At 42.7% G+C, this 125,241-nt stretch overlaps 9 protein-coding genes and 1 long non-coding RNA gene across 25 annotated transcripts; 6 read left to right on the top strand and 4 right to left on the bottom strand.

The window, feature by feature from the left end:
- The first annotated feature begins 8,589 nt into the window (after nucleotides 1-8,589).
- tcf20 (transcription factor 20) lies at nucleotides 8,590-21,480 on the top strand. 4 transcript variants are annotated; one of them, XM_028986707.1, is made up of 7 exons: nucleotides 8,590-8,637; nucleotides 8,722-8,913; nucleotides 10,978-19,286; nucleotides 19,381-19,474; nucleotides 19,651-19,700; nucleotides 19,796-19,884; nucleotides 20,072-21,480. In XM_028986707.1, exons 3-6 carry the CDS (start codon nucleotides 12,087-12,089, stop codon nucleotides 19,853-19,855), a joined length of 7,404 nt encoding a protein of 2,467 aa, XP_028842540.1. In that variant the 5' UTR covers nucleotides 8,590-8,637; nucleotides 8,722-8,913; nucleotides 10,978-12,086; the 3' UTR covers nucleotides 19,856-19,884; nucleotides 20,072-21,480. The 4 variants fall into 4 exon arrangements, with proteins under 4 accessions (XP_028842540.1, XP_028842541.1, XP_028842542.1 ...); XM_028986708.1 differs by lacking the exon at nucleotides 8,722-8,913; XM_028986709.1 differs by lacking the exon at nucleotides 8,590-8,637 and having other exon boundaries at nucleotides 8,655-8,913; nucleotides 20,077-21,480.
- A 573-nt stretch (nucleotides 21,481-22,053) lies between these two features.
- On the top strand, nucleotides 22,054-28,818 carry gsg1 (germ cell associated 1). Of its 3 annotated transcripts, none has more exons than XM_028987236.1 (6): nucleotides 22,054-22,644; nucleotides 23,071-23,385; nucleotides 25,436-25,483; nucleotides 26,247-26,366; nucleotides 26,654-26,765; nucleotides 27,957-28,818. In XM_028987236.1, exons 2-6 carry the CDS (start codon nucleotides 23,091-23,093, stop codon nucleotides 28,393-28,395), a joined length of 1,014 nt encoding a protein of 337 aa, XP_028843069.1. In that variant the 5' UTR covers nucleotides 22,054-22,644; nucleotides 23,071-23,090; the 3' UTR covers nucleotides 28,396-28,818. The 3 variants fall into 3 exon arrangements, with proteins under 3 accessions (XP_028843069.1, XP_028843068.1, XP_028843071.1); XM_028987235.1 differs by having other exon boundaries at nucleotides 26,247-26,411; XM_028987238.1 differs by lacking the exon at nucleotides 25,436-25,483 and having other exon boundaries at nucleotides 26,247-26,411.
- A 121-nt stretch (nucleotides 28,819-28,939) lies between these two features.
- Nucleotides 28,940-33,629, bottom strand: LOC114794588 (epithelial membrane protein 1). The gene is made up of 5 exons (XM_028987239.1): nucleotides 33,522-33,629; nucleotides 31,921-32,003; nucleotides 31,336-31,438; nucleotides 30,619-30,759; nucleotides 28,940-30,233 (listed from the first exon to the last, which is right to left on the bottom strand). Exons 2-5 carry the CDS (start codon nucleotides 31,996-31,998, stop codon nucleotides 30,070-30,072), a joined length of 486 nt encoding a protein of 161 aa, XP_028843072.1. The 5' UTR covers nucleotides 31,999-32,003; nucleotides 33,522-33,629; the 3' UTR covers nucleotides 28,940-30,069.
- An 8,799-nt stretch (nucleotides 33,630-42,428) lies between these two features.
- Nucleotides 42,429-48,415, bottom strand: LOC114794283 (CD9 antigen-like). 3 transcript variants are annotated; one of them, XM_028986741.1, is made up of 9 exons: nucleotides 48,339-48,415; nucleotides 47,648-47,758; nucleotides 47,019-47,121; nucleotides 46,769-46,866; nucleotides 46,302-46,376; nucleotides 44,116-44,217; nucleotides 43,851-43,940; nucleotides 43,675-43,758; nucleotides 42,429-43,470 (listed from the first exon to the last, which is right to left on the bottom strand). In XM_028986741.1, the coding sequence occupies exons 2-9, from the start codon at nucleotides 47,711-47,713 to the stop codon at nucleotides 43,312-43,314; spliced, it is 777 nt and encodes a 258-aa protein (XP_028842574.1). In that variant the 5' UTR covers nucleotides 47,714-47,758; nucleotides 48,339-48,415; the 3' UTR covers nucleotides 42,429-43,311. The 3 variants fall into 3 exon arrangements, with proteins under 3 accessions (XP_028842574.1, XP_028842575.1, XP_028842576.1); XM_028986742.1 differs by lacking the exon at nucleotides 48,339-48,415 and adding an exon at nucleotides 47,964-48,094; XM_028986743.1 differs by lacking the exon at nucleotides 48,339-48,415 and having other exon boundaries at nucleotides 42,429-43,155; nucleotides 47,648-47,926.
- Nucleotides 48,416-59,584: 11,169 nt separating this feature from the next.
- Nucleotides 59,585-91,113, top strand: LOC114793508 (RNA binding protein fox-1 homolog 2-like). 8 transcript variants are annotated; one of them, XR_003750253.1, is made up of 12 exons: nucleotides 59,585-60,825; nucleotides 74,852-75,043; nucleotides 75,821-75,991; nucleotides 76,420-76,473; nucleotides 76,698-76,790; nucleotides 83,752-83,839; nucleotides 84,020-84,076; nucleotides 84,534-84,681; nucleotides 85,385-85,427; nucleotides 85,781-85,823; nucleotides 87,069-87,160; nucleotides 87,884-87,917. XR_003750253.1 is itself a non-coding variant. In XM_028985348.1 (12 exons), exons 1-12 carry the CDS (start codon nucleotides 60,574-60,576, stop codon nucleotides 88,105-88,107), a joined length of 1,308 nt encoding a protein of 435 aa, XP_028841181.1. In that variant the 5' UTR covers nucleotides 59,588-60,573; the 3' UTR covers nucleotides 88,108-91,113. The 8 variants fall into 8 exon arrangements, 7 of the variants coding, with proteins under 7 accessions (XP_028841181.1, XP_028841175.1, XP_028841178.1 ...); XM_028985348.1 differs by lacking the exon at nucleotides 85,385-85,427 and adding an exon at nucleotides 88,063-91,113 and having other exon boundaries at nucleotides 59,588-60,825; nucleotides 84,023-84,076; nucleotides 87,884-87,959; XM_028985342.1 differs by lacking the exon at nucleotides 85,385-85,427 and adding an exon at nucleotides 88,063-91,113 and having other exon boundaries at nucleotides 59,590-60,825; nucleotides 87,884-87,959.
- A 600-nt stretch (nucleotides 91,114-91,713) lies between these two features.
- Nucleotides 91,714-95,961, bottom strand: LOC114793507 (G-protein coupled receptor family C group 5 member D). Its single transcript, XM_028985340.1, has 4 exons — nucleotides 95,705-95,961; nucleotides 93,694-94,928; nucleotides 92,929-92,984; nucleotides 91,714-92,812 (listed from the first exon to the last, which is right to left on the bottom strand). Exons 2-4 carry the CDS (start codon nucleotides 94,853-94,855, stop codon nucleotides 92,714-92,716), a joined length of 1,317 nt encoding a protein of 438 aa, XP_028841173.1. The 5' UTR covers nucleotides 94,856-94,928; nucleotides 95,705-95,961; the 3' UTR covers nucleotides 91,714-92,713.
- A 2,231-nt stretch (nucleotides 95,962-98,192) lies between these two features.
- pde6hb (phosphodiesterase 6H, cGMP-specific, cone, gamma, paralog b) lies at nucleotides 98,193-101,513 on the bottom strand. 2 transcript variants are annotated; one of them, XM_028986653.1, is made up of 4 exons: nucleotides 101,423-101,513; nucleotides 99,094-99,251; nucleotides 98,945-98,985; nucleotides 98,193-98,723 (listed from the first exon to the last, which is right to left on the bottom strand). In XM_028986653.1, exons 2-4 carry the CDS (start codon nucleotides 99,237-99,239, stop codon nucleotides 98,647-98,649), a joined length of 264 nt encoding a protein of 87 aa, XP_028842486.1. In that variant the 5' UTR covers nucleotides 99,240-99,251; nucleotides 101,423-101,513; the 3' UTR covers nucleotides 98,193-98,646. The 2 variants fall into 2 exon arrangements, with proteins under 2 accessions (XP_028842486.1, XP_028842487.1); XM_028986654.1 differs by having other exon boundaries at nucleotides 99,094-99,248; nucleotides 101,423-101,502.
- A 14,352-nt stretch (nucleotides 101,514-115,865) lies between these two features.
- On the top strand, nucleotides 115,866-119,456 carry LOC114793781 (matrix Gla protein-like). Its single transcript, XM_028985909.1, has 6 exons — nucleotides 115,866-115,927; nucleotides 117,448-117,521; nucleotides 117,736-117,765; nucleotides 117,853-117,884; nucleotides 117,920-117,960; nucleotides 119,079-119,456. The coding sequence occupies exons 2-6, from the start codon at nucleotides 117,458-117,460 to the stop codon at nucleotides 119,224-119,226; spliced, it is 315 nt and encodes a 104-aa protein (XP_028841742.1). The 5' UTR covers nucleotides 115,866-115,927; nucleotides 117,448-117,457; the 3' UTR covers nucleotides 119,227-119,456.
- A 1,946-nt stretch (nucleotides 119,457-121,402) lies between these two features.
- LOC114794645 (osteocalcin-like) lies at nucleotides 121,403-123,041 on the top strand. Its single transcript, XM_028987334.1, has 4 exons — nucleotides 121,403-121,514; nucleotides 121,632-121,679; nucleotides 121,871-121,967; nucleotides 122,829-123,041. Exons 1-4 carry the CDS (start codon nucleotides 121,457-121,459, stop codon nucleotides 122,929-122,931), a joined length of 306 nt encoding a protein of 101 aa, XP_028843167.1. The 5' UTR covers nucleotides 121,403-121,456; the 3' UTR covers nucleotides 122,932-123,041.
- A 1,074-nt stretch (nucleotides 123,042-124,115) lies between these two features.
- Nucleotides 124,116-125,167, top strand: LOC114794907 (uncharacterized). Its single transcript, XR_003750397.1, has 4 exons — nucleotides 124,116-124,320; nucleotides 124,751-124,836; nucleotides 124,956-124,987; nucleotides 125,073-125,167. It is a non-coding gene; the product is annotated as an uncharacterized LOC114794907 (long non-coding RNA).
- The last annotated feature ends 74 nt before the right edge of the window (nucleotides 125,168-125,241 follow it).

Below are 125,241 nucleotides of genomic sequence, written 5' to 3'. Positions count from 1 at the left end.
CACAGCAGCACAGCACACGGTGCACACAGTGAAATTTGTCCTCTGCATTTAACCCATCACCCTGAGAGAGCAGTGGGCAGCCATGAAAGGCACCCGGGGAGTAGTGTGTGGGGACGGTGCTTTGCTCAGTGGCACTTCAGTGGCACATTGGCGGATCGGGATTCGAACTGGCAAGCGTCTGATTACAGGGCTGCTTCCTTAACCGCTAGGTCACCACCTGTAGGTTGTTTATGACATCTTCACTGGGACTTGTTTATAACCTTACACCCAGACAAGGGTCTTCTCATGCAGAGAAAGAACCTTCAAAGAAATACACTATAAGTATCATTATACCGCAGTATACCTCTCACATCCCGTCACTTTTGTTGGCAAGACATGCCAAGTCTGCTAGATTCAGTGGGCAGTTGCTCTCACTCGTTCCGTCACACACATACTTTCTCTCGCTTTCTCACACAGGCAGTCAGCATCTAGGAATTTCACACGGACGTTTCCTGTGATTTCGACCTCTGCGTTGCTTCAAAAGTTCATTTTGTCCAAACTATTGCACTGTTAGCAAACATTTGTCTGTATGTACAGCAGCAGTCACCTCCCCACCTTCCCTTCATCATGATACCACCCATACCCCTCATCTGTCACCCTTCTCTTTATCATGCCTCTCCTCTCCTCTCCTCTTGAGCGCTTATTAATTTTTCAGTCACGTTGGAAAGCAGGGTTTATCAAATATTGATATGGGGGGGTGAGAATGAGGTGTAATAGCAAAGACCTCCAAGAGACAGGAAGTGCTCAGGGTAGAGAAAACACTGGGAAAAACCATTTAGGTATGTTAGAACATTATAATGGAGCTTTGGACAATTTGATAAAGGAAAGTAAGGTAAACTTCCAAAAGAGTCCCAAAAATTTCACTGGCTGCCACCAAGCAGCTCTGTTATCTCGAGGCTGGTCTCTGAAACTGATTGATCCAGTTGATGCGGCTGTGGTTTTTATATACTCCTTACTCCTATATTCCAATCTTGTGCAAGTAATTCTTCAACATGATTAGAAAGCACAACTTCATATTTCAGAAACGCCCATCTTGTGAAGGCCTAGCGCTTTTTGAAGTAAACTAACGTGCAGGTTCATGTATGCGCTAGTTAGCTCTTTAGATACACCAGTTAGCTGTCGACTCATGTATCTGACTGTCTTCACACGCTTTCACTCCTCACCTCCAAGACCTCCGGAGCAGCCGATCGGGGCTACCACATTTTATGTGGACCCTGTTACTTACCTTATATCTGTTTTCGGTTCCTGGCAATCGGCATACGTCTGCGGGTTTCTTTTTTGTTCTCCCCTTTGTGTCCCCGGTTTTTGGCCTGTTTTTGTTACTTTGTGCAATTAAACCCTATTGCAAGATGTCCTGTTTCTGCGCTTCATTCACATTCAACATCAACTTAGCCTAAGTAGTTCCTTTTTTACTGCGCTCTTTTTTTGTTTCTACTTCTCACCCTGTCCGACCCTCTATCTGTTTTTCCAAGGCCTCTTATATTTTGAGTCAGAGTGAGTTAGTGGGAAGAAGGCAGCGTGGAGTGGGAGCAGGGCGTAATAAAACGAAGAGAGAGAGCAGAGTGAGTTATGGATTTGCGGCTGCTGGATTATGGAGGATGAGAGCAGAGGAAGGGGGAAGAAGGATGGGGGAAGCTGCCGGAAAAGACAGGTGACAGCGGAGGTGCAAGGAGCGGGGAGTCTGGACTCCTGTCACATTTTATTTAGTGACCTTTCGCTCTTGCTGCACTTGCATTTTGCCATTGCGCCGATGCACTCACAGCATCACAGCACATGCTGTGTGTGACCCTCACAGTCTGTCACTCACACAGTTTTGTACTCTCACTCACTCACTATCCATAACCACTTAATTCAGATCAGGGTCACGGGACTCCCCAGTGTGGGTCTCACACACACACGCACACACAATTCTCTCACGGTTACCAATCAACCTTGGCTGGAGGAAACTGGAGAACCTGGAGGAAACCTGTGTCATGGAAACACCAATCATACAAAGTTGGAGCTCAGATTCGAACTCACAAGGCCACTGTCTTGTCCCTGAGTATACGTGATCAAATACAGCTCATTTTATATGCTGCATAATTTTTTTGCCTCCATCTGTACCAGCGGCCCATCTCTATTATTTTACACCAACACACATTCTTCAACCTAATACTACTGATTAGATCTCACCAAAACCACTTAATCCTTCAATTTGATCCTGTTTCATTAATCAAACCCTTCCTATTTTAAATCATTAAACCGTTATTTCACAATGTCTATTCGCTTGTTTTGTTTTTACATTTCATTTATGGCATTTATCAGATGCCAGAGACTTGAAATCTGTAGTTAGTTACAGGGACAAGTCCCTCTGGAGACACAATGGTAATAGGTGGGGTTTGAACCTGTGACTTTGTGGTCTGGTTCATAGGTGTGTTATCCACTAGGCTAGTTTGTTGTTTTTAGTTATTTCAAGATGAATTTAACTCATAAACTAGTTAAACCTAATTGACCACCCTATTGTGTGTGTGCACATTCGTGCCTCCCTTCTATGTCTAGTCCGTGGAGATGCTTACAAAATTTTGTGCTTATTTCATTGTTCACTATAGGATACATGACCATTTATAACAGTTACAATAGGCAACTATGTACTGTAACACTAGCTAGCTGATCCCGACTCACAATGGCCACAAAATGAGGAGCTTCATCTACAACCTTAGAATTCCTGTATACAAACAGACTAACACAGTTGGAGGTATGAATGGGGAGGGGGACCTGAGCAGCACAAGCAGATCAATACAGTACACACAATGAGGGAGTGAGCGCTTAATACAGAAAAGGTCTAGATTTAAAGGTCTAGAGTGTGCACAGCAAATAAACCCTCAGCGCTCAGACCTATACAGGGCCAGACAAACAGGACTGTGTCTGTCTTCTTCTAGGATCGACAGAGATTTTTAAGAAATAAATAGCAATAAATATGGCTGCTGCAGCTGTTTCTGGACAATCATAAAATGCAGCACGGATACCAGAGTACATGCAAGATATATATAAAAAAGACATAAATAACACCTTGTTAATGCATGCCGGAGACAGGAAAGATTTAACGTGACACCCGACATCGAAAGGGTTAATAACTCACAGACATATTTTGTGTTTGTGAGTGACAGGGAGCATGGACGTGGAGAGGCAGAGAGAGAGGGGACAGATGGAGCGCAAAAGACAGGAATAAGCACGAGAACACTGGGAGGAAAGGTGGAAGACAGAAGGTGAGGATGGGTGGTGCATGTAAAGGGTTAAAGAACAGAGGATTGGGCCGTTGCTGTGGCAACGTGGCCTAACAACATTCAGTTCACCCTCTCTGGCGTGACGGATGGCGCTCGTTTTGTGTTTTGGGAAGGAGTTGAATAGGGTGAGTGTGTCACGTTTCACCGGCATTCACACAAGTGTTCCTACAGGGTTAAACCTATGGCAAAATAAAGTGATCCCAATTATCAATGTCAGTTATCAATACGCTGTTATTGTGACCCCCACATTTAACAAAATGACAATACTGGAACAGAAGCTTTTACAAAACTCAATTAATATCAGACAACCCACCCAGGAGCACATTCAATGGAACTATTTTGCCAGAAAATTTGATTCGGTATTGGGTATTAGCGTCCGCACTCCGTTTGCTGAGCAGTCTGTGTGCGACACGCTGCCTCGTTTATTTAACATAGCAACCTGCCTAGCAACATCTGGGCTAGAGTGAAAACCTGCAGCGGCGATTGATCAGCAAAAGAGCGTTTATTTCATAAAGCCAGTGTCTGTGGATGAAAGCATTGACAAATATGGATGTTCGAATTAGGTACAGTCTGTGCGAAGATTAGGTGGAGAGTAATGAGGGTGGCAAAGAATTAGTGTCAGAAGGGTTAATAATTCATTAGAGCTGTTAGAGAGCGAGAGGCGGCGCGAGAAAGAGAGAGCAAATGCCGCTACAGGGAGGCCATGTTGATGACGCCATTCCGAGGATTACGTCAAATGACAGAAAGTTCGTCGATGTACCTATTTAAAGTCCTGTTTTTGTACCATGATGCAGGTGGAAATTGTTTGAGCTTAAACACAGCACACAAATGGTTCTTCTAATCCCCTTAACCCATAAAAGGCTCTTCTTTATTTTATTGCGTAATAACTGCATTATATTTTTGCAGAAACTATATGAGACCAGGTTTTATTTGCTTTAAGTGTCTGGTGGGTTCTACAAATGTTAGAAAGTTAAAGAAGAGAAGCCAGATTTTCACGCTGAAGAATCCTGTCGCTGGCTAATCATTGCAACAGGGCTCTTCACACTGCCCATCACATCAAAGGCCACTTGAGATCTTCAAAACAGTTGCAGAGCGTGAGGCTGTGTGGGGTTGTGAGTGAGTCACACAGGAACCCGACTCTACAGGAGAATTGTCAATCTGATCCAATTGCAGTCATTCTTCTGTTTGTGGTGCTATGAGTGGGACATTAAAAACACCTGAACCTCACATTCCCTTATACTGAATTATACTGAATATACACAGACATATATACATACTGACAGACAGACGGGGATGTTTGAATACCTAAACCTGCACATGAACATAATCTCTTGTCATGTTATATGTCATTGTTTATAATGTGTTTATATTACATAATTATGTCTTACAGTATATTTAAATGTTCAAAGTTTTAAAAGTTTTTGTTTATATAGTGTTTTTCAACTCATGTCTTTTCTCCACTTCTGTTTTACCTGTGCAATTATTGTATGTATGTGGCATCTCTTACAACTTGAGAATTTTGAGAAGTGGCCAGCAAAACGCCATTTTTTGCCACCTTTAGTACCCAGTTAGATATAAATACAATCACACACAGACCTCTGACTAGTGCTTTCTCAGCGATGGGGGAATGCCATCCTCTCTGTACACTAAGATGCCAAATCTCGGTAAAACCCCCCAATGTGCCCAAACACACACACACACACACACACACACACACAGACACTCCTCCTCCACTCCACCCAGTATCCGTAGCGACTGAGGCAATGAGGCAGGGCTGTGTGGTTGCTAAGAGACATGGTGTGGCATTTTGGCACAGCAGGACAGGGACCATGGTGGGGAGTGTCGGAATGAGCGAATGCTGCCCCCTGCAGGGGATCTTTGGTACTATATGAGGAATAAAGGTTTTGAAGCATGACTCCAAGCCTCTGGTCTTTCAGTTCTGTTTTCACCCACATCCGAAAACGGCGAGGTACAGAGATGTTTAAAGCTCTTTCTTTACTTTGTAATCCTTTAGTTTTAAATGCAGACTGTAGTTTTTGAAGATATGTTTTGTACTTTGAGCATATTAATATGGTTTAATAATTAGCCTAAAATGTATGCATTGAAGCAATGTATTATTTTATGCCATAAAATCATAGTTGCATCATGAATTCAGGATGAGGATTTGGTCTTCATTCCTAACAACCGCTTCCGGTGATCCACTCCACTTTCTGTCTAATGCTGACCTCATCTGGCCATTTTTGGGATGACATCAATAAATAAGCCCAGTGATTCTGTGTCAGGACCCACAGCATTGCAGGTCATACAATTAAAACATCTCATTTACCCACCCAGCTAAGACTCAAACCCATGATTACCCGTGTTTGGGAAACATAAACATTATCAAATTGAGACTAGTTGAAGAGCCAAAAATTAAATCTCTCTCTCTCTCTCTCCTCTCTCTCTCTCTCTCTCTCCTCTCTCCTCTCTTTCTCTCTCTCTCCTCTCTCTCTCTATCTATATATTATATATATATATATATATATATATATATATATATATATATATATATATATATATATATATATATATATATATATATATATATATATATATATATATATATATATATATATATATATATATACAAACACAGAGAACTATTTCGACAAACTGTCACCCACAAAGGCCCTACTCTATGAGAGTATCTAAAAAATCTTTCAACCCTTCAGTCCCAGCCAAGCACCTACTGTGTAAATGAACACAATTTTAAGAACATGGACATCTCTGTATTATGAATCCTTTATGACTGATTGTGGGTAATTTACTAATGATTAGATTTTGTAGATTTCATATTTGAGTCATGATTGTTAAAGTAAAACAAGGCATATTTCGCTTAATGTTTACAGAACGTATCATGTTGCATGCGTGTGAAAGCGTTACCATGTCCAGTCCAGGCAATGTTTTATTTAGGTAATGTTTTGTATATAATTTCTTAAATACAGAATACTTTTAGAGTGCATCTGCTGCAATATAAAAATAATAACATATAAAATATATTATTCCTAAATATGTATATATTTCTAACTCCAAGCTCACTGGAATTTAATTTATATGTTTTTGAACTGGTGTTCTTTTTTAAAGCAGCTGGTTTACTGAATCATTTTTAGATTTGTCAATCCATCCATATGTCTAAAATCTAGTACAGCTAATATTGCCACTCGATCAGTGTTTTGGTCAGTCATAAATTATATTCATATTAGTAATTAAATTGCCTCCTGTGTAAACTATATATATTCATCACGCTGTAATGGAATGAAGTGAAGTGGTTGTCATTGTGATACACTGCAGCACGGCACATGGTTCACAAAACGAAATGTATCCTCTGCTTTTAACCCATCACCCTTAGTGAGCACATTACACATTATATTGTTGAATATCAAATATACTTACGAGGATGTATTCCGTATTCAGCCATCGTATTTACGAAAACTCTGCATATATGAAGGTTTATCTTTTAATTTCCCCCTTTCATGATATCACATTTTAGATGCACTAGTATAAAACAGAACATTTTAGTTATTTTACAGTTTGCATTTTTGGCAAATTTAAGAAGTGTCCTTCTGCAGCCCTAAAATGGCAGATCAGTGTTTTAACCAGATGAATGGTGACTTGGAGTCCATTGAAGGAACCTTGGGCAGCAAAGGGACATTCACCATTAAACCTGTAGAAAGTGACATATGAGCCTTGAGCTATTTGCCATGCATTAAATGTATGACGCATTTTATAACCAATGGCAGTGCTGAAAGAGATTTTAGAATGTCCATGAATACGTTTTATAGGCCCTTCAAATGGAAAGGAATGGTTCACAAAATAACATTTTAGCTTCTTTTATGTGCAGCAGAATGGAACTGCTGGACATTTTACCCTTTCTCTTCGGCGTCATGTGATAGCATTGTCATCCTGTTTTTGTAGCCATGCCAACATACCACTGGTTCACTAAGGTCTACTTATAATAAGAAGGAAATAAAGCAAATGGTGCTGGAGCAAATGGTGCTTTTTTCCCTTGCCTTATGCTGCTATTGTATCACCTTGGTGGTTCTGTGAGGAAGCAGGTAATTTTTTTTCTTTATTAAATTCAAATGTCTAGAAGGCACTCTTGCTCTGAACATACGATCACACAAGAACTTTGGCTTTAATATGATCCAATAAAATGCACTTATAATGCTGTTCACACAAGGGTTTGCAGATAATAGTGGACAATATTTGTTCATAAAGGCGATATTCAGAAAGCACTCGTGTAAGCGTTACCACTCAGTATTTTCATTTGTTTATCCTCATACTGTGTCTGAAAAAGTGTTTTTTTTTTTTTAAAGTGCAATTGGGACCATGTGAGCTCAATCGCGTGTTCTATGAGGACCATGAGTTTATAGCCTATAAATTATCTACAGTTAGGGTTCTGTGATGCAGTTTCCATGGCAACCATGGTGGAAGTAGACGCGTATCTGCATAGAAACAGCATGGGCATTCCTTTTTTACCCCCCTCTCTATTATTGTAAATGTGATTCTAATCAAAGATACAATGTGTGCCGACTGCTGTGCATGCTGTGTGTGACTGAGGGGCACAGGGCATACCATCACAACCCTGCACTGATCGAGACAGAGAGAGAGCGAGAGATGCTGCAACGCCACCACATCACAGAGGCATGAGTACTGCATGCAGCACACCGAAGAAGACAACACAAATGTCCGCCAAACTTCATTCAGACTTTCACATATGCTCTTCAGAATCAATCAGTATTAATAAAACACTTTTTTTTTTTTTTTAAATAAAGCAAATTTTCAGTTTTGCTGCAAAATCCCACTTCAATCTGTCTCGAGGTAGACCCAGCGCAGTAAGGCGCTTCAGGCTGTCTGACAAATGTGTTTACTGACCCTCTTTGGTTTCGATGTCCCTAGATGTCGTGGGACGGGTGGGGTTTCAGGAATATGACTGTGTACGCACAAGACACATAAACTTACCAAATAAAAAAAAAAAAAAAGAAAGAAAGAAAACCAAGATTTAAAAAAATTTTTTTTTTTTTAAAAAGGAACCCTATTCCCACACGTGTCTGGCCGCGGCGTCATACGAGAAGACGCGGCGGCGCGCCCGGCACGGCGCGCGTCCACGCGGAGTTTTGTAGGTTAATCGGCGCTGCGTGCGGGTCTTAAACTCGGGCTGTAGGTAGGTTCACCTACACGGTGAGCGGGAGGGAGGGAGGGAGCGAGCGAGCGGGAAGGGGGCGGGGGTGCGTGGACCTCGCTGGCTACGGGACCCGCGGGCACCCCGATTCGTGCGCTCCTCTTGTTTTTAGAGGTAAGAGGGAGACAAAAGAAAGAAAGGAGGAGAGGGGGGGGGAGGATTTTTTTTAATTTTTTTTATTCGAACCCTCCTTCGGAGGAAAAGGCCCGTTATTGCGCCGGACTGTGACGGGGCCCCCGACTTCGCCGCCACTGGCCGGGGCTGTCAGGACGAACGCGGGGAGCGAGGGAAGCGGCGGAGCGCTCGACTCGAGTCCGGGGTTTCCTGCCACAGCCGCGGGAATCGCACAGAGCTCCCTTTCACTTCTCGCTGGGCCTTGAACGTTCCCAGGTATGCATTCGGATAATGGGTCACAGCGCGGGGGGGAGGTGGGTCTCACGCCTCTGCTGATTCGCGTCGAAATGCTATATTATTGATGCTATTATGTGTTTCTGGTGACTGTCGCGGACACAACATCATCCATCCAGGAGCAGCGACGTCCCCCCCCCCCCTCGCTGGCCCCGCTGTTCACCTTATTTCTTCATTTGTATTATTATTATTATTATTATTATTATTCGTCACCTTCCCCACCTTGGTAACAATACTGTAGCCCGATAGCTGCGCGTTCTGAGGTGGCAGCAAAACAAGGGGTCCAGCCTAATGCGCGTTTAATTTCACAAGGCGGCCGTAGCACGTCGCGGCTGCTGGACGGGACGTAACGTTTTCTGCCCTCTTCGTTTTCCAAAAAGGGGGAACTGTGGCATAATGGGCAGCCGACGGGGGGGCTAAACTGTAGCATTTTTGCACAATACGCAGCGGCGGCGGCGGCGGCGTTGCTGGATAATTAGCCAGGTTGCTAGCTGCTTATAAAACGGGATGTCGACACACCGGGGCAGGCTGTACACAAACGTTGCGAAAATAAACGTTCTTTGCCTCACGTAAAATGGAGTGGGGTCGTTTTTTCTTCTCCCTCTGTCGTGTGTCACATCAGTATGCAAGGCGGGTGTAAAATGCGGTGATTAGGGTTTGTGGCGGGGTAGCCCCGTTAGCATTCTGCTACAATCACCTAATGGCATTTGGGCAAACATTTCTGTACCATCGTTAGCCTCGCTCGTCGACATATTCGTGCCCCAAGTCGTAGTAAACAGCGTAACAGCGTCGCTTTAAGCGTGCGTTGCGTTGCGTAACGCTGCCTGTACGTCGCATGAGCACCATTTCTATAGTGTCGTCTGTGATTTATTATTATTATTATTATTATTATTATATATATTTTTTGGAGGTGAGGGCTGGCAGGATGGCTTCCCATCGCACCCACGGACTGCCCGTGTTTACACAGTCCACCCTGCGTGACCCTGCGGGGCGGCCGCCAGACGCGGACGGTCTCCGATCGTGCAGCGCCAGGTCCCAATTACAGATTTATAAACGTGACGAACCTGCGTGGCAAATATGTTCCATGTCGTGGTAGCATATACTGATGGCGAAGATTATTATTATTTGTTTTTGTGGCCTCCAGTGTTAAGTCTGCAGAGAGGCTGCAGCCATAAAGCAATATACACCCTATCTGAGACAATGGACAAGTGTCAGACAACCCATTCATGAATAATGGTCTCATTAAGGTGGCCTTACCCCCTAATTAGACCTTCCAGTAATCAAATACCCATGCAGAAGGTTAAACACATTACATTCTTCCCTGGCTTTCACAGCCACATAGATAGAAATTTCATTTTTTTTGGTGGGCTGTAATAATGCATTCTGCAATAATACCTCTGCTTATTCTCTCATGCTTGGCAATATCATTACATTTACAATAAATAATGCTATTTCAATGCATTCCTTTTTTGACCGAGGTTTACTGTAAGATAAATATACTAAATCCCAGCAAAGTGAGATTTACAAAAGTGATAGCAGGGCCCATTGTTTAAAACAAATTGGATTTCAGTTGTTAATTGTTACCTCAGAATGTCATCAGTACATTTCATAAATGCATTTAAATGAATCTGAATGTGGCTTTCTTTTAATAAGCTCAATGTTCAAACTGGATTGCTTTGTTTTTAATATTACAAAATGGGAAATTCTTATAAACAGGTCCCGTAGTTGGCTTTGACATTGTATAGAAGTGGTCAGTCGTGTTGTTTGGGTATTTTCTAATATGAAAACAAAAACAAACAAGATCTTCCCCAAATTATTATTTTTATATAAGAAACTAGCATTATTAATGTGTCGGAGTTGTGTTGATCAAAGTAATTTAGTAGTTATGTTTCTTTTAGTACATTGTCATTATAGAATTTATTGTTTTTTGTGAAAGTAGAGAGGAATTGGAGATGTTTACTGTATAGAAGCTTTAATGAGTATATTTGAGGTGAAATGGACATGTGTGTCCATGTTACATTAGTTTTTCTCTTCTTGTACTTTCAGATTGTGTCATCACTCCTGTGACCAACCGAAAAAGAAAGACATGCATTGAGGTATCAGGATAAAACAGAAGAACAGGGAACTGATTACAATGGAAAGCCTTACTTTTGGAATATAATAGTAAAAAAGCCAGGCCAAAATGAATGTGAACTAAAGGAAAAGGATTAATGACAGCGGGAGCACAAAGATTGAGCTGTAAAGCAGAGAACAAACAAAACAGACAAGTATTGAATACAAGAAGAAAAGTATTTAAGGACCAAAGACTTTTTTTTTTTTACAGACTGGAAACTAACACTTCATGCAAGCAGTATTCAAAAGGAAGGAAAGAAATTATTGGTATCAGTAACTACAATCAAAAGAATGCAACAGAATGGAAAAGGTTCAAGATGCATTGTTTTTTTTGGATGATAATGGTTCACCCTGTGTCAATTTGTAAGGACTGAAACATTTGATGGACATGGGCATTTTTGACCAGTTTTATTCAATGGAACCACGGTAATTTGGCATTGCAGTTTGGCCGGATGGTCACCTTTACTTTGGTTATAACAATTATAAGTACTGTTTTTGGTACTTTATTTACTTAAAACATTTTGTGCCAGATCGCTACGGCAACATAGTGGTAATTCCTACATCTTTATCTTTTTACGAATGTAATTCTACAGATATTATCATCACTTGTTAGCCTCTGCCAGGTTCAGATCAGTGCTCCCAACTATTACCTAAATTATACTGATTTTACCATTTTAAACAACCGTTTTACATGCATAAATTACAACTGCTATTTTGTTGCAACATCAGCTGCAATTAGATTTCCCCCCCAGAACAGTGCTTACTGCTAGCCAGACTCATTAAATGCTGCTACATATGTGATTATTAAATAATCACCATCTAAGCTCCTATTGCTGAGGAATCTGCACTTATGTTGTGGCAGCCAGCTTTCAACTTTGAACTCTTTTAATGTGACAAACGTCACTCCATCTTTTAGGAGAATCAAGATAGCACTTCCAGAACAAAGCATTCCAAAATATTTCTAGGTCACAATACAAATAGTAGTGAGGAGAGAGGAACTGATTTACTAAGATCAAATATTGCAAACCTTAAATCTGGCAAAAATGCAAAACTTTTCAAATAGTCCAGCTCCTTTGCCCCCTGGATTTGCCAACAGGAGCGGAAGTGTGGTTGGCTCCCCATATCCACCACATTCAGCAGACCCACAGATCTCTCCAAGAACAATGGAGGAATATGCTGCATTGCAACAGCAAACCCCAACAAACCCCCAAGGTCATGGCCAACACCTGCTTCACCGGGGACAGCCCCATCCCGGGCATGCTGCTCATATTCATGGATATGGATCAAGAAACAGGTCATCCGGTGATGGCAATTCTCACGGTGGAGGAAACAGCAACCTGTACCGAAAAGAAATGGATTACTATTTTTCCGTTGGAGGCAGAGACCGAAGTAGACGAGTCGGACCTGCATATGGAGCAGGTTTTGGCTATTCAAACATGGATGGACATATACCTCATCAATACAGACACATAACAGGATCAGGTACAGCTTCTGGAATGATGTCTCCCTACCCCATAGACTATGGGTCAGCTGCTGGTGCTGGTAATGGCAGTAGCGTAAGTAGTGCTGAATCCTTTTCCCCTTCACACCAGTACAGCATGGGACAGACGGCTTCACTGCAGTCAGTATCAGGCCCGCACATGCATCAGCGCCAGAAGTATCCATCTCACCAACCATTGCATCAAGGCCAACAGCATAGACCATACAATCTTTCTGGACAGAGAATGCCTCCTCAGTTCTCAAATTACCCTCCACTAGGCACCCCCACAGGATCAGCTGTATTGTACAGCTCCCCTCCACAGAGGTATGATGGCGCTAACAGTGGTGCAGCTGATGCAAAAGTTAATAACTCACCCACTCATGCCAATCCAGCGACTTCAAACAATGCTGGTTCACTGGACAATGTAGGCCAGAGTTACCCGCCCAGCCACCCGCCATACTCACCACAGCCACATTCCCTACATAAACACTCCCAGAGAACTTCCCAGCACACTATGGGGACAGGCTATGATCATTCTCTTAAAATGCAACAACATGCTTCTCAAGCTGGAATTGCATATTCAAAACACCCACAGTCGTCTGTTTCCTCCAGTCCTGCCCTACCACAGCACTCTTCCCATGAGCTCTCCAAATCTCCAATGCATTCTCAACCAGCTCAAATGCACCAGAATTTCAGCCCTATCTCTAACCCCTCCCCTGCTGCCTCTGTGCAGTCTCCAAGTTGCAGTTCTTCATCATCACCTCTTATGGGGGGATCAGAAGGAATGAGCAACTCTGCGGCACCCCAAGTGCAGCCATCATCTCATGTGTCACTCATGAACCCTCGTAGCAACCACAGTCATAGCAGATTGTTGCAAGCTGTGCCCCAGTTGAGTCCAACACCCCACTCGAATAGCAGCATAAGCAGTTGTGGCAGCAGCACTGGTGGCAAAGGTAGTCAGCCCGCTTTGAGCACGACTCGAATGGCACCTGGCAACAGGGAGGCATCACGTGAGGATGGAGCTTCTTCCATGTACCAGTCTTGCCCACAAGACAAAATTATGCAAGATCCTGGATTGAACAGTTTAAATGCTCTCACATCTCAAGTAGCTAATTTACCCAATACAGTGCAACACATGATGCTGACAGACTCTTTGCTTTCTCACAAGAAGGGTAAAGACGGTGGACAGCTGGCTCATGCGCAGCAGTCGTCCAAAGCTATGACTGCTCAAAGCAAAAGTCATGTCATGAATGTAACTTTGGGTCATGGATCAGGGAGAGAGCAAAGTGATATGACTGCTGGTGATTCTGACATTTCTGAAAGAGCCGCCAGAGAAGATTTTTCGTCAAGCACAGACAAAGCAAGGAAAGGAGAGCATGGCGAACAGTTGTCTGATGAGGACATCAGGAGAATTAGACAGATGAGTGGCACCAGCAACGAGTCTGAAACAAACAGCTTCTATCCCGCATCTAAGAATCAGTTTTCTCAGAATAAGACTGAACAAAGCGGTCACCGGTTACATCTGCAGGTGGACACAGAATTGTCTAAAAAGCAACCCACAAGCCAGCTGACCTCTGCAGGTGCTGCTCAAACCAACACACTAGAAACACAGACTCCCTCATCATCCTCTCCACCATCTATTCCCCCTTCTACAGAACCCAGTGCAAACTTAAACCAGTGTTCTACCATCTCTGCTTCTTTATCCTCCACTCCCTCCCCTTCCAACTCTTCACGATCCAACTGTTTTTTAGAGGGTGATGTAACTAAAGGTGATAATAAGAAAGCCCTCAGAGAAGAACCTGAAATTAAAAATGAAACAAGTAACAGGACAGAGTGTGAAGACAAAAAATGGGGAACCAATACAACACATGGAAGAAACCATGAAAAGTCAAAGGAAAGACATGGATTGAAGAATATACATCTACAAGCTGCCAACTGCAAAGAGGAATTTGTGTCCCCCACCACCCAACATGCAAACAAAGAAGGGATGAAAGATGAGATGCAGCTTTTTGACACCAGTAAAAATGTAAACGTTGAACCTCACAGTACAGGAAATGTTGGTGTGATTGTCTCAACGCGCTCTGAAGGAAACCAGGCTGAACTGACTAAACCTTCTCAAGCTACCCCTGCTTCTCCCCGGTATTGTGGTCCTCAGCACTCTAGCCAACACAGTTACACAGATGAAAGAAACTCCCTCAAATTCTGCAGAGATTCACGCAATCACAATGGGGATGGAGATATTGATCCATACACTGCTGAATATGGGCAACCTGCACCATCAAATTATTCTACTACATACAAATATGGAAGCCATGATTTGCCATTTAATCCTTGCATGAGCATGAAGAATAGGGGAGGAGTAGGGCCAGGAGGAATTATAGGAACGCCAAGCCCTAGATATCAGGGCTATAATCAGCCACCAACGAATTATGGATCTGTACCCAGGAAGAATGCAGGGGCTTCTGGGGTTGAAGGAGCATCAAGGAGAGCGATGGGCCCAGTGTTCAGAGGGGATGATGCTCATTCTCAAATTCAACAACCTTTTCCAAGTTTGCTGCAAGAGGTTCTTCAAGGCTATCACTTAGACAGGCGTTATGGACGTTCTGAGCAAATGTCCAATCCTCATCTGCAGTCTCAAAATATGCCCAAGCTTTCCTACCAGCCTCGACATCCATATAGCATGATTGAAACTCTCAAGTCTCAAGCGTTAATGGGTGGCATCAATGTTCATCATACTGAAATGTCAACAGGAAAGTCTCATCCTTCAGTTTCCACTCAGGGATCTGGGAATGATTTAGGTACTTCTCATCCTTCATGGGACTCTGAAGCTCAAAGACCAAAGGGGGGACATTGCTCCTCAGATAAAAGCAGAATGGGTGTGTCACCGGGTCACTCCTCCAATGTTCAGCATTGCCCAGAGACATCAGTTGGAGCCCCAAAGCACATCAACCTAGCTGACTACTCCTCACCCCACAGGAAATCTACACCAAGTTTGACCATGCCTGCATCTGCTGTACAGCAACTACTATTACAAGAACCTGAACCACTACCTGGCAGCATAACTCCCACAAGTCAGACTCCAGTTCCATCTGGTTCCCTCTTATCACCATCCTCAGAACGGAGATCTGTTATATGTGATGTCTCTCCATCTCGAAGAACCCCTGAAAGAGAACGAGGCCAGGCAGGACTATGTGGGCATTCAGTTATTCAGCAGCCATTCTCTTCTACAGTAAATGAACAAGAACGCAGTAAAGAAGCAGTAACAAGAAAAGTTGAAGTTAAAACAGAAGAGCCAATCAGTGTGCCAAGCCATGAAAGTGGGGATGAACCAACAATAATAACTAAGAAAAACTTAGGTGACATTAAATCTACACGTTCTTCTGTGGATATTAAACCAGACCATCATAGGACCAGTGGAGATGTGGCCATTACTACACACAATCAGCAGCAGGTCTCCCTCCATTCCAGCTCTAATTCTTTGTTATCCCCATCAAGACGACAGGCCTGCTCTCAAGGCATGGAAGGTTACAGTAGGCAAGCATCTGAATTTAGTGGTTTTGGATTTAGTGAAAACCAAGAGGAAAATGCAAAAATAGGCAACCCACATCAGCAGTCATCCCATTCTTATCATCATTTATCCTCTCAAGCTCAATCAGTTAACAAATTACAAACCTATTCCCATTGCCTTGCTTTCCAGCATTCCATGCATGATGTTGATGATTGGACGGCAAACCACAACAGACATAAAGAAATCACTCTCTCTAATTCTGTTCCCGATCGACACATTCCTCAGAACCAGTTTGAGCAAAAGATGCTATCTCCAACCAATGCACTGACCAACCCCACACAGTTACCCAGGCAACAGACATCTTATAAGGGGACATACTATGATGCAAAAATGTGGGATGCATATACTGGAAGAGAAGGTGGAGGAACAATACAGTCGCCATCTTCAGTTCCTTCTGAATCCGTGGCTTCTCAAGATGCTGGGACTGGTAATAAGCATTCCGATTCAGATGTCCCTCAAGGGGTAATGGAGGAACTGAAGCCATTCCACCCTGCAACAGCATCTAATTCTGTCAGCAAATGTGCTGCTCCTGTGAGTAGTGGTAATATGAACCAAGGGTCTCAACAGGGTCGTCATGTGAGAACAGCAGGCTCAGGGGACACTAACCCATTAATGATGAGGCGAAGAGTTCGTTCTTTTATTTCCCCAATACCTGCCAAGAGACAGTTTCAAGATGCTCATCAGAGGAATGCAACTGGTTCATATCAACCTCCGTCCAGCCACGCCGAGTCCAGGCACCAAAATGAGAGTGATTTAGAGGGACATCCTAATTTACCCTCCTCAGACTCTGCGCCCAATATAAATTCATTTTCCCCATCCTCATCCTCACAAGGAAAAACAAAGGTTTTGCAACCAAGAAAAGGCAGGGGTCTGAAACTGGAGGCCATTGTGCAAAAGATTACACCAAATGTCAAGAAAGTGAGTAGTTACAACAGCAGCCATGGGGATCCTGATTCAAATTTCCTCGATTTACCCAATGCAGATGTAGCACACTACAGTTCTGAACTCTCAGATCAAGAAATCGGGGCACGTTTCTCAAGTGGTGAGGGGAGCTGCTTGCCTTATCTAGCAGAAAGTCATTCTTTAGATGATGTAATGTCCTACAGAGGGATGGAAGACACTGGAACTGTTGCTTATGACTCACTGAAGCAAAGCACCAGTACTAATCCTATCAGTGGTCCAATAAGGGCTTTACAGACAGATTTTGATTTTGGCTTAGGTACTTCAGGCACATCAGGCTCATGTCTTGGTGAAAGTGATAAGGACGATCTTAGAATACCATCTGATTTCACTTTATTAGGACCTTTGCCTCCACCACCACCATTACCTCGTCCTGTACAGGGCTCTCCACCTCCGTCATCATCTGCCTTATCTGATATCCAGCAGTTTACAAACACGTACCAGCAGCTGGAGACTCGAAGGGGAGAGCAGTCCGCTGCTAACCTTTTAAGGCAAAAACTCCAAGAGACTGGTATGGGTTTTGATGAGTACAGTAGTAATGACTATTTTGGAACCACTCCACCTCATAATCAGAGTCCAGGACATCACCTATTGACAAGACCACATCAAGCTTCTTCTGTAAGAACTGGAATGTCCATGTCTGATTCCAAGCCACCAGAGAGTACTGTCCCCAAAGGCTATTTTCCTTCAGGAAAGAAAAAGGGTCGTCCTGTAGGAAGTGTGAACAAACAAAAGCGCGCTCAGATCCAAGTGCAGTCCAGTCTTACGTCTTGTCCGGCCTCCGCTGTTCCTCTTGCCTCATCTCCTGGTATCATTACTGCAGCACCCCAGGCTGTCCAAACCATCAGTACTAAGACTGAACTTGCTGTAGCAGCCACATCTGATGAACCAAAAACGTCTGCTGCACCTTCACCTGCTCAGCCTGAAACCCTAAAAGCAGATGTGGACAGTGAGGACACTCAGCAAGAGATAAGCATTGATGTGAAGCCCATTCAAATCAGACAAAGGAAAGGGAAAGAGGACAACGAAGAGGGCTTGCAAGGCAGGCAGAGGAGGAGAAGGCGAGCAGTTCCTACAATTACATCAAAAGATGAACTGGAAACAGGAAGCACGGGGGGGAATTTCTTCGATGGTCGGACATGTGTTTTCTCTCCATACGTTCATGTAGAGAGAAAGGTAGCAGAGATGGGTGCCGTGTGCACAATCATCAACGCAGAAGATGAGAAGTTGAAGGGTGAACGCCATGGAGGTAAAAACATTGGCCTTAGCACAGACACACTCTTAAACATAGCTCCAACAGTCCGGAGAGACAAGGAAATTGACCGACCTAAAGAAAAGAGGGTCGAGGGTTCTGCCCTGCAGTCAGCAAAAGCACTTCCCTCCTCGGGGTATGTTCTGTCTGGGCCTGTGATCGCTGAAACAGCTCATATCGGACGTCTGTTATGTTGTCTTTGTCAAAAATGGTCAAATTACAAAAACCTTGGGGATCTCTATGGGCCCTATTATCCTTCTGAATATGCTACCCGACTTCCTAAGAATCACTTGCAGATTAAACAGATCTTGGCTAATCCTGGCCTTGGCCTCCCAGGGTTGAACCTTGTGTCCGGTTCAATGGAATCAGCCTCACAGGAGGTGCAATTGCTGGATTCTTCTCATCTCAAATCTTCCACAGACAGCGACTGCACAGTCAGTCAAACTACCAACCCCACTTCCCCTGCAACTACAGTAGACACGGCGTCTCCTGCAGCTGGAGAAGAGATGCCATATCTTTCTTACAAAATGACCAGTGCAATCATTAACAAGAGCATACAAAACTGGGAACTGACACATGAGTTGTCAGCTATGACTGGACCAATGAAACAAACGGAACTCCAAAACGAGACCATCCACACACAGCCGCTGCAAAGCCAGCACGAGCAATCTGAGGATTCTCAGCTGAGACCACAGCACAGAAAACTCACCTCACATCCACGCTTTAAAAGAAGACACAAATCTGGTGAAGATTTGCCCAGAACTATTCCCATTAATTGCAAAGCTTCACTGCCATTCCAGCCTCCTCCACCAAGCCTGGACTCCCTTGGGCCTCTCGCTCAGCTAGCCCAACTTCCTCAGGTGCCACTGGACCCAGAGGAACTGTGGGTGCATGAAGGGTGCATAGTCTGGGCCAGTGGAGTCTTCCTGGTCAATGGGAGACTGTATGGCCTTCAGGAGGCACTAGAGGGTGCCAGAGACACAGTAAGTATCCTTCATGCTTTGTCATTAACATAATGTCGATTTTGAACGCAGTCCTGTTAAAATCTGTAATATCACATGTTTTGCTTTTCAACAGAACTGCTCCCATTGTGAAATGGCAGGTGCAACGTTGGGCTGCTACAGCAAAGGCTGCACTCTGAGATATCACTACATATGCGCTATGGAAGCAGGTGAGTGACAGAAATAATTGTAGTAATTGCACGTTTACATCATTTTATTCTAGCATTTAGTGTAACTTAGTCCATGAATGGGAAACTAATCCCATATGTTTTGGGGGAGGTGGAATTTGAGAGGAATTATGTATGTGACACGGTCTGGTGTCTATTTGTGTTGTTTATTTTATCAGACTGCTCGTTGAATGAAGATAACTTTTCACTGCGGTGTCCAAAGCACAAGGTAATAAATGCTGTTAATCGCATAAAAAGCTGTAAGAATATCTGCTGTTTATGTGATATTCAGTTTATAAATATGAATTTATGATCTCTTATAAGATTCCCCAGAGCGGCAGGCCACTGAAATCTGCATACTTGGAGCAGTCTGAACGAGGCTGAAACCGTTATGAATATGAGAAGACAAAAATGTGAGTCCAAACACGTCCACCTCCAATTGACAATATTATAAATGTATAATAAGATAAATAAGATAAAATTACACTACACATTATAATCATGCTTCTGTGTTTCAAAAGTCTTCCTTTAAATAAATGTAATTTGCCTGTGTTTGAACACTGTTTCTAATGTGATTGATACTGTGTTTTTCATTCCAAGGTCAGACTGGATATTGACACTTTTGGTGCACAACATTAGAATAAAATGGATGGATATGGAGATTGTAAACAAACAAAAAAAGACAACACTACTACACCACACAAGAAATAATACTTTTGACTTCAAACAAGTGGCAAAAGGAGAATATTCACAGTTTACCCGTCTTTACCATTAATGGAAAAAACAACAGCAAAATGGCAAACTAAGAAAGGAAAAGAAAGGAATGGATCAAATCGGTACAGTCTAAGCTCTTCAAGGAGGAAAAGAAACAAACTGCCTCTTGTGACAAACTTTTTGGAGATACATTCAATATGTTTCAGTTATAATTTCATTGTTACGTTTTTTGTACTACCATCGTATTTTTTGAGTCCACGCTTTTGTGAAGACATTTTTGGGAGCAAGTCATTTGAAGGACAGCGGAAGAATGTTGGAAAATAAAAGGCAATGCATAAAAGGGAGGCAGTGTATTTACACATATTTTATGTAGTATTGTAAACCCTTACTGTATCATTATTTTTAATCATTGTTATTATTTTCTACCAGTATTTTACTCTTAGATCGAAATGGAAGTATCTCAACTTTGATGGCGTCATCATAATCACAGCAGGACTTAAAGTGAATGAAATTGAACAAAATGTCAGTTTACTCATAATGACAGTGATCATTCCTGAGGAAGGAGGATGCCGAGTGACATTTTTGGAATGTCAGGGTCGGGTTGCCACAGAGACATTATTGCCTTGTATAACGGACATTTATTGCCTTTGGAAGTGTGTCTGTATACGAGCGATTGACTGTGCGTTGTTCTGATTGATTGATTGATTTGACTGAGTGTGTGTCTGTTTCCATTTTTGGTCGTTTCAAAAGTGGTCTTATTTTTCATCCTTACAATTTGTATGGTACGGATCATGTACATGAGAATTAAATGAACATGACATTATTTTTCAGAGAAAAATGCCACAGGTCAAATCAAGATTTGAACTCATTTGCAAGCAGGTGTCATAATTGATGCATGACTGCCATTTAAACAACAGCTGGTCAGACATAAGGAAGCATAACCGAATGGAAGCTCATACTGAAAAACCGACAGTATGAGAAATCTGTTTTATTTCGGGAAATGATTTGTCTGACCCGCTTCTGGTTTTGAAGTGTCACACATTTTTGAAGTGTTTTTGGATGGGTTTAATTGTCGTCCACATTTGGACCGAGAGATGCATTTATCCATTTGAAAAATAAAAGTGTTTCCATGTGCTAAAGAGTAAATTCTGACATGGTATTACTATCTTTATCATTTTTTATTATTATTCTTGTAAAAATAAAAATGCAAAGAATGACCATATTGAACATGTTGTACTAGAAACCTGTCAATATGTATATGAACCATGAATACAGCTGGAAAAATGAAGAACGTACATGATTCTTGTCTCTTTTTTTTTTTCATTATTATGTCATTTTATTTAGAACACAAATAGGTATATTTCCACTCACTGTTGCCTTTATTGTAATGTCATGTTCTTATGTGTCATGTGCAGTAATATCCATAATACTGCCATTTTGCTCATTTCGTGGTGAAAATCTCTATTTGTAATGTTTTTGGATTATTGTTTTTCCATTTGCCCAAGATGTTTTTACTTCACTGTTCTTAAATAGAGCCTTAAGAGTCTTTTGTCATGAATTTGATCTCAACTTATTATCACATCCCTCATTTATCCCAGTTCTCATTTGACACATTCCTCATTCCTCATCCCAGGTAATCCGATCTGGCGCTGATATGGTATTTGCGTGCTGCCAGCTAGACTCCTGAAAAGAGGTATGGGCCATTCAAGGTGAGGTCAGGGCCAGGAGGTGTACAGGAAACTGACCAAAAACCCCTCCCAGTGCTGGCTGGGAATTACAGTACTGAGCATAGACCTCTGCAGTTACCATGGCACTTCGGTTGTATTTGTACTCCCCTCCCCCTCGCTATGGCGGCGTTCTGCAAATAGCATACAGAGCCATTCCTTGTGGTGGCACCACAGAGCTTGGTTTTACTCACACTCGTGCGTCCACGCAGTGATTCACAGCGACCTGGGCACAGGCTAGACCATCATTAATGAAGCCACTCTGATACAGTAATATACGGGTACGGGTGATTTGTATAGGTTAAAAGAACGTGGGGGTGTGATGGCATTTTCCCAGAAATTTCAGCAAGTTTTAATGAAAGCCGGAGTTCAGAGGTGTCTGGGTTCAGCATAAATGACATGCAGACAGGAGTGAGGCACTACAGGGAGATTAAACACTGCAATATGAAGCAGATTGAAGCAGAGTTGTACTGTGCGGATTTGCTGCTATATTGATGGATTAAAAAAAAAAAAAAACGGGAGCTTAAGAGGGCGAATACGCACACACGGAACGACTGAAGTCGGTCTCTTGAGAGGGAGAAGCTGACACACACCTCTCACAGGTCAAAACGGGGTGTGTGCAGCAGCCATGGGGCAAAAAAACTGAGATTAAGGGAAGAGATGTTTCATGTTCTCGACGTACGAACCACAAGGACCAGAAACGGATAAAGGAGGATATAACACTGGCCGTGACAGGTAAAGCTTCTTTCAGTTTCTCCCAAAACTTGTCAATAAATTTGCAGGACCCATTAATAATAATTTTAGCTGGTGCTCAATTATAACCCGACTTTCTGAATTCCGTAGTTTTTTTTTTGCCTGGTTTGTGGGCTCTTGTTTTTGATTGGGCCTTCTATCAATGGGATAATTTCATTCCATATAAAAATTGGATTTCTCATTCTTTCCTACCCAATTGTACAAGCTTAATTTTGTACTCGCAGGTTTGTCTGTAGCTCTGCACCTTCCAGACAGGGAAACAAGCCCAATTTTGTCGACAGAGTTTTTTTTTCGCACTTTCCATTGTGTTCATTTTTTTCTGTTACCCCCATCTTTCCATCTCTCTGGACTTCATCTGTTCTTTTGTTCTCTTATCACCGCATGTGTTTGCTCTTCCCCCATCTGCAGTGGCTCCGCAACCCGCGCTAATGGCCCTGCTGGCCAGGCTGCGCTCGCCGCAGCTCACCTTCGCCCAGACGGTTCTGTCCCTGCTGCTGGGGGCCGTGGCGTTGCTCTCGTCCTACTGGTGCGAGGGATGCCAAAAAGTGCCCAAGCCCCTGTGCTCGCTGGTGAAGCGCTCCAACTGCATCCCTGTGCCCGGCCTGGCCAACAGCTCCAGCGTCCAGTTCTCCTGGGAAACCGGTGACGACCGCTTCGTCTTCCCCACATTCCACTCTGGCCTGTGGATGAGTTGCACAGAAAACATCTACAAAGATGTGTGGGGTGAGAGATTGAGGGGAGAAACCATACCTATACTATCCCAACAAACACTTATAATTAACTCAATTTTTAAACTGATCTTAAATATGTAATTTTAGAATGAATTAGGAAAGGATTGTGTAAATATTCTAGCAAATATTCTACATTAAAATATGTCCAATATGTTTTAAATTGTTAATTTAGTTCATTGTTGTGCTCCGAATGTTTGCATAGCCTTGATAGCAGTCTCCAAATGTAAAATGTAATAATGGAGAACACCTTAAATCTTATATACAGAATACTTTGTATATGGAAGGTGAAGGGTCTGATTTAATTATTCAAGATCTCCAATTCAGACCTACAGGACCATGCAAAAATACAAACTGGCTGAACTAACCCCACAGCCAGCTTCATCCATATAATTGATCTTTTGGCATGCTAACTGCATAAATGATCAAACCCTAAATCTACAATAAGCGATCATTTTACATTTACATTTGCAGCATTTATCAGACGCCCTTATCCAGAGCGACTTACAATCAGTAGTTACGGGACAGTCCCCCCCTGGAGCAACTTAGAGTTAAGTGTCTTGCTCAGGGACACAATGGTAGTAAGTGGGATTTAAACCTGGGTCTTCTGGTTCATAGGCACCCATTATAAAACACACAACTCAACAACAAGTTATTTATATGATCTAAAAACACATTGTACATCAGTAAGAATGATCAGCTTCCTGGGCTCCTTTGTTTTTTTTGTTTTTTTTTTGGGTGGGTGGTGGGGGGGGGGGGGGGGGGGGGGGGGGGGGGGGGGGGGGGGGGGGGGGGGGGGGGGGGGGGGGGGGGGGGGGGGGGGGGGGGGGGGGGGGGGGGGTGTCAGGGGTCACCCTGACCTTTGAGATCCAGAATTGAATAGAAAAGTTGCAAAAAAAGCACACAGAAGCGCTGGAATCTGCTGTGCAGTCTGCTCCATCTGAACGTAGAAGGTGTATTTGCATCAGTGTTTTACTCCTGTCCGTCTGCAGGTTTCTGTGAGCACTCCTGCGTGCATGAGTGTGTGTGTGTGTGTGTGTGTGTGTGTGTGTGTGTGTGTGTGTGTGTGTGTGCGTGTGTGTGCGTGTGCCCATACCCATTCCAAAGGTTTTCCAAAGCGGATTATTATCACCACACTGCTCAGGGAGATTTGGGCCTAAACAGCAGGACTCAATTATGGATTAGAACCAGAAAAAGAGGAAGGTTAATATAATAACGAACCCCCCGCCATGACTGGACTGCAAACACATGGCACGCGCTGGAGTGGAGCAGAAAGGGCCAGAATTTTCTGCGGGATTTGGTGATGTTAAAGGCTGTGCCATTAAGAGAACTGCTTCATGTGAGAAATATGAAAGAGGTGTACCGCGTCCCCACCGCACAAAAACTACTTTTGTATCACATCAGGCACTGTGGCTCAGGATCCTACCATCTGTTCAGTCTTAAACAGTAAAATTGATTTTCCCAGAAGACCGTTGCAAATCCTGTCATTGTGTCTGTCGCGCTGCGGTGGAGGCTGCGGCACTGATCTGATGCCCTCGCGCCAGTGAACCAATTCCACTGTGTCCTGGGCCACCGCAGCGCCTTGAGCTGATTAGACAAGGACGTGAGTGCGGGACAGGGGTTCATTTCTCGCTCGTCATTTTTTTCCGATGAGATAAGATCCACCTCCTCCTGCAGCAGTTTCTAATGCTTCCTATATTTCTGTTGGGATTTTGCCAGAATGCTTTACAGGCAAGGCCTCGCGGTCCCTTCTTGCCCCGAAGCCATTAGACCTGTAATTTTGAATTCCAATGATGCAGATGATGTAGATTTAACAGGCAAACCCTGGAGCAGCACAGACAGGGTTTTCATGAGCAGAGGCCCAGACGTTTCCTGCTGGCTGTTTGCGCACGCGTCTCGCAGCGCCGGAGTTCTGCGGGGACGGCCGCAGCGGCGGTAATGTTCATTGATGATGACTCACTGCTGGGTAATCAGGGGCGTTCTTCTCTGGCGCTCATCTTTGTGCTCTCGTTCCTTCTCTCCACCGCCTCCCTGTCTCCCTGCAGAGGAGAAGTGTCGGAGTTTCATGGCTCTGACTCCTGGATCTGAGAAAGGTAAATGCCACGCTGCTCCAAGGAGGATTCAGAAAAATTCCAAGAAACCTTCACATTATTGTACAACAGCCCACCCTTTCCTTTCAATATGCTTTATTGGTTTAACTGCTGTTTATGCTATATTGTCAGCTGATGGAAATGTGACATTTTCTGTGTGTTTAAAACTTTCTTTTTATGGTTCAGCACACTACATTTGAATACAAATTCCAATTGTCGTTATTTTTGTGTTTTTAGTTAATTTGAAGGAAATATATAATAATTGTACAATTAAACAAGACAAGTTTATACCTATGAATAACCACAACTAAGGCGTTTTCTCAAACCTTTCGTTGTGTGGTGTGATTTGGTTGAGCTGATCATCTAATCAGCAGCTTGTTGTTGATGTGGAAATTCAGCAAATAATGGACATGACTGGCTGCCATAGAAACAGGAAGGCAGTGTTTTTTCTTTTTTAAGTAGTCTCTGTAAATGCACAGAAAGAAAAGTCACAAATAACAATGTAAGTAAAATTAGTAATACATTGGTAATAATTTAATATGATCAGTGAATAAACGACTCATGGAAAACATGGAAAACAACATTTGGGGTCAAAATGTGCTGCCTTGCAGGCTAGAGAACTATGATTTTCCATCAATGGCTATTTGATTAAACTGTGGTCCAAAATTGATTTGTACATCGATTGTGATATTTTTACATTGTCGGAACACAATGTAGAAATGAGATGACCCTGACTCTCTCTCTCTCTCTCTGTGTAATTGCACAGGAATCCTGTGGTTGGCCGTGTCAATGGAGATCGTGTACATCTCGCTGCTGTTCCTCAGCTGCCTCCTGCTGTTTCTCCAGTTGTGTTTGGCCGCCTGGTTCCCCTCTGCAGAACGCTGGGGTCAGCTGGTCAATGCCTACTCTGCACTCTTCACTGTGCTTGCTGGTACGCAGCAGCTCCGTGTAGAAACACGAACGACTGCATGTTCTTTGGGTCCCTCATATAATTTAATTACTCGCATTTTCTTTGCTCCTGTCACCCTCCTGGAATCTTGTTTGTATGAGCAAGTGATAATTTTTCATAATTCATGAAATGTAGGGGTTCTCTCAGTAACTGTATTGTTTGTTAGTTAATCTGCCCCAGCCTTGACGTCTTTGCTTATCTCTCTCTGTGACTGGTTCATTCAGGCCTGCTGGGTATGGTTGCTCACATGATGTTCATGCAGGTTTTCCATGTCACTGCATCCATGGGGCCTGAGGATTTCAAACCGCACAGCTATGGCTATTCCTGGGCGTTCTAGTGAGTCGGTGCTATGGACGCAAACAAACACACAAACACATTAACTCTTTATAGCCACTCTTTTACCGACCCGCTCAATAACCCCACTGCGTCGCATTGCGATTGGATTCTCCAGTTCAAGGGTCTTCAGCTCACATGCTGTTTACTCTCCTGAGTGTGAGTCTGGAGCTCCATCATTGCACTTGAGGGCCCTTGGGCCTTTCCTCCAAAGGCTCTAGTCAAGTGTGAACAACTGGTTGTAACTGGATTTTAGACAGATGGGCTATTAAGATGGAGAAATGTACTTCTGTTTCTGACACCTCCTGGGTGCTCCTGCCTCTCAGTTGTAGTTATTGCAACTTCATTAAATACATAATTTGCCAATTCCTTGTATACCTAATTCAAACGTGGTCTTTGATTATTCGACAATTCTACACAGAAAATGGGATGTAATAAAACAATTATTCCTAGATTGTTGATTGGCAGATTATTATATTTATCCAGTTTGATCCAGATCATTGGTTTAATGCAGCCTGGAATTATAGTTTTCAGAGACAACAAGGTTTAAAATATAAAATATTATATTAAAATATCTTGACCTGACAACCTATATGCACCTTTAAAACCGTACATTAATTAAATGACACTGAAAACTAATTTGCAACTGAGAGTTAGGCTTTATCTATTTAGCTTGCCCAGATAAATAAAAGTATGCCGGTGGTTTTACTGCATATCTTAAAAACAGCTATTCAAATGCAATGTGATTTTCAGACTTATGTAATACTCTATTGTGTTTTCAGTTTTGTAAAAGCCGGATCATCTTTGAACACTGCTGCATTGGTTTATCCAGCTGCGTAACTAAAAGGATATCTGCATTTCTTAAATCCGCGGTTCTCTGTTAGCATGCTACTATGAATGACTTCAAACGATTGAACAATCAATTTCGGCCATACATGCAGTGTGTTAAAAATGACTGATGTAATCTTAAGAACATCTGCTGGGCAGTGGTGGCCTAGCGGGTAAGGAAGCCAAGGTGCCACTGAGCAAAAGCACCATCCCCACACACTGCTCCCCGGGCGCCTTTAATGGCTGCCCACTGCTCACCAAGGGTGATGGTTAAAAGCAGAGGACACATTTCGTTTCCCAATGACAATCACTTCACTTTCATCTGCTGCTTTGTTCTGCTGTGATTGGAACTTTTCTTTCTTACAGCATGGCATGGGTGGCTTTCGTGTGCTGCATGTCCTCGGGCATCTGCACGCTCAACAACTACACCAAGAAGGTCCTGATGAGGGGTCCCAAACACAAAAGGCTGGTGTACCCCTGCCGGAACTTCACCTTCCCTCCCCAACCTCCACCTGCGCCCTTCTACTGCCCTCCTCCCTCCCCACCCTCTGTACTACCGCCATCTCCTCCGCCGCCACCGCTGTCACACCTGTCTCCTTACTACGCCTCGTCCACTCCCGAAATCCTGTCTGAAGCGTCTCCTCCGCAGACACAGCTCTGTCTCCCTCCTCCACCACCCCCTGCCAAGTCTGCCCCCCACTCTCCGTACTATGCCCACTCTGCACCATCCCCCACCATCTCCCTGGCCATTTCCACCCACAGCTACATGACCCAAAACTCTGAGGAAGAGTACAGCCCGCTCTGATCCCCCACAGCCCCAGACACTGATTCCCTACCCGCTTCCTGTCCTGTCCCATCCCTGGTTCAGCTGATCTGCCAGCCAGCCTGAAACCGGTGCGCCGAGAGCAGAGAGTGGAGCTGAACCAGAAGAAGGAACGTCTGTGGAACATTTGTGGAACATCAATTTTGTTGAACGTTGTAAATGTCCATGTTTCTGTTGTTAATTCTTACCAGCATTTTAATCATTCTAAATTATAGTATCAAAACATTTAGCTGAACCTGGAAATATTTAGACAGGGGGACAGGTTGCATGTGTGTCCAAGGATGCGTCCCTCCCCGATGACACACTTAAATATATTTCAGTCTGTTGTGACTCAGAGGGAGTGCTGATGACATTCTTAATCCCCGGACGTTAGCCGAGAATAAAGCACTTTTTAAGCTTTCAAAAGTACTTTTAAAGCACATTATTGTCTGAAACTCTATCTGTCTGTCTATCTAATTTTCTCAGCCCATAACATAATCAGCATAATCATTAAGTAAAACCATTAAACAACACCATGCTTTACCAACACCTTTAACAAAATCAAACTTTAATACAAATTCCTTATAATTATTACATAACATGATACTGCCATTCAAACAAAAATCACAAAGACTATATAAAAGGCACAGTAAACCTACAGTGAGGAGTCACATGGTCCTATTTACACACACACACACACACACACACACACACAAGGCACGGTCTGTCGGTCAATAATCATTTTCACTGCACCAGACAGTACACAGGCATATTCCACCCAAGTAATAAAATGCTTGAAATTTTTCAGGTTCATGTCTACAGTGTAGCTTTTCCCCCCTATATTAATAACATAATCAGTACAACTCAATGTGTAACGTTACCAGGATACAAAAACCTGGCTGGAATGCACTTTAAAATCAAAGGGGTCACAAAAGGTCAGCTATCCAGTTAGTATTGCTCAAAGAATTTTATTACTAAAATATCTTTATTTCTATTATTTACTGTTACAGATTTACATAGATTTCACTTGCAAAACATCTTGAATAACACAGTAAGGCAGGAGAAGGCTGATTTCATAAAGCTTGAACAGGATTCATTAACTGAGCATGGTGATCCATATCATAAAATAATTTAAGTGACCAAGGAGTGTGGTGATCCCCTCGTACGCAGTAAGTTGCAATGCATATTTGTGCACATGAACAACAGCACATATCCTTTGATCTCGGTTGCTTCTCGCTAAATCAGAGAAAGTAATGAGGATGCCTGCTGCTCTGAAATTGGATTCTCTTTTCCCCGCCGGAGAGGGCTTTCTATTTGTTTTCTTTACTGACTGTTGGTACGCCTGGAGTTGAGTTTTTATTTGGAGGCGATAAATGAAAAGTCAATCAAATGTTTGCGCCATGTGATAGAATCTGATAAAATCTGATATCGTCTGAGAAAATCTTCACGTACACTTAATTCGCTTTCACTCCAACAAACCAATAAATGCTGTTTAACTAAAAATTAACTAATTAATCATAGTACATGGTGGGGAAATGTTTTTTTTTTTACATGGAATTTTTTAACAACCCCCTTCGCACCCCTGCCTATAAATCCCTTTCCATATAGTGCTCATATATAAACCAAAAAACTATACCAACTCTCTCTCATTGGCTTCCCTTCTACCTCAGATCTCCCTCATGCCTCCCTGACTTTCTTGCGCAGAACAAAGTAGATTACAGAGGAGATGAAGGTGAGGGCGAAGGCGATCCAGGCCAGGATGAACGAGGGTCCATAGTCACCTGACTCATTCTTGTGGAAGATGTCTGTATAGATGGCGGCTGCGATCATGATACACAGGCCTGAAAAAAAATTCATAAATAGTCCAATCACGACCTACATGCTGGCATGGGCATATGGTCTGCAGAATAGCATGATTTATGGTTTGACGTTAAATTGAAGTGACTTTAAAAGTTGAGAAATAGCCATTGTCTATATTAACTATATCTACATTAGTGCATACTGGCCTGAATTTTCTCTGAAATGTGCAGATACTGCAGATATGAGTATTTATCCCCCAGCTTACAGTGAGACAAAAACATTTACTTTAAGTAAGTAGGGTTAAGGTGTAGAAATGCCATGATTTAAGCAGAGGTAATATAGAATACAGAATATGTTTGGGGCACAATTAGAATAAGAACTCCCACCCCATGTTTATGTGTGTGTCCATGTGTGTGTTGCACTTACAAGCAAGGAACTGGAAGATCCCAGACAGTGTGAACCTTTTCCCCTTGGCCAGGGTGAAAAGCTGGGCAAAAAAGACGAAGATTCCCACGATGGAGAAAATACAGGCCAGGATGGCGCTGGCCTGCACTGCCTGCAGAAAGTCTGTAGGGGGAGGCAGAGAGCCCACATGTCAACACAGGCTTTACATTTCATTACCAAACACACTTTGTTCTTTCATTTTTTTTAATTCGATTTCATTCAGAATGTGAAAGTGTGACGCTTCAAATCCAAGCCATTTTAAAAAAGAATTGTAGGTACAGACACCATCCGGCTAGGCGTAATTAAAGAATACAATTCTGACTGTCGAACTGGACACACCCAAGCCAAAATTCCTGTCTGAGCCCTTTGAAATTACATCAATTCGACACTGTCTGACGTAGCAGGCAAGGCATATTGTTCTGGCCATTTTATTCATACTGGTGTCACCAGCAATCACCAAATTCACAATAACACTTAATAAATCCTGCCCTTGCTATGAAACTCCTCTCCTTATTAACCTGACGCTCATTACGTCCTTCATATCTGACAAGCCTCTGGTCTCCGATACAGTGCAGCAAGTCACTGCTCTGGGGTCAGTGGGCCCACAGTGACAGACAGAAACAGGGAGGGAGATTAGGAGAGGCGGCCTGCCGCTGAAGCCCTCTGCCCTGCGGCAGCGCCTCGGGGCTGTAACTGTACCTTGTGGGTAGGAGGTGGGCATGTCGGTGTAGTTCCATGCGCCGTTGGTGAACACCCACTTGGCCCAAATGTCGGTGGACATTATACTTGTCACCCACCATCCCTAGGGGAGGTAAAAAGTTGGAGAGGTTATTGCCGTGTTGCCATGTGAATGAGTACATGGGTGGACCGGCTTGATGCCGAATGAGTTTGGACACGTTTCAAACAAGGACAAGCATCAAAGGGCAAAAAAAGGTGATCCCAAAACATTACTGAATCCTCAGGTATGCGCGTTGCTTAGTATTTTTGTGACAAATACAGATACACTTGCATGAGTGTGTATGCGTAATCTTACAGACACGCGCACACACACTCTCATACATACATAAAAAGTACAAGCCGTGCTTCTGTGCTGAAACTCTGGCACGCCTGTCCTACCAAAGGCATGACAGAGAGCTCAGAAATGTGGTTGGATAAACAATGTGTGGCAGTCAGAGCCCCTTCCGGAAAAAGGACAGCATTGTCAGGACTGTTGCTAATTTGCGTATGGCTGGGATAAAAGCAGGAGAAGAAGGAAACGTCGAGGTGTGGACGACGGAGACTTACATTGTTGATCGTGGCTGCAAGGAGAAGGACAATGCCGGCGATGTGAAGAAGGAACACTAAGCCCAGGAGAATCAACATGGTGACTATAGGGGGGAGTGGAAGAGAGAAAATGGATTACAACCAAGGCACCCCTAGTCTTGACATATGGACCACACACAGTAATAAAATATGAAGTGAAGTAAAAATCTCTTTAATTGAAGTGCAACATCACCTCAACACACAGGGCCACGCCTAATCACACATGCTGCTATTGGGCATCAGAAATGACCAGAAATCAAGACCAGAATTTAGATTCAGACTGGCTGTGGGTCCATGACTAAACTCACGCCTCACCAGACTGGTTGAGAGAAACTGCTGGTCCGGATTAACACTTTTTGATCCAGGAATGTCCATCGCTGACTACTGCGCTTACAGAATCACAATCAGAGGAATAAAAAGAAGAGGTGGGAGTGGAGGGAAGGCAGCGGGCGACTGGACATTCACGCCGCCCTCGCCCGCTCCGCAGAGAGTCAGACAAAGGCACGGCACAGTGAGAGGAGAAGTAAGAGGGGAGTGCAGCCGGTGGGCCGAGTTGCAACTTGTCTGGGGCTTAGCGCAGAAGCACCACTCCTTAACTGCTCAGAATACCTGTCGGCGTGGCCGTCCTTCACATCATTGGCTTCCAAGCGTGCACACACAGAACTCGTTCTGCTTTTTTTTATTGGCCCATTTCTCATGCACTGGGTGAAGTATTATAGTGCCATTTTTACATTAAAAAGGCCATGTCACCTGCTGATAAAGGCTTTCTGAGAAGATGATTTTTGGAGCCTAATTTTAGATAGTATAGCTATATTGCATCATGGCGACATCTCTATTACTCCAGAAAGTAGAGAAGTTATGCAGCAGTTGGGCGTGTTCAGACCGCTTCCACACCCGGGGGCCAAACGGGGGTCCTCCACCACAGACTGAGAACGTCCCTCCGGGGGGGAAGCAGGCCGGGCAGGGGCGCGGTCCCCACCCAGCCACGTGATGTGAAGGTGCCCGTCCAGGTGCTGCCCAACACCTAATCTTTAAATCGCAGGCTGAGGGAGCGTAAAAAAAACCCACACATATACATGTGTGTATATGTGTTTTTTTACGCTCCCTGAGCCTGCAATATTCACATACATCTATAGCAAAAAACCATATATATATGTGTGTGTGTGTGTGTGTGTGTATATATATATATATAAAAAACCAATGAAGAGCAACCATCAAGCCAACAAACAAACACACTGATTATAAACTTTGGAGTATACCTTAGTCCATTGAGTAAATTCTCAATGTTGGCCGTACTATTGCTATATGGGAAAACATTCGTCATTAGCAGCTATTACTTCACAGATGTTAATAATAACGCCACTTTTACAACGTTTGTTCTGATCTGTTCTCATCAAATTAAATATCCACGGGATCCATTTCCCTCCCGCAATACGAGCTGCGAACAGCGACTTGGAGAAAGACCAGAACAGAAAAAGAGGGAAAACGATACTTATGGTCAGCACGACAACGACCGAAACGTCGCAAAGCGGCCGCAGGGCGACGCGCGTCGAGGTGGCATCAATGCGCGTTGAAGGGCTTACCGTGGACGGCGGTGTCTCTCCGCTGACGGGAACTCTGTCACGATCCTCTATTTCTCGCTCCGTTTTCTTCTCCTCGTTAAGAAGAGTCGCCAAAAATTAAAAAAAAAAAAAAAAAAAAAAAAAAAAAAAACCTCCCAACTTCGCCACCGCCCAACTCCAGGCCGGCCTCTCCCGCTACTCCACCCCTACTCACCACACCTACTTCTTCCAGAACCAGTTTCAGCCATATTACTACTGTGACTTAAACACGCAAAAACACTACTACTATTCATTCTGCTGCTACTAATAATGAAGTAATCTTCTTCTTGTTATTTTTACACTTATTAATTACTAATTTACATTGATTAATTACAAAATTGCTGTTTTTACTCCTTTATAAACTACTAATTATTTTTTTAGCCTCTTCTTAATTACAAACACCAGTTTGGTTTGAAACCATGAAGTTGTTGGAATACGTTGTGTTGCTGCGACCGCGTTTCACCGAGACACCCGGCGCGCATGCGCGCAGCAAGGCCGCGCCGTGTCTCACTGTCGCCACCGTCCCCGCATCGCCACATGTGCCACGACGCGCGCGGTGACTCACTCGTGCTTGGGGGAAACGATAAATATTGTCGCTGCCATGGAGACCACCGGGATTCCCGGCCCGGCCGTCGCCCCACGCCCCGACGTTTCCCCCGGCTGCCCTACTCCTTCCTGCTGGGAGGAAGGGAGGGCAGTGGGCCAGAAGGGGGTGTGGATGGAGGCATGGTGGAGGGAGGAACGTCCGCATGCCTCAAAAATGCATCATCTTCATTCCTTCTGGTCATAAGTCACCGTGGTTAATGCCCTGAAGAATGGCTTTGGTGCGACTGGACATCAGAGGGACGCACAGACCACGTGGCTACGGGTTCCAGGTTCTCATAATCAAATTCAGATTTTATTTGTCACATACACAGTCATACACGATATGAAATGCAGTGGAATGCTTTAGCGACTGCTATAGACCTCAATATTGCAAATATTGCAAGTGTACAATGAACCAATATGCAAATATTGCAAACATAACCAAATATTACACTTTTATGTTTTTAACATAAAATATAAAATAATAGCCAGAACTGTCACCCGGTCACACAATATTAGGTTAGCGCTAATACTGCGGTTAGCGACGTGGCCTCACGCCTCCAAGCTTGTGTGTGTGGAGTTTGCATGCTCTTCCCCGTATTGGCATGAGTGTCCTTTAGGTTCTCCAGGTTCCTCCCGCCATCCAGAGCCATGAGTTACGGGGTCATGGAAAGTGTTCACGAAGAAATAGGGTTCTTGAGCTCAAAGCTTGTGACTGGTTGAGAGGGTGGGAAAATAGTGAGAATGGTCCTCCAGTCATCTTCTGAATGATTGAAGATGCTGGCTGAACACGTGGACACGCCCACCAGAGTTGACGAGCGATAGAACAAGAAAGTGAGTGAGAAGCGGGAGACGGAGAGAAAGGGAGATTTTAAAAAATGCAGTCAAGCTTGATCCAGCCTTCTCCTGGAGGCCTTTTTTTTCGTTACTGGTACCACCCATAGAGTTTTCCTCCCTGTTCTTCTCCAGCGCGCACTCAGAGAGGCGTATGCCAGGGGTGGGGTCAGGCCAGAGAGACGAACCGTAAATTCCACGCAATGATGGTCTGCTGCCACGAGATGAACGCATCGCTGCCAAGTCGTCTCAACAATTAAAGCCTTGTTTGTCTGTTCATTTACATACTGGAGAATCCAGACGAACACGACCACTGGATCAGATGCGGAGTGCCTTGTGAATTCACATCGTGTCGTAAGTCAGTAACGCCATTTCTCGTCCGTGATCCCAGAAATGACAGCTCTGCTTTAGAACGAGGCTGTGACCCGTCACCCTGATGACTCAAGGAGCTCAGGAGCTCACAAGTCGCGGTGACTGAATGCCTTCCATACGTTTGTGTGAGACAAGGCCTCCGCCCGCTTGCCAACCAAGTAATCGTGCCCAAAGCCACAAACATCCATTTCATTCATCTCCATGAAATGACCCACCCTCTCGCACAATACTGATGTTCTACATAGAAAAAAGTGTTTTGGTGAGATTCAGACAAAAATTAAAATCACTTCATGAACGTTGCCAAAGGTGATTCACGGTAAACGTGAGTGTTGACATTTCTCACCCCACCCTCAATCTGCCCGTTGGGAAATCTCATTTTATCCTCAACAGCAGGTCTCTTCATACACATTTTCCCACACACTCACACACACACACACACACACACTGGGACGACTTGGAAAGTGACGCACCCGTATTGTCTATGCAGGTTTACTATATCTAATACTCAATGCGCCAGCCATATTATGCACAGACAAGGCAAACTTAATACATGTGACATAAATAAACCACCTCCCTTTTTTCACAGAGTGCTGATGTGATGTGACATGTTAAACGTCATTCTTGTTCCATTACACAACCCCTTTCTTCTGCCAGATGCAAAGCCTCACATCTTCACAAGGGTTTTTCTGGCCAGTCACATATAAATACACACACGCACACTGGTCAGACAAACCCTTGTGAATATACACATACTTCACACACACACACACACACACACACAAATCAGTTCATAGTTATCTATTGTCTCTTCGTCTGAGTGTACACTTAAAACGGCATCAAACAAGCTGCCAGCACCAGCCATTTTGAGGGTCGGTGCATGGTCCACCCCGAGTTCCCAGTCTGCTCTGCACATAAGCACAAATATATATATTTTGGCTGTGCGTGTGCAGAACGGATCAGGCAATGCCTACAGATCGGGCATCAATACTGTGTCGTGTTTATGGCAAGAGCAAACGACGTTCGTAAAATGATTGGCAAAACTGTGATCAGCACAGTATTCATGCACAACACTGAATGTCCATCGCCTGCGCAGTTGTAGCCATGCATTATAGAGGTATGTAGATTTAACATTTACATTTAAGGCATTTAGCAGACGCCCTCATCCAGAGCGACTTACAACATGCTTCCATGTTACAATCAATGAAGTGATTAGTTCTGGTTCACTAGGACCCCCAACAATAAATATAATCTTATTATTCACTCTGCTGTAGTTTCTATACATAAGTAGGATGGTGCTACTCCATGTTTAACTTTGTAGGCCAGCATCAGTATTTTGAACCTGATGCGTGCAGCTACTGGGAGCCAGTGGAGGGAACGTAGCAGAGGGGCGGTGTGGGAGAATTTGGGAAGGTTGAAGATCAGTCGTGCTGCTGCATTTTGTATTAGTTGTAGAGGTCGGATGGTACATAGTGGTAGACCAGCTAGAAGGGAGTTACAGTAGTCCAGTATCTGGGTGGCCTGGGTTATCAGATACGGACGGAATCTACCTACGGAATGTAGGAATCTACATGAGCGGGAAAGATTGCTGATGTGAGTCGAGAAGGAGAGTTGGTTGTCTATTGTTACTCCAAGGTTGTGGGCAGTTGTGGCCTAGCGGTAAAGGAAGCGGCCCCATAATCAGAAGGTTGCCGGTTCAAATCCCGATCTGCCAAGGTGCCACTGAGGTGCCACTGAGCAAAGCACTGTCCCCACACACTGCTCCCCGGGCTCCTGTCATGGCTGCCCACTGCTCACTCAGGGTGATGGGTTAAATGCAGAGGACAAATTTCACTGCGTGCACTGTGTGCTGTGCTGCTGTGTATCACATGTGACAAAATCACTTCACTTTAGAAAGAGAGAGCTGTGAGTTGTCTAGGTAAAAAGCAAGATCCTGATGTGTGAAAGATCCTGAAGAATCTGCTGGAATGATCATTTGTTCAGTTTTGGTGGGACTGAGTTTGAATGTTGGTATGTCTGTTCGTAATTGGTGGTTAAAAGGTACGCCTGATTGATGTGGTGCTTACAGTTGGTTCCCTGTATTCAAGGAGAGCCAGACAACACTGCAGGAAACCCAGTTGTGGCACCTCAGTCATGTTCATGCCCATGGTGCCCTAAGATCTTGTTCTCTCTGCAACGCTGGCATGGCATCTTCAGCACTGCACAACACAAGAGTTTTTTTTTTTTTAAACCAAGGCCTCAGAAAAGTGAAAAGAAGACGTGAAAAGAATTCAGAACAGTGCAGTACAGTATTCATAATCACATGAGGTGGGCATGAGGTTTTTTTTTTTTACGTGTTTTTGCTCATTTCACAGTATGTTTACATTCCTCCAAGGCAGAAAAAATCCCCAGTATTGGTTTCTGAGCTGGCCGTTTCCATGGTGACCAGTCACCATTTTCTCCCGATCTGCTCCTTCGGCCTCACTTCCCCTTCAGTGGTCTTTTTTTAGAGCTTGCATTTTTGTTACATTAAACCCTGGTGGACCCGTTCGTCATCTCCTCCCTCCAAGGCACTCCACTCCTCCTGTTCTTTGCCTCCTTCCCCCCTCCTTTCCGTTTTCGTTTCTCTCAATGAAATCCACGAGTACGTAGTTCTGCTTTGGAACAGTTTAGAAGAAAACAGCTCCAGACAGTAGCTAGGCAACTCCAAAAATATGAGTCATCACACAACCACACCCGCCAGGCCAGTACCCCCACCACCACCGTGACGCAGGCAGCCTTCTCTCGCATTCCCCTTCTTTTTATGTCTGAAATGCAACTGGTGGGTATGCGAGACAGAAGGGGAATAAGACATCTCAAGCCCGTCCAGGCGCTGACAAATTCTCAGAACGACCGTGGAACCCATTCGAGAGCTGACTAGAACTTAAAAAAAAAAACACTTTTCATGCTCCTTCGGCCCGTGCGCAGATATGTGTTGACGCTGCATTCTTTGTAAGCTGATACCTGCCTTCTTGACCAAACCACCATGGTCTGGTCAGGGGCTCCTGGAAGGGAAAACCAGCTGAGAGCGGTGGAAAAAAAAGACAGAAAGAGAAAAAAAATCTCTTATGTGCCACGGCTGCCCTCTAGTGGACAAGAACATTTTTTTAGGACTACCAAATCAATGGCACTTTTCCATAGAACTGCTCAGCCAAGCCAGCCATCAATTTCAAATTTCTTTTTTTTATGTTTTATTTGTGATTTTCAATTTTCCAACAACCAATTTCATATTTCTGCAATAAACAGCATTCTCTAATAAAATACCTGTTCCTGCTACTCCTGGGAGAAAATGAAGAGCTGTAGTTGTTGACTGGAGGATTATGCTGAAATTGTATTGAAGCGCATATGCAACCAGAATTCCCTGTTCATTCTACTTACATACATGAAGTACTGTCTTCTTACACAGTTTTCACTCTAAAATGGTTACAGCAGTTATAATCGTGCATTATATGGTGCATTTTTTGTGATGTGTGTGGTGTGGTGTGTGTGGTGTGTATGGTGGTGGGGTTTTCAAGTGTGGGGGGTGTCAACTGTAGGGCTTGTCAAAGCCCATTGAGACATACTGTATGTGATTTTGGGATATATAAGAAATAAATGTTGTTGTTATCAGCTAATAGAAGATAAAACGAATTCTGGACTTCATGGGAATAAGCAGCAAGATGAGTAAAATCAGTACATCATAAGGCCTTCATTATGCTCCTGGAAGGCACTGAATGCCACAGGAAACAATGTTAACCGATCCACACATCAAAAGACAACCACCACATTGCAGCCAAATTAAAGTAGTATATAAAAGTTTTTTCTGTTTATTTACTGACATCCTAACATAAATCAAGTTCAAGTACTCCAAAGGTCCTCTACAGTCATCAGATCTCAATCCAAAAGTGTCTGGTTGATCAGGAGATGCATACCATGGATATAGGGTGGTAGTAGCCTAGTGGTTAAGACACTCGCCTGTGAACCAGAAGACCCAGGTTCAAATCCCACTTACTACCATTGTGTCCCTGAGCAAGACACTTAACCCTAAGTAGCTCCAGGGAAACTGTCCCTGTAACTACTGATTGTAAGTCGCTCTGGATAAGGGCGTCTGATAAATGCTGTAAATGTAAAATATAAATGTAAATCATTTATCATTTTGGAAATCTCAATGCTCTAACTTGTAGTGTTAACTTGAGGTCAGCAGTGAGGAGGCCGAGGTCATGCCCTCTGTATTTTTTTGGTAAGTTTAATTTAATTTATTCGTAAAAAAAAGATCTGTGCATTAATGCCACTGCAGCCTTACTGACCACTAGGCCGCTGAGGCCTTGCTTGCAGCCTTACTGACCAACAAAACCTACATCATGGTATTTGAGTTTGTCTTAACTCTATGAGTTACACCACTGAAAACAGAAAACATTTACCTCTTTAAGTACTGCCATCATGGCCATTTAAAAAATGTCAACCAAGATGACTAGTTTACACATCAGGCAATTACGCTCCTAATATGAATGTTGTATATCATTAACTGTCATTCACTGTCAGCCCAGCGGTCAGGCATACAATAATTGAGGACATGAACTTTACTGCACCAAGGACATTAAGAATAATAACCCCAACTCTGAATAACAATCGCTGAGACTCCTGTTGTACCATTAGGGGGAGCCTGAGTTCCACCAGTTTGAATGAGAGAGGGCGACTGAGACCTTCTACAGAGAAAACTGACCAATCTATTGTTATAAGTTAGTTCTTTGATCTGGAATTCTGGTAGGACCCCACACAAATTCAGTTTTGCAGCAAGGTATAAATCTGTACTGGTGTATTCTTTTTAGGTCACAGATGTGCATTACAATACATGCAGAATAAGGTGGAAGAATTCTTGCAAAGAAAGAGAATAATACCACTGGCACAGATTAACTGAAGTAGCATGGTGAGATAACTGTGTCCAAATGTTTCTAGCTTCCACAGCTCTAAATAATGCAGTCAGTCAAATTTAAGAAAATTGTAAACCACCCAATGAAATGTCGTTAATCAAAAAATACTTCAGTAATAATACAAGAAAATAAACTTTTATTTCTGTAACAACATATTGAGAAATACATTATTTTATGTTTTACTGTCTGGTTTTCAATCTTCGAACATTTTTAGGTTCAGGGATCTTCAAATGGACCAGTAGCATTATAATGAAGGGGCAATGCACTAAACAACTACTCTGCACTGTCCAGCCCCTCCAAACATGGACAGATGCTCTGTACTTCACTTTGGACTTTTCCACCTCCACAACTGTAAGACTTTTTGTCTTCTTGGAAAAATCATCCCGTACCCTGCACTGACACCATTTGCAGGCTCACTCTACCCTGGAAGGGGGTCCCTCTCTGTATCACTCCTTCTCAAGGTTTCTTCCTTTCTTTTTTTCGCTATCCCTATCCAATTTGTGTGGAGTTTTTCCTCATGTACAGAAGGGTCAATTGTGGGGGGTGTCATGGGCTACATAAGGAATAAATGTTGTTGTTTTTTTTTTTTTTAATGGTCCAGTATGTGAAACTAAAAAGTAGAGGAATGTATTTGTTCGTGTTGGCTTTGGATCTTCCTGTCGGCCATAAGGTGCAAAAACTTCCAAAGAAGCTTTGTACAGGGAGTGAGTGAGGGCATAATTGGAGGCAAGGCCAAATCACACCACTCCTAGTCTCATTAGTCAGGATGCAGGAGCACACCAAGGTCACAATCTGAGGCTCAGAAGAGAAAGGGGAAAGGAAGGAAGTGAATGTACCACACAACCACATAAAGACTGTTACATTAGGGAACCCAAGCTCTGACAGATGCTGAAAGTAAAGAAGAGGTGAATATGGCCACACATTAAAGGAGAGGATCTTGAGAAAAGGTAGATTGTTGTAGATTGATCTTTGGTTTTGTCAGATGTGGATACACAGCATCTCTGCAAGATCATCAAAAACACAGGGATAGAAAGAAAAGGTTTGCCAGAGATACGTAATTTTTATTTGGACAAGAGAGGAGAAAATCATAACAGCAGCAGATCAGGTTTGTGTTTCCAATTTGACTTAGCATCATAGCTGCAGTTCCCCAGAGGAATAGCAAGTTGAAATGGGCCCTTAACTCAAAAAGGGAGAATGATTGCAAAACATTTACATTTACAGCATTTATCAGACGCCCTTATCCAGAGCGACTTACAATCAGTAGTTACAGGGACAGTCCCCCCCTGGAGCAACTTAGGGTTAAGTGACTTGCTCAGGGACACAATGGTAGTAAGTGGGATTTGAACCTGGGTGTGTGTCTTACCCACTAGGCTACTACCTCAGGTCCAAATGGAGTCCCATAACAAAATGAAGTGCTGTGAGAGTAATTTTCATGTAGGACTCTACTTGACTAGTCTTAAACTGGTCATATTTGGAGTTGTAGAATTTAACCAGAAAGCCCATTACCTGCAAATTGTAAACATTACAGTTTATTATACCAATGTACATTAACTATATTGCATAGAGATGTTCGACACTAAACATACATAAAATGGAAAATTAAACATATAAGTGTAGCACAAATAAAATCTATGCATGTGTCGGCCTCTGCAAACCAATTCAGTTACAGTTCAATTTAATAAATCAATATTCCGTGCTGTACATAGACATAGAAACATTTTACGGTGCTGTGGTTTGAAAAGTCAAATAGTTACTATTTCTTGTTATTTGGATATTGTTCATTGTACTGTAAATATTACTCTTAAGGTTATAAAAACCTGCATAAATAGATTTGATTGACTGTTGCTTGAAAAGTTACAAAACCTCCTAAATTTCTGCCACAATCACACAACTCAGTTTAGTGGTACCGGATATCACCCTATTCATGCTAGCGTACTGTTACAGCCTGAACCTCATTCCCACAATTATAGCTGTAGTAGTTTTAGATATGTATTTGAATGCCTAAAGCATAATTTAAAATGGTCCGTTGTATTACATGCAACGTTTAAAAATATTTGCATTTTCCCCATTTCTTCCGCTCTTCCTGACCGCACTGTCTGTATGAAACATGTGTACCCAACTTGTGCAGCTTTCACTTAGTGAACGATCAGGCCTCGGAAATTAGACAAGGAAAGCCCATTAATAAAATTTTTATTTCTGTAACAGCCTGTTGCTAAAGAATACAATGAAAAAAAATGAGAGAGCAAAAAGCAAAGATGAAACATTGTTCTATCAGGTGAATGCATTACACGAACATTAGGACAGTCTTTTCAGTACACTGTGGCACGCCATATTTACATCTACCGTGACTTCCCTTTTAAATATATTTTGGTAGTTTCTGAATTGAGCCCTCTGTCCCAAAAATAAACATTTCTCACTACTCCTTCTCTCAGTCACACAATTAAACATTTTGGAATTTTAAAAAATGGCATAGGGCCCACAGAATCTGGTGGCAAAAGTGGCTTCACAATACAGTGCAATCAACTGGTACTACATTAGAAAAGGAATGAATAAAATCATGTTAAAGACAATGTTTACAGTCATATAAAACATGAACACCATTGTACCTATTCTACTACACTTGATTAAAAAAATATCACTTTCCCTTTTGTGAAAGAGCAGCTGACAATGCAGCAAGAAACATGCACATTCACTAGCTCCAGGCTCAAGCAATCTAAAGGCGAGTGATAGAAACTCCTAGAGGCCAAAACTGGTGATAAAATGGAACATGGCCAGTGTGTCGCAGCAGCAAACTTCAAGTTGCTTCAGTAAACTACGTTCTGGTGGTAGTACAAAGGTGAACCTTGACGACTCTTCTTAATTTCTGTAGCCAGGACGCAACTGCACACCAAGGTCAGAATCTGAGGTTTAGAGGAGAAGAGTGGGAGGAAGTGAAGAAGGGTGCCACAGAGCCTGGAGAAAACTTGTCACATAGGTACACCTCTTTGCAGACAGTTAGAAAATACTTTAAGTGATCCAAAAGAGAGGTTCTAGGGCTGCTCAGAGTAAAGAAGAAGTTAGATGTAGTGCTGCATGGGCACGGATGGCATGGGTGAAATGAGAGGGTTTGTTGAAGGGGAAGGGGTGGTAATAGAGAGAAGCTGGTAGGGGGGAGGAGTTGAGTTACGATGATCAATAGCTTTACTGAGAGATAAGCTACAAATCAGAGTTGCAATCTACCAGATCAACCAAAAAAAAAAAAAAAAAACGGAAAGAAAGAAAGCAAAAGATTGTGAGATTTGTACAAGAGAAGAAAAAAAAAAAAAAAGAGAGATAAAGATCTTTGGTTAATCTCAATTGTGGCAAATCAGATTTCTGCTTCCAATCAAATGAGACAAATCAAAAGTAATTTTTGAATGGCCAGTGCACCGTTAACTTACCATTATAGCTGCATTTCCCAAGAAGAACCCCAAGATCACAGGGGCCTTGGACTCAAAAAGGTCCGTGATCACATTAACACAGCTCTAAACGAAGGAGGGCGGGGCATTAAAATGTTTCAACAATTTATAATAATGTTAAATTTACCAAACAGCAAAAAAAAAAAAGTGGTACTCACTGGATAGGTGAATGTCTCCAAGAAGGACATCTTAGGGCAGGTATCTCGGACAAATGGTTCCAAACCCCCACCAATTCCACAGCAACTCAGCTGATGGGGAAAATATAAGCAGAGACAGATTTAAAAATTGATTTAGATATGTTTTCTTGTGTGGGTGTTACAAACCACCCAACAACTTGGGTTCACACCAAACATTATGCCAAAAAATAACAGTGGAGTTTTTTTTTTTACAGACAGATATCAGAGACAGTTGTGGTCACTCAACTCCATTGTTGATTACTGTTAGGGTGAATTTCAGGCTGGGGTCTCTTTTATTGATGTACTGCGCATATACGGTTGCGTAGAACTCAGCCAGGTTGTCCGCTACCTACACAAAATGAGAGGCACACATAATTTCAGATTAAAATCACACACATCTGTGCTCAACAGAGAAAACGCTGCCACCAAACATGAAGTCAAAGCCAAAGTCAGCTTTATTGTCAATTCTGCCACATGTACTGGACATACAGCGAATTGAAATTGCGTTACTCTCAGACCCATGGTGCATACAAGTAACATTAAATACAAACAGTAACATTAAATACAAAAGTAAAAGTGACAAAGTGAGGTAGTTGGCAGACCAATGCTGCACAGAGAGACTGGTGCATGGTCAGTTTGTGTGTGTGTGTGTTAGAATTCAGAAAGTTTGTGGAGCAGAAGAGGGGAGTGAGGGGAGTGGGGCCAGAGCCGGGAGAGAGTTGAGCTTCCTGACAGCCTGATGGGTGAAGCTGTCCTTCAGTCTGCTGGTCCTGGCCTGGAAACTCCGCAGTCTCCTCCCTGATGGCAGCAGGCTGAAGAAGGTTTGCATTGGGTGGGTGGGATCAGCTGCTATGCCGAGGGCTTTCTTGGTGAGGCGTGTACTGTAGATGTCTTGGAGGGAGGGGAGAGGGACACCGATGATTCTCTCAGCTGCTCTGACTATGCGTTGGAGAGTTTTATTGCAGGACGCATTGCAGGCTCCAAACCACACAGTGATGCAGCTAGACAGGATGCTCTCGATGGTTCCTCGGTAGAATGTGTACATGATGGGGGCTGGTGCTCTTGCTCTTCTTAGTTTGCGGAGGAAGTAGAGACGCTGCTGTGCTTTCTTGGCCAGTGCAGTGGTGTTATTTGTCCAGGAGAGATCCTCAGTGATGTGCACACCCAGGAACTTGGTGCTGCTCACTCTCTCCACAGATGCACCGTTGATGGTCAGAGGAGCATGCTGAGTATTTCCTCTCCTGAAGTCAACAACAATCTCTTTCGTCTTCTCCACATTCAGAGAGAGATTGTCGTCTCCGCACCACGTGGCCAGGCGGATCACCTCGCTTCTGTAGTTGGACTCATCCCTGTTATTAATGAGTCCCACCACAGTCGTGTCATCCGCAAACTTGATGAAGAGGTTGGAGAAGTGTGACGGAGTGCAGTCGTGGGTCAGCAGAGTGAAGAGGAGGGGGCTCAGCACACATCCCTGAGGAGCCCGCGTGTTTAGAACGATGGTGCTGGATGTGTTACTGCCAACCTGTACTGCTTGTGGTCTTCCTGTGAGGAAGTCCAACAGCCAGTTACACAGTGAGGTGTTGAGCCCCAGCTGGATCAGTTTTTCTGCGAGCTGTTGTGGGATTATAGTGTTAAATGCTGAACTGAAGTCTATGAACAGCATTCGGACATGAGTCTTTTTTGTCCAGATGTGTGAGTGCTGAGTGGAGTGCAGTGGAGATGGCATCATCTCGGTCGAGCGGTTGGGCCGATATGCAAACTGGAAGGGGTCCAGGGAGGGGGGAAGGCCAGACTTAATGTGCTTCATGACTAGCCGTTCAAAGCACTTCATGAGGATGGAGGTAAGTGCAATTGGACGGTAGTCATTAAAGCAGGAAGGAGATGACTTTTTTTGGCACTGGAATGATTGTGGTTTCTTTGAAACAGGTGGGGACGACAGCCTGGGATAGTGAGATGTTAAAGATGTCTGTGAAGACATCAGTGAGTTCCACTGCACAGTCCTTCAGTACACGACCCGGAATGTTGTCAGGACCCGGAGCTTTGCGAGCGTTGATCCTGCTGAGGGATCTCCTCACACTGTCCGGGGACAGAGTCAACACCTGGTCACCAGGAGGGGGTGGGGTCTTCTGTGCTGTGCTGCTGTTTTGCCAAAATGAACCATTTTGTGAAACTGAAAAAGTAAACACACTTGAAACATGCCTGTGACTGCTATTTAGAATCAAGTGGCAAAAATGAAATTAGAGTTACTGTGCAAACCAATTCACTTCCCCCCACAATGTAGGTAACCAGCAATGAGCTTGATCTTTGATGTCAAGAATGGGTTTAAACAGACCCAACTTTCCAAACCTGTCACACCCAAATACATAATAATAATAATTATAATGTTTACTGTGAATTAGACAGTGGCTAGAACTGGCTGGTTTCATTCCTCACCTCTTTGCTTTGTGTAAATACCCACACTCCAGACCCAATCTCGAGAATGATCAAAAATGCGAGAAGGCCAGCGAACTTTGAAAAGACAAATCAATGTTAATGAACACATTGAAATACTAAATATATAATTGTATAAATGTATAATTGATAATGTATTATCTTATTTTATACAAAGTGACAGAAAATGTTTTAAAAAGTGGATTCACACATTTTAAGTTATCTTTTTAGGTTATAATCATTAGCATTACATAAAGCTGATAAAAATACTTCCGTTGCATTATTGTACTAATCAAAGGCTAATCAAAGACCTATTTTTAATAAGTTGCTTTTTTTTTTTATTTATTTGCCTTTTTGGTTGATCAATAGCCCCAATAGCCTCACTAGTGACATTAATGTAAAATAGCAACAGTGATCAGACCTTCCTGCATAATGAATCCTTGTATAGACAGGAAATGCTGTTTGCTTACGATTCCCAGAGCAGTCCGGCTCTCGTTGCAAGCTCCGTAATCTCCGAAAGCGGCAATGATCAGCATCAGGGCACCTATTGCAATCAGCACGGCTATACCTGTGTGTGTGTGTGTGTGTGTGTGTGTGTGTGTGTGTGTATATATATATATATATATAGAGAGAGAGAGAGAGAGAGAGAGAGCAGGACAGATTTACATCCATTCCAATTCCTATTTAAACAGAGCAACACATGGAGGTTAGCAGACCTACCCACTACAAACTGTTTCGTGTTCATATCAATGTCGAAGTATCCTCGAGTCTCTGCACTGAAACGAAGCCAGAGGCCTAACCCCAACATTACCAAGCCATCAATCTGTACATGGGGGGGGAAACAAAATTTTAACAAATATACCTGACATGCAATGCGAAATTAACTGGATACCATAGTATTTCCCACACACAATGAAGTGTAACAGGATTTTAAACAATTATCTGCAGATATTAGAGGACATCAAAAAAGCTCAAGTATGACTTATTTAGTACTTACACGGCTATTTGAATGCATTTCTTATAATAAATGGTAAAAAAAAGGGCAGAGAAGCAGCGCCATCTGTTGGTTCCCCAAAGCAGCCACTATCGTCCATCGGACATATGAGGGGTTTAAATTACTTTGTTAAAACTACCTTTCGGTGTCGTTTTAACATCGCTCGACACAGAGAGATGCTGTCCGATTGATAATCCCGCATTTGAGGATAATTTCAGGCTGGGCGCCAACCTGCAATACCAGCTGCAGCCGCTGAGCGGCAGACGGGCGCTGTGACGTCATCATAAAAACACGCGCAGTCAAATATTCACTCGGTCGCTGTTTTTTTTTTTTTTTTTAAATCATTATTACTTACTGCTAGAATGATGTTGAAGAGGATAACAATGCATTTGGAAATCTGCCCGCATCCGTTCAGTCCCATGGTGGAAAGAAACAGTCCCGTGTCGCGTCTCAGACGTAAACCGACCTGCAACAGACGGAACAGAGGAGGTGAATACACGTGGCCGAACGAGGGAAATTAAAGCGTGTTCTGCATCTTGGTGCCGTGTTGGCGTGACAAAATGGGATGGTCGGAACCGGATCAGGGGATTACTCCCGCGATCACGTGCTGCCGTCCCGCTTGTCCACACCGTAATCTGTAGCGGGGCTTCCGGTGTTCGTATTAATCTCACCCATCAACAAAAAGCAGCCAGATCAACGTTTCTCGGTCAGATGCATCAAATAATACGCAGTAAGGCGGGTAATTAAACGCGCGGAAGCATTTACTGCGACTTCCACAACTTCTTACAGGGCAACATGAAGCGTCCTCAAATGTTAAAACCATTCAAATAAATGATAAACGTGTTTTCTGACGAACAAACCCAAATTTCTACCCCGGTTATGCTAAATACAACGCAGCACCTCAGACGCGCCTTACACGATTTTAACATTTTTATTATTTTATTATTCTCCTGGGATTATATACACACACGGAAAAAAAAACCCCAACACGCAGCAGTTCGGACCGATTAAATCGCATAACACGAGTACGGAGTGAAAAAACCCACCGTGTGCCTCAGAGCAGGGCTGCTGGGTGGAAACGGTCCACAAGTCGCCTTCACTTGCTAATAAACGAAACCTACGGATGAACCGAAAGTGTGTGTTCTGGGGCAAACGCTTACTTAAAAAAAAAAAACGAGCTGGAACATGCATGATAGAACAAACCGCCGTATTTGCCGCTATTCGTGTGTAATTTATGTTATAGCATGTAATGTACTCTACTTGGTTGAATTAGGAGCGGCCCCACACTTCGCTAGGTGCACTGGGTGCTGTGCTTTAATGAATCACTTTTACACTTTCAGTCGTGGCTTACCATGGTGGACTTAACAGCCATTTCAAAGGAACTGGAGTCACGTCAGTGTTTCAAGAAAGGCTACTGATAGAATTACATGGGAATGAACTTTCATTATTGTACTACAGGTGGAATCTGTAGACACAGCAGTACGTTTTTTTAAAGGTGTATTATCTTTGTCAGCTGCATGGACTGTAGGTATCAAACAGGAGTGGCTGCAAGTGTCACAGTGAACGGGCCCTTTCTAATGAACTGGTGTCCTGTCCAGGGACTTCTCCTGCCTTTCGGCTCCAACTTGGCCCACTGTCCTGGACGGATCGATTGCTTGATGCCCTATTCCACTAGAGGATTAAAATTCAATATTAGATGCAACCAAATGAGTGAGGTGTTCCAACGCAGAGCTCGGAAACTGATCAAGTTCAGAGTGAACTTCTAAAGGAAGAGTTAATAAATCATACTTGTTTCAACCTGTGAGAGCAGTGAAGTCCCCACAATCCTCTTTGAAAAACGTTGGCATGTGTCCTGGGCATTTGTTTGGGCAAGAGGCAGGATTCATGTTCCTGGTTGAATGTTGTGAGCAATTTTCTTCTGTTTCCATTTTAGCCATAAAAGCATTTGCTAACTGGAAAATTGAAACTTTAAAATTGAAACTGAACAGTATAGAGAGTGGTTTAGCAGATTAATAACATGTAATTGTCCATCTTAAATAAATGAGGTCTAATAAAGAATAAAAAAAGAGGAATTCTGGAATTATGGTTTTAGGGCCTTGGTGAATTGAACTGGTACAGATTACATTAGGAAAGGAATGGATTCAGCATGCAGAAAAGGGCATTATAAGGTGCTGCTAATGATGCTCACAATCAAATAATGAACATGCAGAAATCTATCACACATCTTTATTGTAAGGGACAAACAGAACCTAAGAGTGTAAAAATGTGTGTGCTCCAAAAAAAGTAAGGATAAATAAGTAGTAAACCAAGGAAAGTGTGTTGTTTGCAGTATGATAAAATAAGTGATTTTAAATAATGTATAGGGAAACTAATTGTACAGTTGGGAGGATAGTATTATGTGTGGCTGTAGCGATCTGCCATCACCAAAACACTGATAAACTCAACAACAATACACTTCCAGCCTTATGCACCTGATAACATACTGACCATTTTGCAAATCTCTGTTATCTCTGTTTATTTTGCACATGTTTGTCTCGTAGGTTTTGTCTTGTCTTTAGTGTCCTGTTTCAAATATCCAACATATCCACCTACAAGCATCTTACACGATGTTGTCCTGTTTGTCCTGTTCATTGTACAGAAAATGTTTACTTTTCTCTCATGGAGATCTGTACAGTATTTAAGTTGTAGTTTGTATAGTTTAGTGTGTATATACATATTTATACATGTATAGTTTTCTTTCTTTTATGATTGCACTATAGGGGTCTGTGTGAAACATTATTATAACTCTTCATACTTTTGTACTGACAATAAACCAATCTTGAATCTATTCTATTGCAATTTTACTATTTTTACAATAGATTTAATGCTGTATTCAAGATATATGGAATGTTAGCAAATTTTCTGTACATTCAACATGCTAAAATTCCACATGCTTAAAGAGCAAAAATACAATTGCAAAAATACAAATACAACTGAACACGTTTGTTACAGATCATTTTGCTACCTCAACAAATGCAGTTTCAAATTCAAGCAGTGGTAACTCTGCACATTTCTAGTACACATCTAGCACTCTTAATTACTTTATACAGGACGTGTGAGTGCACCAAGTTCAGAATCTGAGACTTGAAAAAGTAAAGAGGAAGGTGCCACAGATCTTGCAGGAGACTTGCCACAAAGAGACATCTCCACCAAATACCATAGTAATAAACCATAAAAAATCTGTTTAGTAACCTAAGTAGTCAACTTACTCCTCTTCTTATCTGGCTCTGGGTCCACCAGTTCCTCCGTCAGGACCCCAAGGCGTTCCCAGACCAGACTGGAGATGTAATTTCTCCAGCGTGTCCTGGGTCGACCCGGGGGCCTCCTGACCAGATGCCCAAACCACCTCAGCTGGCTCCTTTCGATGTGGAGGAGCAGCAGTTCTACTCTGAGCTCATCACCCTTTTTCTAAGGCTGCGCCCCGCCACCCTACGGAGGAAACTCATTTGGGCCGCTTGTATTCGATGTCTCGTTCTTTCAGTCATTACCCAAAGCTCATGACCATAGGTGAGGATTGGGACATAGATCGACCGGTAATTCAAGAGCCTTGGTTTCTGACTCAGCTCCCTCTTCACCACGACAGATCAGTTCAGCTGGCCCAATTCGTTAATCTCCTGCTCCCTTCTTCCCTCACTTGTGAACAAGGCCCTGACATACTTAAACTCATCCACTTGAGGCAGGACCGCTCTTCTGACCCGGGGTTGTCAAGCCACCCTTTTCCAGTCAAGAACCATGGTCTCAGATTTGGAGGTGCTGATCCTCGTCCCTGCCGCTTCACCCTCAGGTGCGAACCTACCCAGCAAGAGCTGAAGGTCAGAGCCTGATGAAGCTAGGAGGACCACATAATCTGCAAAAAGCAGAGACGAGACTGCCACCAAACTCGACACCCTCCACAGCACGGCTGCACCTAGAAATTCTGTCCATATTGGTTATGAACAGAACCAGTGACAAAGGGCAGCCCTGGCAGAGTCCAACCCTCACCGGGAACAGGTCCAAATTACTGCCAGCTATGCGGACCAAACTCATGCTCCTCTGATACAGGACATACTCCTGGAGCACACGGTCCTGGGGACACGGTCATAAGCCTTCTCCAAATCCACAAAACACTTGTGGATTGGTTGGGAAAACTCCCATGACCCCTCCATCACCCCCGCAATGGTAAAGAGCTGGTCCACAGTTCCACGACCAGTACGAAAACCACATTGCTCCTCCTCAATCTGAGATTCAACTATCGACCAGACCCTCCTCTCCAGTACCTTGGAGTAGACCTTTCCAGGAAGGCTGAGGAGGTGATCCCCCTAAAGTTGGAACGCACCGTCTGGTCCTCCTTCTTAAAAACAGGGTCAACCACCCCAGTCTGCCACTACACCGGAAATGCCCCTGATGTCCATGCAATGTTGCAGAGACGTGTCAACCACGACAGTCTTACAACATCCATAGATGTGAGATCTCATCCACCCCTGGGGTTCCGCCACTGTGTAGCTGTTTGACTACCTCAGCAACTTCTGCCCCTGAGATTGGACAGTCCATACCCAGGTATCCCAGCTCTGGTTCCTCCTTGGAACGCGTGCTGGTGGGATTGAGTATTCCTTCCACCACCCGACTGTAGCCCTACTTGATGTCAGCAGCTCCCCATCCCCGCTCCTGAAGCATCTGATTGTTTGCCAGAACCTCTTTGGAGCCGATTGGTAGTCTTTCTCCATGGTCCTTACCGAACACCGACTCCCAATGCCGCACCTCCCAATGCTGCTGCTTCTGGAGACCCACAGACCAGCCATGCCCTCTTGGCCTCCTTCTTCAGCCTGACGGCTCCCCTGACCTCTGGTGTCCACCAATGGGTACAGGGGTTGAAGTGAAGTGATTGTCACACGTGATACACAGCACACAGTGCACACAGTGAAATTTGTCCTCTGCATTTAACTCATCACCTTGAGTGAGCAGTGGGCACTGCTCACTACCACCACCTTGCGACCACAGCTAGCAACAACCGCCTCAATAATTGCAGAGCGGAACAAGGTCCATTCGGACTCAATGTCCCCCACTGCTCTCGGGACGCCGTCAAAGCTCTGCCGGAGGTGGGAATTGAAGACCATCTTGACAGGTTCTTCTGCCGGGTCACAGGTCAGAAGATACGAGTACAAAGTCAATCATCGACCTAGGCTGCTCTGGTAACAAGTGTACCGGCATCCTTATGTTCGAACATGGTGTTCGTTTTGATTTTGCAAAAAGTGAATTTTATATCACCCACTAGGTGATATACTAGGTAGTAGCCTAGTGGGTAACACACTCGCCTATGAACCAGAAGACCCAGGTTCAAATCCCACTTACTACCATTGTGTCCCTGAGCAAGACACTTAACCCTGAGTTGCTCCAGGGGGAGGCTGTCCCTGTAACTACTGATTGTAAGTTGCTCTGGATAAGGGCGTCTGATTTGTAAGTCTGATTTGTAATACATCACTGAAACCTGATTAAAAGCTTTAAACATTGTATCTGAGTATTTGCCTAAAGATCTCTGCTCTGCATTTTTTCTGTTATATGCACAGGAAGCAAAGTGCCTGCTCTGTGTGTGCAAAACATGTCTCTGTTCTGTGAAAATCCACAGGATCATAAGATGAGATGCTGAGCAAAAAAGCGGCGAATACAATGCTTGGTGGTTAACTGGTAGTAGCCTAGTGGGTAACACACTCGCCTGTGAACCAGAAGACCCAGGTTCAAATCCCGCTTAGTACCATTGTGTCCCTGAGCAAGACACTTAACCCTAAGTTGCTCCTGGGGGACTTTCCCCTGTAACTTCTAAGTCGCTCTGGATAAGGGCATCTAATAAATGCTGTAAATGTAAATGGGTCCTGAAAATAAATACCATTTTGTTTGGTTTATTTTATAATCTTTAATGTTTTTTTATGAACAAAGTTTAAAATTTGAGAAGCCTGATTGACTAGCTCATGATCCCCAGTGTTTCAAAATTTAAATCCATGCCCTTCAATATGTCATGTGCGCAAACATCCTTAAAGACCTGGTAACTTTCTTGTTTGTTATTTATATAAATCTTGAGGTCATCTTTGACCCGACACTAGTGAACAATCCACACACTAGAGCCAGTTAAAAAAATAGCGGCATATGAAAGATGTTATATACGTATGTGAGAATTGCGGAATGTCATATTTGGCAGTTTTCCTGATGAGAAGATCTGGACCCATATGACCACATGATTCAAGATTTTTATTTGTCACATGCATAGCAATACCAGTCCAACACACAGTCAAATGCAACCTCAAGCGCAACTGATGTTATCTTACTGTGCATAAATCGAAGTTATAAATTAAGTAATCTAAAACAAAGACAAGACTAGTAAAAAAAAATGCAACAAAATATTCATGTTCAAAGAAAATAAAAGACACAGATATCACTGGTGGCTATGGATACTGATTAAATCCTTTAATATGGTTACAAAATGCAATGATATCTACCCTCCTTTAAAAAGATATCTTATATCTAAATGAATGAAATATTCTTATTAAATACTTTGTTCTTCACATAAATGTGAATGTGCTGACAACAAAATCACACAAAAAGATTTTGATGCTATAGACGGGCGGGCCAGTTCATAGCATCAATGCCTCTGTCTTGCAGGAACTGCTAACACACTCAATCCACATGAGGTCCAGCTTTGTCTTGCATTAGAAGGAACCCAGGGCCATCCGCACTAGCATATGGTCTCACAGTTCATTCTCCTCTTTCTCCTTGGACAAAGGCGGAGGTAGCATCCTGCTGCTGGGTGTTTGCTTTCCTATGGCATCCTCCTGATGTACTGGCCTGTCTCCTGGTAGTGCCTCCATGCTCTGGACACTACACCGACAGCTCGCAATGATGTGCCATCCTGGATGAGCTGCACTACCTGAGCCACTTGTGTGGGGTGTAGACTCCGTCTCATGTTACCACTCTAGTGAAAGCACCACCAGCATTCAAAAGTGACCAAAACATCAGTCAGACAGCATAGGAACTCAGTGGTCTGTGGTCCCCACCTGCAGAACCACGCCTTTATTGGCGATGTCTTGCTATTTGCCTATAATTTCCACCTGTTGTCTATTCCATTTGCACAACAGCATGTGAAACTGATTGTCAGTTGGACAGTTTGATTTCACAGAAGTGTGATTGACTTTGAGTTACATTGTGTGGTTTAAGTGTTCTTTTTATTTTTTTGAGCAGTGTATTTTAAAGCAGGTTTGGCTTTGGCAAAAATTGAATTATATTTTACTTAAAAAAAGAAAAATATCCCACAACAATAGAAAAAAATTAGTAGACTGACATCCTGACATCCTGGGGTAGTGGTGGCCTAGCGGTTAAGGAAGCGGCCCCGTAATCAGAAGGTTGCCGGTTCGAATCCCGAGCCGCCAAGGTGCCATTGAGGTGCCACTGAGCAAAGCACCGTCCCCACACACTGCTCCCCGGGCACCTGTCATGGCTGCCCACTGCTCACTCAGGGTGATGGGTTAAATGCAGAGGACAAATTACACTGTGTGCACCGTGTGCTGTGCTGCTGTGTATCACAAGTGACAATCACTTCACTTTCATCCTTAGGCAATAAACATTATTCTGATTTGATTTGAACTTTTTCTGTTGAATTGCTTTATTGGATGGTTTTGTTTTTGTGTAATGTAACTGCATGTTATTTTACATAGTAAAAGCCTACATGGCCTCTTTAACCACATGTAAAAGAAAAGGTGCATGTTGTCCAATTCCTGTACAACAACACTATTTAACACCACTTATAATCAACTAGGCAAGTGAAAACTCTCTTTACCAAATAAAGAATGTTGACCAAATCAACTAAATAAATACGCTCATTAATAATATTTGTTGACAAAAAAAAACTTTTGGGTACTTATTTATAGTTCTGACTCATTTAGTTGTTCTGCGTATTCCAATAATGCCTCAGTAGGATATTTTAAGGGTTAAGACGAAATCCCAGGATACTGGAGGGGATTCTGAAGTGTTTTAAAATACCAAAGGGTTCAGCATCCTTATGGGGATACAAACTCCTCCTTGGTTCTTGCCATGATGCTTCGGAGTCTTTTGCCTGATTTTAGGTATTGAACGAGTAGAATTTATAGACTAAACTATTGTTTTTTTTCATCACTGCCTTTCTCTTTTTTCCCCCTTGTTTATCCTCTCCTGTTCTTTTTTTTCTTGGGCACCTGACATGAGCAGATATCTGAATTTAAATGCATTTGAAATTTGATGCATGTGCTGTGTTGCTATAGTTCCCCAAAACATTAACAAATGCACAGAAATACACAAACCTCCCAAAAATACCGAACAAACAATATCAACTGTGAAGAACATCAATATCAATATTAAACTCAAAATTGTCCAATCTGGCTATGCTTTTTGTTGTACATTTCCAGAGGTGGAAAGTAAAAAATTACATTTACTCACGTTAATGTAATTGAGTAGTTTTTGTGAGTGATTTAAAACATTTAAAGTTGTTTTTGAAATAGGTCATTTTACTTTTACTCAAATAATTCTCAAACCGTGGACAGCAGCGCCTCACCATGAAACCAGGCATCTCCTCTGCATCCTACAGCCGGCCCAAAAAAAAAACAGCCAATCAAAAGAAATTAAAAAAAGAAAAGTTCTACACAACAGCCAATCAGAAAATAGCAGTATTGTATGAAACACAATGCAACACAACAATCAAATAAAAGGTATCCAGGAATTCTCATCGTTATTCTGCTACTTGTGATGAAAATGATGCCCCGAGCATTCAGAATTTGTTTGACGCAAACGACATATGACAACTTGACTGCTGTTAGAGAAGGTTGGCCAGATAATTGTCAAAGCTGAGTACCTGTAGCCTAAACCTTCACAGCCTGCAGCATGATAGCATGTGGTAATTAGTAGAATAGCCTGTGCATCCGGAATGTATTCATAGTGCATCAATTTTTCCACATTTTGTTATGGTACAGCCTTGTTCCAAAAAGGATAAAAAATCGCATTTTTTCATCAGAATTCTACACACGACAACAAATAATAACAATGTGAAAAAGGCTTATTAAAAATAAAAAAACTGAGAAAACAAATATATATAATTATTCAAAGCCTTTGCTCAATACTTTATCGATGCCGCTTTGGTTGCAGACCCAATCTTTTTTATATGATGCCTCACGCTTGGCACATCTATCCTTTTCACCCATTCCTTTTTGCAGCACCTCTCAAGCTCCATCAGGTTGGATGGGAAGTGTTGGTGCACAGTCATTTTAAGATCCCTCCAGAGATGTTCATTCATATTTAAGTCTGGACTCTGAAGGACATTCACAGGGTTGTCCTGATATATTGGCTGTGTGTTCAGGGTTGATATCCTGCTGAAAGATGAACCATCACCACAGTCTGAGTTCAAGAGTGCTCTGGAGCTGGTTTTCATGCAGGATGTCTTTGTACATTGCTGCAGTCATCTTTCTCTCTATCCTGTCTAGTCTCCCAGTTCCTGCAGCTGAAAAACATCCCAAAGCATGATGCTGCCACCACCATGCTTCACTGTAGGGATGGTTGTTATAAGGAGAAATGTTACATCCCCTTTCTTATGCTTTCTCAGCCCCTAAAAAAGTAACTCCACCAACTGCCATGGCTTCCAGCCATGCAAAGCATTCCAATTACTCAATGATTGGATGTGAAAATTAGCAAAAAACATTTTCACAATGAGGGAACTTTAAGGAGTGGCTTCCATTTGACCACTCTACCATACAGGCCTGATTGGTGGATTGGATGTCCTTCTAGAAGGTTCTCCTCTGACCATTAACTAAGGTCCTTCTCCCCAGATCGCTCAGTTTAGGTGGCCAACCAGCTCTAGGAAGAGTCCTAGTAGTTTTGAGCTTCTTCCACTTACGGAGGCCACTGTTCTCATTGGGACCTTCAAAAGCAGATTTGTGCCTGGAGACAATCCTGCCTTGGAGTTCTATAAACAATTCCTTTCACTTCATGCTTGGTTTGTGCTCTGACATGAATTGTGTATAGTCAAGAGTGTGTCTTTCCAAATCATGTCCAATCAACTGTGGACATAATAAATTTGCCAAAACCTCAAGTAAACTTTTTTTTCTCTATGTCATTATGAGGTGCTGTGTGTAGGATTGTGAGGGAAAAATTAATTCAATCAATTTTGGAATAAGGCTTTATTAAATTAATATTTGTTGGAATAGAATTTATTAAAAAGACTTTATTCTCCCTTTTCAATGTAATGTTGGACCATCCAGTTCAGAATTTTGTTGTCCAGATTTTTTATGGAGTGGTCTGAACATAGTTTGTACATTTATACCACCTAAAAGTAGGATAAACCAACTAGTGCTGTATTGGATTTATGACTAGTCATTTTTTACATCAAGTAAATGAAAGTAACTAAGCATCTTTAATTTTTTTGTTTTACTCTAGTAGATTTGTAGATGTGTACTTTTACTTGAGTAGAATTTAAGCAAAGTAAAGATACTTTTACCAAATTACATTTTTTCAGTACTTTTCAGTCTTAACTGTTGGGTTTAGGTTACTGTTTGTGTTGATGCATTTATAAATTAAATATTAAAATTTTAAATCCAAATTAGTTTTAAATAGTAATGCATTGTAAGCTCTTGGTTTTGTAGTACAGTATAACGGGAACAGCCCCGCACCTCTGTGCATTACAAGGCTCCCTGCAGCACCAGAGAGAAAAGAACGTTTTCGCTCATATTGCTGCATAATTGTAGCATGATGCCCCCTCATGGCCGAATTATGATTTAGTCGTAATCCTGCAATTGTTTGGATCCCATTTAAGGTGGCCCACTATAAACACTCCACTAAAAAAAAACATATTCCAATATAGTTATGATTCATTTTACTTCCGTACTGTATAACAGGAGTCTTGGTTACCTAAAAAGGCCCCGGGGGCAAATTGTCTTGGCTTTTTAAAAAAAGACATATTGCAAGCTGAAAACAGTCTCCTGATTCTTCTCCCATTTGAAACTTTTTTTTTTTTGCTTGTTCCCTCTCTGATCAATACGGTCCCTTTTACGGCTGGTCACATTAACGGTGGGAGTAAAAGGGGAGTGAGATACTGTCCACTTTACTTCAGGTCACAGCTGCAGGTGAAATTGGAAGAGACTGTTATCAGCTCCATCTGCTCACCTCTGGTTCACTGGACAGTAATGGAGGCCACAACGCGAGGCGAAAGTTTGGTAGAGCGGCGGTGCCAGACATCGCTTTTTTTTTTTTTTAACTATTTTTATGTACACAACACTTACAGTACAGGCCAAAAGTTTGGACACACCTTCTCACTCAATGTGTTTTCTTTATTTTCATTACCATTTCCATTGGTAGATTCTCACTGAAGGAATCAAAACTATGAATGAACACATGTGGAGTTATGTACTTAACAAAAAGTGGAGACCTGGCCTCCACAGTCACCGGACCTGAACCCAGTCAAGATGGTTTGGGGTGAGCTGGACCGCAGAGTGAAGGCAAAGGGGCCAACAAGTGCTAAACACCTCTGGGAACTCCTTCAAGACTGTTGGAAAACCATTTCAGGTGACGACCTCTTGAAGCTCATCGAGAGAATGCCAAGAGTGTGCAAAGCAGTAATCAGAGCAAAGAAACTAGAATATAAAACCTGTTTTCAGTTATTTCACCTTTTTTTTGTTAAGTACATAACTCCACATGTGTTCATTCATAGTTTTGATGCCTTCAGTGAGAATCTACCAACGTAAATGGTCATGAAAATAAAGAAAACACATTGAGTGAGAAGGTGCGTCCAAACTTTTGGCCTGTACTGTACGTATTTTTTTTTATATACATATTTATTTGTAAGATATACATTTGATGTTGTGTAAGCAGGGACAAGTGATTTCTAATTTCAACAGCCGGAGCGAGATTCCCGCGTCATGCGCCAGGTGTCGCTGCGACACCAGGACCCGCTCCGAGACGACGGCCGGACGGAACCAGAACCGGTACCGGGCAAAAAAAAAAGACCCGTGATCCCCTCCTCCTCCTCTAAACCTAATTATCCGCGTCCCTACATTTATATGGAAATACGTTGTTTTTTTTTGTGTTTTTTCTAAAGCCGAGTCGTAACCCAGTTTGTAAAATACGATGAATAACATTTTACCTGCGAGTTAGGTCGATTTCGCAAAAAAAGGAAAACACGTGTATTTGCGTCTGAGGAGGAGGAAAAAAAAGAAAGGAGGAGGAGGAGGAGGAGGGCGAAGGGGGGAAAGGAGGGAGGAGAATCGGAGACACACGATAGGGGAGGAAATCGTGCTCCTTCCTCGCCAACACACACGCCGCCCCGACAGATCGGGAGAGAAAGGGACCGATAAGGGAGGAGAGACCGAGGCCGAAAAAAAGACTGCTTTATATTAACATTTTTTTTTTTTTTTTAAATAATCCGGATCGGAGGAGCTCCGTTTCCTCCGCGGGCGAAGGAGACGCCGCTTCTCGCGTCCGTGTGGTGGTTTTTTTTTTTTGTTTTTTTGTTGGCCATTTTTCTCCTCGGGCGCGGAGGTACAGTACCACAACATTAGCGCGGTAGCGGGACGACGAGCCGCCGTTTAGCCAATTAGCCCCCCCGGTTCGAGGTCGTCCGCCTTCGCGACTCCCGTGATCCGTTTTTTTTTATTTTTCTTCCTTCCTTCCTTTTTTTTCCTGCCTTTTTCACCCCCTCGCCCTCCCCTCTCAATGAAATACGCGACGCGGTCTGGGACGAATCCTCCGCGGCTCGCAGCACGGGACGTGGCGCGTCCTTCGGCTAATAAAGCCCCGCGACTCCGGGCGCCGCAGCCCCGCGTTTAACACGACGCCAGCAGCCTGGCCGGCGTGAGGCGTTCCTCCGGCTCTGCCCGAGTAAATACAGCTAGTGGCGTTATAACGCGTTATGCCGAGGCGCCCTTAGTTAGCGCCGCTGCAGTCTCCCCCCCACCCCCGACGCACGGTCCTTTTAATGCGTTAATGACGCCGAGCTCGTACCCCTAATTAACCAAAAAAAAAAAAAAAAAACGAGTCTTTGGCGATATTTGGGATTTTTTTTTTCTCCGCGTTTTCCTTTTTAAGGCTCCATTGTTGGAGGGGAACCCCGGTTTGATTTCGTTCACTGTACAGTGAGGAGGAAGCCGAGACACGAAGCAGACCCCCGTCCTACATCTGGGGGAAGAAGAAGAGGAAGAACCGATAAAAAAAAATCTGTCCAGTTGTAATTAAACAGGCAGCGTGCGGAGCGAGAACTGATCCATGTTAATGTCGACCGACGTCGCATCTATCATGCTGCCCGTGAATCGGGGAATGATGGACCGGGAGCGGGATCTTGACGCCGCGGCAGGACCCCACGCCAGCCCGGCCGGAGGGGCCGCGGCGGTCCGCGGGATGAAGCGGGGCGACCCGGAGCCGGACGCGCAGGCGGCGGTGGCTCTGAGCGAGCTGGCCGGGGCCGAGTGCAAGCGGCCGCGGATAGACGGCGCCGGGACGCCGGGCGACGTCGGACAGGTAAGGAACGCTGCGGGACGGAAAAGGGGGAGAAACGTGGCGCGGGCCTGCGCGGTGGGGGAACAATGGTGACGCGACGTGGGTCCCGCTGCAGTGGCCGCGGGGAAATTACACGCGGCTCCTGATGCAACCGCGGGTCCCGGCGGTGAAATGGCCGCGTCGTGGGCCGGCACGTGTGCGGCTTGGCGGGGCTCTCCGGCCCCGGTGATGTGCCGGAGGGGGGAGGGTCGTCGCGGGAGACACAAAGGACGCGGCCGGCGGTGCGAGCGCGTGGGGGGTTCGTCCGCGTCGACGTCCTCTTTGCATGCCGGGAAGGGGTCACGGTAAAGGTTACGTGCGGATGAGGAGGCCCGGGTCGGCGAGAGCGCTGCCAATCAGCGCCATTGATCGCCGCGGTACAAGAGGTCAGTCTGGAAATTCGCCCGGAGGTGTGATGGGGGGGACAGACGGATGGAGGAGGGGTGGTCCAGGACAGAGGGAAGGACGGATGGAGGGTGTGTGGGAAATGCTGTCGGTGCAATTTTAATGCAGTGTGGCCTGCGACGTAATCAAAACGCACCAACAAATCACAAAACAGCGCAAGTGGTCGGGAGCAGAACGATGGTCCAAATGCAGGTAAATGGGATTAAAGTGAAAGAGTTGATGGCGCGATGGCAAATGATCGTGACATTTGGTGGCAGTAAAAGGGACGGCCTTTTGTTCTCTGCCTGCTGCTATTGTCCCCTGGCCACCCCCGTCTCCCCCCAGAGCCACGTCCCCCCCGCCTTTCACTAATTGACTTCAACACCGTAGATTCTGCCTTCCATGTGACTGAGAGGCTACGCACCCCTCCCCTCCTCACACACACACACACTCATCCACACACAGGCCGCTCTGTCACTCACTCCTCCTCTGCTGTTCCTGTCATTCTCTCCGCATGCCTCCCCTTTTTTGGTACGGGAAGATGCAGTTCTTCGGGCTGTGGCTGTCCCTCTTGAAAGGTCTCCACTATCATACATTAAGGCACGCGCGCACGTCCTGGACTCCAGGCCTTGGTGTATGAGCCTAATAAGCACAGCGCAACGTAATTTAGAGCGATTGGGGGCTCGGGGCTTACTGTGGAAACACTCCACAGATGTTGCAATTGGTTCATTTGCAGGCTTATTTTATTTATTTATTTATTTATTTTTTACATGCAATTGTTGAATCCATAACTATCCTCGCATTTCACGTTGTGAATTTATGTACTAAACGTGTTATTAATGTTTTCTTTGTTTTTAAAATATTGTGTGAATGGCCCTGTAGCCTACTGTGCACTGGTTTATGCTCTGGGTTTTTTTTTTTTTTTTTTTTTTTTTTTTTTTTTACACCCCTTCCTTGAAAGGCACCGGCCTGGTCCTATCTGATGGGCCGTACACTTTGTGCCCACTGTATTTCCTTTCACCCCCAGAGAGCCGATTTGACCGATCATTGGCAGCAAAGAGGCTTTCTGTCACCTTAACAAGATCAAAGCTCATTTGGCCAAGCGGAATTAACCAGGCTGATCGCTTTAAGGGCAGTCGGGATGGAGGGGGGCGGGCGAGAGAGGGAGGAAGGAAGGAAGAAAGAGAGAGGGGGGACCTTCTCAGTGTTTGTCTTAACCATGTCTGCAGTGTAACATTAAGAATGCCAAGTGGATGTTGTGTTTGCTCACAAACTTTGTTGCAGCCTGACAAGAGACTAAAAAGAAAAGGGAACAGACAGAGCAGCCCTCCCCATTCACCCCTCACTCTGTTTAATGATTGGCACTGAACTTTGAGCCAAAAGCGGCATGGTCACCCTTGACCTTTAACCCTCTTGATAAGATTGAAGCTCTCGCGCAGAAGGGAAAATAAAGGTTACTCAATGAGTGCGGATTGAATTGAAAATATATAGCACCCACTAGGCTACTGTAGGGTGTTAGTAGCCTAGTGGGTAACGCACTCGCCTATGAAGACCCAGGTTCAAATCCCACTTACTACCATTGTGTCCCTGAGCAAGACAGGGGGACTGTCCCTGTAACTACTCATTGTAAGTCGCTCTGGATAAGGGAGTCTGGTAAATGCTGTAAATGTAAATGTTCCCGTGTAAACACCCCCTGCCCGGACATCCTCAGTGCCCTCAAACTGTCATCCTTTCTCTTGTCTACAACCGGACAGTCCCACACCCCAGCCGCTCCTCATGTACACAACTCCACCCCCAAAATCCCACGGTCAGCCTGCCCACCCCCCATAAACTGGATCTCCCGCATGTTTACGTTTACCAGACGCCCTTATCGAGAGCGACTTGCAATCAGTAGTTAGAGGGACAGTCCCGCTGGAGCAGCTCAGGGCGAAGTGTCTTACTACCATTGTGTCGGGGTAGTAGCCTAGCGGGTAACACACTTGCCTATGAACCAGAAGACCCGGGTTCGAATCCCACTGACTACCATTGTGTCCCTGAGCAAGACACTTAACCCTAAGTTGCTCCAGGGAGACTGTCCCTGTAACTACTGATTGTAAGTCGCTTTGGATAAGGGCGTCTGATAAGTGCTGTAAATGTAGTTAGTGGGATTTGAACGAGGGTCTTCTGGTTCATAGGCCAGTGTGTTACCCACTAGGCCGGTACCCCCCTATTTGGAGAATTTCTTGCAGTTTGCCTGCTGTTGTATATGTTTGTAATAAAAAATCCACTTCATGAGCTGCTTATACTGTTCTGGCCAGAACATATCTTACATTTTTTAGAACTGTAGCACGGTTTGAGATCCTTTACTTTACTTGGCAGGCGCTTTTATCCAAAGCGAATTATCCAGCAATTCTCATTCGGTTTCTATAGTTTTTTTTTTTAGTTGCGAAACTAAGAGCCCCGATAAGGCCTAACTTGTCGGGCAAAGAGATCCACTGGATCCTCTCATGTTGACCTAATTCCTTTCGTGTTGATGGCTGGCTCTTTACCCCTCCCTCGACGCTCCCTCCCTCAACACTCTCTCACTTTTCACTTAAAATAGAAAGTAAGGAGAGGGGAAAGAACTGAGCAACACCCGTTTTTTTTTTTTTTTTCTTCTCCTCCTTTCAGACTTTCTGTAAACTGAACGTCTGTTCTCTCCGGCCTCCTGCAACTGTAACGTGTGTGAGTGACCCTGATGGTGTGACAGTTGACACCCTATTGTGCTGCAGCCATTAAACATTCCTGCCTGCCGTCTCTTTCTTTCTTTTGTATGGTGAGCCGTGTTGGATGTGGTGACGGTGTTTTTAAGAGCAGTAGGCCATCTGGTAACATACACCAAACCGTCATGGGGCCATATGGCTAACAGCTTGACTGCTTATGGTTTTTTATGGAGTTTGAGTTGGAGTTCGTGTGTGTGTGTGTTTGCAGACAGTTCGAAACCCCATTTTCCCACCCTTTAAGGGAATCTAAGACACATGGCGTTCCTCCGTTATGAGTCAATGTCCCCCCCCTTTCCTCACCCTTTCTTTTAAAAACTCGCCTGTAACTTTTTTTGGTCTCTTGTCTTTCTCTCCTTTCCCATCCCTGCTCAACGTTTTTTCCCCTCTCTCGCAGCTCTGTTATTCCCTCTTCTCCATCCCCCACTCCTTCATCTCCCAGCAGATTGAATCCAGATGTTGCTGAATTCTTTCTCTTGCCCCACCCCCCTCCGTCTCCCGTGCTCAGACCTAACTTCTCTGTTTATCGCCCAGTCCAAGCAGTAGTATATTTTACCTCCAGAATATATATTTTTTTTTTTAGGGGTGAGGGGGTTTCCGAGGCGTCTGACGCATCGTCCCGTGTGAGTGGTTACTGGTGTTGTCAGAGCTCTGTTTGGCCTTGAGAGCGTTCTTCATGCTGCGAGTGTCAGGAGATGCAGTCTCTTTCACAGCGAGCCTGGTCCCCAGCCTCAAGCGTCCATCTGACAGATTGGATCCGCGGACTGGCTTTTGGTGGAACCTGAAGTTTGACTTCTTCGTCTTGCCTTGTGCTTCGTTTCTTTTCTTTCCTTTTTTCTTACCCCTTGCTCGGAGTAGTGCGTCCCTGCAGGGGATGAGGCATGAGAGGGAAATTGGTTCCAGATGAAACAGGAAGTGTGGAGAGGGAGACAAAGAGAGGGCTGTTTGTGAGCGGCCGGAGAGGCTGGACGCTGCAGGGGAGAGGATCATCTCCCTCTCCTGTCATGGCACTGGGCTGCAGGATTGAAATATAGTGTTGCGCCCACTCTGCCGCATTCGAGCCCGTAGTCCTCCTGTTTCGCTCTGCCGTGAACTTGGTTTGAAATAAAAATGTCCTTTATTCTCCCTCTGCCCCTCTCTCTTTACCACCCCCCCGTCTCCTGATTAAACACTAAACTCATTTACAGAATATTGTCATGTGGTCAGCCAGTAGTCGGTACGCGGCCGTTTTTTTTATTATTTATTCTAACGATCGCAGTGTGTGCGTCTCTGTTTATCCGTCGGGACATGCCTGTTTCCATAATTGGTAGGAAAAACACATCGAGATGAAAACGGACTTTATTGTACCAAATTAAAAGCGTGAACAGGCCTGTGTTGTTGCATTGATGTGGCAGCCGGTTACTGGGGCCACCAGACATTGCTTTAGCAATGTAAGAATGTGGCCTTTTTCATTCTGCCAGTTTTGATCCTTAAAATATTCAGAGAGTAACTGCATATGCAGGTACAAAGCTAGGTAAAGCTGGGTGATTTACTTACTTTGGCTTTAAGTGGTTTCTAGACGGCTAGCTGCAACATTTTAAATGTTTAATGTTCATCAGTCTGGCGTGCTAGCTAGAGCTCATCAGCTACTGCAGTATTTATTTACACCATGGCAATTTGTGGGAACAGAAGTGGATTTGAGTCACCTGACTTGACATTCATATGCTAGGCAGATCCGTATATAGCCCCCCTCAGAAAGGAAACCCACCTGGGGTAGCAGGCAGCTAACCGTAAAGTCCGTCTTCTCCTGGACATCTGTGCATTCAATTAACTGCTAACCTCTTCACCTCTGTGGGTGCTTCAGACGTCCCTGCTTCTTTTGCTCTGATGGTCTGCATGGTGTTCTTTGTCCCTATCTTTTTTTTTTTTTTCTGTGTTTCTGTGCTAATTGAGGCGACTTGTGTGTTTCTACCAGTTTACACTTTTATCTCTAGTCCCCTTAATCCAACGGAGCAGCCTGGCACAGGAAACGACTTTGTGTCTGCGAGAGAATGAAATAATCTAATTAAAAGTAATTAGAGAGCAATTAAAGCCACTTGAATCTGGGGCACAGGCGGCCAGTGAGAGTGATTGGGCTGGGGAGGGGGGGGTGTCTTTGTTGGCTTGACCGGTGAAGCTTCATTCAAGGCATTTTTACCAGAACAGATGTTCTAAGTGGTGATTCTGTGACCGAAAGGAGATTAATTTATATCTTATGCTAATTTAAAAAAGGATGTTATGTAATTATGCATAATTTAAAATAATGTCAGATAGATGTTATTGCTATGAAAATGTAGGTTTTTTTTTTTTTTTTTTTTAGTTAATCAAGCCCATGTTTGAAAACATTGAGTGAATGGAGGTGCATAGTATTTCTGTCGTGCATTTGGTGTGTAACCAAAACAAGACAATCAACTAAGTGACCATCATTCTGGTCGTGACAAACTGCCTCCACTTACTGCTGCACCTGATTACAGGACATCTCTACTTGTGCTATGTTAAGGCATGCCACAGGGATCTATATTGGGACCATTTTAAAAATATTCCATATGATTACTTTCTTTTGAAGGACAGAGCAATTGTGCGTTCCACATTTGCCCTAAGTGTTTAGATTTAAAATGTACATCTACATTCATACATATTTAGGGACATATCCAGTCCCTCCCATTACCTGCCTTACTCTGATAGCTCTGCTTTCTGTAAGAACCTGGAATCAGAAAGTGTACTTGATTGAACTGCCGTCTTAGAAGGGTACTTTACCGTAAGGTTGTATCCCACTGAGTATCATAAGACTCCCATTTCATAAATTAGGTTTAAATAAAATTGATGAAGAGGAAATGAGCGTGAGAGACTGAGAACACCGAAAGACTCTTCAATTTTCAGGACTGGTTCTTTGCAGGGTTGTCTGAGAGTGCCACAAATAGCTTTTCTAATCCCTTCGTTTTCACAGTCTGTTAATACATCACATGTCATTTTATGAAGGCTTTGTGTTTCCTTTGTCACACCTCATGCTTTTTCTTCCTGTTTGATGTCAGAAAAATGAAGCACATCTCAGTGGATTTTTGACAGAGATTTAATTTTTTTTGGCCCGAGAATAACCTGCCCTTGCCCTATGTAGGCAGGCTGCCGGATGTGCTTCTCCAATGCAATGTTGACATTGTCCTCCTGAGTATTCCGTCGCAAGGATGCAAGGGACACGTCGAATGCTGACCGATGGTGTGCTTCTCCAGAAAATCCATTAGAGTTCAGATGCTTAGGTGGCTCGGCTGCTGGCTACCCCCCACCCAACACTGAAATCCTAACCATCCTGCCCCCTCCCCCCTCCCTTTCTCAGCCTTTCTCTGCCTTTGGTATGAAGCAGAGTGAGCTCAGCCTCCGACCGAGTCTTATCAGCGGAATGAACACACACACACACACACACACACACACACACACACACACACACACACACACACACACATTCGCTTCGAGATCACAGCCAACTAAAGGCAAACACGCTCGTACGCCCACTCAACACACACTACTTCCAGTCTCTGTCACTCCTATGTACAAGCCCCCCCGCAACACCCACTCACCCAGTTTTATGCACTGGTAGAGGGTCCGTGTGCAGATTTTCGATGAAACCACAGGAGGGTGGTGTTGGGCTGCGACACGCTTCGCCCTCTCACGCAATATTTATTTAATTAATTGGTTTTCCCATCATTCCCAATTTTACCATAACAACAACCACCACCACCTTCTGAATGCAAGAATGCTACAGTCTGGGCATAAATGTATGTTTAATTGATTATTTGAAATCATTGTTTATTTGAGATCTATTTTATTGTTTGGTCAGATTAAGACAATCTAGGAGAAAATAGGAAATTGGTCTATTGACTATGAACAGGTTGGTATATTTAAGGCCATTTCCGACTGCACTGCTATCTTTGTGAAGAATTGGTCTTTAAAGCCGCACAGCTTTCCCTGTTGTTGAATTGGTCCCAGGCCTTCAGGGCTGAACCCGTCCAAGTTACAGCATGCCACATCACAGGCTCCTGCTGTGACAAAGAACATTTTTTTTTTTTCTTCGTTATAATTTTGGGTGGCTTACTTGCACTCGTTTACATTTACGTGAATTAGCAGAGGGTGGGGTAAGAAAAATGCTGTAAATTTTACGGCAGCGGGACATTACTACAACTTTGTAAAGGAGCTTTGGATGATGCCGCACAACATAACACTCGAGTAATTCTCTGTTTTGCCCCATGTGGGTGTGCAATTTTAAGTGGCCGTGTCAGTGCGGAGTCACTGTGTTAATCAGTATTACTGTTGAAATAACAGAGTTAGAGTTTGACCCCTGTTTTATCGGCGTGGCTGGCTGGGTGAGTGGGTTGGTCCGTGCGTATGAGGAGATTAATGGAAAGTGCCTTTTGTTTAATGTGTTGCTGTGTTGCTAGCGTGTGTGTTCGACACGAGGAGAGACGGTGCAGTAAATACAGACGTGTGTGTATTTGTGTGTGTGTGTCAGCGCGTTCTGGCTCTGTGTAGTTAATCCTTAGATCATCCTCTATTCATCCTCTCATCCTCCTCACTTACACCCTAATCCTGTCATCCCTCACTCTTTCTCTTCCCCCATCCCGTTATCCTTTTATCTCCATCCTGTTATCTGTCTGCTGCATCCGCTGCTCCCTTTTTTCGCCCCCACCCCGAGCAGAAATGAACATATGTGCTGTTATTGATGGGGATATGTGATGGCTGTTATGAGTCGGGGTGGAGGGAATGGCAATCTGTGACTTGGCAACACATGATACATCCCTATTGTTGCCATATGTGCTTTTTTTTTTTTTTTTTTTTTTTTTTTTTATAAAAATGTAAATTTCAGGTTTACAGATTGAAAGTCTTTTCAAAATGTTTTGCTGGTTATTTGCTTGGAATTGATTTTTATTAATTTAATTTGCTTTAATTGGCTCAGTATATAAATACCTGCTGAAGGTGTAATGTTAGGTGTATGGGTTTAAATTGGATTGGGTCGCCTGTGTGTTCCATACGATACGTAAGTGACAGTAGTCTGTGCGGGTTTACCTGTTTATTTATTTCCTGATCTTTTTGTGCTGCCCATATTGCTGTGCCTTTAATTTAGTCCTACCAGCCACCCACCCACCCGCACGCCGTGGCCTGGTGCTGCTGATGCACCATGTGCAGTGCAGACATTTGGGAGCTGAGCAAGGAAAAAAGCGGTATAACCCTTTCTCTCCCTCGCTCCAGTGCTGCTACAGCGCAGAGACGACCAGGCCAGAGCCTTGACATGTTGCCATCCGATAAATAAATGATCAAAGAAGAAAAGTGGGGGGAGAGGAAAAAAAAAAAAAAGCTGCAATGCGGTGGGTTTGCGATCCAGCATGAAGCCAGCCAAACATCATCTCTCAGGATCGCGAGAAGCCAGTCGTTTATTTGCTCGCGCAAAGAGAGGAAGAGTGGAGCACGAGCGGAAAGATGGATTGCTGCATGACTGAGGGATGGGCCGAGGTGTAGAGGGAGGGCTGGAAGGCCTGGAGGTGGGATGAGTTTTTTTTTTTTTTTTTTTTTTTTTTTTTTTTTTTTGAAGGAAAGGAGACAAAAAATGCTAAGCAGTGGGAGTGGCTCTTTTGATGTGAGAAGTGCTGAGTCCAACTGTCAGGAAGAGACACATGTCGAGACTGCAATAGAAATGTCTGAGTGACACAAGACCAAGGACACCAGTGCCTTCTGGAGTAGTGCATGATAGGGAGTATTTGAGTTTCTCCCTCAGTGGAAGAGAACAGATTTGCACCTTTTGGACGTCATGTTGGGACTGCATTATCATTCCCTTTTGCCGGTGAGTTTCGTATTTTCCTGGTTCGTTTTCCCCAGAAAGCATTTTAGCACGAAACGCTGCGTATCTGATGTGTGGTTAAATAGAGATTCGGGCCTTCTGGCACATTGTATTTGTACAGCTTGTTCGCTGCAGCTCTGGTGATTTAATAAGGGTGCTGCTTTTTCGACCCACATATGAGCTGGGCAGCCGGGTGCCCTTATTTTTTTTTTATTTTATTACATTTTTTTGCAATTATTTGCATTGGTTTTTACACCTCCAAAACAAATCCTTTAAAAAATGCAACTGAGGAGTTATGTCTGTATGTTTCTAATGAGCAGCGTTCTTCTGGCTAACCAGCTGCTGTAAGTCTGCTGTGCCCTGACTTGTCCTGAAGCCTGCAAATTCTTCCAAGGCCCTGGAGGTCCCTGAGTCAACTTTTTTTTTTTTTTTTTTTTTTTTTAAACGACCTTTTCTGGTTTCTGATTTGGCCGTGTTTTGGTCTGTAGTTTGGGTTGGGGGTCGTTGGGGTAATTTACAGGAACTCTTTTTGTCTTGTCAGCTGTCGTTGCAACCACCCCTCCCCTCCCCATCTTTGCCCGCGAATGAAAGGAACAGGTGCCCGGTAACAGTTGTCGAGCCAGTCCACTTGGCACAATTGGTAAAAATCCCCTTATGCACTCTGGGTCAGTCTATAGTTACTTTTCCCCCCACTGTCACGGAGGTTAGAATAACTTCAAGAAATGTCTTACATTATTTGTATTATTTGATCTGTTATACAGTGCTTTCTTCAAAGCAATTGAACCTTTTTGTCCTATTTAATTTCCCTCCTGAGGGCTGAAGCAGCTGTTATCTAAATGTTCCACCCCCAACCGCCTTACACCCCACTCTGAGCAAATGGTGTTGGGGGCAGGGTGGGGAGAGGTGAGATTGTGAGTGTGAATGGATTTTAAAAGTGACATCCTTATCCTTCTATACCCAGTGGGGATGAAGATGGACATGCACTGTTTCGTTGAGTGTTGCAGCATTTGCAACGCTTGAAACGTTAAAAGTAACACTTTTTAAATGTGCTGCAAATGTAACTGCAGTCTCAGCTAATCTACTGTAGGCAATAGATGACACCGCTAGTAGAAATTTGAAAAATGTACAATAAAACCGTATATAAGTGGTGATGGTGCTGTATTCTCATGTTAATGGTAATGTTGAGTCTTGCCTAAAGGGTTTTTGATTCAGTGTGTGTGTGTGTGTGTCCCATCCTTTTGTGTGTTTATTTGAGCATGTAACTGCTTGGGGGGGATCGTAATGTGGTGATGGAGAAGAGACATAGCAGGGCCTGAAAGTATTTGTGCAGCTCCACCCATGTGTTTCCCTACCAGGGTGGGAGTGACTGCAGCACAGGCCGTGAGCTCATTCTCTCTGTCCCTCATGGAAACTAGACCATTTGTACCTCCAGCTGCAGGTGGATTCATGAAGTCACTTTCTGGGGTCCTGTGTGTGTGTGTGTGTGTGTGTGTGTGTGTGTGTGTGTGAGTAATTTTTTTCTCTCTTCCCCTTCAAAGCTTACTACAGTTCTTGCATTTATGGAATTTATCAGATGCCCTTATCCAGAGCGACTTACAATCAGTAGTTACAGGGACAGTCCCGCTGGAGACACTCAAGGTTAAGTGTCTTGGTCAGGGACACAATGGTAGTAATTGGGTCGTCTGGTTCACTTCCACCCTAAAAAGATGCTCCTTTTTTAAACAAATGTTGATATTAGTTCCTCATTATTAGGATTTTTAATAGGGGCATATAATTCTGCAATTTAACATGAGCACGTTTATTTCATACAGTGAAACTACGCATGGTATTTCCTGGGGAAATATAAAAAATATGCAAGCACTGCGTATACTGGGGCCTACAATGCAGCATTAACCAAGGTAGTTGTTCACCTGCGGCTCCACAATACATCTACAGGCGCGAACTGGAGAGGTTCATCAGACTGGCTGCTAGATATTTTCAGAAGCTCCTGCTGAGGTGCTCCGGAGGTGACGTGATGCAGTCACAGTGGCCTGATTATTGCGGTACTACTGTTGATTCGCTTAAAACCAGATTATCTTCCCTTTCCTTTTGCATCACTTTCACAAAACTGCAAATTAGTGTGGAACTTTCCACAGTGGGTGGCGCTAAGTGGAATATCAGGAGTCTCGTTGGCCTTCGACGTTTAAAGAGGTGTGGTCTTGCAGTCGTATGGAACTCCAAAGTGTTTAAAATTAAATACAACATTAAGAAATAAGAGAATGATAATAGCAACATAAAATTGTGAATTATCTGAACACATTTTGATATACAGCTATATAAATGTACTTATTATTGTGTGATATTATTTGATGGTCATTATTTTTATCAAACACGGGTTTTTATTTCATTTCAACAGTTTTTAATTCCTAAATTTAAAATGAAATTGTGAGGACCACTGGCGATCTCAAGGTTGGGAATGACCATTCTAAGCGATTATCAACCTCTCTGAGTAACTCAGAAACTGATTTTCTGCAGAGGAGAAGGCGCTGCAGCAGAAGACTTAAATCGACACTTCGTGTGCTATTGCTTATGTCTGAGCAAAGGAGCAGCCAATCACACAACTAGCTACGCCCTGTCTCTCTTGATTGACAGACGAAGTCATTCTGCTGAAAATGCTGACTGAAAAACATTATTTTCTTTATTAAAAACTGCTGAAATGAAATAAAACAATGACCACGAAAAAATGTAAGCACACACACCCATGCAGAACGCAATATATTTCACAATAAGAAGCTGTATATCAAAACGTGTGTAATTATTTCACATGTTTTTATATTTCCATTATATATAACTCTCTTGTTTATTCATGTGGTTATTTGTTTCATTATGTTGTATTTATGTCATTTGAACACTCTGGCGCTCCATGTAATTGGTCACCATTATTATTTTTAGAACCATTTATTCAGTCAAGGTGAAGACGGGACACTCCCACGGAAAATGAAGCCGAGGGAGGGGAACCCACGGCGCCGTCTGCAGCAGGGGCGTGAACGCGGAGGCCGTGCGTGCGTGCGTGCGTGCGTGCGTGCGTGCGTGCGTGCGCACGTGCGCGTGACCGTTTTTTGAAAGTAACGCCGCGTATAAACCATAAAGGTGGGCGCGGAGCGTCTGGCCCGGTTCTCTCCCCTCTCTCTCTGTGTTTTTATACGCAGAAACGCATGGGGTCTCAGGTAACGCCCTCCCTTCGTCGCCTCCTTTCTCCCTGCGCGCTTTATACGCTTTTTTCCCCCCGAGCTGCGTTGCTTGAAACAAAGTTAACGCGCGAAAATGGACGCGCGCGCGCCCGCACAGGTAAATGTCGCCGCTTTCTTTCTTTTTTTTTTTTTTTACTGTCGCGTTGGTTTAACGCAACCCTCGTCTTGTGCATCGACCCAGCGTGATTGTCACTCGGCGCGTGTTTTTAATGTGCGACTTGGCCGCAGGAGCGTAAATAAATCACGAGATAGACATCATGCACTGGTCGCTGGTCATTGCTCGGGTGTTCTTTTATTAAAAGAGAGAGCGATCATTCATTTTTATTATTTTTTTTTTTTTTACTGTGTATTTATTGCCTAGTTCTCAGATAAGATGATGGTGTTCCCACACAGTAACTGCACCGTGCCCTCTCCTGCCTCCCGGGCTTCTAACCCACAGCACCTCAACTTCGTGTGTTGGCATGATGGAGCGATAGGAGCGAAAATATCCCACTTCTCCGCTCTGTTCTCTCGCTTTCTTCCGTGCAGCAGAAATATCTCTCTCTTTCCGCCGTAGACGCTTCGCCACGGCGACTCGACCCGGTGGACGCACCGAGAACGCCGCCTTTAGGAGCATGTCACTTGCTGAACTGTGACACGCTTGCCACCTTTTTGCATCTCTCTCCCTCTCTCATTTTCCCCCCCGTCTTCTCTGTAGTTAACGTAGCGTGCTGCCTTGAGCGTGTTGCTAAGTGTGCGCTGGCCTGTCACAGGCCCCTGAGTTTGATGATTACATAACGGGCTAATTTTTCCATGGGACGTCACCAGAGCCTCCCAAGTGTGCTGTTAAGGGTTGCCCTGCTTTTTGTCTGTCTGTGTTTTGCACTTAAGACTCGTCTTCTACCTCGAAGGGGTTCTGTGAGAAAATGGAGATGCTGTGGTATGGCTGCATTAGAACAAGCTGCAGGCCAGACTTTTTTTTTTTTTTTAATGTAAGGTAAAATCTCAGGATTTGACTCCTTTTCATTCTTGACCAATGTCCTTTCGAGGTACGAGTGCACCTCACAGGCCTGATTGTGCATACTCCAGCTTATCCCTGTAATGCGCCGAAGCAGAAATGGGCATCAGACAAATTGCGTTCCTCCTCCATAACGCTCGCGCTGCGCTGAAATCCATAACCCCTCCCCACCCCCCACCCCCCTCGCGGCGTGCAACTGTCCGTTTAAATAAAGCCGAGATCTATACAAATGGTTGGCCCTGTGTGATGTGCTGCTACCGTGGGTGGCGTGTGCATCGTTGTGTAGCAATGTGTGTATCAAATTTTCAAGCCCTCAATAATAGATGTGGTTGCTGTGAATATTTCATGGTAGACTGAAACCCACTGGCTGTCAGGGCTGCGGAGAGAATGGAGGAAGGAGGGCAAAAAGCAGGAGGGAGAGTGAAATATAATAGGCACTTTTTTTTTTTTTTTTTTTTACCCTCTCTCCCTCCACTGCTGTCAGCATGATGAATTAACCCGGAGCTGCACAATAAACCGGTGAAAGCCCGTGACCGCTCCCACCCCTTCTAAATATTCCGTATTTCTGATTTGAGAGGCTTTTTAATTTTAAAAGTTTAAATTGAGCGGCTTAGGACACAAAAATAAATCAACTTATTCATGGAAGTGATGTGATGTGTAGGTTCAGTTGCACCTCCACATCCACTCCTGCAGCTTCGAGCGTCCTGTAGCTGTTGTCAATGACCACGAGACTCCCGGAACCAAAGGGGGAAATGGGATGTCTGCAAATCTGCTAAACCAACATTTATTCACATCGTATGGTTTCTCTTATTTCCAGGGAGCCTCAGACTCAGCCACTGGCCAAGAGGGATTAGTGGCCTTTTCCAACTTTCCCCCTCCACCACCACCTCAGAATGGGCTTGGTGCGGAGTTTTCGGGAGCCCTGTATAACCCTGGACCACAGGGCCAGACAGAGTCAGCTACAGGGTCAAATGGCCTGACCACTGCCCCCAACAATGTGAGCACACCAGTAAGTCTATTTCTTTTTCTTCTTATGTTAATAGCCATGACCAAATGATGAAGGAGGCTAATTTTACATTTACATTTATGGCATTTATCAGACGCCCTTATCCAGAGCGACTTACACTCAGTAGTTACAGGGACAGTCCCCCCCTGGAGACATTCAGGGTTAAGTGTCTTGCTCAGGGACACAATGGTAGTAAGTGGGATTTGAACCTGGATCGTCTGGTTCATAGACAAGTGTGTTACCCACTAGGCTACTACCACCCTTTTAATGGTGCCCCCCTCCCAACGTTGTACTACATTTACAGCACTTATCAGACGCCCTTATCCAGAGCGGTTTACAGTCACCCTGGAGACATTCAGGGTTAAGCGTCTTGCTAAGGGACACAATGGTAGTAAATGAGGTTTGAACCTGTGACTTATTGGTTGTCTAGTTCATAGGCAGGTTTTTGTTATGCACTATGCTACTACCACCCCTTTTTTGTTGGTACATTTGCCCATCTTCATCATGCAAAAACTTTTTCTTATTCAAGAAAAACACAGTCTTCTAGTACATTTGCAAGAAGATGACAGTTTCCAACATGCTTTTTCAAGGGAACCCATTACTAATGAGGCAAAATTCTGAGGCATTAAAAGGGCTGCAGAGAAAATCCTGCGTTGTATAGGCTCTTGAGGATGGCAATTTCCTGCCCTTAGACTAAAGCATATGCAAACAAGTGGAGAGTCAAGAGCATTGACATGAATAAATGGCGAAAGGAGGATTAAAATTTCCATCCCTCTCCAGCAGACAGAAGGCTCCTCTCAGGCTGAGGTTCAGTGCGGCGCTGCGAGTGGGTCTGGAGGGTCAGGAGCATCTGGGGGTGACCACTCAGAGCCCAAAGGAACCCCAAAGCGCCTCCACGTCTCCAACATTCCTTTCCGCTTTCGAGACCCAGATCTCAGGCAGATGTTTGGGGTAAGAACATCTTTATGTGTCTCCTTGGTTTTTTTTTTTTTTTAAAGCCTTCCTAATAACGACACACAGGAGCATTAGGAGGCCTGTAGCATTAGGCTTCCATTACTGCTGCTGGATGGAACCCAGGTTCTGCTGGAGGCAGGGAACAGAAGTCATTATGGTCACATTAGAAAATGATGCCTCCTGTTTGCATGGGGTTATGGCTGAAACGAAGTAGTCAGTAATGGGTGTAAGTGCAATGGAGAAAAGAAGAAACCAAAGAAAAGGACTCTTGACTGAAACAGGCTAATGGTGCATTTAGTATTTAGTATTGCAATGGTGCCCCCTAGTGTACACACTGAATTTACCCAGTCATGGTTTATGTAAGAGTTTTTTGTTGTTAATATAAACCTATGTTCTATTTTTCATACCTCAATTTTTTCTTATAGCAATTTGGAAAGATTCTTGATGTAGAGATCATTTTCAACGAAAGAGGCTCAAAGGTGAGTGTACAGGACCTAATGCCTGACCACAGATTGATTTCGCAGATACTAAATTTTGTATAGATGCGGTTGCATTTCTTCAAATGATTGCCGTCAGGGGTGGTCACTTACGACCAATGGGGAAAAAAAAATATTATAAAATAATACTTGACACACACTCATTATAATCTCACTTTGTGTTTCTTCTTTTGTTATTTCCTTTTTCTGACTGTCTTTGTGAACAGGGCTTTGGGTTTGTAACATTTGAGACGAGTGCTGATGCTGAGAAGGCTCGTGAGAAGCTTCATGGCACATTGGTAGAGGGCCGCAAGATTGAGGTAACTTTTTATTTGTTTTATTTAGTTTTTATTTACCACCAACATGTTTACATCCCTTGTCCCTTTGCTTGTACACATTTTTTTGCCTTGTTCCTGTCACCATTCTTATCACTGTTATGCCCTGTGACCCTGTTTTGGCTATGCTGTTGTTGCAGATTTTCTGTTCATTAAATCAGTTGTTTTGGTTTTAGTTCTTATTTTCTCTGGGGCCAAACATGTGGGTGTAAAGACAAACTGGCATGACTACTTTCATCTTGCACAATTAAAAATCTTTTTATGTTTTTATCCACTGATATGTTGTCCACTTCTAGTTTCTTAGTATGCAGCATGTTCTATGACATCCTGCAACAATGCATGGAAAATCTCACATAAAATGCCTTAATTTTGTTTTAATCGGCCAGATTACACCTTTATTTATTTAATTTTTTGTTTGTTTATTTGTTTATTTATGCGTGGCTGAATTATTAATGTGCCTTTAGTTCATTGCCCAGCATGACAGATTGGCAATATGCATGCCCCTTCCCAAGTTACTGTTATACTTTTTTTTCCATGTACCAATCCAAGGCCTTGTTGTACGGCCTGCTGTTACTGGAGGATGGACCTGGGATGTTGCATGTTTTTTTTATTTTTTATTTTAGAACATTTCTTTAAGAATGATCTAATGAAATTCTGCACTCCCTGTTCTCTTGAAGCTGTTTTCAAATGAAATGCCTAGCAAAATGTGATTGTGCATGGGCTTCTCTACAGTGGTTATCATTTGTTTTATTTAATGGTGCATATGATGTGACACAATTGTGCATGAATGTTTTTCTTCAATCTTTTATTTTCCTCTTTGATTTTTTTTTTAATATGCTTTAATCTGACACTCTTCAGTCAATCAGCAAGTTGAATGGATACTGACAAAGCATGAGTAGAATCCAATATGCTGTAGTGGAAATTCTAGTGCAGCTGGCACCTTAACAACCTGTTCAGTCCATTGGGGGTCCTTTAAACATTGTCTCTGTAGCCTCCTGATTTTGTAATATTTCATTTCTTTTTTGCATGGTATAACAAGGAGGTGGTTTGTGTTCCTCTGTTTCTGTATCTCAGACTTATTTTGCATCACTTCTGCATGAGGTAGATCTCTTACTGTATCGTGCTGTGTATCTATTTACATCTTACTGCTGCATGGGTTAATGTAGGATGGCTGGGTTTGTGTGGTAGTGCATGAGTCTAGAGAAGCCTCAGTTGATGCTCAATAAATTGATATGTAACGGCAAAGTCCCATCAGTGTTTTTGCTGAAATAGTCTATTGCAAAATTGTAACAATGTTACTTTGAAAAGTTGGTTTCACATTTGAAGGCAGAGGAAACAATCAATCCTTTAAAAATGCTATGGTTCTAGACCAGTGCCTTGTTGCATACCAGTGTTATGTAGTTCTAAATGCCCATTTCTGTCATGTGACCTGATTTTGTCTGCATTTAGTTGATTGTGCTTATCACAGAATGCTGAATTGAGATTGTTGCAATTTAATGTAAATGCAGGTTAATTATAGTAAAATGAAGGATGTAATTGATTTAGCATAAATTCACTGTAGCTAAAGCTCCAGTTGATCTTTGATTAACAAAAAAAAAAAGTTAAAATAGCTGAATATTTAGTGGCAGATGTAATGTTTGGATCTCATTGTACTGATATTTTGAGCATAAGTGCATGTTTTTTTAAGAGGTCTTTTAAAAGTACCCGTGGCTCATGTGCATGCTTGTATTTAGAGTAGAGACCTGTATAGTGTATGACCCTATTTTATTACGTCTAAGCTCACTTCTTAATGTCTGGGAGAAAAGCAAAAACTCTGCGCTTTGAAGAGGTCACTTTCCTGTGCGCTTCAAATGCATTCATGTAAGTGGTCAAAATTCACTTGTCCTCCTTTGTCTTCCCCTTTTTTTAAGTGTGCGTGTGTCTGAAACGTTTGCAACAGACTTGAATCACAGTAGAGTTGGTGGTGGTGTGTGATGGGTGTGCACTTTCATGTCACTGAAGGGTTATTCCACTGTAGACATCCCTGGCTCCTCTGCAACTATTCTAAACCCATCTAATCTACCCTAAACCCCAATTCATTGCACCTCAGAGCACTGTGCTGTGGAATACCCCATGTTTAAACCACGGTTTGGGCCCCCCCCCCCCTTCCCTGTGCTGTCCAGCCATGCTTAAATCTTCCATTCCACAGTACATTCCTGATGTACATTCATCATTTAATCGCATGCGCACTGTTAACATGGTGGAAATTGGTGGCAAGGCCTACATGGCGCAGAGTTTTTGCCAGGCCTGAGGCAGACTGTGGTAGAAAGTGAGTGGGCTTGTTTGTGAGGCTACCTGCCAGTGTCGGTGCTCTGCATGTCTCTGTAGAGTGTCTCATCAGCAGTGGGATGAAGGAAACCCTGGATTTAGCGTTGTCACTGCATGGCTGTCAGACTAGTTGTAGACTGGAGTGTGTGCAACACTGAACTCCTCCGTTCCTGGTCTTGCATGGCTAACGATGAGTACTGTGGTCATTGAATGACGGATTCTCTGTGCTGTGGAGTCAAGGGAAGCTGCATCAGCCTTCACTTAAATCTTCCACTCCCAGTCGTCGTGGAATTTTCCTGAAATGGAGTCTGACAACACAATTGAACAGATTTAAGTGAATGCTGTGTGGTTTTTCCCATAACTTCAGGTGTACAGATCTTCACCACCTAGGCTGTTTTAATCCAAAATGGTGTACGCTTTGGACTTGGCTTTTGTTGTTGGTCAGTGTTTAATCCCAGTTTGCATGATGAAATGTGAAAAAAGGGTTCAGTATGTGGGTTTTACTTTGGTTGTGGATGTGTGTAGATAGGTGTGTGTGTGTGTGTGTGTGTGTGTGTGTGTGTGTGTGTGTGGTGTGAGAGGAAATGAAAACTGGTGTGTGTGCCTTTCCTCTCCATTCTGTATCCTTCTCTATCTTCCAGATGTCGTCGTCTTTTCTCTTTTTAAATTTATTTTTCTTATTTCATGCTCCACTCTTCTCTCTCCATGCCAGTCAAGTGTTTTCATCCCATGGTCTCCTCTCCCCTGACCTTCCCTTTGTGTAACAGAAGACTCCCTGTAGAAGAATACTTGACCTTTTTCAATCTTCTCTGTCTTGTTTTTCCTGTATCAGTTTACTATTTTTTAGATTAGACATATTCCACCCTACTTTCATTTATCCTTCACTCTTCTTTGGGTTCTTCCAGTAATCAGGGTTTATGAAAGCGGATAACTATAAAACCTATTTCCACACTGGGCCAGTTCTCCCTCCTTTTATAGGAGGCTTGTTTAAAGGGGTCAGCATTGGTGCCCGGAGCCTGTGTTGTGATGGCTGTAAAGTCTTTTCACTTCTGATGAACCCACTTAGCTGGTAGTGCAGTCATCTGATATCTCATAGTGGCCATCACACGATGAACTACTTTCCTTCTCTTTCAAGATAGTTACCATTTATCATCTGTTGAGAAATAATTTTAACAAATAACATGGTTTCAGAACCTCTTACCCTCATTTTTCCTTTGACATTTGGGGGGGGAGGGTTACATTTGCTTTTATTTGTTGGATTGTTGGTTTATTTGTTTATTATATTTTTCTGTTTCCCTGATGACTTCTATGTGTGTTGTTGTCAGTCTCCACGGTAACCACTCGCGTGTCCTCACGCTGTTTCTTCAGGAACGGTAAGTTGTGTACATACGACATCACTGACTGACCCTTCCCCATCTTTTATATTCTAATGCAGAATTGCTGTTTCATTTTATAGATGTTTAATTCTATAAAACATCTGCAGATCAACAGACTAATTTGGGATTGACTAATTTGCTTTCTTAATTGGAGAGAGCCGTAATTTAGTGCAAGCGGGAATTACACCCTGAGATATGATAATCATTTTTGTATATTCTAACCTTGGAAAACTGCAACGATTAAAAATGGATGTGTCCTGTTCCACTGTGAGCATGAAAAATTATCATCAAGCAGTCCAATGAACAGAATGGTGCACAGTGCAGCACTTAAACTTGCTGTTGCAGGGAATGTTAATTAAAACAGGGAAGGCAAGGTTAGACGACGCGGTAATTGTTTGGGTGGGCATGACGACAGGCTGAATTTTTGGGAGCTGATATTTGAATAACTCGCGACTAGAATATTGAGCCGAACAGGAGCTGGCGGGAGTGGCAGCATGGGGCAGAGGTCGAATAGACACACTGATATGGCTCTCCGGCAGCCCGGCCAAGGTGCTAGCAGCATCTGCCACCCTCCCTTCTACCTCCCTCCCACCCCACCACCCCGTTTCCCGTCATTAACGTCTCCCCGGGAATGCCCATGATAAATGGTCCTTCTCTTTACCAATGACATGGCTGATCAGATTCCATTCCATTAATTCCTTGTTGCGTTTGGTTTGTTTCTGTTCTTTTTCGTTTGGTTGAACCATGAATTAATTCTAAAAATTAGGAATGGCAAACCTGATAACACCGATGTTTGTGAGGGGGTGGTGCTCTGCAACAGTCCGCTTTTGATGAATGAATGACAACTTTTGGCACTGATGCCATAACTAAGCACCTAAGCATCATGTGTTCTTTTATTTATTTATGTATCTATCTATTTATTTATTTATTTAATTCCCAGGCCAGTGTAGTGTCTGGGAATTAAATTTTGTATTATTTATTTTTACATTTTTTGTTGAATTGCGGTATTAACCCTTATGCGGCGTTCTGTGCTGTGGGACCCATTTCAGTGTTTACTCAAAGTTGACTTAGAATTAATTCTAAAGAACAAAATGTATTTTTTTTTTGTCATTGAACCAAATATATACATTTTGCAATGTTAGAATCCTTTATATCATGGACTGTTATTTGAACTGACAAATGAAAATAAATTGAGTGCATTTCTACTCATGCACGTTTCTCAAGAGCGGACTGGTAGAGTCCACCGGTGTTGCGTTCCTCTGTGGGGTTGGATCTGTGGAAATTAGCTTTTTATTAGACTTCTAAGTCTCTAAGATGAGAGTGATGGGATCTATCATCACTCAGCCCTCAGTAGGGCTTGACACTGGTTCCACTGGGGCTGCTGGGAGGCTCTTTTCTTTCTTTTCTTTTCTGTCCTTCCTCTCTCCCTTTATTGGACTGCGTGTGTAGTGTGTGTTCTGGTTTCAGTTTGTGACACCGTAATAATGCCTGGCAGTGTTTTACCTGTACTGTGGGTTTTATTTCTTTGTTCTTGTTATGAAGATTGTTATTTTTCCCCTCCCTCCATTCCTCACTTTTAGTAGTCGAGTTTGTAGGAGAATGATCACTGATTCCAAATGCTTTCATTTTTGAGTGACGCACTGGGGTATTATTTTAATTGTTTTAGTTTGGTTCTTGGAAAACCTTTTATTTTTGGTGTTGCTTAATGTAGAAATTTTCTTTTGTTTATTATTTGTTAGTTTTCTTCTCCTACCATCTTTGAGTTTCCCCCTGTTTTTTGTATGTGGACTGGCTCTATATTCTGTCTTCCTCTACCTGTCAATCCTGCATCCTGTTTTCCAGAACTCTCTCTCTCACTGTCAATCTCTATCTTACCTCTCTCTCTCTCTGTATGTGTTGATATGGGAGTGCTGCGATTGTTTTGATTGGTTTCTATGCTGCATCCGATGCTTGCTGATTGGCTGAAATATTTTTTTGTATTATTGTTTTTTTTTTTTTTCTTTCTTTTGTTGGTTCCGTACTCACTTCTTGGTCTTGTGATGCGCCCATATTTGGCTGTGTGTAATTTGTTTATTATAAAAATATATATACATTAATTTTGTTGGACAAATGTTTTTGCACCCCCCTCTTTCTCTCCCTTCTGCTTCTTTGATTTTATTATAGGTTCCTTTGGGATGTAAACACTCTTAAAACACACACACACACAAATCCTAACAAGATGGGCATTTTTGCTGTATTCATTGGTCTGTGTTAACCTGCAGGGAGCTTGGGGAGAGGATGGAAGTGTTCATGATTTTTTGCCCATGCTGCTTTTCAAATGTACTTCCCAGCCACACTTTTTTTTTTTTTTTTAATTCATATTTTTTTATACATAAAATGTCTTTTTACAGCTCTTGTTTCTCTAATTTGCATCTTTTTGTCCTGCAGAGCAATTAATCATGTCACAGCTGTAGCACTCACACGCTACTGCCATAGGTAGAGCGATGCTACTTCCTCAACCACATGAAAGGATCAGGAAATTGATCAGATCCATTAGATGTGATTTATCGCTCATTTTCAATTTTCTAATGCGCTCCCTGCACTTAGTGTGATGCTTGGCGGCTAATTGAATCGCTCCTTGTCACACGCAACGATGGAGATGACGTCAGTCCCATTTTAGATTTGAGGTGGCTTATCCATCCTCTCTTAAATGGCCGCAGCTACAAACACCCACTCGGAGGCTGTGTCGACATATTGCCACCAGGCTCTGTTGTGCCACTAAGTCCCAGCTGCTCATTTTTTTGAGCTTGCCCTCCTACACTTCATTATCCCTGTCCTTCAGATCTTCCTCTTCCCTGCAGCGCGCAGCCGGACATTAAAGGTAGCCCTCATCAGATCACTAGTACCCGGTTAGTTTGTCGCATAATTTGTACCAAAGTCGCATGGCTGAGGTGCCTTGCTGGTGGTTAACTCGTCAGCAGAAGAGAGCGTGGAGCGATGAGCCGCATTAGAAGCATGTCACCCACGCCAGTGCTCTGATCGATCGCCAGAGAAAAGACTGAACAAAAAAGGAGCGTTTTGTTCTCTGTGGCACGTGGCAGCGCATCAGTAGCGTGACTGTTGTCGAGGCAGTGAGCCCACCTCCTTCATTATAGTAATTTGTTGCGTTCATTTTATTGTCTTACAACTCACTGGACTCACTCCTTGATTTTTTTTATTATTTTTTTTGGGTGTGTTAGGTTTTATTTATTTATTATTTCTTTATCTCTCCCCTCCCTGCTCAGGTCAACAATGCCACAGCCAGGGTCATGACCAATAAGAAGATGGTCAGCCCTTATCCTAACGGAGAGGCTCTCAGCGCCTTGCCCTACGGTAACCCAGTCAATTCCATTTCTCACTTTCACATCTGGTCAGGACCTCAACACCCTGGTGCTGGCCGAACTCAAATTTAAACAACTCCATTTTGGACTGATTTTTTTCTCATTCCTCCTGTTTTTCCTCATCTGTTCCTCCACCACACCTTATCCTCACCTTCCACATTCTCCCCAACAGCAGGCTGGAAGCTGAGCCCTGTGGTCGGGGGTATTTATGGACCCGAGCTTTACGCAGGTACTTCTGGTCATCTTTTATATGCTCATTAGGGTCAGAATACACATAAAAAAAATCTTCCTGTATTGGAATAATCATCCTGTCTACCTTACTGTATTAATAAAATGCATCTGTCTGTGGTGCTGATTTCAGGAGGTTTAATCACAAGTAAATAACTTCTGATTAGCATATTGGTCTGAAGATTTGACAAGTTTTTTTTCCATCTTTCTTAAAATACTTTTAGAAGGTTGGAAAGTATTAATTTTCTTAAACTTTTCCTTACTTCTAAACTCATTTTCCTTTATTTAAGATGGTTAATAGAATAAATGTAGAATAGATTTTGTTGATTTTTCTGTGTCTTGGTTTGCAGTATGATTATTTATTTGAAATTTGTGGTTGAGAGAGGTGGGGAGTATGAACCTGCATTAGGAACTGAGGATTACAGGTACTAAGCCACTGCTCTTCCTTCCACATCTAGTTCCAGGTTTTCCGTACCCTACGGCGGCCGCAGCAGCAGCATCCACTGCTGCAGCATTTCGAGGGGCACACCTCAGGGGCCGGGGTCGACCTGTCTACAGTGCTGTTCGTGCTGCAGTTCCACAGCCAGCTATACCAGCCTATCCTGGGTAAGTAGCCTCCACACAGGCAATGCAGTGTTAACATATCAACGCATATATGTATAAACAGGCCTTTACATATGGACAAAAATGTTGACCATTTAGTCGCAGTGTTCGGTGTTATTCTAGGAAGTCCCACTAGATGGAGCTGCCTGTTCAGTTGAACAAAATCTACCATTTCAGACATATTAGAAAGTGTATATCTTAGGTCTCTAATTTAAATGTCAGCAAGTTGATAACGTACATGCAAACTAATGTGATGATCATTAACCTTACATATGAGGTTGTGGTGGTTTGGTCAATTTTGCGGTGCTTATAATGGAATAAAAAAAGTTAATATAACTTCCATACCTGGTCAAGAGAGTTTTGACACATGAGCCCATATGGATGGGTTAGCTCTGTCCAGATTGGAAGCTATATTGACTGCATGCTGCATGGGTGTGAAAAATAACTTGTCTTTTCATTTTTCCCCTGGAACTCCTGTGATGGCTCATCTCATCCCTTTCATCATGGGATCCCCATTCTCTCCATGTTTTTTCTTTTCTCTCTTTTTTTTTTTTCTGCCTCTCATTTTGGTCATCTCTGGCTTCCATACCTGTACACATGAAATGCTCTCTCACTCTCAATCTTTCGTCCTTTTAAATCACTCTCTTGTCACCCCTCACTCCTCATCACATCCCTCTTTTGCACTCTTTTACTCTCTCTCTCTTAGTGTGGTGTATCAGGATGGTTTTTATGGAGCCGCCGACTTATACGTAAGTACTTTCCCCACCCGTCCTCCACTCCTCCCTCCCCTTCTCTCCATCTCCTGCTGTTCTGTCTTGTTTCCCTCTCTTTCTGCATGCGTGTGCATAAATGAGATGCAGGGGGCTGCCCACGTGTGAGCATCAGGCCGACACCTTGTGGGCCTATATTTACATATTCATGCCGTATTCATTTTCAATGACAATGAAAGGTCATGTCACTGCAGATTTGGGGGTTTTTGGGGGAATCTCTAGACTCACATATGGGCCCACACTGGTTGTGTGTTTCCGTGCGCCTGCGTGCGTGTGTGTGTTAAATGCGTGTGAGTCAAGGTTGACATCAGCTGTTTTTGTTCTCTCTATAGAATAGTGTTTCAGGACTCAGTCATTAGTAGCAGATTGCCTCAGGTAGGGTGAATACAAACACAAGTGTGCCTTTCTCACTCAGGTGGTTGTTATGATGTTTATTTTTGAAAATTTAATTTTAAAAATGCTCACCACTTTACTAACCTGCTGGAGTTTTTTTTTTTTTTTTTTTTTTTTTTTTTAATTATTATTATTTTAAGTTAGAGAGACAGTGGTCTGTAAAAAGCACACACTGGCTTTATATGGTTAAGTATATTCTAAAGTAAGGATATATGAAAGTATCTACTTTTGATTGTCACCTAAAAGCCTAAAGTTTGAAATACCACCATGGGGTGTATATACCATGAAGCTTTTGATGGCGACCTCTGACCCCTTTCAGATTTCATCACTATTTCTATTAACCTGCAGCATGACCCTCAATATCTGCATGCAGGCACCTTGCCAACATTTTAACTTTTTCTGTGCTTTCCCCTTTTCTTTTCCCCAGGTTTCTATATTTATATAGATTATATATTTCCTTCTATATACAACGTTAGGCGTTTCATCCATTTCTTAATCTGCAGTTGTAGATCAGGGCGTGCTAACAAAAAAAAAAAAGAAAAAGTAGTGTGCTCATATTAAATTGAATAGGATGCATGCAGCATCTTTTGCAAGGCAGTGGTTGTTACATGTGAGGGGGGTGTGTGTATGCGTGTATGGGCGTGTGTGCTGGTCATCTTTTTTTATTTATTTATTTATTTCTGCCCTTAACTTCTCACTTTGTAATACCTTCAATTGTGGTGTACGTTTTTGATGCCTTGCCGTTGGGGGGGTCAAAAGCAGGGGTCAGTCCATGTCAATTGAATTGATGCATGTTTTTAAGTTAAATGTTGCACATTTCATAACCAGATGAGTATGTGGGTGCATTTAGTGTGGAGACGTCCAAATGTTAGGACAAACAGCTAAGTATGTTAAAGTTAACTTAAATTTAACAGTTTGTACAATCTGGTTAAACAAAAATTCTCATCAGTAGAGCATGTACAGATAAATTATTATATTGTGAGTTGTTGACTTTTGAAGATGCACAGTGCCCATTGAGCCGATTGAGGTTTTCTGCTTTATTAAAACCAATAGAATCAAGTCCATGCGATAAATGTGCCTTTTATGTACCATTCTGAAGCAGTGATTTGACGTGGAGTGACCCTATTGCCTCCCTACCTCCTAGTTCTCTCTTCTCTTCCTGTAATCCCTTTAGTCATGCAGTCTCTGCCTCTGACCTCCATCCTTCTTTCAATGTCTTTCCCACAGGGAGGTTACGCTGCCTATCGCTATGCTCAGCCCGCTGCTGTAACCGGGGCAACTGCTGCGGCGGCTGCTGCTGCTGCTGCCTACAGTGACAGGTGAGTGTCATCAGAGGATGCCGTCAGTAAGCCAGGACTGAGGAAGAGATCGGTTTAATGCTTGCTCATAACTACCAGTTTAAGCATAGCTGAACAATGTGATTTTTATGTTTTGATGTTTTTCCCATTTGTCCTGTCCTGTTATTGTACATCTCCTTATATTCTTCAATATGTTGCTATTATTGTAATAGTTGGTGTGTGATACATGGACATTTTAGATAAATGCTGTTTGGTAGTAGCCTAGTAGGTAACACACTCGCCTATGAACCAGAAGACCCATTCAAATCCCATTTACTACCATTGTGTCCATGAGCAAGACACTTAACCCTAAGTTGCTCCAGGGGGGTTACCCCTGTAACTACTGATTGTAAGTCGCTCTGGATAAGGGCGTCTTGATAAATGTCGTAAATGTAATGTAAATGTAAATGAAAGTAATTTATTATAATGGATCATTGTTGCATCACTAATATTGCTTTATTTTCAAGCTGCCATATTAATCACAATGTGGACTCAGATCTTTTATGTCTTTTATCTTTGACTTTGTTTCTTTTAAAACATGAAACTAATCAATTAATTGAGAGAAATAAGTAATCTGATTAGCAGAAAAATTTGAATTTTTAAATGAATTCAATTTGCCACTCACCATTGGACTTTGTGTTTGACCAGAGCACTGAATGTACTCTTCTTGTACTAATTTTTTATTTCCTTGTAACACCCCTGCAGTTATGGCAGAGTGTATACAACAGATCCTTACCACGCTCTGGCCCCTGCCGCTGCTGCTTACGGAGTCGGTGCCATGGTACATCGACCATTACATCAATTTTAATCCAACATGAATGTTTGGTTGAGTGCTTTAAACCTGTTTTTAAGATTTAACTAACCCTCCTCTCTTCTTCTTGCAGGCTAGTTTATATCGAGGTGGATACAGTAGGTTTGCTCCATATTAAAGGAGGGAAGACAGTCCACCCCAGATTTTTCCCTTCTACATTTCTGGAAGCCCCTCTCTCTTTCTCTCTTCATTCGGAAAGAGCCCTCCCCTTGTCATCTTCTTTGGGCTGTAGTCTGAGCCCGACTTTGTAGGAAACCAGGATAAAGAAGACTCAACCCGTCACATCAATTCATCAATTCTCTGCCATGATGGAACAGAACAACTCTGAAGAGACATTTGGTGGGAAAAATATTGGAAGATATATTTGGGGACGTTTTAACAAGAACCAGGAGTAAAACTCTTTGACCAGGACTGAGAAATCGCTGCTTAACTTACTATTGTTGTCGTCGTCGTCGTTGTCGTTGTTGTTGTTGTTGTTGTTATTATTATTATTATTATAATTATTATTGGTGTTGTTTTTTCCCCACACTACAGCTTTGCATTCACTACTTTGGTTTCCTTGAAACAGTCTATAGTTAGGACCTGTATTCTCATTTTACAAAAAAAAAAAATGTATATATCTACAATTTTTAAATCCAGTGTTTATTTCCTTACAACTCTATCTACCAAGTGCACAGAACCTTTAGGTTAAGGAGTCGCTACTTTGAAAAAAGCTGCTGTGTAAATGGTGCAGACTTTCATCTGGCAATCCGTTATTTGTTCCGTTATCTGGAGTGTAGTGTGAGAACTGAGAGATAAGTGACTGATTTTGAACCTTACAAAGACACCATGGGTGACGAGCAGTAAGAATCAATTGCAAGCATGTCCCCAAAATGTCATTGTGCCATTTGAGCCAAAATCATATGGATAAAAGAAACTAATTCACAAAGCAGTAATGTAATAATAATGACAAGAAAGCAATGTTTTTGTTCTGCATTACCTCATTGTACTTTTTTATTTGGTTATTTGGTAATAACTGTTAAAGTGATGAGCAAATACGTCCTTTAAAACATTAAATAATGATGGTTATTATTGTTATTATGCAGATCATCTTGATTCGTGCTATTACTGGTCCGGTTGTATTGTAAGTGAAACTGACAAAACCCTCAAATAGAGGTTTTCATCTGTATCATGTTAACTGCTGGCTGCGTTTACGTTTTTCTCCTGAGGAACACCTAGTGGAACGCCTGGATCAAATAATGATGGGTGGAGACCGTGTACCGTTCTGCCGAGTGACACTGAACTCCTATTGCAGTGCTAGACTACACCCACCATTCCTGCAGTCTTCTTTCTGAACTTCACGGTGACTTGCCATTATGTGTTTGCATGTATCCCATTTTGAGTAAGACCCCTGGTTTTTGAGGATGAAGATCAGAATTCTCAGGGTCTGAGATGACTGGCCCGAGAGCAGATCACCTTGCATTTTGATAGAAAAAAAAAAAAGTGTGTAATCAATACTGAAAAACTGCGCCATTCTTGAAAGGGCAAACGGTCCAAATCACCTTGCGCGGTTTTTCCCTGTGTTATTCCTGTGGGAATGTTGTAGTTGAGTCTGTACCAAGTCACTGCCTCAGAGCTTTTGTCTTTTTTTTCTTTCCCTCCTCCAAAGTTACAGGACGTTTTGAACCAATATGTAAATATGGTCTTTGTCCTGTTATTGTATATCTCCATATACTCTTGAATATGTTGCTATTATAATAATAATTATCATTATTATTGCTATATATTTTTTTTCTTTTTGGTTCCAAAGATTTCTAAAAGCACATTTTTGGTCAGCTATACACATTATTATCCTTTTTATAGTGGTTGTTCCAATCATTTTATTTTAATTATTTTCCTTTTGTGTCTAAAATGCCGTCATTTCATCATATGTCTACTTAGACACCTGGTCCTGGAGTCCTGGCATCTAACAGCTTTGCAGAGAAGTCACGATGATGCTTTATTGGGGTGGATGGATTGATGTTAATTTATTCGGACTGCTTTTAGCATCCGGTCCTATCAAGGGCTAACAAGGCCCTCCTGGACTCTCCCACTTGTCTTGGAACAGGTTAAAGATTGCTAGAAAAGACCAGTAGAGGTAGTAGAAACTAACTACCCACCTCCAGCTGCCAGCGTTGTGGTAGCAAGTGTGAGAGAAGATGGCGACGACATTTCAAACAGTTCAAGGATGTTAGATGCGCAGAGCGCTCTTCAGAGAACAGACACCGTCGTGTTCTGCGGTGGCATGAGTCTTCAAGGCCTTTTCAGTAGTGGTCACTGGGAAGACTTGTGATGAGCAGTATAAGTGATTTTTGCATGAAGAAGCATGGTGGTACCCGAGTAAAGTGTAAAGAGCTGAGGCGGAGGGATGGGGCTCTGTAGTGTTAATCAGTGTTTCATTGCTGTGTGGGGGGTTGAGGGAGGTTGAAAGGGTTGCAACTCTGGCTTTTGTCTTTAACAACAAATCTGTATCTTCAGCCAAACTTCAATATGCCGGGACGAAGCTGAAATGCATGAGGATGTAGTCACTACCATTGCAGTGAGAATTGCTTTTCTATATCCTGTTTTTTGTGTTTCTAGACTGGTTTGAATGCTGGTTGTGGCAGTTTAACAAAACGTGATTTTGGTAGTCAAAAACATCCTCGAAAATGCTGGATTTCACGGCAAGAGTTGTTTGTAATGTTGTCATAGTGACCCCCGGGTTTAATTTCAACCCCCAACTTCCCCTTGGCTGGACTCTCCCAACAGCCTCTAGGACTGATGGGACCCCGTGTCAGTCGTCCACCCACCCACCCAACCTTCTGTGTTGTGCTGAAGCCTGGCCGTTGCAGGACTTTTTATATATTAACTGTACGGTTAACCCTTTCCCTCCCCGAGCACCCTCCTCACCTTTTGGTTTACAATAGAAAGTGACTGACTTGTGTGTTTCTTTTTTTTTTTTCTCCTTTTCATGTTTTCCCCTCATCCAATTGTATTCATGCCTGCCATTTTTTCTGTCATTGTTATTGAATGTACATATAAACAGTTTGTTTGGTTTTTAAAATGTGTCTGCTCTCATTTTTAAAAAAATTATAATAAACCATGCAACTTGCCTGCCAATGATTAAGTACAGTTTCAGTGTTAATGCCTTCAAGATGTTCCTATCGCAATATACATTATACATTTCATTAAGAACACATACATCCTGGGTCACATTAATTCCATAACGTTCCAAGGTCATTCACATTTCAGGTGTGTTTCTCACTAACTGGAACAGATGTTAAATAATAGCTATAAAATATTCCAGTCGCTTTGGTGTGGCAGACTTACAAGCACACGTCGACTGAGCGGCAACACCAGGGTTCTCCTGTCAGATCCACCAATAAGGTCCACCTGGTGTGGATTCGGGTTACTTGAGGTGCTGCCTAGGTGGCCAGTTGTGCAACAGAACGTTCTTAATGAATATCCACAATTGCCTGCTTGCATTATTCCTTTAACCGTCGTTTGTTACCAAATCTAGTGAAGTCATTCGTATTTCTCTTTAAATGAATAAGCACATGTCAGAAAACGAGAAATAACTGCAGGCTGTCTGTTAAACCCTGCATTGACCTGCAATGCAGCTGAAAACGCTGCAGCTCCAGGAGCTTTCATCCGTCATTTGGCATGTGACAGAGCCACCTAGTGGTTTCCTAGGGAACAAAATCATAAATGTGCGACTCACATGCTGTCACTTATACAGATACATTCAATTTAATCATTGACATCCAACATAATCAATTAACGCTAACTGGCATAAAAATCCCATTCGTGTAGAATTGTTGCAGATACAAAGTGTGTGTGTGTGTGTGTGTGTGTGTATATATTGGTTATCAAGTCAACGAGAGAAGTATTTTGGCATAGTGATGTTAAAGTTTTGCAGTCTAAATTCTGCTATTAAAAAATTGAAAACACCGCTGATGCCCACCCCATAATTTCCCAGCCCTGCCTCCTCAGGACACATATCCCACATCCTCTCCACTTCCTCACAGTCAAACACACACACTCACACACACACACACACACACACTCAGATAAGCTTCGTCCATTAAAATATTCCTGTTAACTACTGCAGTTTCACTGGTTGGGTGTAATGTTTGCCTGTTTAAATCATTTCCAATGCCTGCGTCATTCCAATGCCAGCATGGACATGTCCACCGACTGCTAATGCAGCTTTAGCTCCGTGTGGGCTAAGAGACAAAGAACCACTTTTCTAGTCATGACTATTTGCTCAACCTTAAATTATAGCCTTCTGCCCACTCGTTTGTGCTGCTTTAGATTGTGTGAAGTGTATAAACATGTATAAAAGACATCTTCGGCCTTACCTGTAATAATACAGAAGGCTTGTCCATATAATTCTGACCCAAAGGCTACTATACTCTCCCAATTATATGGGTGAAATGATCATTTCTAATCGTCTGGCTAATCCACTGATAACTTGGCACAATGCAGAGAAAAAAAAATACTTCCATATATATTACTATGTCATTTACTATGTCAGTATGAAAGTGCTCATTGAGTGATGTATGGATGGAAAAAAAAATCTTCTTCCTGATCCTGGATCAGATAGTGATGTTAATTCTGTTCATTCTGTTGTGAGTGTGATGTGACCTTGCAGCGTGTGCACGGCTTTCTCCAGTCACAATGTGCTGTGCAAGCAGACGGGCGCTTCTGTATGTGTCTCAATTTTGCTAATTTTCCAGCCTGGATCCATAGTAGTCATCATAGGGCTCATTCATATTGGTGGTCTGAGGCCGTGGGATGGTATAATCTTTAGACGGATCGATTTCCTGGAAGCACACAAGCACAGGGCTGCGTTAATGACTGCCCGCCACTTGTGTAATTGTACACTGAGTGCAATTAGCCAATGTAGCATTTGGTTTTACTGTTTAATCCAAGCACTCACCGTCATTGAGAATCCAGATTCGTACGGGGATCGAAGTACTGGCAGGCTTTTTTTAACTGAGGAAGGAAAAGAAAAGTCATATAGTCCTCAATTGCCAATATGGTTAAATATTTCTATGTTATATTATATCATGCACACTGTTATAGGTCTTGCTGTTAATGATAAAAAGCAAGGAGGCAATCATATAGCTGTAACTATATATATATATATATATATATATATATATATATATACACACACACACACACACACACACACATATGTGCATGTGATACCTAACAACAGATACGCAGGTGCCAGTCATGTCCTGCCAGTGCTGCCATTTCAGAAAAAATAAAAAAATGCAAAAGGTGCTTGCAAGAGTCACTGTTGATTTGTCCATTTCTTGGTTAAACATGGTGGAGGATCCAATCCCTAGTAAGACACTGGTTCTGTCTGGCTAGCTGCATTTTTTTTATTACTGAGAGGGATTTGACCAACAGTACAGCACATTCTACTGCAGGTCCTGGAGGACACCAGTCCTGCACAGCTTAGATCTTTCCATGTTCCACCACACCTCATTCAACTCAAGAACTGGGTGATAATGAGTACAGAAGTTGAATCAGATGGGCTAAACGAAGGTAAACACAAAAATGTGCAGGACAAGTGCCCTCTAGGCCCAGGGTTGGTGACCCCTGTTCTACTGTATTCTGTACGGCCATTGCAGTTGGCAGATGATGGATAACCTTGTACACTCAGTATTGTGCTAACTAGAATGCTTGTCACCTTTCTTTTCCACACCATCACCCTCGAAGCTGCAGTTTTCCTTGCCCTCCTTGTTTCTAGGAGGCGGTCTAGACAGGTCCATAGATGGGGTGGTCCATCCCGAGAAGTCAGGCAGACGTTCCTTGGACTGGCCCTCCCATCGGCAGAGGAAACCCAGGTGCCCAAGGCCGTGTCCCAGCAGCAACACCCACCCACTGGCAACCAGTCCAACACTCAGCACTGGGTCGTCCCAAGCAGGGCTCCGTCCCACCGCCTGGTCTCCACGAGTGAGCATAGAAATCCAGGCCACCCATACTCCTGCACACAGCAGCAGCGTGAAGAACATCAGCCCTGCCTGTACCTGGGCCTGCCGTCGGCTGCCAGAGGAGTAGGCATAGCTGTGGGTGCCACATGTGAGGCTGAGCAGCCACAGTGACAGCATCAGTGCCACCGCCAGCAGGAACAGCACGTAGATTAGCAGCATGGCAAACTCGGCTGGCGTGTAGCCGCAGGGTTGCTTGTCCCGCACCAGCACCACCACCAGCCATTCAGTGGCGATGATCACTTGCACCAGAGAAAGGGCCGTTGCTGTTGTTATCTCGCCCCAGCCACGTGCCAGCGAGAAGCCCAGAAGTGCCAGACAGCGGGATGCCAGGCTCGAGAAGCACATGGCAAAGAGCACGCCGAACATGAAGACCCGCACGGGACACGTCTGGGGCGTCAGTTGCACCACAAAGGCAAAGGTGATGGCGAACACGCCTGCCGTTCCCATCAGGAAAAGCAAGTGTGCCGCCACCTTGCCCCCGAGGCCGACGCGCCGGTAGCCTGGCCGGCAGGCACAGACCCACAGACTCCAGAAGAGCAGTCCCAGGAACAGTCCCAGACTCAGCAGGAACCCCACAGAGGCCAGACTCTCCACCACGATGCCCCACACGGCCTGCCGGTCACACAGGTTGAAGTAAATCCTATCCAGGTTCGCCCTGCAGCCGGGGACCACAGTAGAGTTCAAGGGTGTGGTAACAAGAGGGCCACTTGTGGTCACAGCTGGTGGGACGGTTGTGGCTGAGGGAGTCATTGTCGTGAGATTGGTGGCTACAGTGGAATTGTCTGCGATGGCCATTGGGGAGGCACTGACCAGCAGGAGGAGAAGAAAGTGTACGTGTTGGTAATGGTTGGAAGCCATGCTGCCTTTCGCTGCCTTTCACTCTCTACTGAGCCTTTTTTCCCCAGGTGTTATTCCTCTCTTGGGAATAAAACTGAAACAATGACAAGTTTGTTTATTTCATGACAGATCCAAGGTTTTTTGTTCTATATTTACAATTATATATTTCTATGTACCTTAAGAGCAAAGAACATTAGCACATAAGCACATAATCTACAGGCAGAAACTGGACTGAGCTAGAATTGTAACTGGAACAGACAGCAGACAAGTCAAAACAGGCAAACAATGGCATGTGAGACAGAGAATTTGGGGGAATAGATGAATAGATCGGCTGAATGCTGACAAATCTGTGCCAGCGAAACCAGGAAAAAGAGAGGGGATCAGGGAGCCAGAAGGAAGAAGTGAGCGAGAAAGCGAACCTAAAGATGTGCACTCCAGATAGGTTATGGCCACTTCCTCTCCTTTATGAAAGGGAGCCCTTGTGGATGTGTCACTGTATTCAAACATGACATTCAATTTGCTTATCGCGCAAATGCCATTTTCTGATTGTCATTTCTGACTTACATTAGCATGCGCATTAAACACAAAAAAATTGTGTTTAATATTGTTCTATATTGTTATAGAAGAAGCAGTTTCTTGCTAAATGGTAACTTGGTAAATGAGGTTCTGTTAATTGACCTTTCTGGATGTAAAGAGCTATGACAGATATCCACAAAATAACACTGAATATCTCTCAAAACAGCAAGGTGACAAATTATGTTCAATCATTCAATTTGAACATCAATTTTTAGTCAAATCAATCACATTATCTGTGCAACAATAAGATTAGCTTTCTACCAACATCAGAGAGTCTCAGAATGTTGTGCCTACCTGAAGTCCAGCCGTCTCAGTGGATCCCCCTCATAAAGTGCACTAACTGAGGTAATCCTATTGTCTCCAGAATATGAGTAATGAGTGGAATGCGTAGCTGTGTGTCAGCAGATCGGTCACAGCTCACTCCCTGTCATGATCCCAGGCCTGTACTAGTGGAGGAAAAAGGGAAGAGGGAATGAGTGTGGGAAGAAAAGATTGCTCTCAGAATTTACACTGACAAAGGTAGAGGTGAGCAGGGAGTGGTGCATGGGGGCATACATACAGACACACACACACACACACACACACACACACACACTCACGCATCGCCTCGCAGAGGTGTGGCCGAGGTAGCTGGAGGCTATGGAACAGGTACAGATAAACACATACACACAAAGTGGTTTTATCGGTTACCTGCATGATAATCTCCACAATTGTCTGTAAAGACAAGGAAAGCAGGTCAAGTTAAACAGAAAGAACGTGTGATCTGGCGTGGGTGATAAAAAAACACAGCTCAGGGATGAGTGGGCGAATCTTGACGATTGTTTGAGGGTCATCACAGTGGTTGCTAGGTCTGTAATGGGGTTGGGGAAGATGACTGTTACTGAGTGTGCCTGTGTGTGATGTCACCTTGTTCAAGCTCCTACAAGTCTGGGAGTGAGGGAGTGTTAGCGGAGGAGAGCAACCGCCTTAACGGCATTTCAGATTTGCAGCAAAAAGGAAAACTGTCACTTGACGGATGATTCACGAAGAAGAAATATTTCTGATATAAATAAGAGAGGTATTTTGGTTCATGTGTGTGCAGTCCAAATGTGGTCAACATGTGTGTGAGTGGTATGCTTGAGCAATGCTAATTTTTGCAATGGAAATAAAGATGTTGAGAAATAATAGCTGGGACGTGATGCAATCCTGAAGTAATAGTACAAAAATGCCTTCAACTCATACACAATATTAATGCCCTAACATAATACTGCTTCCATGGTTACAATTTCTTCTATAGCATGTCAGGAAGGCCAGGCTGAGCCGTCATTCTTTGATGTTATTGGCGTTTCTGATGTATGATTAAGTGTACTTTAATAATGTGGTTAAAACCAAATTATTGTGTTACTACCACAGCCTTCTATGTTTCCTTGGTCCTTGGCTTTATGCATCCTTGAAATGAAAATACAAATAATTCAAAACCTGTATGGAGTAGAAAAAAGTTTTAAAGGAAAATACACATGTTAACATGCTCAAGCTAGCAGTAATGAAAGAAGCTGGGCTCCATGCAGAATTTATGAATTAGAAGCAATTGTATCAGTTTGTTGTATAAAATGCGTTTTATTTCTAAAAGTGTCTTGAATGTTGGTTTAAGAACGTGGCTGCTCTCTACGTACCACCATTGTATTTTGTACGATACAGAATTGGCCCACTTTACTCCATACAATACTTTGTCTTCACTAAAAGTTAATTTATTGAAATAGCCTATGTAATTTTGTTGTTTTTATTTAATTGTGGCCTTTATTTTGAACGCACAGAGGCTGGTGAAAATGGTGCTGCAATCTGAGGAGGGCTCAACTATTGATGTTAGTTGTAAATGCCTCAAAATTCCACATTTTGTGTGGTTCCACATTTTCATATTTAAGAAAACAAGATATCACTAGATGGGAAGCAACAGGTCACTAGCAATATGTTGTAAATGATCATTTACACATTTCAATGTTTGATATATCGTATCGTGGTTAGCTTAAGGCTAGTTTTCATTTGCGGTAGCTTGCTATGTTAGCACAAATAAAATAAAGCATTTAGTGTTTCTGAGAAATTTCCCACCATATGGGAGTAAATAAATTTACTACAGATTTTTAGGACTTTGTTAGATTGTATATTTAAGCTATTGACAATGTGACAACCATAATGCGTTTCTTGTCTTAAATGAGCTGATAGAAAACAACAAAGCCTCTTTTTGTTTTTTTATTAGTTTATTGAGTCATTTTTTTAAAAAAATTCTCTTTCTGAAGACGTTACACATTGCAAGTGATAAAACAATTCTTAAAGACTGTGAAAGGGATGAAACGCTTGTGCAGTGGTGCCAGTGTATTTCGTGATCATGTGAAAACATGCTGCTGGCAGGTTCTTCCAATGACAACAGCACAGACAAGTCCATACTGACAACATCAACTTTAATTACGTCTAACCCAGCACATACAAGCAAACCCTCACATTTGGAATAAAACAGATGCGTCATGTCCTCTGCGTGGCAGGCTCTAACTCACAAGGAATGGGAGGAGTCAAAAGGGGGCATAACGAATAAATGAATAAGAACTAAAGGCTCCATGACAGCAACATAAAATAGTACTGCATGCTGTGAACGTTTTTTTTTCTGTTTGTGTTTGGTAGCAGCACCCCAGATAAAACACACCAGTGAATAATGGGGAAAGGCCCGAAATACCGACAATCATATAACTGTCGCACTAATGTTTAATTGTTTTAGCATCATTAGGGCCACTCACTAGAAGCAAGTTATTACACATAATATCACACCTACATTTCATTTTTCGTTTTTTACATTCCCGTGTTTAGGATTTTGTGGAGGGTAACAAACGAGGTAGGCCGGCTTGCGGAATGCTGATTGCTCAAAGTTTGGTGGTGCGGGCTGAGGCGCCTGGGCAAGTAGTCATCAGATCGGGCATATATAAAATATATAAAATATTATTATAATAACAGTAATAATAATAATCATGTTGATAGTAATAATAATTATAGTAGCAAAAATAAATTATATCTGTGTGTTTTTGTATAGTTTCTCTTGGCAAGCCCTTGGTTGTATTCCTGGCTTCATACGCACACACATCACCGGCTGACCGCATGACCGAGACCGAGAGGGAGGGAGATTAAGTTGAAGGGATACGAAAAAGATGATGGGCAGGGGCCAGGTTGTGGTCAAAGGTGGAGCAAGAGGGTGGGGTCTGAAGCATGGCATCTTAAATGATGCCGTATTTGGCCAGGTCGCTGAGCTCCATGTCGCCAAAGGCCTCCCATGGGCAGACCACTGTAAAGTCTGCATAAAGAGAAAAAGAGAATAATGATATTGCAGCAGTATTATAAAATATCCTATTCTACCAGCTAAAGCCAATTCACAATCGGGGTTTCTTTCTTGTGAGTTTATTTTTGACAAGCCAGAAGATCAACCGCAACATCTTATTTGCAGAGTTACATGAAGTCTTACTTCATGTTTAACAACTAATATCAAGAAAGAATTGTCACAAAGTTGCAACGCACCTGTTCCAAGTCCCTCCATGCCAGGGATGTCATCACCAAATCTGTGGTTTACAGAGGAACAGATGGGTTAAACTTCCATTTTTCGGACGATAAACCGTATGATAGATGCTGGATTATTGTGAGTGTGAACATGGGTTTTGAAAGCTTACCCCTTCTGTCCAGGCTTGGGGGCCTTGCTCTTGAAAGTACGCATCTGCCTCTGCTTGAATTTGGGTGGTCCCTTCTTAGGCGTGGTGGGCCCTGCTCCACCTGCTGGGGCTGCGAGGGCACTTCCTGCAGGGGGTGCTGCGTTCATCTTTGTGGTCTTCTTCCAGAGAAAGCGAGACAGAGATGTCAGACTAAGGCTTCCACCATAAAACATTTCTATCCCACCCCAACAGTAAACCACGATGGACGTCACCCTCTCTGCTTATCAACACCCACCCCACCTCAACTCCCTTTAATCCTGGCCATCCTGCCACTACCCCTCAGATTGCAGGGCTAATCCAGATTAGATCTGATTAGGCTAATCACAGGCATTATCGCTGATTCCTCCCCATAGCCACTTTGTTTAATTGCCCTTCCCAATTTTGGGTCTTTCCTGTATGTCATCTGGCATGACATAGTCAAAAACCACCATTGTGTTATCTTCATTTGCACATTGTCAACTACAGTGAAATCCTGACCCTGATTTACTGTGCAAAGATAGGATGAATACAGATGCATTTTTTTTTTGCATTTTTAAAACTGCAATTGACCTTTAGCAGATGTATTAAATCTCTACTCTCTCTGGATGAATTGCACAGCTCTTGCTGCCTCAGAAGAGCACAAAATATCATAAAGGACTCCTCACATCCCTATCATGACCTGTTCCAACTGTTGCCATCAGGCAAGAGACGCAAGAGCATTAAAACCAGGAGAAACAGACTAAACAACAGCTTCTACCCTGTTGCCATCAGGGCACTTAATGTCATCTTTCCAACTCCAACTCAATTTCTTTTTCATGTGCTATAAGGTTCTCATGTGCAATAAGTTTTTCTACTTCACCATTTAATTTAAAAAGTTTTTATTTTTATATTTTGAATATTCGGTATTATATTTGTATTATATTTTGTATTGTATTAGTATATGTCTTCTAAGATAGCTGTTTTATTTTTATTTTGTTTCTACACAGAGTATTTAAGATACCTCTCTGGCTCAGGGACTGCACCTTGTTACATTGACAATAAAGACATTCTGATTCTGATAATGTCCTCACCACATTCACTATTTATATCTAAGTGAATATGGAAGAAGGCGGAAAGAGGTCCGAACCCTTTTGAAACAAACTATTGCCGCAAATGTCAGTCATCTAGTTAGGCCATTAGGTGTGTGCACCTTAATAAGATTACATTTCTCAGACATTTGTTGACAACTAGCACTGTCCTTGCTCTATCTTCCTCCAGCCGCCTCTCACTAATCCTCCTACTTCACCCCGTTCGATTCCGTGATCTTGTTACATAACCTCAGACACATGGATCTTGCGATTAAAGAGCCTGAACTCAGTGTATTATAGAATTTGCTAGACACACGTTCACATGGTACAAAGATCAGTGTTGCATTCGAGCCCAGCGCATATGTCATCGACAGCCTGTGTGGCATATGCAGCCACCAAAGATCCAATCTGGGGTGATTCCCTCGCTGCCCTGGCAAGTCCTAACAGTTGTCACATACAGTCTAAGACCATTCAGCTGTAAATATTACATGATATGATCTTGGCTGCATGCCCTCAGCAAAAGAAACAGAAAGTGTGTCAGAACCAGTCAATAGTTTGGGCAAGCCTTCTCATACAATGTTTTACATTGTAGATCCAGCCGTGGAATTATGTAGTTAACAAATCAGAAAATGCTTTATATTTGGATTCTTCAAAGTCACCTGGCATGTCGCTGCAGAATACTGTGGTAGCCATGCCGGTTAAGTGTGCCCCGCTAATTTTAAATAAACTGCCAACAGTGTCACCAGCAAAGCACCCCCATGTTATCACATCTCCTCCTCCATGCTGCACAGTGGGAACCACCTTTTTCCATAAATTTGGACTCATCAGACCAACTTTTCATTGATCTGTCATTGAAGGACTGTCGTTTCCCTTTCGTTAGTTGAGTGTTTCTTGCCATAATATGGATTAGAACATGACTATTCACTATATAGACCATAAGTCTGCACAACACAACTGATGGTCTCAAACATGTAGAATGCAAGGAATTAACTAAGTCACATCTGTTAACTGAAAATCTCATGAGGCTGATGGAGAGAATGCCAAGAGTGTGCACAGCTGTCATCAAAGCAAATGGTTTTTAATTTGATTTGTTGAGACTCATCTATGTAATCTGTGGTTTAAACTTCGGTTTTCAATTCAGTTCCTCTGTGCATGTCCAACATCATAGTACACCACTATGCATCAATATAAACAATAGCTACAGAAACACTATGGCACTGTGTACATGTTTAAAATCTTCTCACCTGTTCTTCTCGCCCTATTCTCAGAGAGCAGGTGATGGTACAGCAAATCCGAACAGGTAGGCATCTTCCGTCCTCACCTTTTATACCGCCGTGCTAATCTCTTGCTTCTCTCCAATCACGTGTCCCCCTGAAGGTCGACCAGCGTTGCTCGACGCTGTCTCTCTGTCCCCTCCCAGGCTCCTCGCAGCCCTTCATGGGCTGAGGTAACAAAAGAGATACTTAGCCAAGAGTTGTTTTAATCCCCGCCACTTAAGAACACATTGGGACACACATTACCTGATTTTAGCTGGACTCCAGGGCCAGAGGACAGTCTAATCAATGGTGGATGTCTGCTTGCTGTCTGCATGTGTGTGTGTGTGTCTGGTCTCGTTTCATGTCCATGTGAGCCATTTTATCTCATAGGCAATGTATATTTTTTCCTGTTTCGCTAGCTTTTAGCTCAGGCCCATCATCACATTCACCAGCAAAATGGTTTTGTTCCTTTTGAGTGGACCATGAATATTACCACTGTGACTAAAAATGATGGCATTTTCCAGCAAATTCATTGCAGCAACACATTACATTTCATATAAATGTAAAAAATTTACAGTACTCGCCTATCACAATTGGCAGTAGCTCTTTTAAGCTTGGTTCTTTTAGAAACGTGACGTCAGACAGTTAAGCAGGGTGGGATGAGGTAACAGCAGATTACACATGGCCACTTCAGGGTACATTGTTTGGGCTGTGAGACTGCCTTCAGGATCCATAGGATATTTCTTTATTTACATAGCTTTTTCCTTTACGTCCCTTTAGGACACATGCAATGGCACATGATCCATTATTGAATGCTTATTTACATTGAATTGCATTGCCTTTATCAGACGCCCTTATCTACAGTGACCTTCAATAGTTACAGGGACACTCAGCTGGACACACTCGGGGTTAAGTGTCTTGCTCAGGGACCCATGTGTAGTAAGGTGAACTTGTCTTCGTCTGGCTCATAAGCAAGTGTCTTGCCCACTAGGCTACTACCACCACACCTGTGATTCAATGCATATAACTGAATGTTAAATTGCTTTACATTTTACAAAATTTATGTTTGAATATTCATATGATTTTTACACAAATGTATGATGTATTATAATTAAATCATTGATTAAAATGCATAGAGTTTACAGACCCTCCAGCATTTGTTCTTTTTGTGGGTGTAAGCTTCAAATTGGATTATAGAGCAGGACAGCAGTGTTTACTGGAAACACTGTTTGTGTACATTGATCCATGTGCTGCAAACAGTCCCTGTGGTGATGCGTTACAGTTATCGCTTTTAGAAGCACAGTGTTCATCAACAGAACAGAACAGAATGGATTATATTGTAGAGGAAGGAGATGGCATATTTCTATAATCACCTTTATTGATATAGGAGAAATGGGTACAAAATAAGAGCAGTTGGGGTTTACTTTAAAAAGCAAAATCCGATCTTTAGTGTCTGTATCTACTGCAGTCCATGCATCATTTTTCAGGGATTGACAATTTTCACAATTTCATGGATTCAGATATATTGTCTTCCAGTTCTGAAAAATAGCACAAGAAGCCTAAGATTACAGCACATTATGAAGGCGTTTTTTCTTTTGTGTGTTTTCACCAACAATAAGCTGGTTTCATGTTCATGAAAGTGACTTCAGTGGGTTTTGCCTAAATGACAGCTTGACCTTTTTCAAGCTACTAGTAACATCTTTAAAGGTACGACAGCACGTCACAAGCAAGACAGTCAGGTGTAAACTAAAGCCTTATTTACACAAAGGACAAAACCGATAAGTAAATCGTAGGAAGGAACCCAAAACACAAACAAGTAGGCTGTAACCACCCGTAATGGGGGTGACGTCACGTCTTCTGAAGCTTTTAACTCGCTTTTCATATTGTCTGGCGTTGACCCCGGAAAAAAAGGCAATTTTAGGCATTTCACTAATTTTCACCTTCCATATCACACCAACACCACCTCTTGGTCGCCTAGTCCAAAGATAAAATGAGGAAGCCTGCAAACGGAGACGCCGCCTCAGTATTCAGAATGAGCTTTGCAAGGCTATATTTACAGCACTGAGTAAAGTTCACGAAACCCAGCATGACAACTGAATGATCCTTATCATTATTATGCTGTGCTGACAGGTCAGTGTACCTTACTAAGATGTAACTTGAATATCAAGAAGCACGCAGCTTACAACTGACTGTTAATAGAAGGAGAAGTGTTAAGAATGCTGCTAGGCTCTTATACACTTTTGGGGCATTCATGCAGTGGGGGGGTAACCGGGCTTTGCATCTCCCTCCCAATGCACAACCTGATTTACATGGAGCATGCCCAGCACCTTCCATTGATATTTCTGATCTGTTTAGCAGCCATAGGCCAAGAACGTTCTTTCAAATTAGGTCCCCATTTAAGCATAAAGCTTATTTCACACATGACTCAGTCATGCTTTTCAGCATAAAGAGAAACCATTGCCCGCATTATCCATGGTTTCAATGGGGCCAGTAGTGGCCTAGCGGTTAAAGAAGCGACCCCGAAATCAGAAGGTCGAACCCTCATCACCAAGGTGCCACTGAGGTGCCACTGAGCAAAGCCCCAATCCCCACATACTGAAGTTGGAGGGTTGTTTAGTCATAGTATGAAAAAAACAATGACCTTAAATAAAAATTCTCTTGTCCAGGAGCTTCCAAAACCATGTCTGGAATTCCATATCTGGAATTCCATGCCAGAATGCGTTTTTTCCAGAGCTTCCATAGGGAGATTCATTGACAGCCTAGCATTGGATGTGTTTGATTGTATGTACAGACTGTTACAATGAACAAGGAGCCCTTAGCAACTTAATATACAACCTCTACCTAACACTTTCTGGGTAGGACGTGATGCCCCTACTGGTCACGAAAAGAACTGAATTTCCACTGTCTGCACCTTTCTCCAGCAGCATGTTTCCTTCATGATTTTTTTCTTGTTAATTGTTACAATTTTGGTGTTTCATTCTGTTTCCTGTTGAAATCTGACAGACTCCATATCTGCCTCCACATTTCAAACATCAGAGGGTTGAGGTTAAGGGTGGATAATTGTGCAAAAAAAGCTCAAAATCATTTCCATTTGCAATTACATACTTTTCAGCCACTGGAAAAAAATCTGAGTGCTTATGACGATTGCAATGTCTCAGTTAAACGGTTTACTGTGAGAAACATGTAAATTGGACGATCATGTTCTCTTGCTTTCCTGTAGCTAATACACTGCAATTTAATACACATTTGCATGCATAAATTTTTTCCCAGTCCAAATGTAATGCAATATGTGTTCCGAATGTACTGAACAAACAGTGATATTATCACAATTCCCTTTTCCTGCTTAGACCTCAGTTAAACCCGTAGTAGCCGTTTTATCATTTAATATGGGGACCAGGATTTCAGGTGCTTGGGAGAGACTGCTAATCTGCTCTGGGTTGCTGCAGTATGGTTTCTGTCATGCTCTCATTCTCCAAGGCAGAGCAAACTGATTTCCCCTGCAGTTGCCATGGCAACACAATATCCCTTGCAATTTGGGACTTTTCTCAGATTTTGAAAAAAACACCATTATTGCTAATGTGAATGTATTGCATTTGATGAATGTTTGAATAAATACTGTTTCCATTTTCACCACTTTGACTATGATCCTATGAGATCTCAGTGAGATCCTATGAGTACCTTCACTCTCTTCTCACCGTTCCTGCTTTTGTTCTTCTTTCGTCGGCCAAGGATTTGATGTGATTAACACTGCTGTTTTTAGACGCCACTTTTCCCTGACCTAGTGCAGACAACACATTCAACCAAGCTGCAGCAAAATCATTGGCAGCTGAACTGAGGGATCAGTGCTGAAAGGTGCTCTTAGATTTTGTATTTTTGGATTTGTTTGAGCACCTTCAAAGACATTCTGAGCTGTGGAATAGTGATCTGCACTTGCTTAACTTTCAGACATAGGGGGAAAAAACTGCCTCCAATAAAAAAAATCCCTTAGATGTGTTAGAATTCAGAACTGAGTTTGCCATTCCCTCTGTGATTACTTCATCTTGACCTTGGCTGATGTATAAGTAATAATGTGCTGAGGATGACAGCAAGGGAAAAAGACAGAAAAGCAAAAAGTGCTTATAGCTGCTTTTTAACTTATAATAAAGGCAGCTCCCTGAACTGACAGTGTTTTTATGGGCCTGAACCAGAATAGATCAAAACACATTATTTATTCTACTTTTTTTTTAGAAGTTGCACTCTTCTACATTAATTTGTGTAATGAATAGCATACAACATGTTCCAACACTTAAAGTTAGTTTTAAATTTATAGAGCTAAATAAAAACCGCAACTTGCCGCATGGAAACATATGGGCTGCAAAGATAAAAACATTGTAGGGTTGAGCAAAGAGGAAAGTTCTAGAAATGCCGTCAGAGAGAAAGAGAGTGAGCGAGATGGCATGAAAGAATGGCAAGAGAGGTGACGACAGAGCAGAGATGCTAATCCGATCTTTGAGGCTTTTCCTTGGGCATTAAAAGTGGACACTTATTAGATTGGATTAGTTTCCCCGCTTGGTGAAGAAGCTAATTGGATCTGACCAAATCAGGAGCATGACGTTTGAGGGTGCGTGGTGGAGGCTGCAGGGATGATATGCAGCTGACCTGGAAACAGTGTTCTGGGTTTAATGTTGCATGGAGGACGAAGCATGCAAAGAACATTTTTCTTCTACAAATTAAGCTTTGTGCAGCCCAGTTTGTGTTCATGTTAAAAATTGATGATTTTAGAACTCTTTTGCATACTGAAAATGCAATAACTTGAGTTGCTGGCTCATTTCTATCAATGCCTGTTTTTACACTACTAACTGTCTGATGTGTTGCAATTTTACAGTTGTGTTATTTTGCTAATTTAATATGTACAATTAATGTGCCATTCTGGGGACACAACTGGCACCAATCAGCTTGACAGCAGGGCTCCAGCCATGGACAGGTGCGGCTGATCAGGCATACATGGCTGTTATAACGGCTGCAGGTATATTTTTGTTTGTTCCTTTGTTGGTTCCCCAGTTTTGGCCTTTGTGCTGTTTTCTTTGTGTTAATAAATCGTTGTTCCCAGTATGTGGGGCTGTGACAGAAGCGCAGAACAAAACGGCAGAAGAGGAAGATGACTGAGAAGAGCTCCATTTGCGGCAAGTGCGGGTGCCAGCGAGCACCATGGGGTCATAGCGTTCCACGGCATGACGGGGCCAATGCTGCTGTGCCGGATGACGTCTGGGGGCCAGCCAGAGGGTCTGGGTCCTCCGGTGGGAGGCAGGACCACTATCGACAGCAGTGCCGGAACCCAGTGGTTGCCGCCGCCATTCCCCCCTCCGCCCATGATTGAGTTTGGGTGCCTCAGTGCTGTGCCCTTGAGGAGGGGGGTACTGTGATGCCCCGGGGCCATTGGGCTGTCACAGCAAGTGCCCATGCACCTGATTATGGATCAGGACTCCAGAAAACCAAAATGCAGCAGTCAGTCCAAGGCTGTGCCTTTGGTGTGGAATCTGTGACCTACCTCCTGTATGTTTTTCAGTTCCTGGAAATCGGCACACGCCTGCAGCCAATGGACATCTTCATTAGTTACACTTGTTTGTATGACTGTAAAAATAACATTTCAAAACCTTTCCCACATTTACTTTATAAAATAAATAGAAAAAAAAATTATCAGACAATATGTTGGTTGCATAAGTATGGAGGGTAATGCTTGGTTGAAGCACCTTTTGATTTAATTACAACATTGAGTTATCTTGGGTTCACACCACCAACAAATGAAGAGATTGATTAGTTCCACAGGCAAGGTAGTTCAAAGTTCAACTCTACTGGTCAGGGAGGTTGCCAAGAGACCAAAAGCAACACTGGGAGCAACAGGAATTTCTCCTGTATTCTCCATATGTCTGGATTATGGCTTAGGGTTGCAAGATGGAAGCCTTTTCTTATAAAGAAAAAAAATCCAGGCCAAAATATGTTGTAGTGTTTTGTTCACTAATCCAAAAGGTATTTTTGGTGCAATGTATAACAAAAAGAACACCATACCCATCATGCAGCATGGTGGCGGCAGTGTCATGCTTTCGGGCTGGATCTGGGGCTTTGGTCAAGACAGAGGGAATAATGCACACTTCCACTTCCACACTTACTTTTATCGTAAAACCTTAAGGCATCTGCTAAAAAGCTGAAGACGAAAAGGAATTTTACGTTTCAACACAACAGCAACTTCAAGCATACATTAAAATAAAAAAGGATGGCTTCACATGAAGAAAATTAAAGCTTCAGAATGGCACAGCCAGAGTCCAGACTTAAATTTAATCGAAAATCTGTGGGGTGACATTAGAAAAGATGCCCTCACAATCTGACATACTTGGAACACTTTCGCAAGGAACAGTGGGAAACTATTTCCAAATCAAGATGTCATGTTGACAGAGTTCTTCCTAAGAAGACTGAATGCTGAAATTAATTAATGGGGCAGTGGTGGCCTAGCAGTTATGGAAGCGGCCCCGTAATCAGAAGGTTGCCGGTTCGAATCCCGATCCACTGAGGTGCCACTGAGCAAAGCACCGTCCCCACACACTGCTCCTGTCATGGCTGCCCACTGCTCACTCAGGGTGATGGGTTAAATGCAGAGGACAAATTTCACTGTGTGCACCGTGTGCTGTGCTGCTGTGTATCACATGTGACAATCACTTCACTTTATTATTATTAATTCAAAAGTTGCTTCAATAAAGTATTAGTTTAAGTATTAGTATTAGTCTGCAAACAACTAAATGCATACTTTTTATTTTTAATTGTATGCTTGCTTTTCAGTTGAATTGTATATATTATAGGTCACACAACATTTTCAAATTGATTTATTGTGGTCTAAATTTTCACAACCAACTGGCAACACTTTTTACGTCCACTCTATATTTAAACATCTCATTTTTCCATTGGTGGTCTATTTTGGCCAGTGTTTATGTGCTGTGCATTCTGTCTCAGCTCTGTCTGTGCCTGACGGCATGGCATTACTGATGATCACAGAACCAAACTAAATTCAGTTATTCCAAGTGTGCTGTGTCTGCAGGGTTTGTAGGGACTGACAGGCAGTCGGAGTGATATTGGGGAAGCACTGGCAAGGATGGATTCTCTGCTCCTTTCAGCCGAAATGCTGCATCTACCCCCTCATTTTTCTCCATATGCGCCTGTTTTTCTCTCCGAATTTTTTCCCTGCCCTCTTTTTTTGGACCAACCACAGGCTTGGCACGGTAGCTCGCTGTCGCCGTGGCACAAGCGGAGAAACACTGAGCCCTCCGGCCAGACTTCCTGTGAGAGGCGGAGGTGGGGAGAGGCAGGAGGCCATGCATGTGCAAGGCAGACAGGAAATGAGGCCGTGGCAAATGCATTATGGGTTTGGCATTGTGGCTGAATTAAACAAAAAAAAAAAACAGGAAAATGGGAGAAGAGAAGAAGAGTGGGATAATATTAAAATTGAAAGGTTATAGGTGTTAACACCTTAATTTAGCAGCATGCACCAAAACCTGATGATTGCACTCTCACACACACCACACACTCTCACTCACACAACAGGACATGTGTGTGTGTGTAGGTGGGATGTGTCTTTCATTAGTTCTCGCACTGATGATAGGGATGATGGCCAAAAATTTGGGATCTATTAACAGCCAAAACAGAAAATTTTCAAGTCTTTCCAAACTCTCGTTCTGTTTACCCCCCCAGCTCCCTTTTTATTGTTCCAAAAGCCAGAATTAAATATCCTATATCCTTCTGGATATGGAAACAATGACAAAATAAATGAATAACATTCTCCATTCGACAAAATATAGTTAAAGGGAGGTACTGTGTGACGATGTAGGGGCAAGTGCACTTCTAAATCTCCACCTACAGAGGGGGCTGATGGACCATAATTAACATCAAGTGGCATATAAATTAGTAGTACCAGTTTTATATTATCACCAGTGCACATTAAAATAATTAGAGCCATAATAGCCCCAGTATTGATGTTTTTTTTGGTTAAGTATACTTATAATTTCTGTTCTGTTCTGGTAAAAGCTCTGGCATGCCTTTATTAATTATTATTGAAATAGGATTGAAAGTCGGAGGAGAACAGTTGTTGGATTTGGCTGAAAGGCTGTGTGTGGATGAGATTAGAGTGGTTTGGCAGTCTGGAGATGGGCGGTGGCTCTATGCCCAGGCAAGGTAAGAACAAGTGCTCAGTGTTTCATGACAGAGCAGTTCAGCTCCGACTCGTCTGGCCTGTGAAGCAAAAAGCAACATGTTAAGAATTGTGCTCGGCCATCTGACCATAAACAGCTTACACATTTGTTTTAAGACAATTCACTGTGATGATCCAGATTTGAAGATAATAATGATGCTTAATTTAAATTGAATTACCTTAAATCTTTATGATTTCTAGAAATTCCCTTAGTTTTGACACAGAATGTACTTGTTCAGGTTTATTTTGAGAAAAAAAACTTTTTATGTTTGGGCCAATAGGTGATACTTGAAATTAAGTTAGATTACTGGCTTAGCTAAAAAAAAATCTTATTATGCTAAAGAGTAAAGCAACTGAAAGGCTGTATACATTGTTATAATAATGCAGTTGTTATCTTGCTCTGTGTATATCTGTTTGTGTGTTCAGTCATTCTAGGGTTCAGGAGACATGCACATGTCCCTTACTGGGTTGTCATTGTAGAGTGCTGTGCACAGTCCATCAGATGTGATTACTGTCTGCAAAGGCATGATCTAGAAGAAGGAGCAGAGAAGGAGAGACGGGGACAGATGGTGCACAGCGCAAAACAAGAGTGCATGCAAAACCGGAAAAAACGGGCAATGGATCAAACAAAAAAGAAATCCGATTCAGCGAAACAGGACATTTCATATACAGATAAACAGGAACATTGATGGAGATGAGGACAAAGAAGAAATTTGATGACCAAGTTAAACTTCAAGCATGAAAATACAAAAAAAGACTTCCAAAATCGATAAAAGATAATGAGTAGAAGCCACCAGCTAAATAAAACCTACAAAGAAAGACAGAGTGAAAAGTCAATGTTATTTATAGACGGGACATATTGTTGCACTTAGCCTGTGTGTTTGTGGCCTCCCATAACAAACACTATGGGGATTTCTGGCTTGAAATGTGCTGGCTGAAGTGTATGTACCGCTGCCTGTCTATGTGCACTGATTGTGTGTTCTTTTCCTCGAGTGTGTGTTTTATGTATGTGTGTTGCCATTGCGAAGAAAACGCTGCACCAGCGATACTATTGTTTGGAAATTTTCGCGGCTAATGTCATTTACTTTGACATTCAGTTTGCAGTTTGGTTCTGTTTCTCATCCTTATCAAAGTTAATTTCAGGGTAAAATGTCCTGGAATTACAGAACCTTTGGGCAGATTTCCATGAAAGTTGGTGACCAGGTGTAACATGTGCCAGAGAAGAACCCGCGTGACTGGAAAATGTACAAATGTATTTTCACTTTTCGCAGTGTGCGGCATTTTGATTTAGGAAAACTGTCCTATCCTGTAGGGGGCAGTAAAGTTCAGTGGTGATGAAATGTAGCAGATGGCTATCAGATGGCACTCATCTTGGAACACCTGACATACCTTCAAGCTACATGTGCATGTCATGGGACTGTTGTCCTTGGCAGAAGTCTCCAAATACTCTTCCGCTTACCCTTTATATATTTACATCTTCAACTTATATGTTCACAGTATGTTCAAATTTTTTACATAAATTGATCTTTTAAGTATTTTGAGGCTTTAAGACTTTCTTGAGGTTTTAACATTTAAGACATTCAGAAGTCAAACATCTTCAAGCACTTAAAAGTACAGTCTGGCCAGTGAATGTGCTGACCATTGACAGTTTGGCAGCAGTTGACTGTGGAGCGTATTGACACTGGCCCTCGCCAGGCTTCAGCCGCACAGATGTTTCACTGGACATGAGTGGGGGAACTGGCGACAGCACCCAGATGCGAACTGGAGCAGGCCAATCTGAGGAATGTAGACGAGGCGATAATGTTTCGCCCCCGCGACAGATATAAACACAGGGAAAGCTATCTTCATGTGGTTATCAGGGTCTCGAGGTTCTCAGTCCTCAGTTGACCTTTCCCCGTGACGTTATATAAACACATACTTACGACATTACCTCCTTCCCACATAATTTACTTATTAAGGTTCAGAACCGCTGTCTTTTTTCAGTGTGTGTGTGAATGTATCTACACACCCAGAAACTGATACCCAGACTCATGCACTGACAGTCTGAAAAAAAAGTGCCTTTGTTTGGAGAATAAGGTCATGAGATAAAAAAATCACTGTCAGAGTGGGAAAAAAAGCACTAGATGCTCACAGATACTTGCACAGAAGTGCATGAACTTTGTGCATGAAAAGAAAGAAGTAGAATATGCTAGAACTCGCAAGATGAGTCCCCGATTAGACACGATGCACTCAGATGAACTTACAGTAAGTGCGGGACCAAGCGAGGTGAAGTGGGGTCGATTATGTAATGTTCTCAAACACTGGTCTGTTGTAAAATCTCGTCAGACTCTTTACTCCTTTTGGCTATTTTTTTCAGGCGCTGATCATGTTGGAAATACTATGGACCTGACATGAGGAGTCCGCATTTTCTCACTGTGTTCCCGTGTGTTTACTCTTTACTTTTTTTCCACTCTCCAGTTTGGGTTGGTGAACTGGTGATGCTAAATTGACCATTTGGTCTAGATGCATTTATCCAGCAGAACACCTGACCCAAAATTTTCTGAAAAGTGTGCAAAGCTGGTATAGCGTGGTTTTAGAAAAACAAACATGATCTCATGTATGGGATTATTCGTAGGGATTATTAGTAATCCTTGCATGGTCTTTTCTCCATCTTTATTTCTGTACAGTGCACTCTCCATCCCTCTGTGTATTGTGTGGATGTGCTTTGTCCAAGCAACTTTTCAACAACTTTGGCAGGTGCTAATGAAGCCACCAGTTGAGTGAAATCTCAGACTTTTCCATTCTTCCTCATGCATAAAGACATTTTGGTGCAGAGTACAGCCTGCATAACAGATTGTATCAATCTGAAGGCTGTAAACGTGTTATATCATGCATTACACTGAGTTCACGAGGTATGAGACCATCACCATGCCTTTGGACATTTTTGGCATGTATTGTCTACATGATTTATTTATTCAACAGAGGATTCTATATGATTTTATAAATTCTTTTTTCTTATTATGTTTGCATTTAGACCAATGCAGGATGTATTTTGTTTGTCAGCAATTCCAACATTATCTGGCCTTGTGCCTGTTATAACTGTCAGTTTTTAATATCCCATCATTTTTAATATCTCATCATCATTCTGCCTTCTTGCGACATTTGTATAAAAAAAATATAAAGGAATGTTCTCTCTGCTTAAATCTGTGAATTAATGTCCACTGTGCACAAATCTGTAGATTCTTCCATTTGATGTGCAGGAAAAAACTGGTTTGGTTTTTACAAGCATCATCATAGAAACTGTGGTATAGGGTTGTACTTTTCAACCAAAATTTTAAGTGCTCTCATGAAAACATCTGACCTCAATATGTTTTTCTCATGCAATGAGATGTTTTTAAATGAAAGCACTATGTCTGAACAGTGCAGTGCAAACATTTATATGCTGTAGTGCACTGCAAGTGTAATATTTGACATTAGGTCATCTGTGCATTATGGCTGTGACTGTTGTAAAGCCTATAATATACCCACTTTTTAAGTTGTGACGTCACATATACGGTTCCATGGCACAGTGTTGTGGTGTTGTGGTCAATTGTCATTTTTGCACATTCACCTTTTTGTGGAGAAGAAACACTTTATGGATACTATAGGGTTTAAAATGTACACACAGGTCAGTCCTTTTCTGTGCTGTCCATAAAAAGTGAACATTTTTGACAACAGTTCACAGGTTCCATCGTACTTCTTTTTCTTTAGGACCTGGTCTTACACGTGTACTTAGGGTGCAGTTACAAAAGGAGCTCACTTTCTTCTCTATGGGGTTAGACACATGGTTGGGTTGGGTCTTGGTTGGTGTAAGCACCTTCTGATTTTCTTCACCTATGTTCTTTTTTTATTTAGATTTTCCAATAAATTGCCTCAAACCTCGAAAAAGGGTGATAGTGACCCTTTTATGTTGCGGTGTGGAATGAACCTGCCGTAAGATAAGTCGAGACAAACTACCGTATTCTTATTCAGTAAACACGTGTTGCATGGCTAAACAGTCTCACATAGCTACTTGGCAAAAAAGTGGGTGCATTTATGAGGACATTTAAATCTTGTAGTCACCAAAATTAATACAAATACATCCCCACATCTTCCATCACGAGGGCAGTGACTAGGGACAGGGTGGCCTCGGAGAACGTCAGTCATAAAAATCCCCTTCTGACTCAGTATTGATGGCACTGGGGTTTTACCTCCAGACCCTCTCTGAGTCACCCTTTAATTGAGTCCACAGCTAAGAGGGGCGTTGTGCGCCGCCAGTGTCCTCAGCAAATGAAAAGTCTGTCAACAGCCGTACCTAGCGAGTGGCTTTGTGGTATCTGTGATCATAACGTGTCATAAAAATAGCCTGGAAAAAGCAATGTGCGTTGCCAGAACTTAGGGGACCATCTCTGGTGGCTTGATTGGTTCGGGCGCTGATAGGTCACTTTCCCTGCCTTATACTTTGGAGGTTTTTCTACCCTTAGTGATAGCAGAGTTAAAATGAGGGGGTGTTGAAGGCTGACCTACGGACTCTATCTGAGAGGCTATCAGGACACACGCCGAAGGGAAGAAAGGGAGAAGACAACGGCCCTTTCTTACTGCTGGTAAGTGATAATGTGTAATCTTGGGGAAAAAAATATTCATGGTAAATAAATGTAGGACGAGAGACCAAAAAGAAGCAAAAACTGAAAACACTGCATTATTATTTTGTATTTATTATTATTACTATGATTATTAGATTATTATTATTCTCCATGACTTTAATGAGTCAAAGAGTCCGGTGGTGGTTCTGGGTGATGGACGCGAACACGCAGGCTCTCTGTGTTACTCAGACATGAGTGACCACGTCTTGTCCTGTTTTTCATTTGTCTCAACGTCTGGCACATTTTATTTGTCAAAACACGACTTGCGGCTTCGGACCTTCAGGCCAGATTAAAAATTTTAAAATATTTAGATGTTCAAGAGACAAGAGGGAGGGGGGAGTGAGAGCAGATTTCATAACAGGTAAAGGAGAGGGTGATGTCACACCCACCCTTACAGGATTTTAGTGCATGGTGTGTGTGTGCGTGTGTGTGTGTGGATGGAGGGGTACACTGGCATATTTCACACTTGGTTGTAGCATGAACAGAAACAGAACGGCGCGCTGACCTTCCTGTCAATATTTCCATCTCCTCACTGCCTCCATCTCCAGCTCTTCCCCCGCCGCTGTAAGAAAACATCTGAAAAAAGTCTCAGTTGGCGCAGCAACGCGGTCGACGGGTCTCCAGGGTATTATGTCAATGTAAACCAACCTCGGACGTTCATTAAGGACAACATAAACATGCACGTTGCATCACTCATTCTCCCACTCCTTCCTTCCTCTTCCTTCCTGTTGACTTTTATGCCTCCATCAGAATGTCTACCAAAGGGATGGCCACATGGGCACAGGCCTAGCCCAACAAGTCAGCCATGACAGTCCCCCTCACACTGCCCTTGTCTCTCATTTTGCTTTCTACTCACTTTTGCTCTCTTCGTACCTTGTGGGGTAAGAATAAAAGCCCCGTTTCTTCTCTTGATGTTAAATTATGGATATGGCTTTTACTGTTTGGTTCATTTTGCCTGTATTTCTTTCCAGAAAGATTGCCAATGCGATCAAAATGGAGCAGTACTGATAAGCTAATTGTTCAATAGTACTGAAAAAGAAATGTTTCAACTTTTTAAAGAGAGATTATGCAGGATGAGGAAAAGTTATTAACCATCTACATGTCAACCATCAAAACCTGTTTAATGGTCTCACAGACCACCACCATATAATTACTCCACTGTTGTCATGTTTTTAGTTGGAAGGTTGGAATCTTTTGGCTCCCAACTGCCCTCTAGTGTAATATACTGAAACATCTGATTAAAAGTTTGAAATGAAGTCTTTATTTGTGTAAGAACCTGGATGACCCTGCTGAGGTCCACCCTGATGTGCCCCTATCTCTCCATCATTCCCCTTTTCTGTGTTCCATCGTTCCACCTCACCAACATTTCTTTTTCCCCTGTAAATTAACCCTTAAGGAAGAAAGACTGTGAGCTAATAGTCTGGTCTGATTGAGTAGGTGTAAGGGGGCGATAGAGGAAGGGAGGAGAGAGGAGACGAAGGGGAAGGGGGTTGAAGGGGTGGGGAACAAGGAGGCATTTATAAGGGCCAAGCAACATAGTTTGAGGGAATATTCCCTGTATTAGAGAAAGTGAGGGAGTGGGAGAGATCTTCAGAAGAGTGAACTTCTCCAGATTTCCAGATTTCTGCCTTCCAGCCTAAGGTGAGTGCACATAATCTGTACTGTATGGAACAAGCTTCAGGTCAGACATAAATGCAATATTTTAAAAATGATCTTTTTTTTTTACAATTTAGATTTTAAATAACTGCTAAAAACAGATCATTGAAGACAGCATTGAAAGTATATTGCATGTGCTGTCAGGTGACATTATGCACACTGTACTCTGACCTCAGTGCAGTTAGCTCATCGCACAGCACCAAGTTAATGCAGGGTGATGCTGTCAACGAATGCTAACGTCAGCTCTGCAGCATCAGGCTGCTGGTTACCCAGTGGAGAGGGCATGATGATGTGCAACTCCCTGGCATGCAAAGACCGGGTACTTTCCGTACCTCCCAGATCCTTGGAGGGCACATGCTGGGCTTTTTCCATACCTCCCAGCTCCCAGACGTGTTTAAAAAAAAAAAAAAGAGCTGCAGACGATGGTGTCAGCAGCCCCCACTCCACCACCTTTCCTGAAAAAAACACACCCCGTATTCTCTTAAAGCCTGACTGACTGAACTGTAACTGTGTGAAGGTGAGGGGGGGGGGGGGGGGGGGGGGGGGGGGGGGGGGGGGGGGGGGGGGGGGGTGATGTGATCGAGCACGAGCCAAAGGCCATAAAGAAAGCACGATGGGGCTGTTACTAGTGCCAACAACGGGCTCTTGCACACATCTTGTGGGCTTGTTTGTACAGGTGAACACACAATTTTTACTGTCCGACTCCCGCTGCTGCCCTTCTGTGGGTCTCTTCCTTCACATTTCACCACACACCCCACTGGGTGATTCTCAGAAAAGTGTCACAGCCTCATAAACAAAGTTATAGTACGTTGCCGCTAGCACACACTATTATATAAAAAAATAATCTTATTGTCATTGTTATATATGTTTAACATTTTAAAAACATTTTTAAGAACATGGATTTGTGATGTGATGTCAATTTACACCCATGTTGCAATCATGACAATAATAATCTCCTTTAAATAAATCTCACTTTTCATTGGGTTCCTTCTAAATAGCAAAACAAAACGCTGGTTCTTGTGCAACTCTGATGCCTTATATATACCTCCAGCTACTAGGAAATCCTATTTATACTCGGGGTCATGGTATCTTTTCATTCAGGGTATCATGTTATTACTTTTAAAATAACCTTAATGCAATTTAAAGTTAGTTTTAAATAAATTCTGCCTCTCAAAACCAGACTTTGTAAAGTACGAGCTGTTTCACACTGTTTTCATTGGCCTGAGGTTTCTGCCCGACATTCTTCAGGTTCACAGCTGCTGCTGTCTGGTTCAGCACCTGAGCCACAAAGCCAAAAATGTGGCTGGCAGACCGTCCTCAAGTCCTTCAACATGGACCCGTACACACACACACACACACACACACACTCACACACAAACCGACTTTTTCATCTGGGGTGAAAAATAGAAAGTTTATGGTAGTCTATTTACATATGTAGCAATGAAGGTGAAATACATGTTTTGTAAATGTTTTAGCATCTTAATTTGTGGGCACTGCTCTTGCAGATAGACCAAGATGAGGACCCTGCTGCAGTGCTGCACAGTGCTGTGTGTTGCCATCACGCTCACTGTTTGCTATGGTACGTGCCATCCCATCCTCTCTCCAACACACACATACACGCACCACTGAACACCCCTCGAATGCACTTTCAGTGCCAGTGTCAACTCCTCAGCAAAGTGCCAGCTTCAGCAGGTCCCCGACGAGGCCCACGCTTTTCTGTTTTTTTGTCAACTCAATGCCATCAAATCAGATCAGCCATGTTTTCCCCCTTGTTTTCTGTCTCCCTCTTGCAGATTCTCATGAAAGCAACGAGTCGTATGAAGGTAAAGGATCCCGAGTACGATAACACACTAATGGCTAAAATCATCTGCACATCAGCTATTATCTCTTTGCACTTCTGCCTTATCCAGATTTGTTTGTGAGTCCAAGCAGAGCCAACACTTTCATCATCAACCGGCCCCGAGGCCATAGCTACGGCTCGTCCAGCTCGTCCCGGGCAGCACCTACAGCTACAGACGGTAGAAAAACATCAATTCCTGTTTTTCTTTCTTTCATCAGCAGACACACAAGTATTGTTAACCCTTTAATGCCTGAACCAAGAAATAATGAACATAATAATAAATAATAATAAAAAATAATCTTTAGTCTTTATTAGGCCCTATAACAAAAAAATAATAATTTCCAAGTCACTTTTTTTGTTTGTATCGTATTTGAACCTTTGGGCATTACACATTCCAAGTATGTTTTTTTGTATCTTATTTCAAACAATCAAACATCATTGTGCTATGCATTGGGAGTATAGTTCCTATCTTCCACTTCGTCATCTGTCTCTAAGGTCCTCTGTGTCACTCAAATGACCATCAAGCAAGTTAACTTAGCATCTAGAAATTAGTCATTGCATGGATTTTTATCTGTAAATTGTGTAATTGATTTAAAACCCTGTATTGTGGACTATGGAAGTCCAATGCATAAAACATCCAGAAAAAATATCAAATGACCACTAAATCTCCCTTTATACCGGCTGTATGTGAGAATTGTTGTAGTGCAAAAGGTAGAAGACAAGCATCAGATAGTATGAAAATTGCTTTTATGCAAAGTTAAAATTAATGCAATGGGTCTCAGAAATGCACGTCTCAAATATGATATGCACGGCATTAAAAGGTCAAAGTTCACTCATTCTCCATTACCGCTGTATGCAAATTAGAACTGTGACATTAAAAATATATAATTTTTTTTATTAAATTTGTGCCATTAACACAGATGTTTTGTTAACTGTACACTTACACCTACATGCTAATATTTGAGGGTGGGCGTGTCTGCCGTGCAGGCAGCACAGGAGCAGCAACCAATCACAGCCTGACACAATTCAATTTGTCACCACCTTCAAAGTGAATGGGAAGTGTCTGTGTTGGCACCTTCACAACCTTCATGCAAACGTATACAGTCACGGCCTGAGCCTCTTTCCCGTACTTGTAATAGCTATATATCAAGCTTTAGTCTTAAGAACTAATCACAACTAAAACTTTTAAATAATTGTCAGTCATATTTTTAAACTGATATTGGTGGATTGGTTGGAGAGTGGATGTTTTGGGTGCTTTGTGATTTTGCATGATTGTCCCTCTACCCCCTTTGACAGGCCAGTGAAATCTCCAGTGGAAATTCGGTCAGAGATCTGTGAGGACTACTCTCCTTGTCGCCTTTTTGCCCATCGCTATGGATACCAGATGGCCTACCAGACATATTTTGGGAATCGACAACCTGTCGCCAATCCTCGCAGATTCTGAGCTTCTCATCCTAATTGCCTTTTAATCACCCTCACCATGCGTATTGTTAGTCTACAAGTAAGTCCTTAGAGTTTGATCACTGCAAACGAATGTGTCTGCTAGTTTCCTAAGTGTTAATGCAGTAAACGTGCACTTTTTGCACAAACACCATCATGAGCAGCTCAAGCTTTTGACGCATATTAATAAAAGTCATGCATATTGCACTGTAACATCAACTCAATTCACTATAATCCATCATTCCTGTTTTATTAAATGGAAATATGTTCATGTATATTCATAAATAAACTATTAAGAAACATTTATTTCTTGTCCGCTTGTTTGTGAGATTTGGTTGAGCTGTTCATCTAATCAGCAGCTGATTCTATATAAATAGTGGGCATTTCCCATTAATTCTCATTTCTCTAAAATGCCTGTATTTAAATGCCCTCCTACATCTCACAAAACACACTGACACACTGTAAGTTACTGGACTCGGTTAATTACTCTTAATTACACTGCCTCAATTTATTTAATTATCAGAATGCGTGTTTTATTAAATGCCACAAGGTCTTATTGGGTGTAGCCTTGTAGAAAATTCCTCATGAGTGTAAATCTTCTTGTGCAATAAACCAGTTTCTTAAGAAAAAGGACACTGTGTAGGCCAAGTGCAAGAGAAATCCTGAAATAAGAAATCTTCTGGTATGTAACAAATATTCTTGAACTGTGCTGCCACGGTTCCACTGACCACAAAACCAGACGGCGAAATTACACAGCATCTCGCCAAGGCCGCTGTCACGCCCGAAATAACCAGACACACCAGAAGAGAGATCATTGCTTGCATCCCATACAACATATGCTATAAGCCGAGGAGACAGGGATTTTGCTGTGAAAAGCTGTAGAATCTTCACCCAAAAAAAGGTACAGGAAACCTTGTTAAGGGGCTCTCGAGACGTCTTCAAGACGTGTGTCTGGGTCACAAAAGTTAAATAAAAATGAAAACACTGAATAGTCATTCCCTTGACACAATTTTTCTGCTTTTTTTTAGCTTTCTTGAGGCTAAAAATATCAAGACATGGGTAATGACATTATAAATAAGTTGTGAATAAATGCAAATATTCCATTCAGCCTTTATTCAAGGTTAATAATCTAAAAGGGATATATATATAATATATATAAGTGTAATTAAGAGTAATAAGAGTAATGACTAATTCACATATGTAAATTCATATCTGTAATATATATATATGTATATATATATGTGTGTGTGTTGGTGTGGTGTGTGTATATATATACGTAATATATATATATATTACGTATGTGAATTTAGTCAGCACAGATATTTAAATACACTTGGTAATGAAGCTAATGAGACTCTTTGAATGCTTGTAAATACTACATGGTTGCTTTTTCTTGTTATAGGAAATGGTTGCGGCGCCATCAGAGAAAGAAAACTCTCTAATTAAATTGTGCAATGTAATGAATGCTGGCGGCTGCATTGATGCTTCAATTACTTTCATATGTCCCTCCGTTGGTATATTTTGAGGTTCGAAAAGTGGAGGCGCATGGGCAGGTTGTAAAATTCGGACCTCGTGTGGCGAGCTGGTGCAACTGCATGTCTATTCTGCATCTCCTGCATATCATGAACATTCGCTCATCCTGAAAAAAAGAAAAAAGTGAAAGGGAAGTGATTGTCAACTTCACACTGCAGCAATGTGTCCTCAATGCACAGCGAAATGTGTCCTCTGCTCTTAACCGATCACCCCTGGTGAGCAGTGGGCAGCCAGTGTGTGGGGACGGTGCTTTGCTCAGTGGCACCTTGGCGGTTCGGAATTCGAACCCACAACCTTCTGATTACAGGGCCGCTTCCTTACCTGCTAGGCCATTACTGCCCCAAATCCTGTCCAGCTGACTGCAATGTTTTCCATTTTTAGAAGTAATGTGATTTTCAGTGTCTCCACGTTGAGTTTTTAGAACCATTAGGTATGTAATGTACTTTATATTTCTATTTTAAATTTTTCGCATGTTGAAAATGTTGATGTAACTGTCCAAATCCAAAATTTGTGTGTGTGTTTGTGTGTGTCCAGTGGTATTTTTTTCACTATGTGGGTGTATCATTCCTCAACCAATCATATACCAAAGCTATCACAGCAGCCACACTATAAACTCTTTGTGTGTGCGTGTGTGCATCGTATTTGCTGGTCAAACTCTGTCTGTGATTGTCCAGACTGAGACTAGACTACCAGGGAGAACAATGAAGACTTTTACCATCCTCATCCTCTGTGCTTTTGCTTACGTTTGTCTGTGTGAAGGTAAGTCAAGGCTGTGTAAATATATTTTTAAAAGGCATTTATATTTTTGAACAGACATATGTTATATAGAACATACTGGATGGTTATGGTGTAAAAACCTGCTGCTTCTCTCTGTAGGAGCGGTTGACTCCCCTGCCACCAAGTCAGACTCCCATGGTGACCAGGGTACATTATGAATAATAATATAGATGCAGCACTACAAATTTTTGTGTGGTTGAACACTATGGAATTTTCACATAATTGAGCATGCATTCATTTATTTATGATGCTGTGACTACAGCTTCTATTCATCGACTGTGAAATTGTCTGTGAAATTGTCATGTGTGTTCAGATTTGTGCATTTGTGAATTTGTAAGGTGTATTTGTGAAGAAGGACCTGGCCTCAATCATCATGCGGCAGAAGCGAGCTGCCCCTGCTGACCCCACCAACCTCTCTGTGGCACAGTTGGAGAGGTAGGCAGTAATTTGGGGTGTCTGTGCCCCTCAGCTTGGGTCTGCCTCAAAACCACTGCACTTTCTACTACTGCCGTGCACAGCACCAGTAATGTCCACATCTGGTCCCATTTTAAGGCAAGGGGTGTGTGCGGAAGGCCATGAAGACCCCCCTGTGCAGGACAGCTGAGTGTTGATGGTGACAGGGATGAATATACAAAGTGGTTGCAGTTCGAAGGCAGACTCCGTTTATTAATTAGATTTTAAAAAGCTTCAATAAATGTAGTATTTAAAATATAAATAATAAAATGTTAGTCAACCTCTAAAAATTGCTAATAAAACACTTTTCTCTCTTTTTTTTTGAATTCTCTTCTCAATCTTCATCTCAATACTCTCTTTGAACTTGAGCCAGGCTTTATGGTCCTGGACCAAAGCATTTATAAAACACAAACATTAAAACAGTTCATAATAAAGCATATTTTGCATTCATTAAATAATAAACTAATAAACATTTTACATATAAACAATAAACATTTACATTTTTACATAAACATTTGAATTGCACAATCATTAATTTTTAAATCATTTTAAATCTTTACTATAACCACCACCTTGGTACCTTCTTAGCCCCGCCCTTCCCCAGCACTCAGGAAACTTTTAAAACTCCTTTACTAGAACTAAACAATGTCAGCTTGTTTTTAGCTGGCCGGTCTAAATACAAAACTAACATATTGTTCAATAGTTCCGGTAACCACCAATACTTACCATGTCATGGCTGCTCAGAGTGTCGTTACTGGTAACAGGCCTTAGCTCTGTCACAGGGTGTTATATGTAATATTAAAATGAGACATTGTAATGATTCCCTTGTGTTTTTTCCTCCAGCCTGAGGGAAGTGTGTGAGGCCGACCTGGGTTGTGAACACATGATGGACGTCTCTGGAATCATCGCTGCCTACACTGCCTACTACGGACCAATTCCTTATTAGACGTCTGTCATCGTTACCATCTATGCCAATTCCTGTAGGGAACTTGTATCCATTTAAAGAAATTACGTTGGGCATAGATATTTTGCAAGTGTCAAATCTGAAGGTTCATTGAAAAGTAAAAAAAAAAGCTATAATTACAAAATGAAGCTATTAACAATTATGAGTGTGTCGACAGTTAGTAGATATTAGTTAAGCAACAATAAAAATACAAAATATTACAAACTTAAAGGTTTTTTCTTCAAATGATGCAAAACTTTTCAGTCATGTAGTGATAAAGGTGTAGTGATTATCATTGAGATACACTACAGCACAGCACACGGTGACACAAATGTGTCCTCTGCGATTAACCATCACATTAGTGAGCAGTGGGCAGCCATGACAGGCGCACAGGGAGCAGTGTGTGGAGACGGTGCTTTGCTCAGTGACACCTTGGCGGTTCCTATTTTATTCATATTAACTCATATTGTGATGAATTTGTCAAATAAGTAATCATTTCATGTTATGCACATCTACTTACATTGTCTTAGAGACATGACATTCTGACACTGACTTACAAAACAACTACATTTACATTTATGGCATTTAGCAGACACCCTTATCTGGTGCATCTCACAATCAGTAGTTACAGGGACAGTACCCCTGCGGACACTAAATGTCTTGCTCTGGGACACAACGGGGTTAAGTGGGGTTTAAACCTGTGATGTTGAGATCTTCCAGTTCACAGGCGAGTGTGTTGCCCACTTGTTAATAAATACCACATCACATGACACAGAATATTGAAGGAATTCTATTAAACAGCAGCATGCATTAATTTTTCAAATACACAGCAACCATTTCATTCTCATAGTCATAAAATGTACACATTTCTTCTATCTCTCAGACCAAAAAAATCAAACTACAAGACAAAATGTCCCCATCATTCTATTTATATACCTCAACACCCACAATATTAAATCTGTAATTTTCTCTCTAAAGTATATAATTTTCTGTCTTGCTGTCTGTGTGATTCTTGCAATGAACAAAAGAATACACTAATATGTCATTATTTTCCCTATAAATGGGATATTAATTTAGACTTGAATATCGTGTCTGTGTCTCCTTGTCAAAGGCTGACAATAAACTATGGTCATAAAAAAACTTCCATATTCATGAGTTCTGATCGGAGCACCACGTGACAAACGACGCCCTCTACCGGAAACACGTTTCCCCCTACTTCCGGCAATGGCGGCAAAAATGGCGGCCCATGAGATCTGTCATGTATACGCTACATTTGGTCTTGCATAAAGATAAACACGGAAAGAATCGGGCGCATTGAAATATAAATTACGCCTCTTGCGTAGGAGCAGACGGAAGGGCTCCTTACTTGCACCCGTTTTCTTCCGCAGCGAGGTAAGCTGGATAGTTTTTTTTCCATTAGCCTAGCTAATGCTAACGACTGTGCTGCGTTTTCGACCAGTCGTCTTGCGAACTGCTTTGTATTTGAATCGAGGGTTTTAGCTGACGTGATGCATAAAGCACACCTGGCTGCGTTTATTGCCCTAAACCCATAGTATTTAGCTTGTTCGGGCAACGAGTTTTTTCGGTCACCTTTGCAAGCTGTAGCTTCGTCTGCAGCCTGCGCGGAGGGGGACTGGCATTGAATTGCGTTTTTTTACTCATCGGTGCATAATGAACTATATTAATTTCTTTTTAACTATCTATGCTTAAATTTCCATATTTAGCTAGAAAGGATAGTGATTTTCGTTCCTCTAGCGCAGTTACTGCAACCTGGCACCAAAATCATTTATTAAGTTCTCCTCTTTAAAATGTCTGCTTACAGGTAAAGGAAGCCTGTTGTCACCATGGGGCGACGTTCCACTTCATCCACCAAGAGTGGGAAATTCATGAATCCCACTGATCAAGCCAGTGAGTTGCTGTTTTTTTTGCTGTTGTCATTATTCTGTTTAGAGCTATAAATGTGATCAGTTAAATACTTGGTCCGTAAATACGTTCAGGTCTGTCAACGTTTTCTTCTTTCATTTCAGGAAAGGAGGCTCGAAAGCGGGAACTTAAAAAGGTATGCATGTCTGCATGTGTAGTACAAGTGAAACAGATTCTCTTTTCTGTGCCATTTCGTCTGATCCCTCTCTGCTGTGTTACAGAACAAGAAGCAGAGAATGATGGTGCGGGCAGCTGTCCTGAAGATGAAGGACCCCAGGCAGATCATCAGAGATATGGAGAAGTTGGATGAGATGGGTGAGCTTTAAAGTGTAATAGATGGCTGTGTGAGCATGGTGCAATAGAAGCTCATGGTCTCTCTGACTCATGCAT

Source organism: Denticeps clupeoides, chromosome 7 (genome assembly GCF_900700375.1).
Source record: "Denticeps clupeoides chromosome 7, fDenClu1.1, whole genome shotgun sequence".
Classification (NCBI taxonomy): Eukaryota; Metazoa; Chordata; class Actinopteri; order Clupeiformes; family Denticipitidae; genus Denticeps; species Denticeps clupeoides.
This window is presented reverse-complemented; position numbering and strand designations above follow the sequence as displayed.

Excerpts from the sequence above, each read along its gene's own strand:
- tcf20 (XM_028986708.1), top strand. The coding sequence starts at position 12,087 with ATGCAAAACTTTTCAAATAGTCCAGCTCCTTTGCCCCCTGGATTTGCC. Across the intron at positions 19,287-19,380 it reads TAGAGGGTGCCAGAGACACA|AACTGCTCCCATTGTGAAAT; the intron begins GTAAGTATCCTT and ends GCTTTTCAACAG. Across the intron at positions 19,701-19,795 it reads TGCGGTGTCCAAAGCACAAG|ATTCCCCAGAGCGGCAGGCC; the intron begins GTAATAAATGCT and ends ATCTCTTATAAG.
- gsg1 (XM_028987235.1), top strand. The coding sequence starts at position 23,091 with ATGGCCCTGCTGGCCAGGCTGCGCTCGCCGCAGCTCACCTTCGCCCAG. Across the intron at positions 23,386-25,435 it reads CATCTACAAAGATGTGTGGG|AGGAGAAGTGTCGGAGTTTC; the intron begins GTGAGAGATTGA and ends GTCTCCCTGCAG. Across the intron at positions 25,484-26,246 it reads GACTCCTGGATCTGAGAAAG|GAATCCTGTGGTTGGCCGTG; the intron begins GTAAATGCCACG and ends GTAATTGCACAG.
- LOC114794588 (XM_028987239.1), bottom strand. The coding sequence starts at position 31,998 with ATGTTGATTCTCCTGGGCTTAGTGTTCCTTCTTCACATCGCCGGCATT. Across the intron at positions 31,439-31,920 it reads TTGCAGCCACGATCAACAAT|GGATGGTGGGTGACAAGTAT; the intron begins GTAAGTCTCCGT and ends TACCTCCCCTAG. Across the intron at positions 30,234-30,618 it reads GATCTTCCAGTTCCTTGCTT|GCCTGTGTATCATGATCGCA; the intron begins GTAAGTGCAACA and ends ATTTTTTTTCAG.
- LOC114794283 (XM_028986741.1), bottom strand. The coding sequence starts at position 47,713 with ATGGGACTGAACGGATGCGGGCAGATTTCCAAATGCATTGTTATCCTC. Across the intron at positions 47,122-47,647 it reads TCTTCAACATCATTCTAGCA|ATTGATGGCTTGGTAATGTT; the intron begins GTAAGTAATAAT and ends CCCCATGTACAG. Across the intron at positions 46,867-47,018 it reads CACGAAACAGTTTGTAGTGG|GTATAGCCGTGCTGATTGCA; the intron begins GTAGGTCTGCTA and ends ACACACACACAG.
- LOC114793508 (XM_028985342.1), top strand. The coding sequence starts at position 60,574 with ATGTTAATGTCGACCGACGTCGCATCTATCATGCTGCCCGTGAATCGG. Across the intron at positions 60,826-74,851 it reads CGCCGGGCGACGTCGGACAG|GGAGCCTCAGACTCAGCCAC; the intron begins GTAAGGAACGCT and ends TCTTATTTCCAG. Across the intron at positions 85,824-87,068 it reads TTAGTAGCAGATTGCCTCAG|GGAGGTTACGCTGCCTATCG; the intron begins GTAGGGTGAATA and ends TCTTTCCCACAG.
- LOC114793507 (XM_028985340.1), bottom strand. The coding sequence starts at position 94,855 with ATGGCTTCCAACCATTACCAACACGTACACTTTCTTCTCCTCCTGCTG. Across the intron at positions 92,985-93,693 it reads TGATGGTGTGGAAAAGAAAG|TTAAAAAAAGCCTGCCAGTA; the intron begins GTGACAAGCATT and ends TTCCTTCCTCAG. Across the intron at positions 92,813-92,928 it reads AATCTGGATTCTCAATGACG|GAAATCGATCCGTCTAAAGA; the intron begins GTGAGTGCTTGG and ends GTGTGCTTCCAG.
- pde6hb (XM_028986653.1), bottom strand. The coding sequence starts at position 99,239 with ATGAACGCAGCACCCCCTGCAGGAAGTGCCCTCGCAGCCCCAGCAGGT. Across the intron at positions 98,986-99,093 it reads CCCAAGCCTGGACAGAAGGG|ATTTGGTGATGACATCCCTG; the intron begins GTAAGCTTTCAA and ends TGTAAACCACAG. Across the intron at positions 98,724-98,944 it reads CATGGAGGGACTTGGAACAG|ACTTTACAGTGGTCTGCCCA; the intron begins GTGCGTTGCAAC and ends CTCTTTATGCAG.
- LOC114793781 (XM_028985909.1), top strand. The coding sequence starts at position 117,458 with ATGAGGACCCTGCTGCAGTGCTGCACAGTGCTGTGTGTTGCCATCACG. Across the intron at positions 117,766-117,852 it reads AAGCAACGAGTCGTATGAAG|ATTTGTTTGTGAGTCCAAGC; the intron begins GTAAAGGATCCC and ends TGCCTTATCCAG. Across the intron at positions 117,961-119,078 it reads AGCACCTACAGCTACAGACG|GCCAGTGAAATCTCCAGTGG; the intron begins GTAGAAAAACAT and ends CCCCTTTGACAG.
- LOC114794645 (XM_028987334.1), top strand. The coding sequence starts at position 121,457 with ATGAAGACTTTTACCATCCTCATCCTCTGTGCTTTTGCTTACGTTTGT. Across the intron at positions 121,680-121,870 it reads AGACTCCCATGGTGACCAGG|GTGTATTTGTGAAGAAGGAC; the intron begins GTACATTATGAA and ends TGAATTTGTAAG. Across the intron at positions 121,968-122,828 it reads TCTGTGGCACAGTTGGAGAG|CCTGAGGGAAGTGTGTGAGG; the intron begins GTAGGCAGTAAT and ends TTTTTCCTCCAG.